We start from the raw sequence: 144,179 nt of genomic DNA, 5'->3' as shown, positions 1-144,179 counted from the left end.
TAGTTTAAATATGGATATATGAGTATTATTACTATACAGGACAACATAGAATATTATATGTATTTATATTATATATGTATGTGGGTTTTTTTTTTGTTTTGTGTTTTTTAGTTTTTATTCATATCTGGTATTAATATCTGGTAGGATAAGTAGTAAATGGGTATTATTATAAGTGTATATAGGAAAAAGGATGTGTGATATTGTTACACTACTATTATTATTATTGTTGTTTTTGTTATTATTTATTACATTGATATTCATACAAAATAATAATTGCTATATAGTAATCATAAGGAATAAAAATTGGGGGTAGGAGTACATAAGTTTTTACTTCTTCCTACTTCTTTTTGAGCATGTATAATTCCATTTCATTGGTTTTATTTCTCATATTATTTATTTATTTATTGTTTGTTTGTTTGCTTATCAGTCATTTATATACCAGTACTTATATTTTGTTGGTTGATCCCCCCCCCCCCCCCCACTGTCTACATGTTCAAAATAAAGATTTCATCCATTCATTCATTCATTCATTCATTCATAAGGCTGTGTTGACCACAGTGGATTGCATAATATAGAGATTCATCACATGATCTGAATTCGGTTATGACAGAATCTTTTTAGACCTTGTATGAATCAATTCTTTAAGTTAAGTTAAGGTGTACATGGAGTTGTAGTCCTGATATTCTTTATTCTTCTGCTTCATCCTTCAAACAAGCATCAAGAAGGTCTGTATGACTATCCAGTGAGGTGGTGACTTCATAAAATAAAGATACAAATAGTCAGCGGTCTAAATACAACTGTTCTAATCTATAAAACAGGTTTCATATATACAAAGAGGTGAAAAGGTAAACCCAAAAAAGAGATTATGTATATGGTATTTCACTGATACACGTCTCAGAAACTAGCTGCTTTGTAGGAACTGAGCCAATGAGAAAATTACACAATATACTCACGTAGCATCCAGGTACACCTTTATGACAAATGTTATGGTTTTATAACCAGCTCCTTCCACTATCAAAGCGTGCTTTACCAAAAACTCAATTTTTTGTGAGATGGTTGTTTTTGTGCCTGCTAAACAAATGAGGAAAATGTTCCACTTTTTGATTACCATGACTTTATTTATCACACTGCTTTGAGATTCTTTTATCACAACTCATTTATGTGGTCTGCATTCCATTCTCTAGATGTGCATTGATTGGACCTGCACCGCCACGATGAATTTATTTTACAGCTTCATCTTGCAGTATTACACTTGGATGAGAACGATTTGTAGACGGAACTGAAAGAATTTGATGTGTTAGGAGAAAAAACAAATTAATTTATTACAGGCTAAAGGTGCTGTTTTGTAATTTCTGTTAGTTTTTCATGTTTCCATACACCGCCTCCTGTTTTAGTATTTGTTATTTGTGTGTCTGATGTCATGTTTGGGTGTTGGTGTGTTGTGACACTGGCACAAATGTTGTTACAACCTAAGGGTTTATGGTTATGTCATCCAGGTCAACCACAGGTCACTGCCGCTTGCTTCGGGAAAGCGTCCTCTGCTGTACAGTCTGGAAACAACTGTCTGATGCCAAACACAAGTGAGTTATTTATCTTTACCATGATACTGGAAGGTCTCAGAGCATCTGTGTGTGTGTGTGTGTGCGGTTCTGAGAAGTTGACATGTTTTTAACTGGCCAATTTGGTACCTACAGCTGAGGAATCGTCCCATCTTGATGTTAATCCTCCGGTATCTGGGTGCGCCTTTTAGGCACACTTTGCACTTCATGTTAAAAAACTTCATATTATTTTTCACAATTTAAATAAGGTTACAATTCAAAAGTTCATTTTTACATGACCTTTAAAATTCCGGCCACCAACTAAAATCTGCACATTGTAAACAAAAGAAAATTACAAGACCAGCATCTGTCTCCCAAGTGTGCCTAAAACGCACTATTTCTTCCATTTGATATGTATGATTAGGGCTGACCTTGATTTACAAAAATAAAATCAAATTAGAGCAGAAAAATAAATCAATATATAATATTTAATAGTTTGATTTATAGGTGTGCATTTTACGCACACTTGGTGACAGATGCTAGTATTTTTGAACATTTGACTTAGCACCAAAAATAATAATGCAAATTAACCAATGTTGGAGTTAATCATTGATGTATGCCAGGTTGCAGAAATCAAATATGTGATACACTTTTTACGTAGTATATTGAAAAAAAAAAAAAAAAAATTGTGTTTTTTGCATAAAAAAAAAGGTTTGTTTGCATTACAAACATGGCATTTAAAGGGTTAAAAAATGTGACAGTTTTTGAGTATTTGGTATTTTTATTTAGGGCTCAAGTTGATGAAATAGAAAAAAGTGCAAAAGAATTAAAAACAAACTGTATGAAAATTTTTTGACATTATTCCACAAGTGTACCAAAAAGGCGCACTTGGTGCTTAGTAAGGGCCTTGCTGGACAGGATACCAGAGGGTTAAATATCTTTTATCTTTAAAATTCCCTTTTTTGAAGTCAGGAGGGACTGATTTAATTCAAGTTACTAAGCAGTTGCCAGGGGGAGGGGCAGGAAGCAGCCTTGTACGTCAGGAGAAAGTTGCGCAGGACCACGCTGCATGATGGGAAATTAAATTAAAAACAGGAAAGACGCATTTACTAACTTCAGTCCCTGGATGTTGATATTAATATATTGTCGTTTAAATTTTAAAGAATGATCTACCATATTAATTTTGGAAGAAAACAGCCTTACCATCACGTTGCTATGCCCATGATGGTTGACGGGAAGTGCAGTACCACACTGCATGATGGGAAATTAAGTTAAAAACAGGAATGACCCATTTCCTAACTTCAGTCCCGAGATATCGGTATTAATATATTAATTGTTGTTTAAATTTTAAAGAATGATTTACCAAACAATATTTATGTCAGTACTTATAAAATATAGACTGACATCTTTCCCCAAAAGTCAGCTCTTCCCAGCATAAAAACTACCACATCTAGAACCCGGGGTTCCCCACGGGTCAATGCACTAGTTTATTTATACTAGACAAGATCACAGTGATTTGTACCATATGACCTATATGGAATAACACTAAATATACATAATATCAACACCACAAAACATTAAAACAGCTCAACGATAAAGAGAGAACAAAACCAAACCATATGGGGTGTTCTCGTGTAAAATGTGTTATACACAAATGTATTTGGTGTATTGAATCTAGAGGTAATGGCCTGATCACAATCAAGGGTACCAGAAAAGGGTGTACAGATAGATAAAAAAAATAATATTGCTCTATCAAAAAATCAGACAGGCCATTTTATTTGTCTGATATTTCTCTTTTAAAGTCCAAAATATTTTTGTATTATGGTGTATATTAAAAATTTCGCAGGCTTGTACTCCTGTCAAATCAGAAATTATTGGGTGTACGGACACTCCAGCCTAATAGCCTCCATATTTAATGCCTACAAAGATATACAAATGTTTCAGCACTCAGGATAATCATGCATTGTTTATTGCATAGATGTCGTGTCCTTAGCATGCGTGCTGAAAAATTCCATATATTGACAGAAACAATAAAATTAGACCCACATATTTTGATGTGGTGTACAGACACTACTTGGTGTACAGACTCTACAAGACTGGAATGGAAATCTGGCTTACCACATGGTCACATCTCTGTTAGATCTGTAACTAAGTCTTCCTGGTACAGGAGGAAATAAACATTTGTGAAGAAGTTATAACAATATATCTATAAGACATATACATGATATTATTGATGGAAGTATATTGGTGTACGGACACTACATGAATTTTGGTGAACAACGCATGACTGAAAACAGTCGGTTCGACGTAAACATCCGTTTGACACATTGTTCCCAAATTTTCTGCAGCCAGGGAGCATACCAAAATCTGTTTAGTTGTGCATATTTAGTCATAATAATACTTAAATAACAGGTTCCCATTCTATTATTACAATTAAAGGGCTGTAAAAGAAGGGTTTTCAGAACAAAATGATTGATTGTCTTAATACTGAAAATAAGAATTGATAATCTAACAGCTGTTCAACAAAAATGATCAATAAATGAAAAGCAATGTGATGTGTGGATTTTGTCATAAAAAATGTACAGGAGTTGAGTAGGAATTATTTAATGTGTTACAAAAAATTATGTGCAATAATTTTGCTCTTATAACAATAAAATTGTGCACATGTTTTCACGCTCATTGGGTCGCCATTTTATCGGTTTTTATCCGATTTTCTTCAAATTTGGAGGAGTGCAAGATCTAGTAATAAGGTGGCCAAAGAAACATTTTGGGAATGGTTTTGGGGGTATCTTTTTGCAATACTGATTAATAACTGATGCAAATATACTTGTACACCTTGATTGTGATCAGGCCGTAAATAACTTTAAAAAGTTAGCACAGCCAACACTAAGTATGACATTGGAAGAAGGAACCAATGAGAAAAGACAGCTTTTATACATTACTGTGGAAACTGATTGACTCAGGAGGTGCGACAGATTAAATGAAAAATTATATTGTTCAGAAAATACCCTGCAACAGGTGACGACTGATTCGCCGTAATAAATGCAAAACCTGTTCTTCTGAGGAAGAGGGGTCAGCTTTGAATGATGCATTGAAGGCTGGAAGCTGTTTGGCAATGATCATTAAACGTTATGGATGCAAGTGAACATGTGGGCACGTTACATAAAAGCACACAGGGTCTACCTAAGAGGAAAAAGTGTGTCTGTTTGTCTTGACCTCCACTTAACCCTAAAAAAGTCAATTTCTGCCAGCTTTTTAACTACCTCTTGTGTGTGCAAATGTGTTTGTATTCATCTCACATCTTTCCTGCCTCCCTCGCAGTCTATTATTGACTATGTTACGCAAGGATTAAAGTAACAATCTGGACCATACATCTTTTATTTCCATATTCCATCAGAAATATTAATTCAGTGTCAATGAAATAAGCTTTGAGTCTGTGTAAATGTTTGTTCATTACTTTGAGTGACAATATCTAAATCAGTGCATATTTTTAGCTGAACTGTAATCTTGCCTTTCTACAATATCAGGGTCATTTGTCAAAGGTTTAACTCATTACCTCCGCCAAGGAGGTTATGTTTTTGCCAGGGTTTGTTTGTTTGTTTGTTTGTTTGTCTGTCCGTTAGTGTGCAACATAACTCAAAAAGTTATGGACAGATTTGGATGAAATTTTCAGGGTTTGTTGGAAATGGGATAAGGAAGAAATGATTAAATTTTGGTGGAGATCGGGGGTGGGGGGGCCCATTTCCAACAAACCCTGAAAATTTCATCAAAATCTGTCCTTAACTTTTTGAGTTATGTTGCACACTAACGGACAGACAAACAGACAGACAAACAAACAAACAAACCCTGGCAAAATCATAACCTCCTTGGCGTGGGGGGGGCCACTGATCAGCCTTGGCGGAGGTCTGCGCTCTCCGAGTGCTTTTCTAGTTTAGTTTTGTATTGATTAACTGTTACCTTGTCAATATTATGGTTGGAGAGTTGATCACAATTTTTTGGTCACAAGTTTGTCTCAACACACCCTTTAAAAAAACATTGTGGTACTTCATTTTAAATCTTTTAAATCAGGGGTCCCCAACCGCCGGGCTGGGGACCGGTACCGGTCCGTGGCGCATTTGCTACAGGGCCGCACAGAAATAATAAATAATTTATTAACGACCACATTTTGGCCGGATTAACTTTGGCCTGTGCCTCTTGACACACCAATATGCCTGTCTACTCTATAGATGTAATAATAAAACTGGATAGGATGTCGTCATAGAAATCCATTGGAGCTAGCAGTACATCATTTTTTTATATCTATGTGCGCTTGTCCTCGATCATGACGTATGACGTAGGCGCATCAGATTTGTTCCCACAAATAATAAGCCCACACGCTAGCGAAGATGACTGAAAAACAGACATCTTTGGACAGCTTTTTTACGGGTAAAAGGCCACCTGACGAGCCAGAAGAGGAGCCTGCAACCTCGAAGAAAACGAAAACTTCTTTTAACAGACAATACCAAGAATCCTACCTAAAATATGGGTTTGTCGCAACAGGTGACTCTCAGGCACCAAGTCCGCTCTGCATAATATGTGGCCAAAAGCTAGCAAATGAGGCAATGAATCCTTCAAAGCTGCTTCGGCACATAGAGACTAAGCACCCTGGAATAAAAGATAAGCCTTTGGAATTTATTGAAAGAAAAAAGCGCGAGCACGAAGGACAGAGACAATTACTGAGGGCCACCACATCAACAAATGCTAATGCACTGAGAGCATCGTACCTCGTGGCAAACCGTATTGCTAAAGCCAAGAAACCTTTCACGATTGGAGAAGAACTTATGCCTGCAACCAAGGATATTTGCCGTGAAGTTTTAGGAGAGGCTGCTGTTAAAAAGGTTGCACAGGTGCCTCTTTCTGCTAGCACCGTCACAAGGCGCATTGATGATTTAGCGGAGGACATTGAGGAGCAATTGCTGGAGAGAATTAAAAAGTCACCATGGTACGCAATTCAGGTGGATGAGAGTACTGATACTGACAACAAGGCAACAGTACTTACTTATGTGCGATATATTTATCAGGAGGACGTGCATGAGGACATGTTATGTGCACTGTTGTTGCCAACAAACACAACGGCTGCAGAAATATTCAAGTCTCTGAATGATTATATATCGGCAAAACTGAGCTGGTCATTTTGTGTCGGTGTGTGCACGGACGGAGCTGCTTCTATGACAGGATGGCTGTCTGGTTTAACCACTCAGATTAAGGAGGTTGCACCTGAATGTGAGTCCACGCATTGTGTCATTCACCGAAAAATGCTGGCTAGTCGAAAAATGTCAGCTGAACTTCACAACGTATTGAATGATGTTGTTAAAGTTATTAACCTCATCAAAGCACATGTGCTCAACTCCCGTCTGTTCGAGTAGCTTTGTGAGGAGATGGATGCTGCGCACAAAGACCTTCTTTTGCACACAGAAGTAAGATGGCTATCCAGAGGGAGATCACTGGCCAGAGTGTTTGAGTTACGAGAGCCGCTGCAGAGATTTCTCTCCGAAAAGAACTCTCCACTGGCGGCTCATTTCAGTGACAAGGAATGGGTCATCAAACTCACTTACCTGTGCAACATATTTAATCTGCTCAATGAACTCAATTTGTCACTTCAGGGGAAAATGACAACTGTGTTTAAGTTGGCAGATAAAATAGCCGCATTTAAAGCCAAACTGGAATTGTGGGAGTGGCGAGTGAACGGAGGGATATTTGACATGTTTCAGACTTTAGCAGGGATTTTGAAAGACACATCACCTGGACGCACGTTCTCCCAGCTGGTTCGCAATCACCTACCTATGCTTTTACAAGAGTTTGAGCGCTACTTCCCAATCACAAAAAACCCACGAACTGCAAAGGAGTGGATTCGTGACCCGTTTGTGAATAAACCGAGCGAATCGAGCATGTCTGTGCAACAGGAGTATCAGCTTGTAGAGATCGCAAATGACGGCGACCTTAAACGTACATTTGAGACAACAACTCTGCCGAGGTTCTGGATTAAAATCATTCCGGAATATCCTGACATCGCCACGAGAGCGCTGAAAACCCTGCTACCATTTCCAACATCCTATCTGTGTGAAGCGGGCTTTTCTGCAATGACGGCAACCAAGACAAAATTACGGAGCAGACTGGACATAAGGAACACACTACGCGTCTCACTGTCTCCCGTCACACCTAGATGGGACCATCTCGTCTCAACGAAACAAGCTCAGGCCTCCCACTGATTCAGCGTATGGTGAGTTACATTTTCCCTGCACTTATCATTCGTTTTTAGCCCCGTCGTGTTATTTTATATTTGCTGTATTTTTCTGCCACACATTGCCGGTCCGTGAAAAAAAGGCCCACACCACACCGGTCCGTGGTGCAAAAAAAGGTTGGGGACCCTTGTTTTAAATCACTTCTTAAAACACATTTTTATAGACTTGCTTTTATGTGATGTCTGTCCCTTTTTTTATTTTTTTTTATTTTAACTTTTAAATGTGATTTTATCCTGTTTGATTACTAATTTATATTCTCATACATGATGTTGTTTTATCTCATTTATTCATTTCTGCATTGATTTAACAGCATCATGTTATGTTATCCCTGCCCTCTTTACACCGATTCACTTAATTTATTGTATGTACCATATTTTTTGCATTTGCTGTACACATCTTTCTTCTGTTTTAATGTTTTTACTTGCTTCTTGTATCCTGCTGTTGTGCCCTCTGTCAAAGCACTTTGTAAACTTTGTTTTTAAAGGTGCTATACAAATAAAGCTATTATTATTATCATTATTATTATTCATAAAATCATCTCCTGTTTAATACTAGTAGTAGTAGTAGTAGTGTAGTTTTATTTCGAGCACATAGAATCATCAGATAACAAACAACCATACAACAGTGGGAAGAAGTATAACTTGACTCCCACCCCTTTTTACAAACTAATAATTAAATTAAATCCGCTTCCTTTGCTTTGTTAACACACCTTTTCTTCTGCATATTTTTACAATAACACAAAACATCCCTACAAACCATTCACATGCACTTTTTTTAATCACCTCACACACAATCAGATTTGCATAATCAACTTCAAGTTTTTAATATAAGCTGTAATATTTATGTGCACTTTAAATATTTACTACAAATACAATGATCAATAAATGTGATACTATCTTCTTATCATGATAATTAATTCATTCATTACAATAATATCTTATTTTATACGTACTTCTATGTTATAACTAGATATTCACTTATTCAGATAATGTTCTATATTTTGTTATTATAGTGGATTTATACATCCTTTTAAATGCACAAATTGAAGAAGACATTTTTAAGTTTTGCTCCAGATTATTCCACAGATGTACCTCTCGAACAGAAATACACTGGCTTTTTATGTTTGTTCTACACTTCATTTTCTTGTAGATTTTAGTTCCCCTTAAATTCTAATTACTTTGCCTGGGCTCAAATATCTCCTGTAGACTGTGGGGGAGCATACGGTCATGGGATTTATACTTTATGATAAGAGTATTAAGGTCAACAAGATTGTGTAGTTTTACTAGTTAGGTAGTTAGTTAGAGATACTTTATTGATCTCGAGGGAAATTTAAGCATCCACCAGCAGTGCACACACTAAAAACACAAAACACAATAAATACAAATGCACATATACAAGACAGAAAGACTATATATGACAAGGTTGAAACTTTGAGTATCATTATTGTGACATTGTGGAAAAAAGTACTGTGGAATAAATGTATACCTTTCATGCAGTGTCTTGTGTTGAATTTATTGGAAAAATTGTGTAGTTTCAGAATATAACATGAAAAAATGTGTATCACTTGTCCTTGTGTGACTTTTTGCATGATGTTTGCTGAAAAGTGGGCAAAAATTACCCTTTTTCAGTGACAAATAATTTGAAAACCCATATTAATCCTGTTGCTGTTTGCAAATTTTCATTGAACTTGCTTCCTTTTAACCTTAAAAGAAGATCTTATGGTCTGGCATTTTGAATGAGGATCAATTCAGTGATTTCAGTTCAAAGTCAATGACGACATATCAGCCAGTTCCTCAGAAGACGTCCTGGGACAATTTGGTTCGGATTTTTTGGCTTCTAGGTAAGAATTTGACTTATAATTATTTATGTAGAGTTGAAATGATCATAAATCTGTTTGTATTATACACCATTCTCTTTCTTTTTCTGTTGTGAATAAAGCATTGCCCAACAATTAAGTATATTCTAATATTAGATCAGTAAAATCATTACTTTTACTAACTCTAAGGGCTAAGATGCCAAGACCAAAGCCATCCAGGGGTGGAGGAAGGAAGGGCTCCTGGGGAGTATTCAAAGCTCACAGATGAAGAGAAGAAAGCATGTTAGGTTTGATTTTTGACAGAAATGAAATGGTTAAATCAAGTTGTGCATAGGCCAAATTTCATATTTTTTTGTTTCAACCTTGTGTCAGTAAAGGCTCAATGATTTGAAAACCACAAAAGATTTTGCATAAATGATTTCAGATTAAGATTCCTGAGAAAATTTAACCATAAACTGATATATTTTCAGTCCATAACCAAGAACTTGAATTTTTGCCCTTAATGTCACTAAAATGCAACTCAAACCTTGAACCTTGTCATATACAAACAGGCCCGGACTGGGTAATCGGGAGAACCGGGACAATTCCCGTTGGGCCGGTATAATATTTGGGCCGCGAGGGCCAGAGTTCACTTTAAATATATATTAATTTAAAAAATAATAATTTTTTTTTGGGGGGTGGGGGGGTTCAGTCATAGCACTGGGTTGATCACGTAAACTGCAACCGCTGTTCCTGGGTCGCCACCCCCTCTACTAGCAAGCAGACGCACCGTGACCTGGCGTAACATGTCCTTGCATACGGTTAGTAGCTCTGTACTGTAGCTGTGGAGCAGATACCATCTGTGCTCTGTAGGCTGTGGATGCTCAGCTGTGTTTACTGTTTGAAACATGGAGAATAGAAAGAGCAAGGGTGGTGTGGAGAAGCAAGAATTAACAAGAGGAAAGCTCTGGAAGCAAATGCAGCCAAATGTGCCAAAATCTGCAACTTTTTCACAAAAACCACCTCTGGTTGGAAACAACTAATGAGGACGATGAACCGGGTAAACCACCTTTAAAGTGAGTTAATTATTGAGTCAGTGAATTGTGTGGCATTGTGGCGTGGAACAGAATGTTATGTAATTTAAATAATAATATGATGCAAGGCCACAGAAGTGGGAAACTTTGTCTTGTAGCTCCTCAGAGTCAGAAAGCAGATCCAGCAGCAGACACCAGCCATGAGCCCACAAGTCCAGAGTGGGCAGGTAGGACTGCTCAGAGAGGGAAGAGGATTAGAAGAAATAGGCTCCAATGAAGAGTATGGTATAGGCCTGTTCAGTATGAAAGGGGCTCTGAGATGTTCCAGGATTCAGCACTACATGAATGAAACTGACACCAAGGCTTTGAAAATAGAAGATTTGTGCTGAGAATTCTGAGCATTTTGAAACTGTGCTTTAGTGTCAGAAGCAGAGCCAGGAGCCAGTAGTGATGAGGGGATTGTTCCTGTCAGGATGGAAGGAAAAGGTGAGCTGTTGGAACAGACTGTGTGAACAAGCAGTAGTTCCACTAAAACCACTTTCTAGACCCAAACCATAGTCCTGACCTATTTTATTTTTTATCATTAAAAGTGAGACAGTAAATACACAAAGCCCACAACTGAAAGGCAATAGCATAAAGTAATATTAAATAAACCTGCATATTTAGCCAATGTAAAGATCTGAATTGGTTAAGTAAGTCAAAATGTCTGTAGATATTATTTTTTATTGTGATCCAGGTGCAGGTGAGTCTAGAGAAACTGGAGGAAGTGTGAAAGGGAGAGCAGAGTCTACTGATGACAGAGGAGCAGCTCAGCAGCACAACCCTGAACCACTAGGCACAAATGACACAGATGAAGATGAGTCTGTTGTTAGCTTTGATTGCTTTGCTCGCCCTCGGTCACAGGATATACAGACAGTTTTTTCTTATCATCCTCATCAAACCCCTAATATCACTATACTAAAAGTTTTCAATAGCAACGATGGAACAAACCGCAAGTAAGTTGTGATGGAAATCCTTTGTTGCAGAGGATACAAAAATGATAGTTATTAGAAATTGCAGCAAGCTTTATTTTTTGTATTATTTTTTAATTTTATATTTTTATATATTCTTTTATTTCATTTCAAACATTTTAAAGGTTTGAAAAATGTTAACACTTAAAAGAACAAAAATATAGATTCTGTTATTGTTGTGTTGTGAAGAATAATAATGTTGGAGATGTCAACGTGCACTCACTGTTGAAATAAATCCACATTGTGAAGTAACCTTTACTTGCGCTGAATTGGAAATATTTTAGAAAATACACTGAATTACAAGGCTTTGCAGAACAGTGTGTAGACCTAACATGTAAGGTTAGAATTCCATGATTTTAATAATAATTGGTCGTGACCTAAAGTGGGCCGGTCTGAGGTATGAAACTCCAGAGCTGAAAATGAGTCTCAGTCCGGCCCTGTATACAAATGACTAAAAAACTCAATACTGACACAAGTGACAAAAAAGCTATCTAAGAAAACTGGATCTCACATTGCAACCACAAAAATAATCCCAGTCATCCACATTGTTCACTCCCAAAAAAATAACTGAATTCACATTTTCCCCCGTAACCGCATCACACTATGAACTATACGGAGGCACAAGATTGAAGAGGAGAGTGGAAAAGTGTGTAAAATCATAGAGCAGTCAGGTAGAAGTAGGTCGTGGTGGAATGTGTTTGGTGAGAGGAGAGTGAAGGAAGAGAATGGGCATGGAGAGGAGAGATGAAAGGAGCCTGAGGGCTTAGGGTGGGAAGTGATGTGGTCTACTGGAGGAGATATGGAATGAGGCAGGAGAAGAAAGGAAGCAGGACACTATAGTAGTGGATGAGGAAGAAATGGGAGATGATGAAGGCTTATGAAAGGAGAGGAAACTCATTTGAGGAGTGATATGTGACATATACGCCCCTATAGCAATCAGAATTTTTTTCCATACAGTACGGTGCAAAAGTTCATCACTGGTTTGTTGTTGTTGTTATTTTTGCAGGGTTTAAATAAGCATACATATTTATTCCTCATCCCCTTTTCCTCACATACAAGAAAATACAGAAAATATATGCATAGCTTTAAAAGACGCACAAAAAACTGGACTGAATCTTACATTGTTCACATATATCCAGACTGTATCTTAATATAGAAACTGGAAAGTTCATCTCTGGTTTGTTGTTGTTTTTGGAGGGTTTAAATAAGCATATATATTTATTCCTCATCCCCTTTTCCTCAGATACAAGAAAATACAGAATATGTATGCATAGCCTTAAAAGACACACAAAAGCTGGACTGATACTAACATTTTTCACATAAATCCAGATTGTATCTTAATACAGAAACTGGAAAGTGCATATGTGTAGTTATTATAACATTCCTAAACCTACAAAGAGTACTGAGAGTACTGTTACCTATAAAGCAGATTATTATTATTATCATACACACAATAGGCTTTTCCCCTTGATTTAATTACTTTAACCCTTTCATGTGTTGTGTAAAATTTACAACCGTAAGTGGGAGACATCTCTGGTCTCTTTGACAGTATTCCCCAGTTGTATTTATGTCTGTACTCCCATCTATGTAGTGGAGCTTCGTCGACTAACAGTCACACAGAGCCAAAGACAAACTCAGAGATCGAGCAGAATTCGAGTCACATAAAGTGTTCATTCATACACAAAATAAACACTGAGTTGACATCTGCAGAAACAACTGACTTTTTTGCTCCGGGAGACCACTTTTATATCGTTAAAAGTAGGTTGGGTTTAGCTACAAACCATACCCATTTTTTATCATATTTTAAACATTAATCTAGTCACGTCGGAAATCCCCCTCTCAGCTTGTCCCCGATAGGATGAGGTTTCTTTGGTGTCGGTCAGGATTGGTTTAACATATATAAATATATAACTTTTTCCCGAAAAACGTAAGGTACTTCCCAGAATGTTCCAAAATTTCTACTCACCTGTAGTTCTTTTGCACACCACGTTTTCCGGATCTTTCCATGAGCTCACATGTTCTTTCTGCCCGCCCCATTTTGTAACTTTGCATAAATTCACGTGTTCCTTCAATGACTGCACGTTTTCGTTCTTTTTGTGGGTTTCCCAGGAAAAAAAGTCAACCACTCTGTTACAACCGTCACATTGTACTGAAATTTAACTTATGGCATGCAAATGAATACTTTTGATTATAAAATTAATACTTTTGAATATAAAATACTGGTTTTTGACACCACACATGCATACTGGTTACTACAGTGGATAGTTATTCTACAGCTGTTCTCTTGTATATTCATGGTTTTATTATTTTAATTCCATGTCAGCCAACACAGTGGACGCCTATGCATCATCCCACACACTGTAATTCATACCATTACTGTAACTTTGCTGTTCTTGATAAACCTGATCTGCAGTAACATGTTTGAGAGTAAGTCAATTGCTTGTTATTGTTATTAGACTATAGTTTTTTGTTTTGTTTTTTTTTTGCGTATTATCTCCATAAAGTGAGTAATAAGTAATATTAGAGTATGTTAAAATGTGACAAAACATCAGATTAGCAGCATAAAAAAAAAAAAAAAAAAATCATTGTCTTCACACAGTGTATCAGTAAATATATGTTTCTTTTCTTCAGAAATTAAATGCATGGTGTCCAGCTGAGTGGAGATTTTTGCAACTCCATGAAAAATAGGCTCATAAAAAATTTCAATTGCGTTGTATTTTTCATGACTAAAGAGGAATAAAAACACTCATGAAAAATATCTTGATTAGGGTCAAAACACTGTATTCAAAATCTCTGACAGGACGTTTTAGAGACAATTTGACCCACATTTTTACTTTTAACTTCATTTTTTCCTTTAGTTGGACCATAAGGGATCATCCAAAACAAGGAGCTACTTTATATTGAAATAAATGTTGGAATGACAATCAATTAAAGTTCGCTCTCTGACGGGACATTACTGTGTTTTGACCCATTAAGGTTCTCATAATTCATGCATGAAAGGATTCAAGAAAAAACATTATATATATATATTTTTTTTTTTTGGTTACAGATTTATTGATTCATTACTTAAGCCTTGTGTTTGTTGTGACATCATCCTTTTTTTTTTTTTTTTTTTATAAAATCAATAATAGTTCATGTTTAGAGGGGTCTTTTTTTCCTGGAAGGATTGAGAAGGAGGGGATCTTGGCAAATCTATCAACTATTGTCAACTATTGTCAGTCAAAACATACACAATGTCCAGTGTTTTCTGTTTTACTTCATTTTACTCTTGAGTCTTATAATATTGAACAAACTGTGAAGTGTTTTGACTGTGCTACCTCTATATTTCTGAAAATTGTCATTGCTTGGAAAGAGTTTGTCATATTTTGACCGTTAAAAAAATTGAAAAAAATAAACCACAAACAACTACGTGGTTGCATTCAGGACCAAACAGAGCTGGGCAAAACATGCAATGAATAGCGAATGATTAAATGAGTTTTTCTTATATGAAAATCATGAAAAAAAGCTCAAGCTGCAAAACTGAGATTAGTACTTCCTACGGAAACATTTCAAGTTGAACAAAAATTCAACCACGCAGATTTGCTTGTTGTAATATAGTCATTATGAATGAGTTTCTCCAGTAATTGTCTTTCAAGCCAGTCAAACTTCGACCATCGTCTCTGAGGTTGTGTGAGCAAAAGACTGAATGAAGGGAACAGAAGAAAAAAATGTGATGTTTTCTCTGCAGTTACCCTCAACAACACACATGAATACAATAAAACTTTGCAAAAACTGTAAGAAAGTTTTAGAGGGAAAAGAACCCGTGTACCTACTTTCTCCTGTTCTTCCTTTGTGTCCTGTTGTCCTCTCCTTTTGTTTGGCAACACACAGAAAATGTAAATGTGTGTTCTGTCCAATATTTTGTCTCTCAGACAGAACCGCTCCACTCTTGCTGTTTGTTTTCAACACATGATCCAGGCTGAACTTTTTCTCGTGTGGTGTCTGACAAATATTGTGATTGGTCAGAAATACATATAGTGGCTGTGGTTAATATGGAAAAACGAAGGACTTCCTTGGAGTTCTGCACTTTATTTTATTTATTTATTTTATTTTATTGTTTTTTAAAAGGGACCATGCATATTTATGAACATTGTTGTATAAAAAATACACCTATGTAAATATGCCAGAATTAGTAAGAATAACTACTTTTCATCTGCAGTCGCTACTTGAGTTTCTTGTGAAGTATGAAATGTCCTGGTCAAAATTAACTTGCTCTTGTTCTTGCCACCTCAAGAAAACACATTTCTCTGTTCTTGTGGAGTGTGTAATTACTTTAAGGGTAGCAGCAGGGGTGTAGTCAAGGGTAAATGGCAGTACACGGCATATACCTACTTATTTTTCAGTCAGCATTGCATATCAGCTAAAATTTGCTTAGAGGTCTTATTTCTGTTTTTGTGCATAAGAAATCAATATAAGTGAATCCCCAAAGGAACTTTGTGTTGGTAAATGCAAGTTCTGCAAATTTACAGGATTTCAGTTCTGTTGCAACATGTTGATGGTCATATGAACTATGTTTTCAGCTCAAAAATGTCCAATTTCATCACAATTAATGCTATATTTTCATGTCACAAATGGCCAAGTTATATTTGAACTGAATTTACCTAAAAAACTAATATTATAATCTTTTACATTTCCCAATTTTTCTTACAAGATTATATACTACATATTATGTGTTTTATCTTTACAGGTTGCAATATGGAGTATGGTGCTGATCCATCCTGCTTATGTTACGCCAATACATACATTAAGAATGTCTCGTCACTTTTGAAATCAACAGTTTTCTAATAATAAGCATTTTTATAAAGAAATAACAATTCTATATTGTTATTTATTCTTTAGTATGATGATAAACTATACAATAAATAATTCTGATCCTAGTTTTTGCACAGGGATCAATTGTGGAAACGGTGACATGGCTGCTGAGCATCAGTATGATGGGATCTGTAACAACCATGTCACATCCGTCCACTGCCACATTTTGTGTTTTTGTGTCAGCTGTTATTGTTTTAGATCCACAATACTAACATTTATGAATAAGAGGATAATTAGCAATAGTAAGTATATAAGTTTATTACTAATAAAGTACTGGTACTGACCAGATCATCATGGGTAATGTCACGTCTGTCCACCAGCAAAAGTTTTCACATACACTTGCTATTCAGAATCCAATATTTCTGAAAATATAGCTTCCACTGTCAAATAATATCAGTAGTCTGTGCACAAATGTATTAGCATTATTTCAACACAGTTCTATGCATTTCTTACAACTTTTTTTTTTTTTGACAAAAATGGCCACTCATTTGACCCCCTAAGTAAATTTTAGCCGAAACCTATTTTATGTAGTTTTTACTGCTCTTCTATTGAAAGCCTTTTAACCTTTTCTTTTATTTGCTTTTATAATGTACAATCTGTGAAAGACAAAATCAGTCTCGGCAGCATCGTTAGGTTCTGCTCCAAAATTACAAGAGTTCAAAAAAAGGACCTGAGCTCTTTATGGAAGAAGCTGGTGGTGCAGAAAGCAAGGAGAATCCTAGATCAACCAGACCATGTCCTCAAAGATAGATTCACCCTAATGCCATCAGGGAGACGATACTATGCGCCTTAGAGGAGAACAAATAGATACACAAACTCATTTATTCCCTCTGCCATAAGGCTGCTGAACAAGTTCATGTGGACAAAAAATATCTAAAATCTTCAATCAAGTATACTCATAAAACTGAGATTAAATTTTTCTCCATATCACCCAAACATAGCACCAAAAAATGTTTTAAAATTGAAATAGTAATGATTTCACACTTGTAATAATTGCAATATCGAGTGATCTGAAAATTGTAGTGCATTTGTATTTTTGGCCATATCATCCAACTCTACATATGGTGTTCGAATAGCTGTTGAAGTAGAGAGAATAAAGGGTTGAATAGAAGAGGCTAGGAGTAAAATGAAGGAAAAGGGGTAGTAATTCAAGGATATGGAGGATGCTGGTGAAAATTGAGGCAATATGTGGGGGGAAGTGTGTGAAGATGATGTAAGAGGTGAAGGTGGTGGAGAAAGATTATAGAAAGAAGGTGAAAGAGAAGGCATAATGAGGTGCAAAGAGGGAGGAAGATGAGGAAAGTGAGAAATGGAGTACTATTATTATTTCAACATCTGTCTCTTACGTGAATTAAAGTCATTACCTCTAACGTCATCAACACATGGAGTCAGCCGAATTCATGCTTTACCTTCCCACTCTGCTGGATTATAATGAGGACCACTAATTTTGGAAACTAAATGATCCACAAAATGAATGTCTATACTAGTTAAGACTGATTAAATGAAGCACCGCTGTTTCCCGAGGGAAGTGGGTCTTTGTAGTGGCAGAGAAGAGGATATAGATAAGACCAGAGCCAATGAAAGATAAGAAAATAATTACAGTGAAATGTGTAGAGATAACAAATAATTAAATGTTTTAAAGTCTGTCTGTTGCAGGAAAGAAGGCTCATCACATCTCCACTGTTATATTTGCTATGTCGGGGTGTTTAGTTTCATGGGAGAACAGATTTTTTTTACTATAACTGGAAATATATGAGAATTTATTGAACACCTTTTACTTATTCCCTAGATTGTTAGGTCCATTGGTCAATCCCAGATGTGTTTATTAAATCTAATATCTTAGGAACAGCTTGATGAAATGTTCTCAAATTTGGCACAAGCTTTCACTTGGACTCAAGGATGAACTAATTAAATCTTATGCGCTAAAGATCAGGGTCCCTGAGAAGTCAAAAAATACATATTTGGACATAACTCAAGAATTCGTGCACTAAATATTATAAAACTTCATATGCGTAATAGGATCAAAAATGATGAGGTGATGACATTTTATAAAATATCCCGAAGTTCAAGGGTCAGCTTCATGTTTCTTCACTCTTTTCATCTTTGTAAAAACACTGTATGTGTGCATCATTTTATTCTTGAGCTTAATATTATTATTTTGTATAGGTACTTTGGCACTTTTACAATTCTTCTCGGCACGTTTTCTTATTAAGACCAAATATTTTAATTAAGAAAAAAGTGTCAGGAAATAATTTTACAATAGTCAGTGAGAGATTAATTGATAGAAAAGAGATAAAATGACAATCAGTTGATTTTAGACACTAGTATGAGCAGATTTGGGCTCAGATGGCTCAGATAGTAGCTAATACCCAGTGTGTTGTTTTTGCTCCAGTTGTCAGTGTTCCTGGAGTTCATGACCGTGGGCCGTCTGTTCTTTGGTCACACTTTTTAAAGGTGTGGTTTTGGATTATAGAAATGCCGCCTCAGCAGGTGGGCTTTCTCTCTGTGACTGAGCAGCCTGATGACCTCATGGCCAACTCAGTGCTATTGTTTGGCTTGTTCCTTGGTTTAGTTTGATTCACACAGATCTCACTCACCTGTCCTTTGCATTAAAGCAGCGTATGACTTTAATCACTAATTTTTCTTCAAATTTGTAAAACCTGTGGGATAGCCTTATAATAATGGCCTATGCCTAATATTATTAGGACGACCATGGCTCAGTTGGTAGAGCGGGTCGTCCAATAACCGAACGGTTGGCGGTTCAAATCCCGCTCTGTCCTAGTCAGTCCGTTGTGTCCTTGGGCAAGACACTTCACCCTCCTTGCCTCCAGTGCCACCCACACTGGTATGAATGTTTGGTGGTGGTCAGAGGGGCCGCAAAATGGCAGCCACCCTTCTGTCAGTCTGTCCCAGGGCAGCTGTGGCTACAGATGTAGTTTACCACCACCAGAGTGTGAACGTGAGAGCGAATGAATAATGGGTCAATAATTTAAAGCGCTTTGGGTGTCTAGAAAGGCGGTATATAAATCCAATCCATTATTATTATTATCACTAATCCATAAGTTTTTCCATGTTTACGCACCTAAGTCACTTCCCTCATGGTGAACAAGTTTGAAGATGACACTGGTCTACAATTTTTCAGAAATGATTTGCTTCAGAGATTAAATGTGCTAAATGTTACGTATTTTAATAAGATCAATTGGAAAATAAATGACAAAAGTGACAGTTTGCTGATGTTATCAAGGTATATGATTAAGTGTTATTACACATATATATTGGTTTATGTACATTTATATGATAGTTTTATAAATCTTCCACTAAATAGAACCTGTAAAGTGAATGTATTCTAATGTGCAGACAGTGTTTTGAAGTAGATCTTGTAGCTCTGAGACAAATATTCCTTTTGAGTCAAACCCATTCTCTCGTTAATTCTTGAATTTCACATTTAGACCCAAGGCTGTATCTTGGAAAGTTCAGCCAACCAGCATTTTTTCCTTGATTTTTCTTTATCAGTGACTCTCATGTGGTAAAATTTCATTACTTTTATTCTGGAAGCATTTTCCTTGTAGACCAGTGTGACTCCATCACAAGCAGTCTGTTTGTTTACATACCAAACCGACACGTCACTTTGGAATTTTGTCACAAAGTGCATTGTGACAATAGGAGTTCCATGCAGCTGCAGAGCCCACTACCGGGTCAGAAGAAATGGAAGGAATTACTGTAAGTCAATTGTTATCTTTTAATATTGGGGTGTGTGATTGTGAAAAACATTACTTAGACATCAGTTCCATGGCATTTTTGGAATATGTCATTGTGTTGGCTTATCATACACATCTCACAAGCATACAGTGTATGGCTGGGCCCGCACCACTCACTTGCTCCTTACAATGTGTATGATAAACCTACACAATGGCATATTCCAAAAATGCCATGAAACTGGTGTCACAATCACACACTCCGCATTATAAGATGACAGTTGACTTACAATGGTTCCTTTTATTTCTTCTCACCCAGTAGCGGATACAGTTTCATTGCTTGTTGTCTCAGTGCTTGTAGCTGCTGCGGCTGCGTGGAACTCCAATTTCCACAATGCACTTTGCGACAAAATTTCCAAAAAGGCCTGAGTGACTTATCAGTTTGGTATGTAAACAAACTGACTCCTTGGGAAGTGATTTAGGTTTGTAAGCACAGAAAGACTAATGGATTAGTGATAATTAGATAATTTTTGTAATTGATTTGATGTTCAGAGAGACTTATTTATTAAATGATTTATTAAATACATTTTTTTTTTCCTACTTGGATGCTGAGCACAACACTCTTCTTGTTTGCAATAAGGTCATCAATAGCCTACTGCAGCATGACAGTTGATTTAAAGTGATTCCTTTAATTTCTTCTGACCCGGTTGTGGCCACGGTTTCATTGCTTGTTGTCTCAGCGCTTGTTGCTGCTGCAGCTGCATGGAACTCCAATTTCCACGATGCACTTTGCCACAAAATTTCAGAAAAGACCCGTGTGACATATCGGTTTGGTATGTAAACAAACGGACTGCTTGTGATGGAGTCATCTTTGAAGTTGTTCACCGTGAGGGAAGGGATTTACGTGTGTAAGCATGGAAAGACTAATGAATTAGTGATAATTAGGTGATCACTGGGGTTTTACAAATTTGAAGAAAAATTAGTGATGAAAGTCATATGCTGCTTTAATGATATCTGCCATCTACATACTAATTTTTAATTGCATTTAGTTAAACAAAGTCATTTTCTTTGTTTAGGAAAAAGGGTTTATTGCCTTTTGTTACATTCACTGAGCCAGCTTCTCAAGTGAACTTGCTGACTTTGAGGAAAAATAATGGCTCAAGACATAAAAACTGTGCCCAGATTTTTGTAATTAATTTGATGTTCAGAGAGAGTTATTTATTAACTGATTTATTAAATAGCTATTTTTTTCTACTTGGATGCTGAGCACCACACTCTTCTTCTTTGCAATAAGGTCATCAATAGCCTACTGCAGCATGAAACCATGAGGCTCACATTGGTGATTTTATTGTCGGTGAATCCTCTACTCCAGTGCTACCAGTGGATCAATGCTAATGACTTTGGTGATTCCCCTGACTGTTCTTGTAACGCCAGCAGTAGGTCAAGGTTTCAGGCTGTCCATTACTTCAGTTTATGACTAAAAACCTGCACATCTAACTATATTTCTATGAAACTCAGCTGTATTTTGTGGTGCAGTTCATACTTTTAAGTGACAGACACATACACTTTAAGAAATTTGACAGTTTCCTTATACTTTGAATCTCCTTTATCTTCACACCAGAATTTCAGTTTCTCCAAAGATCAGTGTGGAATAAGTTATGGGGAAATGTATCTGGGTGTCTGTCAGGGCTACTTCTGAAGAAAAAATGTCAAAAATGGGTCAGTGTAAGAATTTTGATAACATCATCGTCAAGTTATTCTGAAAACCAAGCACTGCAAGTCAATAATGGGAACAGCCCTTAATGAGGGTGTACAGTGGAGGCAAACTGATGTTGAGTATATTCTCAATTTCTTAGGCCTTGTGGTAAAAACACACAGTGGGCCTTTAGATGACGGGTAGTATGTGAATTACGGCTAAACTTTACTTAGGGGGTCAAATGAGTGGCCATTTTTGTCAAAAAAAAAAAAAAGTTGTAAGAAATGCATAGAACTGTGTTGAAATAATGCTGATACATTTGTGCACAGACTACTGATATTTGACAGTGGAAGCTATATTTTCAGAAATATTGGATTTTGAATAGCACGTGTATGTGAAAACTTTTGCTGGTGGACGGACGTGACATTACCCATGATGATCTGGTCAGTACCAGTACTTTATTAGTAATAAACTTATAGACTTACTATTGCTAATTCTCCTCTTATTCATAAATGTTAGTATTGTGGATCTAAAACAATAACAGCTGACACAAAAACACAAAATGTGGCAGTGGACAGATGTGACATGGTTGTTACAGATCCCATCAGACTGATGCTCTGCAGCCATGTCACCGTTTCCACAAATGATCCCTGTGCAAAAACTAGGATCAGAATTATTTATTGTATAGTTTATCATCATACTAAAGAGTAAATAACAATATAGAATTGTTATTTCTTTATAAAACTGCTTATTATTAGAAAACCATTTATTTGAAAAGTGACGTGTGACATTCTTAATGTATTTATTGGCGTAACATAAGCAGGATGGATCAGCACCATACTCCATTTTGCAACCTGTAAAAATAAAACGTGATATGTAGTATATAATCTTGTCAGAAAAATTGGGGAATCTAAAAGAATAGAATATTTGTTTTTCAGGTAAATTCAGTACAAACTTGGCCATTCGTGACATGAAAATATAGCATTAATTGTGATAAAATTGGACATTTTTGACCTGAAAACATAGTTCATATGACCATCAACATGTTGAACAGAACTGAAATCCTGTAAATTTGCATAACTTGCATTTACTAACACAAAGTTCCTTTGGGGATTCACTTATATTGATTTCTTATGCACAAAGACATAAATAAGACCTCTAAGCAAATTTTAGCCTATTAAGGTTGCAAAATGAATGTACTTGGCTGAATTTCACAAAACAAGTTTTTAAAAAAATCACAAACTAATCTTGAACCGAGATGGTGAAGTCAAGACCAGATCCACAAAACGGTTGCAGAACTCTGAAGGCACAAAAATAAATCATGCATTTCACAAAGCATCCAAATAGGGCTTAATTCACTGTAAACTGTTACCAAGCAGCTGGCGTTGATGTTGTGCCTTCTTCATTTGCATGGATATAAATTGGGGCATATTCATAAATTCAGCACAAAATCAGGCCATTTTTCTGCAAATAAGCATTGTTGCAATACCAGATTCCCAAAGGAACAGCATAAATTGTCACTAACCGTTCCACTGATACAAATATCACCTGCTCAAAGCTGGTGTTAACTGCATGTGAAATAACCTCCTGCTGTATCTCTTACTTTTGCTGAATCCTCCAGTCTGTGATGCCAGAATTATACTGAATCAATGTTTAATGTTGTTGAGCATTAAATCTGCAGTCAGATATCAGAGGAATTAGATTGTACTCGTGTTATGTCAGAGTGTCTGGAGTTTAATAGATCTGTACTGTTGGAGATCAGACTGTTATCCATGTTAACTCACAGCAGCAGTAATGACCATCAGTCCTAGACTTGATCAGGTGTTGATGAAGTTCCCAGGAAATAAATATGCACAGTTTCTTTTGGAGATCAGAGATGTTGTGGCACACAGCCATCTGCCACCAACACAAACAATAAAATATTTTTCTGACTGCCCTAAATTACGTAAATAGCTGGAGCTGAACTGATGGACATGTACTGTTGAAGCACAGAAATTGGCTGACTATTGCATCTCATTCAAGACTTCATTCAGTTTTTTTTTTAATTTTTTTTTATTGTACACCTGTTTGCTGACGTGAAGAACCACTGAGAACAAGGGTAATTAAATTAAGATGCAAAACATTATTGGCATGTCTGCACTAGCATATCATTAGCATAGAATTATCAGTGCAAAACTCCTCAAAACTGAGCAGGTTGCAAATGCTATCACAAATCCCTATGCAATTAGCCTAATGAGTTCAATCTATTTTTTTTTTTTTTTTTGCGGATTCAAACCTCATTGTTTTGAGTTTCAGAGCTGATCAGAATTAGTATAATCATCACATTCCCTCAGTCATCAGCATGTGAATTAAAAAAATATATATACTAGTGCATTGATCCATGGGAATCCACTGGTTCTAGAAGCAGTAGAGTTGATCAAATGGGGAACTGAGCGAAGCTTACTGGTGTAACACACATCTTAGGAAAAAATAAAATGGCCCTCATTTTATGTTGAAATTAAAAGTAAAAGATAAGAACGCATTCATAGTTATCTTATATATGTCTTTGAAAGGGCTTTACATCATTACTGTGTGACTTCATCATACTTGACTTGACTAAGCTTACTGATGTAACACACAGATTAGGAAGAAATAGAATAGCCCTCATTTTGTTTAGTATTGACATGGATGTGGACCAAAGACTTTTACACAAGACTTAACATGACGGTTTATTGTGAGTCTGCCGTTCCGTGTCTGGATCCACTGAACTCCGGTCATTCTGATCGGAGTCTGTGCAGAACAGTGTGCCCCCTCATTTGTGGTTGTGAATGGACTCCTCCGCGGGCCGCGTGTAAGGGTATTGTAATTAAAAAAAACAACTAATAACTCCAAAAGTAGGGATGCACCGATACCACTTTTTTCCAGACCGAATACGAGCACTTACATTTGAGTACTTGCCGATACCGAGTACCGATACGAGTACTTAATAATCCCATTCCACTTGTTAGTTCCTTTTGTAAATGTGCTTTATTGTCGTTGTCATTAGTCTGACTGGAACAAAGTGCTGCTACTGACATTTAATGTGTTGGAATGAGTGTTTCTCAATTAATCCACCAGGGGACGCTGCTCTTAATTAACCATACTGAACAAATACTGAAAAGTAAAGTTTTTTGAGAAGAAGAAGAAGAAAGTCAGTAATAACAAACATGGAGACGACAGAGGCAACACTAATGTGGTACTAATATTGCAGTGTTTTTGCTAGTAAGGTTTAAAAGTGAAGCTTCAGCAGGTAGAGAAAAGAGAAATGAGTGATAAGTTTAATTTTCACTTCTGCTGGCAGCGGTCCGCACCGCTACGTACTCCCGGTGGTATTCTCTGTGTGGGTACTCATCCGCCAGCACCTGGAAAACTGATGGAATGTTCGCAGAAGACGGACAGAACGCTGCGTCCGTATCTGTCTGTGTCTTTAACGTTACTTGCAGTCAGCGTTACTTTTATCACAGTCATTTATTTTGAAAAATCTCCACACTCTTCACACTCCCCTCACATTATTCCACCGCTGCATACCTGCTGCACTGAACTGTGAATGTCACACTGCCATAAGTGGTATCAGTGCATTTGTATCTGATTACTTTTACGAATATGAATACGACTATGAGTACACACACTGAGTATCGGAGCCGATACCCAATACTCGTATCGGAATCGGTGCATCCCTACCAAAAGTACTGGTCGTACCAATAAGCTGCTTTCACCTGTATGATGCTTAACCCAAAATACAAAATTACTCCAATAGGCAAAGGCTAGCTCTGTCCAGTTTTTCAGTTATAAAGCAGATACACACACACACACACACACACACACACACACACACACACACACACACACACACACACAGAGGCCACTTACTTTTATTATATAGATATAAATGGATCTGATAGAAAACCATAAGGCAAGGTTTCTGTTAATTAAACAGAATCAAATGAGATGTCCAAACATATCTGTATGTTTTTGCAGACTGAATGCATTTTTATTGAAAATAGAGGAGCTGTTTGAAAAATCAGAATGTATTGATGTAAAGGAAATAAGTGCTGGCCAGTCATTCATGATTTCCCAATGGATCACCTCACTGAATTACATTTATTAAGGTATAAGTATGCCTCTCACAATCATTTCATAATTGCCATATTGCAGTTTTGTCTGATTTTTTTTTTTTTATGTCTCTCTAATATGTCCTAATGGATATGCAAATTAAGTTTTGCTAAAACCTGAAATGAATTACCTAGTGATACCTTGTATTATGTATGAAAACGTCCAAATTAATTTAAAAAAAAAAAAAATGTAACACTTTATAATAAGTACACACTGTGAAGCATTAGTTAAGCATTAACAAATACTGAATTCATTACTTATAAGGCATATTTCTGACATGAATACTCATTAGTATATGGTTTATCAGCACAGTTATAAATGTTTTACTAATCATTCATAATCATTCATCCTTCAATCATGCAGTTTGTTTGATAATCCCATGTGTTGTCTTTCTTTTGTTAGAATAACTGACACTTTTGTGAGTCTTTAGTCATTGCCAACCTTTAAATCTCATTTGTAAATGCTTTAGATGGTATAGATAGTCCACACTTTAGATGAGCTCACACCATAGACTTAATTAATGAGTAATAAGTGCTTTATTACTACCTGAAATAATGAATTCCTGTGTTAATAACTGTTTATAGGACATCTATTGGAAAATAAATGTGTGAGTTAGTATAAAATACACACTAACATATTCACTCACCATTAGTACATGTCTGAATACTAAATGTTTAAATGCTGAATCCATAATTTATGAAGTATGAAAATACAATCATTAAGCACATTGTAGATGAGCTTATTAATGATTAGTAAAACATTATAACTGTGCTTATAAACCATATACTAATGAGTATTCATGTCAGAAATATGCTTTATAAATGATGAATTCAGTATTTGGTAATGCTTAACTAATGCTTCAAAGTGTGCACTTATTATAAAGTGTTACCAAAAAATTACAGTTAAATATTTTTTTCAGTAGTAAGTATTTTTCAATCTTCCTCACTACATGTGTGTGCGCCATTTCCCTCCCCAGTTTTTAAGAGCTGGTTTAGCAGATAAGACTTTTGGCATATTGTTGTGTGAAGAGCTGAACAAAGGAAAATGCCTAAGGTTTGACCGTGTGGATTCGCTTAGTTTTTAAAATCATCCTCTGACAATTTATCCAACTGTTGTTTTCCTCAAACCATTGTGTCTATGTCGGTTCACTGCATTAACTGAATACTGCATTCATATCATTTGTTTGTTTTGCTCCTGTCTCCATCAGTCGCTGACTTTTCCTCCCGCTGCTGCACCTTCTTTCTCCTCCTCCCCTCCCCCTTAGCCCTCTCCCTCCCCTTTTCGCTACACTCCCTCCCACTTTTCTCTCTCACTCTAAAGAGCACTCAGTCTCTGCACTCCCCTTCATTTCTCGCTCCAACATGTTGGCAGGAGGAGAAAGAGGAGGATGCTGCGCTCTACCCTCGGTGCGTTCTTGTCACCTCTCCAGCCAGCGCATGCTGTCTCTGACTCAGACTCAGCTTCAGCCTCAGCGTTCAGTTGTCTCCACTTGAAGGACTTCAGAGAGGAGGAGGTGGAGAAGGAGCCCAAGGATAAACTGGAGATCAGGACTTCTCACACCAGAGTCCCCAACAGGAACAACAACAGCAGGAAAGCAGAACAGAGCTCCTCATCTGTGGTGGAAACTACTAATACCTCAGCCTTGACTGCCTCCTCTGGTTTGCCTCCCTCCTCTTCCTCCTCCTCTCCTCCAAGATCCATGTGGCAACAGGCAATGAGAAGGAAGCGGTACCTCCTGGATAGGGCTGGGGAGTCTGGTGTGGGAGATGGAGGAGTAGGAGGAAGAGGAGGAGGAGGAGGACAAGGTCAAGAGAAGAGGAACAGGTCTCCGGACTGGCTTTATGAGTCCTACTACTGTATGAGCCAGCAGCATCCTCTCATTGTGTTTCTGCTGCTCATAGTGATGGTAGCTTGCCTGGCTTTGCTGACTGTGTTCTTTGCTTCGGGACTGGTAAGCTGCTCATTCTCACTAACGTAAATAAACAAACATAGGGGAAAATATTCAGCTTAATGTGCTACTAATGTTCAAGCTCAGTAAACAGATGAATCAGATACACAGAGTCACAATGTAGACTTTTTAAATACCTTTAAACTATGCACAGGACCAGGGTCACCCAAAAACATCTTGCTAATCAAATGCACCCTAGTGTTGATTTGCATGGACACAAACCACATACAGTCACCTACACACTTCGACTCTAGCTGAACCTAACACAGCCCATGACTTCCCCTCCCTATTCCTCTGAAATCTGCACCCACACTGATGCACGCAAATACAAACATGTTTGTAAAGCACCTATACACACACTCACGCACACACACACACACACACACACTCACAGCATGTGGTCCCGCTGGCAACACTAATGTGAAGAGAAGGGTTAGATAAAAGTGAGGGGGGAATGAGGGGCTTAGTTATTGTCTGATCTCATGGTTGAGTGAACTACAGAAAGGAGAGCTGTTTTCTTCTGTCACTATTTTGACGGGGTTATCTTTGCTCTAAAAGCCTGAAAAATTCAATGAAGTGCAGAGGGAAAAGAACTCAAGAAAAACGGCACACTAAAAATACAACAAACCATTATTTCCCAGGGTATTTTGACTGGCAGTGACTTCACTCGATGAGGGTGTGACTGATTATAAATATCTTAAGAAGAAAGTGAACTTGTATAACAATCAGACATATTTGGCTTACACTTGATTGTTTTTTACAGTGCTGTTTAGACAGGATTAGTCTAAATCATGACATAAAAGACAAATGTGAGACAAATGTGAGGAAAGAATGGCATAAATGTGTTAAAAATTCACCACAGCAAAACTGAGTTACGACAACACCTCTTGCATGATACATAAAGAAAATGGTGACTAAAGAGTAATTTTGCATGGTTAAGTTGTCTTGGCGCCTTGCACAGAGAGAGAGCCAGAATAGGTGTTTCCAGGTAGTAAGCATGATCATTTATGCATAATTACTCACTAAATGAAATGCTGTAATGCTAACATTACATTTGATGATGCAAAAGTTTTTGGATGAATCGTGCTGGAAACTTTTCTGATTGGTAATTGCATTTCAATACCTGCCTACATGATGCAGTTGTTTTTAAATATGTAAATAATTTTTGTGTTTTGCACATGGGGAGATATTAGGAGGACTTAATAATATATTCACCATTATTATTGTTACTCACCACATATATAATATAGTCACCATTATTCTTACTTATGTTCAGAATCACAACTTATTTTTGTGCTAATAAATTTTCTAATTGATCAGTTAATGAAGACTGAAAATCATAGTTGGTACAGAGGGATTTGTAGGAAAGTGCATTTTTCCTCCCATCAGACATAAATGAATATAGTAATGTATAAATTCACTATCTTTCTCCTGTGTTTTTCTGTGTGGATGACAGTAGACAAGCACTTAACGTCTCTTTGTGTCAAACCGCTGCTCATCCACCTTTTCCTCTTCTGTTTGCTCTGTCCCTATGCTGGATCAGGATGGCTTTTGCTACTCACTTGTTATTTCTCCATCCATCATCCTCTATTTCTCTCTGTTTGTGCGCCTGTGTCATCTCTCACCTCCTCATATTTCTGTCTCTCTTTTATTTGTATCCTATCATCCCTCCATCCTGCTGGCTGACCTAAATCCTGTGCTGTTTTGGAGCTCTGCTCTGGGCGAGACAAACTCTCTGTGGCTCTCCGCCACCACACACACATCCTTTCTTGTCCCACTGCATTGACTGCATGCAAGAGAAAGAGACAGAGGGAAGGTGGGGGTGGGGGGGCGAAAGATGAAGAAGAGGAGGCTGAGCACAAGGAGGAAGGGACGCATGAGCATAAAAAATAGATGGTTTGGATCAAATTAAGCAAATGATGAAAATAATAAACAATTTATTGCAATAAAAATAAAAAATACATATTGTTCCATTTTAATGTAACTGCATGCAGTCATTTGTTAATATTGTCATCCAAAGTTGTACCTAAAACTTTGGTTGACAATATTACACATAAATGTTAACCCTCCGGTGTCCCGTCCAGCAAGGCCCTTACTAAGCACCGAGTGTGCCTTTTTGGCACACTTGTGGAATAATGTCAAAAAAAATTTCATGCAGTTTGTTTCTAATTCTTTTACACTTTTTTCTATTTCATCAACTTGAGCTGTAAATAAAAATACCAAATACTCAGTAATTGTCACATTTTTTAACCCTTTAAATGCCGTGTTTATAATGTAAACAAACCATTTTTTTAGATGCAAAAAACAAAACAAAAATTTTTTCAATATACTACATAAAAAGTGGATCACATATTATTTGATTTTTGCATCCTGGCATATGTCAATGATTAACTCCAACACTGGTTAATTTGCATTATTATTTTTGGCGCTAGGTCAAATGTTCAAAAATACTAGCATCTGTCACCAAGTGTGTGTAAAATGCACACCTATAAATCAAACTGTTAAATATTATATATTGATTTATTTTTCTGCTGTAATTTCATTTTATTTTTGTAAATCAAGGTCAGCCCTAATCATACATATCAAATGGAAGAAATAGTGCGTTTTAGGCACACTTGGGAGACAGATGCTAGTCTTGTAATTTTCTTTTGTTTACAATGTGCAAATTTTAGTTGGTGTCCAGAATTTTAAAGATCATGCAAAAATGAACAACATTTGAATTCTAACCTTATTTAAATTGTGAAAAATAATATGAAGTTTTTTAACACGAAGTGCAAAGTGTGCCTAAAAGACGCACCCGGATACCAGAGGGTTAATGTTGATACGGTGCAGCTTATGATGTGCCATATATTAGCTATAAACCCTGGACTGTACAAAGCCATGTATTATTTATAAATGTCGAGTCACTGATCTTTTTTTTTTATTGGTGAGGATCATTTAGAATTTTTTTAGTGAATGAAAGTCATATGAAATACAAAAATAAGAGTCTGAAAACAGCCTTGGATTAGATATGAAGCGAGTCAAGAGTTAAGTTCCTCAGTTTGATAAATACTAAGATATTGTCCCCGTCCCACTATCAGATTTTTCACGGAGGGTGTGATAGATCCACCTGCATATCAATATCCTTTGCCTTCCATCCTTCACGCTGCAGGAAATAATGGAACGAAGCATGGCAAGAGCAGGCAGCAAAAATGACATAATCCACTGTGCTATCTCTCTACACCCACCTTGACGAAACTCCTGAAATTTTTATTAGAACTTTCAGATCTAAGTGTATTTCAGAGAGGCAGGAGTGAATCCATAATGGATGGGGCTTTAGCTTTTCTCCTGGTGAACACAGCTGGCCTTTTAGGGTCTTTTTCTTCCTCCATAGGTTGTACTTTCAGTTTTCCTCTCATTTTTTTTTCCAGAGAAAGCATTGATCCCTGTACATTTAACTATAGCGATTACAGTTTTGGACTTACCACTACATTTATTTTTATTCAAGATGGTGCAAAGTAAAATATCACAGTACAAATAATGTTCTTCAGAGAGTTGGTTTGCTTGTTGTTTTTTTTTCCTCAAATAAACCTTAAATGGAAAATAGACAGTCACAGATACTTAACAGTCAGTCTGATTAGTATGATGTAATTGAATCAATCTAATAAGTAAGTGCCACAACATACTCCATTCTGCTTCTGCATAAAGGATGCAAGTGGCTTTATCACCACAGAATTATTTCACATCAGATTCCTGTGTAAAACATTTGTCAAAATAAACATTTTAAAGGCAATATTGGTTTAATAGTAACATAAAAGAAAGAGAAGGATGCATACGATTAGACAGAATGTTGTGCATAAAATTTTACTTATACAATACTGCACAAAAGTCTTGGTCTACCATTAGATGTGTTCTTTTTAAAAGTTATAGTGACCACATAAGGATTTCTCATCTTTCTGAATCAATAGATCAGGGGTGTCAAACTCATATTAGTTCAGGGGCCACATAAAGCCCAGTATGACCTGCAGTGGGCCAGATCATTAAAATAATAACATAATAATACATAAATAATATCAATTCCAAAATTTGTATGTCTAATTTCTATGTTTTAGAGTGAAAAAAGTAAGATTATATTATCAACATTTCTACATCTAAAAACTATCTTTTAAAAAATATGGAAAAACATGAACCATGACCAAAATGAAATTTATTAAGAAAAAAAGTGCAATTTTAACAATTTATGCCATTATTTGGCCTCGGCTTCTCATTTTTACATGTTCATTACAACGTACAGATCACAGTGGATCTACAAATGCACAAAACATTTAATAACAGACAGAATATCGGTACAATTACTCTTAAATCTCTTAAGACATTTCAGGTTGTTCGTATTTGTTCAGGTTTTTCACATTTTTTGTAAAAGGCTAGTTTGTAAATGTTAACATTTTTGTGTAATTTTCCTTTTTTTTTTTTTTTTTTACACTAAAACAAAGAGAAAAATATGTGGTTTTTGTTATTTATACTTTATTATGATACTATTTTACTGGTCTAACCTATTTTAGATGGAATTGAACAAAATTTATTTTGACATCCTTGATTGTTAATATCTTCAGTGTAATTTTTGTATTTCACTAATTCATCCCGCGGGCCGGATTGGACCTTTTGGTGGGCTGGTTTTGGCCCCCGGGCCACACGTTTGATACCCCTGCAATAGATCAACTGGAAGAAATACAATGCCTAAACAGTGTTAAAAATACATATATACATTTAGAAATAATGTGTATGTTATAGAAGCTATATGGAATCATCTGGAAAGAGAAAATTATTAAAGACAGTGTAAAGAAAAACTCTGGGATGTTATGCATGATGTTCGGTTTAATATGCTACTAAATTACTTAATAAAACTTGTTAGATAGTCAACCTAAGAGGGTGTACAATGTATTAAATCCAAAAATGGAGGTCACATTAAATGCTGATTTTTACCTGTAGAGTACATTTGATTTATTTACCATTTAATTACTGTGCACACACTGTATTTCCTCCATTGTTTTATTGTATCTTAATAAGGAGACTCACAAATAATAAAAATTCATGTTCATTTCAACCCTGCAAAACCAACAGTGTATTTTGGCCTAAGATTTTTGCACAGTACTTATATATCTTACAAAAACAACACTATTTAGATCATAAAGCCTAGAGATGAATGTGATTCTGAGAAGAAACATTTGTACTTCTACACTCGTGAATACTTCTGTCCCATCCGATAATGTAATAGCAACCGTGAAGCTAGCGTTGTTTTTTTAGTCTCAAAGCACTCTAGAAAATGACTCCAAATGCTCAGACTGATGGTGTAAAAGGTTTGCCAGGATAAACATTTCACTGACAAGACTGATATAATAATGTTGCGGTGAAAAGCAGAAAAGAATGTGTTCAATGAGGCAGAAAATCTATTTTTTTTCTAACAAAAAGGAATTAAAACTTTAGATTTGAACCAAGTAATTCTGAAATAGTGCCCTTGTTGTTATTGTCCACAGTAATTCTATACTATATCGTCACTGACTCCATTATAGATTTCTGTAGTGGAGAGTAAAGCTGCCATTATTAAACCTATTATATCAGTTGACAACAATGGGTAAAGTGAGGATGGCTTTGACTCATTTTTGTAACTACTTCCAGCTTCTTACATATGAATACAAACATTTTTGCTTCTCTGTATGTGTAAATTCCATATCATTTGGTGTTGAGCATTTTGAAACACCTTGTATGTTATTTCCTGACTTTTTCGATCATACAATGAGAAGAAAATCAACAGATTGGAATCAATTACAGCAGAGAGGTTTTATTTTAGTGGCACCACTTTCTTGTGTTTGAAAGTCCCATTTTACTTGCATCCATAAGATGTCATGTGTTGCCCTTTTATGTTTAATCCTGTTTTTTTTTTTTCTCTGTCCAGAACATTGAGGACCATGTGGCCTTTGTAATCACTGTGCCCACAGCGTTGGCCATCTTCCTGGCTGTATTTGTACTGGTCTGCATTGAGTCCATCTTCAAGAAGCTCCTGCGTCTCTTCTCCCTGGTCATCTGGGCCTGCCTGGTTGCCATGGGTTACCTTTTTATGTTTTCTGGTGGGATAATCTGTCCTTGGGATCAGGTAAGACATGGGGGCGTATATTGCTGTGACTATTTGTGGTCTAATATGTGCGATTTCCCCCAAAAGACAGTTAACCCTTTCATGCATGAATTATGAGAACCTTAATCAAGATTTTTTTCCTGAGTGTTTTTATTCCTCTTTAGGCATGAAAAAACAATGTGATTTTTTTTTATTTTTTTTTATTTTTTTTTTTTATCAACCTATTTTTCATGGAGTTACAAAAATGTTCACTCAGCTGGACACCATGTGTTTAATTTTTGAAGCTCAGAAACATACATTTACTGACATACTGTGTGAAAACTATTAAATAAAAGCATTTTTAACCTCCTGAGACCCAGCAATGCATTTCTGTCCTCTGTAGGGGACAAAAGTTTGACAGTTTTACTTAAAAAATGCTGTTCATTGTAAAGGACATTCCATTAAAAAAAATGAATAAATAAAAGTAATTTTAAAAAATGTCTCGGAAGAACAAACAAACAAAAAAACCTGTTGTATTATGTAGTTTCCAATCAAGACAATTGTTTAATGGAAAAAAGCTACAAAATTTCACTTTCCTGGGTCTCAGGAGGATAATGCTGCTAATCTGATGTTGTCTCACATTTGAACATACTATAATACTAGTTATTACTGACTCAGATAATATGCAAAAAAAGAAAAACATTTTTGTAAAAAAAAACCCCAAAAAAACAAACAAACTGTTAATTACAGTCTAATAACAATTAACAATTGATTTAGATAAAAGAACAGGAAAGTTACAGTAATGGTATGAATGTCAGTGTATGGGATGATGCATAAGTGTCCACTGTGTTGGCTGATATGGAACTAAAACAATAAAACCCATGAATATACAAGAACAGCTGGAGAATAAGTGTCCACTAGAGTGACCAATATGCATGAAAGGGTTAAAGTTAATCATGAATATACAGCACTTATTGTAATTAATACATAAATGACAAATTCTGTTCTTAAAACAGCCATTCTGCTGTTAAGATTTTGTCAGCCTAACCAGACAACCCAGCCATATGCTCATCTTAATCATTTCCACTTACGCAGACATACACAGCATATTTATTTTTTCACAAGTCTTCCAAACATGACAACTATCCAAAAGCACTTCCCTGACTGCCAGAAATGCCAGCGTGGAGGGCTAAAGTCTTGTGTTTTATTCTCTCATAGTCTGTTCTGCTTGAGCTGGCTCCCACCTCATACCTAAATATCTCCTCGATTCTCCGCAGCCCAAATGTGATTTTAAAGTCTGTGTTATGGACTCTTTGTCTGCATGTGAAGTGTAGACACAGTGAGCGTGGATGAATGTAAAACAAGACACGGGGATTTAGATGGCTTGGGAAAAAAAAAGTCTTTAAGCTTTCATTTCTTCTCTTGTGATTTCTGACCTACATTCTAAAACAGCCTGTCTTTTTAACTTTAGTATTCATCATACACTTCCTGGACTGCTGCCTGACAATACTGCTTGGCATATTTTATTGTTTCTTTTGAATGCTTTGGCCTCAATGACTGCCAGTAAATAGTTAAAGCTGTTCTTAAAAAGCTAAGTAATTACTGTAAATCAGTTGAATTATGTGTAAAACGTCATGCAAATTCATTTCCTTTCAGATATCTACTTTTGGCTAAGCTGACCCTCTTATACTTCTGACTGAATCTACATGAGAGCATTTTAACCCCACCCCCCAAAGGGAAGGCAAGGGGTATTGTTTTTGGTTTGGTTTGTTTGTTTGTTAACACTCTAGCAGCAAAACTATTGATTGAATTCATACCAAATTGGGTTTATAGATCACCAGTGACCCAGAATGGATGTGATTATATTTTGGGAAAATTATGTCAAAGTTCACACTTTTTATGAATTTTTTTAAATTTTTTTTTTTTTTTTTTCCCATTTACTCATAATGGGTGACATTTCACATGTCTGTAGCAGCAAAACTATTGGTTGAATTCATACCAGATTGGGTTTATAGATTACCAGTGACCCAGAATAGATGTGATTACATTTTGGGAAAATTAGGTCTAAGTTCACACTTTTTATGAATTTAAAAAAAATCTTTTTTCTTCTTCCATTTACTTATAATGGGTGAAATTTTAAATGTCTATAAAAACATCACTTTTGTTTCAATATACTTCAAACGTGGTACATATATAGAGTAGGGATGTAACAATATGAAAATTTCATATCACGGTTATTGTGACCAAAATTATCCTGGTTATCGTTATTTTCGCGGTATTTTTGAAGTTGTGCTCAAAATGTTCAAAAAGTACTAATACACACACGGAAATAATTTAATTTAATTGTATTTTTTAAAAAAATAAATAAATAAAATAAAACAAGTGGTACAATGTACCTTCTGTTGGCAGAAACATTCAAGTATTAACCCTTAGTGGTCTGAGTCTATTTTGTCCGTTTTTCAGTACTTTTGATTTTGCCTTTATATACTATATAAACAAATGTTCACTATACCCATGTTTTGTGTCTTTTTTTTTTCAGCACAACTTCATTTATATCATCTGCCTGTTATTTTTTTCACTCAGGACAAAAAACACAAAAAAATTTAAAATCCAATTTGAAAAATTTCTGTAATTTATTGCATAAATAATACAAAGATGCTTAACGAGCCTTTTCAAAGACTTTAAAAGTGAATATTGGTTCCAGATATTAGGTATAGAAAATTAAAATTGTAATAAATAAAACTATACTCAAATATTTGACATAAAAGCAAAGCTTTACTTGTGTTTTTTTTTCCCCTAAAAGTGCAGTAATCAAACATGGTTATCATGATAATTATAATTTAAACAGTAATACAAACCGTCTGCAATTTTACTGCGGTTTATTGTTATACTGGTAATCGTTACATCCCTAATATAGAGGCAATTGATATGCTGACATCAGCACATGCATAGACATGATGACATCTACTGGATCATTGCTAAAATAAGCTACAATACTTGCGAGGGGCGGGGCTTGTTGTGCCTGCCACCACTTGTTTAACTTTAGGTAGGAATAAAACAAATGGCAGATAAAAATAAAATGATGTAGTGTTGTATATCCTGCATTTCAATGGTAACAACCTTTTTTTTTTTTTTTTTGCTGGAACTGCTGAGTTTAAAGGAAGGCATGTGAAAACCACAGCAAGTGTCTGATTGCTCTCATAATCCTGTGATTGAATATCAACAAAGAGATCATATAGCTGGAACATCGATGAGAAATTGCAGTCAACTCATATGAAAGCACCTTGGCAGACATGTTATGTGAAGCTGTAAATCGATACATCTTTTTTTTTTTTCTTTGTCCATACATTTATCAAGCTTCTAAAGGCAGTACCTCAGGCATGCTGTGTCCCATGTGGCCTTCCCTATACCATGCAGCAGCTTATGACTCAGTATGTTTGCATAAAAATACAGCTGATCCAAGATTAACTTGCCTATAGGCTCTTAATGCGGACTATTTTTGAGTGTTGCAGCAGTAACACTCAAGAGTTATTGTATAAGTAAAACAAACCATAGCTTCATCATCACTGCAGCCATATGTATCCCATAATAGTTCTGATTGGAAACAACACAGTACATTAGGTCTTCATCACTGAGAGCTGTAGTCATTCAGCGCTACTTTGTAAGACAGATGTCTAATGTGGACTCATCTGTCACAAAGAGCTAGCTGAAGATGGACTGATTCACACGCCAGTCCATTTGTTCCTTTCTTCTCCTTGCTGAAAATGTCAGACCCTTATGCCATTACTCCTCTGTGACTGCTGTATTTTAGCCATGTTAATTTATGTGAGCAGACATTGTTGTTGACTGGCACTGCATCCTGTGTTTTTAGAGGCTTTCAGCCATATTATAGATGGAGGAAAAATTCATTAGTATTGGTGTCACAATGCTCCACCTCATCTAAGAATATTCTCAGTGTACTTTTATCTCATTTACCTCTGTCAGCTAGTGAGAACGTACTCAGATCAGTAATCAGTAAAATAGACTTAACTGTGAATTATGTCTTTTTATGCTCCCTGTAATGAACAGCTTCTGAATGATATGTATGTGCTGTTTGCAAGTAACCTGTACTAAATGAAAAGGACCATAAGTATCCCATTATCCTGCAGGAGTGCTCCCAGAGGAGGCACCACTTACCATACCATAAGAGGAGTAGCTCTTTGTATCTCTTACAGAGTGTGGAAGAACACAGCCAAAATACTGTAGTGAAATATAGATTTACAGTGGGGAAAAAACTACTACTTTGACTCATCTCATCTTCAGAGAGCACAGCATTGCCTTTCCCTTCATCTATTTTATTTTGTGTTACCATACGGGTGTCCTTCTACTGCTATAGAATGCCTTATTATGAAATTGTAATATCCATATATCTCCACTTTAAAGCATATTTACTTTTGTATAAGTTTGCCTGTTGAGACTGTTAGACTCATCTTGAACTGACAGAGTTCTGCTCTGCTCCTAAAGCCTATATTATTCAAGTTTTGCTAGTTATTTTTGTACTTGGGCTTATTTCCACACTGCTTCTGTTTTAATTCAGGGTCGTCCATTTATTTTCCAAGATAGTCACTGTAAAATGAAAATATTTTCACAAAGACAAATATATATACAGTATATATATCAGACTTTGAAAAAACACACTTTCCCTCTGCAGCTGTCTGCTCTCAGTCCCAATAAAAAAAACAGTAAACATATACGTTATATGGACAAAAGTACTGGGACACATTCAGATGTAGGGGCCTGGACTAAAAAATAATAGTTGCAAATGTCATAATATCTTTGAATATTTTTGTACTTTTTTGTTTTTTGTCTTTTGGGTCAATTTTGTTTACAAAATGCTTACAAAATGAGTTTGTTTTCACTTAATTTTACTCATAACACTGGTCTACAAGGAAAATGCTTCCAGAATAAAAGTAATGAAATTTTACCACATGAGAGTCACTGATAAAGACAAATCAAGTAAAAAATGCTGGTTGGCTGAACTTTCCAAGATACAGCCTTGGGTCAAAATGTGAAATTCAAGAATTAACGAGAGAATGGGTTTGACTTAAAAGGAATATTTGTCTCAGAGCTACAAGATCTACTTCAAAACACTGTCTGCACATTAGAATACATTCACTTTACATGTTCTATTTAGTGGAAGATTTATAAAACTGTTATATAAATGTACATAAACCAATATATGTGTAATAACACTTAATTATATACCTTGAAAACATCAGCAAGCTGGCACTTTTGTCATTTATTTTCCAATTAATCTTATTAAAATACCTAACATTTAGCACATTTAATCTCTGAAGCAAATCATTTCTAAAAAATTGTAGACCAGTGTAATTTGATTTTTTTTTTATATCATTGTAAGTGTTTTAAACCTTTTACCTCTTAGATTTGTCACACTTTTATCACAAATAATCATTTTTAACTACAACTATCAATCATTTCCTCAAGTCTCATGCCCTGTCCACATTATGCAAAATAGATATTTTTTCCTCTACATTTGGGTCTATCATCTACATGCAAACATCTTTTTAGGTAGCATTTTAGGTTTAGAATGGAAGATTTTTAAGAACTCCAAGTCCAGTATATCCACAATAACAATGTTTTGTTCAAGCGCTTGTGCCAGTTTGAAGTCATTTTTATGTAAAATGGTCATGTGGGCAGTACTGTTAAAAAATTTATTTTCATTCATTTATTTTTTTTTAATTAGAGGAAGAACATATCAGTTTATAAAAATATCCATGTCAGTGTGGATGAGGCATCACCTGGGATGAAAAATCAGTTGTTAAACTTGAAAGAAACATTGGTTTGGCATTTATTGTGGTAAATATCCACAACTGACATGAACAGTTTTGTCACGATACTATTTCAAATGAATGTCAGTGGTCATGTTTCCTGTTTTGGTCCATATAGTGTAGATGATCTGAGAAAAAAAAAGCCACTTCACTGTTGAACCATGTAGCAATAGACTCACATTTGTCTGAAGTAAGCTGATAATAGGCTGGCAATAAGCTTAAAGGCAATTACGGAGTTTTAACCTCCAAGCTAGGGGAAATCAAGCATTTACTGTTCATTAATACACAATTTGCATATTAAGCGAAGGAGTTTGTAGTTCACATATAAATATAAGACAGTGTTTGTGTAAATCCAACACAATTATACCCATAGTCTGCTATAAAAACCAGCCTAGAGTAAATTGTGAAGACATAGACCTCCTTGCTGTTAAACTTTTTCCACTTGTGATGTAGGAACCTGTGCATTCCCAGCATCCTCTTATCATCTTATTATATTTATACCAGAGTCTTTGAATTGGTGGTCACCATGGTGTTACTGAACAGTTGCTAAGTGGATGTCTTCTCCGTAAAAGACACAAAGGGAGAAGAAGTTGAAGTCAAGTTAATTAGATGCTTTCTGTGCTGCAGCACTGTGGTAGCTATGAGGAGTATGTTGCTCACTGCTTACCTTCCATGTATAGCTCTGAGCTCATTAAGGATGATTACTTCTGTCTCATGCTTTTAATACACTGTTGTTGTTGCCAATCAGTAGATTAACACTATGTTATTCATTGAATCAGAGGGATCAGGGAACGGTATCTTAAGAACTTGTAGATGTTGCTAAGATACAGTACAAGTAATGGCAGTAATGTGCTATTAATAACAATATAGATGTGGTTGTATTACCAAAGTAATGCAATTTTTCCAAGCAGAACGGCATATCTGATTTATGCAACATTTATATTAAGCCAGTATTATCATTACTCAAAGACGATGACGCAATGCAGAGAGGAAATGATGATTAGATAGATTCATTTATTTGGTCAGTGTGACTCATCAGTGACACGGTTTGACATCAGTTGACTCATCACAGTTTGTTTCATCAATGGATCAAATAATAAACCAGCTCGAAATACACTACATATTGTTACCTTTGTGTTCCATCCGTCTGTTATTGACAAATCATTGAAAGCATATTTTGGAGGAATCGATACAGATTGAAATGAAAAAAAAAAGAATCCAAGGTGGGAAGTTACAGCCACAAACTAACACAACCACAAATGCACACCTTCAGGTTTAAGAGACTTTCCAGATAAACACAAAGATGAAATGTGAGACAGATATGAATGGGAGAAAAGTGTAGAGGTACACTGTGACATGCTCAGTGTTTCATTCACTGAAATGCACAGTGAGCTTAAAGTGTTGCAAATTCAGACCTGGCAAGTCTGAATGTAGTGCTGAACTGTAACTGCTGACTGACTTCAAGCATTTATTTTAGATACTGGCAATAAATATTTTAAAGTATCAAGAATTATACCTTATTGGAGTAGACTAAAATTTGCTTAGAGGTCTTATTTCTGTCTTTGTGCATAAGAAATCAATATAAGTGAGTCCCCAAAGGAACTTTGTGTTGGTAAATGCAAGTTATGCAAATTTACAGGATTTCAGTTCTGTTCAACATGTTGATGGTCATATGAACTATGTTTTCAGCTCAAAAATGTCCAATTTCATCACAATTAATGCTATATTTTCATGTCACAAGTGGCCAAGTTATATTTGAGCTGAATTTACCTGAAAAACAAATATTCTATTCTTTTAGATTCCACAATTTTTCTTACAAGATTATATCCTACATACCACGTGTTTTATTTTTACAGGTTCAATATGGAGTATGGTGCTGATCCATCCTGCTTATGTTACACCAATACGTACATTAAGAATGTCACACGGCACTTTTTAAATCAACAGTTTCCTAATAATAGGCATTTTTATAAAGAAATAACAATTCTATATTGTTATTTACTCTTTAGTACGATGATAAACTATACAATAAATAATTCTGATCCTAGTTTTTGCACAGGGATCGTTTGTGGAAACGGTGACATGGCTGCCGAGCATCAGTCTGATGGGATCTGTAACAACCATGTCACATCCGTCCACTGCCACATTTTGTGTTTTTGTGTCAGCTGTTAATGTTTTAGATCCACAATACTAACATCTATGAATAAGAGGATAATTATCAATAGTAAGTATATAAGTTTATTACTAATAAAGTACTGGTACTGACCAGATCATCATGGGTAATGTCACATCCGTCCACCAGCAAAAGTTTACACATACACGTGCTATTCAAAATCCAGTATTTCTGAAAATATAGCTTCCACTGTCAAATAATATCAGTAGTCTGTGCACAAATGTATTAGCATTATTTCAACACAGTTCTATGCATTTCTTACAACTTTTTTTTTGACAAAAATGGCCACTCATTTGACCCCCTAAGTAAATTTTAGCCAGAGTATATTTTACATTATGAACTTTGTTACAAAGGAGTTCTGTCCGGAATACTAGAGGGCCTTGTATTAGAATCCTGGAAAACAGTGGAGTTGTGGAAAATTTTTTATTAATTCTTATGTTAAATGCTAGAAAAGAAGTGTGTTTTCCAGATATTCACTCACTCCAGGGTGAAACTGCCTTTAGCTGTCGACTTCCAGGCAGCACAGCCTGGGAGGCTGCACAAGCATTACCCTCAGCCAACCAGATGGCGAGCTAGAGCACGGCCAATCAGCTCACCAGGCTCACCAGAGCACAATCATCGTTGCTACATTGTGAACATTTAGGTTCACTCATAAATCGTATATAGGTATCTTGGTGTGAAAAAGATTGTGATTTCATACATTCATACATTTCATGCATTTACATTTATGCATTTGGCAGACACTTTTTTCCAAAGCGACTTACAGGGGAAAAACCAAAAAAATGAGAGAAAAATACAAGAATAGATTAAAAACATAAAACAGTTGTACAATAAAAACCCTCTCGTACAGAAGAATAAAAATCAAAATAATAGACTAAAATACAAGAATAAATTAAAATAGACAAAAGCAGCTGTACACTTAAAAACAGTGAAATAAAATACCAAGTAAAAACAACAGATTCAGTGATTTCAATGAAAAGATTTAAAGTTTGAACTAAGTATTGAGAAATTCTACCTTTTAGTTTTCAGTTTAAGAAAGCTAGTGATGTACAAATACAAGATAGCACAAATCAGTGAATGCTCTGAAAAACTATACAGAAATAACACACATGTAGCAGTTTGCAAAAGAAACTATATTATATTGAAACATTGCTTGCAAGGTCTAAGAAATAATAAAGTGCAATACTGAAAACATTAAAAATGTTATAGATTTTATGGATATATTTTTCCTTTTTTGCATGACACCCCTGTTTACTTTGTCCTGTTCTTACTTTCTGTCTTTCTTTCTTGAATTAATTGCATAATATAATGAATGAACTAGATTTTATTTTGAAAATCCTCCATGTACTGGACATAACCATTCTATTACCGGGTTACTTATTTTTTAATGATTGCCAGCTCTGGTGAGCCTGGTGAGCTGATTGGCCGGGCTCTAGCTCGTAATCTGGTTGGCTGAGGGCAATGCTTGTGCAGCCTCCCAGGCGTCGCTGCCTGGAAGTCGACGGCTGAAGGCAGTTTGGCCCTGGTGCTATTCACTCAGTCAGTGTATCTACCAAGAGTGATAAAGACTGATGTATTCATTGAGTGAAAATATGCTCTTTGCCCTTCGCACACAAACAAGGTAATAACACATTCCACTGTCATGACTCCATGCACACAATATACATGTGGGTTTCTTTTCTATAACTATGTATGTTTTTATTTATGTGAGAAAAGTTTCAAGGTTAGCTGTCAATGTAGCCCGTCGATTTTTAGGATTTCTTTAAGCTGTTAAACACAGACAATTTATCAGTGTTAAGTCTCACATGATTAACCACTGTAAATTGCAATAAACTTTCAAATCTTTAAAAAAAAAAAAAAATCTCTTTGCATACATAGCCGGTTGTCATTATACACATTTTTTAAATAATGGTCATAATATACTACCTGGCTGAAAAATAGTCCCTATGTGGATTTAACTAAGAATATGTACTAAGTAAATATGTTTCTACAGTAACAAGTTCTTTAAACCTAACTGAGGCAGTTAGTAGCTTCTTATTTATTCAATAACCATCAGTTGGATAGAGCATAAAGCTTAGACTGTGGAGCAGTGGAATAAGGTGATGTGGTCTGATGAGTCTAGATTTACTGTGTTCCAGAGTGATGGAAAGAGGCAGATGAAGTGCTTACCCATCATGCCTAGTGCCTACAGTACAAGCCTGTGGAGGCAGTGTTATGATCTGAGGTTGCTTCAGTTGCTCAGGTGTAGGTTCAGCAATATTAGGTGTCCAAAAAAAGAAAGCTTTGCCTTCTATAATCAAAGCTACACAGGTAAAAATACTGAGCATTTTTTCCAGAGTCAAAAGTATTTTCCTCAAAACAAGTAAATTTGGCTCTATATTGAGTTTGGAGAGCTCTACCCAAAGAGTAACTTTTACTCTTTTCAGAGAGGGACTAAATGTTATCTGAGTAGAGTAAAATTTTCTTCAATCTGAGTACATTTTACTCATTAAAATTTAAAGTCTAAATATTAAAACATGGGACTTTTTTAAATCCAGAGTTTGTATATAGAATATGTACAAAGTAAGTTTTTAACCCTTTATAGTTCACTCTTAGAAATACTCTGAAATTCAACATTCCAACTTTAGTGTGTTATTGGAGGTCATAACAAGATTTTATTACTTTTGTAAAAATTTTCTACATTTTTTATTGTCATGTAGAAAAGTAAGGTCAATGAAGTTACCATATTTGGTTCCTTGTCTGTAAGTGGCTGTTACAACCCGAAGGTGAAACATATTTACAAAGGACACCGGAGTCAAAGAGTATAATTCAAAAGAACATATTTTATTGTATTTAATTTATTTTATTGTTTCGTTCTTCGTTGATTCACTTCTTTTGTTGAAAACAAGCTGCTTTTAATTGAGCAGAATCCAAACCCCTTTAGAACCTCGTGCCCAGAGTAACAAAAGAAAAGACCAGAGTGGACCGGCAAAGTAAACATAAGGACGGTGCGCTGGACAGGCCAACCCTATACAGGGCCATAGAAGCTGCCAGCGCACTGCTACCCTATCAAAAAACAAACCACAAAATAAGTCCTATTGGAAGAAAAGTGAAAACAGGATGTCCAGATCCACCTGGCCAAACAAAAAGGAAACGCTAACAAAAAGCCACGCTGGGATGCAGAAACTTGCGTGGAGTGGATGCGCGCCTCGACATGTGCACTCTGGACGCTGGCATCGCTGGAGGAGGAGGAGAAAGATAGAGAGCCGCCCCACGAGTGCTCAACCATATAGCACCAGTGACAAAGGACAAAAAGTAGTTAACCCAGAGAAACGCAATCAACAAGGTAAAATCTCTCCAAAATTGTCACTCAAAAATAGGCCAAAGTCAAAAAAAGAAAAAGACTAGAAAAAAATAGTGCACAGCAACTAACAGTGGCAAAAAAAAAAAAAAAAACCCTAAAAAAAACATGTAAGTTGAAAGGGACACGAATTTTTGAACATTAGACTAACATAAGTGCTGATCCAGACCCCTGTCCACATCCACATGATCCCTTTGAACATCATTCCTTACATTAGTACCATTACGGGGGCGGCTGTGGCTCAGGTGGTAGAGCGGGTCGTCCAATAATCGAAGGGTTGGCGGTTCGAATCCTGCTCTGTCCCAGTCACTCCATTGTGTCCTTGGACCTGCCTCCAGTGCCACCCACACTGGTGTATGAATGTTTGGTGGTGGAGGGGCAAATTGGCAGCCACGCTTCTGTCAGTCTGCCCCAGGGCAGCTGTGTCTAGAAAAGCGCTTTATGAATCCAATCCATTATTATTATTTCATGGTACCTAACAAAGCAGGTACACTCACTGTTCATGCAGAGGTGGACCTTGCGGACCCTGTAGACCACATTGGACCTGAGATTGTTGACTCACTGTCTTGTAATGTATGTGGAAATGACCAAAAATAGTCACTTGCCCAGTAAAGGGTTATTAACCCTTTCACGCATAGTGGTCACTCCAGTGGACAGTTCTTCTCCAGCTGTTTTCTTGTATATTCATGGGTTTTGTTGTTTTAGTTGCATATCAGCCAACACAGTGGACACTTATGTACCATCCCATACACTGACATTCATACCATTACTGTCTTTTTGCATATTATCTGCATGAAGTTAGTAATAACTAGTATTAGAGTATGTTAAAATGTGACAAAACATCAGATTAGCCGCATGAAAAATGTTTGTATTTCATAGTTTTCATACGGTATCTCATTTGCTGATGAGTTTTAAATACATGTTGTTGTTTTTTTTGCTTCAAAAATTAAATGCATGGTGTCCAGCTGAGTGGACATTTTTGTAACTTCATGAAAAATAAGTTCATAAAAAAAAATTCAGTTGCTTTGTTTTTTTTATGCCTAAAGAGGAATTTTAAAAACTCAGGAAAAAAAAAATCTCAACTAAGGTTCTCATAATTCATGCATGAAAGGGTTAATATACAAGACATGTGATGTTGATGATATGTCTGTTGTGATCATATGAATCTAGATCCAGCGTAGTAGTAAGTAGTATCCTCTTTATCTGCATATTGAATGACAAGTGGTTTGTCTTCATGCTGTAAGGGTCCAGTGTATCATGTTACAGCTGTCAGTATCTGCTATATTGTATTATTATACACAGAGAAATAGTGAGACAGTAGGAGAGTAAAACCACACTGCATAGTATCAAGTGTAGTGCAGTACACTGTAGGGTAAATGGAAAAGGGCAGAGGAGTTAAATATTCCCTGCGTAAACCTTTTCTCCTAAAGGTACTTGGTATACATTGCACTTTACTTTTCCAAAAACCTGGAATCAACTGGATGCTTATCCTGTCCTCACAAAGCCCCCTCATTTTGCTGATGATGGGGTGCAGGGCTTATCTGTGTGGTCCAGCCTCTACCCCTCACTGTGAGATGTCTGGACCCTGCCTTATGTCGTCTCCTTTCTCCCTCCTGATTCCTCCCTGTCACACTCACTCACACACTCACAAACACACACCTTGCACACAGCCTTTTGTGAGCATGCCACCAGCGTCATTAGGCTGTAGAATAGGAATGGAGGGAATGACGCGTTGGAGTAAAGAAAAAACCCTGCCAGCTCGGATCACAAGAGAAAAGGATGCAAGGTGAAAGTGTGATAGAAACATAGAAAAGAAATAGAAAATAGACATGTGATACAAATGGGAGACATATAAAGAGAACTGCAGGGTAGCATGTAAAGACTAGGAGTAATTAAGCGATTTCTTTGCTCCTGACTAAATTCATTAGACACCACACAACAAATTCACTAGCATTATTTTTCTTGCTTACGTCAGTTAATTTTGTTTCTTCAAGGGTCTAGCGCACAGGTGTCAAACATGCGGCCCGGGGGCCAAAAGTGGCCCGCCAAAGGTTCCAGTCCGGCCCACGGGATGAATTTGCAAAAATTCCACTTCAGATATTAACAGTCAAGGCTGTCGAACTCGTTTTAATTCAGGTTCCACATGCAGGACAATGTGATCTCAACTAACATAATAATAGCAGACTAACCTATAAATAATGGCTCCAAATTTTCTTTGTTTATTGTGAAAAACATAATATTACATTACATCTATAAATAATGACAAGTCCATATTTTTCTTTGTTTTAGTGTAAAAACTTACATTAAATTATGAAAATATTAACATTTACAAACTATCCTTTAACAATAAAATCTGAAAAACCTGAAATTGTGGAAGTAAAATTTTAACATTATACTTCCTGTTATTAAATATTTTGTGCCTTTTGTAGATCCGATCCGTAATATGTAAGTATAAATGGTAAGTTGAGGTGTAATATTGTTAAAATTGCACTTATTTTTCTCAAGAAATCTCAGTTTTTTCAGGTTATTACCTCCGCCAAGGAGGTTATGTTTTTGCCAGGGTTTGTTTGTCTGTTTGTTTGTTTGTTTGTCTGTCCGTTAGTGTGCAACATAACTCAAAAAGTTATGGACAGATTTGGATGAAATTTTCAGGGTTTGTTGGAAATGGGATAAGGAAGAAATGATTAAATTTTGGTGGTGATCGGGGGTGGGGGGGCCCACGGGGGGGGGGGCCACTGATCAGCCTTGGCGGAGGTCTGCGCTCTCCGAGTGCTTCTAGTTCACATTATTTTTGTTTGGATAGTTTGTAAATGTACATATTTTCATAATTTAATTTTGATTGCACTAAAACAAAGAGAAAACTTTGGAGTCATCATTATTTACAAGTTATTATGCTGTTGTTTTACTGGCCACTCGAGATCAATTTGGACTTAATGTGGTCCCTGAACCAAAATGAGTTTGACACCCCTGGTCTAGTGTGTACGATTTGTGAGGTTTCAGGTGGATCTAATCGCAGAAATGTAATTTAATGTACCTAACTTTGTTTTCATTAGTGTATAATTACACAAATTGACAATCGTTCCATGTTCATTACCTTAAAATGAATCGTTTATATAAAGCGACTCTACTGTGTTATGACCCAATGTTTCCACAGAAGTTCTCTAACTTCCACTGTTCTTTTTTCCATTTTTTGACAAGCATTACATTAAAACATCACATAGTGTTAACTTCCACTTAACCACAGATCCCAGAACTGACAAAACAAGGCCAGAACAGGGACTGCTCTGTTTTAAGCGATCATCGTAGATCAGGGTCTGCTGAAGGCAGGGTGCTAATTTGGTTCTTCCTCACTAGAGATCACTAAATATTACATTCTGAACCTTTAAAGTTGCAGTGCTTGATAGTTTTTACTGTGGCTGTGCAGTAAAAATCCGCAGTTACCTTTTATCATATTGTAATTCCATCCGTTCCTTCAGACTATAGAAAATGTAGCCGTTGACAGCCTGATTTTGTCCAATCACAGGTGTATTCAGACAGGTAGGGGAGGTCAGATATGTGACTGACATCTATTCACCAATCTCAGATTAGACCTAGACGTAGACTGCATGTGTCAACATGGAAGTTTGGAAAAATTGATTTAGTTTCCCCTAACAGTATGAAACCAGTCAGGATGTCATGTATTTATACTTAGTTGTTTTATCTGAATCAAGAGGCGAAAGCTGCCGAAAGAAAGTGTACATTTTCAGATTCTGATGCTTTTTCTCTCTTGTAACGTCTCTGAAAAATATGGATGACCCCTAACAGAATGAAAACATAAGTATTTTCTTATGATTGAAAGTTTAACCAATTTTTGCTTGAAGTATTTTTTAAAAATATGAAAATAAGAAAAAAAAAAAAAAAAAAGAAATAACTGGAGGAAAAAAGAGGCAGGAGCTTTACAAAAAATCTCTCTATGAATATGTCAAGCTGTTACTGGGAGAGAAAACCTGCACACATGGGTTTTGCTGCATCTTTTTGTCCATATCATAGATCAGGGGTGGATCTACAGGGGGCACATCCCCTCCACTGAGCCTTAACCACCCAGGTGGTAATCTAACTGCTGTGTTCTTAAAACTCTACATAGAGTACAGCACAAAAGCCTGAGGCCACCTTTAGTTTTGTTGTATTTGCAGGGTTGAAATGATCGTGCATATATTTTCTTGTTCTATTTCCTGCAGATACAACAAGAAAATACAGGAAATATGTGCACAGCCCTAAAAGACTCAGAAAAAACAGTTTAAAGACACTATTAAGTGTGACCCCATGGTAAGAAGCAGCACAAACTTGGAAATATCTGACATGTTGAATGAAATTGAGTATAAAAAAAATCTGAAAATGAAAGCATCACATCTGAATGAAAGGGTTAAAACCATAGATTAAATACAACTTGTTTGAAGCTGTTTTTTTTTTCCCTGAAAGTTTTGTTTTTACTGCTGTACATACTCCCCATATATCCAGATTGTATTTTAATACACAGACTGATAAATACTGTATATATGTGTGGTCATTTTTAACATTACTAAACCGATAAGCTTAATGTTAGCCTAGAACTTTTGCACAGTCCTGTCTAAAAACAAGCCGCCACTATGTCCACAAGCTTCTCAAAGTATTAAAACTGACAATCAGTTGATGAAAAGTGATTTAAAATTAGTTTATTCTTGTGGTCCATTACATCTTCGAGGTAAGTACTGCAATTCTTACAGAGCAAAAATGATAGTTGTATTTGAATATTTCATTTTGATATTAATACATTTATTTATTAAGAATTGCACAGTTTTGTTGGACCCTGGTCTTAGTAGTGTTTGATTCAGGGTACATATGAAAATAGAGTATTGTTGCACATCTTTTGTGGAATCCATTTAGATAAATATTCCATTATACCATCCCATGGCACCCTGTGAAATCCCTTTGTCACCCCATAGACCCACCACTGTCATAGATAAACAGTATAAAGCAATTTAATTAGATTTGTATAATTGAAAGTGCATAGTTATAAAATGAGTTTTTGGATTTTTTTAGAGGTAGCATGACTCTCAAAACACATGGTCACATATACTTCTGATCAAAATCCTAAGACCAGGTGAAAAATTGCAAGAATTTACATTTTGCACTGTTGGATCTTAACCCATAAAGACCCAAACATTCACTGGTGACTAAAAACATCTACTGATGTAAATGTTTAATATCTGTTAAATTCACTAATCTGATCAATACACATAAATAATTGGTGTAAAATGCAGTTTTTCGTCTTTTCATGGTCATCAGATGTGACCCATTTGGACGTTCAGAGGCTCTGTAGTGAACGTGGAAACACTGTCATCTTCTACAACATTGATTCACCAGTAAAACCCATGGAGCTGGATCAATGACAGTGGATGGAGATGCTTGATTTATGTTCAGTTAATGATAGATTTGACTGAAAAAGTCATTTTTCATCAGTTTTCTCTGTTAAATAATAATAAAATAATCCTCAACTTTAATTTGAACTTTAATGAGCATCTACATGATCATAGATTTAAATATTGGAAAATACCTGATTTACACTGAAAAAACACAAAATGAAGAAGATCATATTGCAATAAACGGTGATAAATCACTTAGAGAAAAATTCGTTTGGGGACTGATATTAAATTAGCGCTGGCTCTTTATGGGTTAAAATCTTAAGATCTAATAAATTTCTTACTCAGTATTTTTTTTGTGTTTCACTCCCATTTTTTCTTAATGGATTTTGAAATTCTACTTAGAAGCCTCTTAAGATTCAAAAGTGAAAAATGTAAATTCTTGCAATTTTTCAACTGGTCTTAAGATTTTGATCAGGAGTATAGAATAGATGTGTACCCACACCCCACATTTTACTGTAAATCTACCTTGTATAATAATCTTAGTCACAGGCTGTAGACTAAAAGCCTGATGTAATCGGACACTCCATCTCTATAATTTGTTTTACAAACCCCCACCGTGTCATCATCCTGGCTGACGCAGATTTGAGTGTTTCACAATGAACCACCAAAAAAAAAAAAAAAAAAAGCCTTGTCCACTTAGTTGAGAGATGGTCCTTTTGGTGTGATAGGATGGCTTTAACAGCACTGAAGGAAGCTCCTGACTGTTTTATTACTAGTAAGTACGTAGGAGAAGTCAGCAGGTGTCTTTCTACTCTCAGCCCTTCCATTATCCTCTGTGCAGTCTCATGATTCAGTTAGCAGCATTGAATTTCAGAACATTAATTTAGAAAAAAGGCATTCTGGCCTCTAAGCAGATTATGATGCTGTACTAGATGATATTTGGCAGCAATTAGCCACTCTCTTTTATATTGGGAAGTAAGTTAATGGTTCCTTATTTCTCTTCTGACAGAGCAAATAAATTACATCTCCCTTAATAATCCATAAGAGGAAAATCTAAATGCTCTGGGTCTTGTAGGTTCACAATGACTCAAATGTTTCAATTGGAGTACAATGAATTTACACCGCATCAAGCAGCTGCATTTGTATCCATACTGTATCAGCCATTCTCAACTAGTGGGCTTTAGGTCACCATCAAATCCATGTTTAATTGAAAAAAAAAATTGTATTGATGATGATGGGTATTTGACATGGGCTGAAAAAAGCACATAAATAGACAATATAAAATTATAATGTGTAATTTGTCACAAAGTATCATTGGGTAAAGACAATTTGCTTTCCTGATAGACTATGTAAGGATCCATTTTGCATAACACTTTTTGTGTGTAGATGAAACCAAAATACTCAAATAATCAAAGGTGCTTGTGTGATGTATTGGTTTCTGGTCATGCATCTGAATAATACTGATAGATTTGTCATGCAAATGTCAATGAAAGAAATCATTGAAATCAAACTGATAAGAGAGAGGATAATCTGAACAAATGAGTCTCATGAAATATATCTAATACAGTCTGAAGATGCCTTTGGGAACATGGATGGCGTTGGACTTATGAGCTTATCTGTAACCAACCACCAGAGGGAGATTGAGATATTTTGTCTTAACTTTTGCGTAGCTGTCACTGTGTCCATTTTAACCCCGCCCCCCAAAGGGGAGGCAAGGAGTATTGTTTTTGGGTTTGTTTGTTTGTTTGTTAACACTCTAGCAGCAAAACTATTGGTTGAATTCATACCAAATTTGGTGTATAAATTGCCAGTGACCCAGAATAGATCTCATTACATTTTGGGACAAGTAGGTCAAAGGTCAAATTGTTTTTAATGAATTTTTAAAATCTTGTTTTGTCCCCCATTCACTTATAATGGGCAAAATTTCAAATGTCTGTGGCAGCAAAACTGTTGGTTAAATTCATACCAAGTTGGGTTTATAGATTGCCAGTGACCCAGAATATATGTCATTACATTTTGGGAAAAGTAGATCAAAAAATTTGAATTTTTATGAATTTTTAAATTCTTTTTTCTTCTCCCATTTACTCATAATGGGCAGCATTTCAAATGTCTCTAAAAACATCAATTTTGTTTCAATTTACTTCAAACTTACCACGTATATAGAGGCAATTAACATTAGCACATGCATAGATGTTGTGAGTGAGCATATAACTCACTAGCCGTGAGCCTCGGAGTTCTTCTGTACACGACATGTATCAGTAAACAAAGGGTCTGGAATCCAACTTTTCTGTTTGTGTGGTCTTTACTTAAAACTTAGATTGATACAAACAAAGGATGAATTTCTAAATTAAATGACATGACGGTCAAAAGACTGTGATGCTCCAGGCTTTGGGCTTCCGGTTCCGCTGCTCTTTCTTTACGTTTTTATAATCTTAGCAGCCAGTAGGATTGTATCACACAATGATGTCAAGACTTATGCTGTTATTACTCAACGTTCATATAATATACATAAATTATTAATAATAAATCAAATCTAAATATAAATATGAGTTTAACTGAAGCACAAAAAAATGCCTCTAACAGACATGATGACATCAGCTGGATCGATGCCAAAAATGCTACAATACATGCAAGGGGCGGGGTTTGTTGTGCCTGGCATTACTAGTTATACATCAGTCATTTAACGTTTCCTTGGATGCAGTAACACAATAATCAAAACAAGTAAAAGTTCCACAGCAGATGGTGAGAAATAATGACTCTGCGGGTAGAGTATTTATTTCAGACATCAAAGCTGACAGCGGCAAAACACACATAGTCATTATGTTCGCATTTATTTTGGAAGTGGGTCTTAAGTTATAAAAGGTTAAAAATGATCCATGCATCCATTTTCTGATCTGCTTATTCCTTGTGCTGGTGTCTGGGGTGTCGGAACCAAGCTACCCGTGGAGGTTGAAACCCCCCTTTTATATATAAATATGTGTTTTTTACCTGAGATAATTGTCAGGGTTACTGCCTAAAAGCAAAGTATGTACCATTTACAGAGTATCTGTGCACATGGATAGAATGGAACTAAAAAAAACAAGCAACTATTGTTATACTCCACTCTGAGAGACAAAACTGGGCAAAGAACACACACACCCTTCAGCCTATTGCCTCTAATACACAGATGTCAAACATGTGGCCCGGGGGCCAAATCCGGCCCGCCAAAGGGTCCAGTCTGGCCCCTGGGATTAATTTGTAAAATGCAAAAATTACACTGGAGATATGAATCATTTTAGTTCAGGGACCACAAGCAGCCCAATTTAATCTACAGTGGGTCAGATCAGTAAAATGCTATCATAATAACCTATAAATACTCACAACTCCAAATTTTTCCCTTTGTAAATGTAAACATTTGCATGTCATTTTACTGTATTTACACTAAAACAAACTAACTTTTCACAAAAACACAAATAACCTCAACAAATATCAACATTTTGAAATGTTGATATTTGAAGTGTAATTTTAACAATATTCTGCCTGTTACTAGATGTTTTGTGTATTTGTACATCCACTGTGATCTGTACGTTGTAATTTACATGTGTAAATGATAAACTGAGACATAATATTGTTAAAATTGTACTTAGTTTCCTTAAGAAATTTCCGTTTGTTCATGTTTTTCACATTGTTTTAAAGCAGTGGTTCCCAACCTTTTTTAGCTCATGACCCCATTTTAACATCACAAATGTCTGGAGACCCCAGATATTCAAAATGGAGATTTTTTTTTTTTGCCGAAATTAATTTGTTTTTGATCATGTAATAGTTATAGTTATGCTATAGTATGTTGCAAATAAACATTAATTTTAGATGACATTTAAGCTATATAATGTATATTATTATGGACGGAGGTAGAAAAGCCAGGTGTACATTACTGCACAAAGTGAGAATTTGATTTTCATTGGTCAGGATATGTACAGTCAGTCCAGCTTGGATTTACAAGGCTGATAATTAATACTGAACAAACAATAACTCAAACTGTGAATTATGAAAGAGCTGCAGCATCTGAAATTGACCACAATGAACATTTGAAAGATAAACAGTACCACAGTGCTTCAGTTTCAGCTTCACAGTTTATGTCTTATGTGTTGGGATTGTCTCTCTAAACTCACCATATGTTTTATATTAGTACATTTTTAAATTTTTTATCAATTACTAGACATTTCGGGCCACCCCATTTGAATTCCAGGTGACCCCAAGGTTGAAAAACACTGTTTTAAAGGATAGTTGGTAGATATAAACATTTTCATTGCATAATTTTCCTTTTTTTGCTCTAAAACATTGAGGAAAGTTTGGAGTTGACATTATTTTTATATGTTATTATGTTATTTTTTTCCACTGGTCTGGCCCACTTCAGATCAAATTTGGCTTAATGTGGCCCCTGAACTAAAATGAGTTTGACACCCCTGCTCTAACAGACCTGTCAACCACACATACTGCAGAAATGAGGATACTTGTGCCTCAGCTATATATAAGAAAATTCTTTGTGTGTTTATAGAATATAAGCGCTGTGATAGAATCAGAAAATAGTGTTTGCTTTTGTAATTTTCTTTTTTCCACTCTGGTGCTCACTCTCCCCATTGAATCTTTTGGTTCGTTATTTACTGATGAGAAAGGAGTGGATAAGTTAAACACTTACATACATGGTTGATCATATTTATATACTGTAAGCAGCTGAGTGGGAGAAGTAGTTATTTCTACTTATCTAAGGACAAGCTTCAATGTGTTAAGAAAATAATTGTAAATTCCTTCATTGTCAGTTGCAGATAATGTGCTAAATGAGGTGTGAAGTGTTTGACTTTAGTGAAAATATGAAACATTCTGTGAGCATTTTATTGTAATTACTGAGAAGATCCTAAATCACCATACGCCAGCAGGAAACCCTGAAGAGTTTGCATGTTGGGAGATAAATTCATGCATTGCCTATTTCTAAAGTGGAGCAGCGGGAGGTTCCAAGCACAAACAAATGTTAGTACTTTGAATATACAGTACATTTTTAGTCATGTCTTTTAGATGAGGAATCATGCTTTGATATTTGCTGTAATTTACACTAATTAGGCAAGAAAGTAGCACCCCTAAACTGTTCATTAGTCACCCAAGCTTAACAGAGGAGGTACTGTTTTTCCTCATCTTCAGGCTCTCTCTTGCTTTCTGTTACTTCAGTTTCTTTTTTTCTTTCTTTCTTTCTTTTTTTTTCATCTAACTACACTTTATATACTAACCTCTGCTTTCCCACTGGCCCTGAAAATAACCCAGGAAAGGTTAAGTGGCACCTGGCTGCACACTGACAACACTGGTCCCTCTATCCATGCGAAGCAACAGATGAGCTCCTTCAACCCTGCAGTAGAGGGCATATCAAGATCTGTGTGTGTGTGTGTGTGTGTGTGTGTGTGTGTGTGTGTGTCTATTTGTGTATATGTGTGGAGGTAAAAAGGGAAGCACTCCACATGCTACATTAGAGGTGTCAGGGTTGAAGCACGAGAGCTTATTGTTCCCTTTCCTGCTTCCTGCAACCAGGGGAGCTTAAGTAACCTCACTTTAACCCTTTCTTGCATAGTGGTCACTACAGTGAACAGTTTTTCTCCAGCTGTTCTCTTGTATATTCGTGGATTTTATTGTTTTAGTTCCATATCAACCAACACAGTGGACGCTTATGCATCACCTCATTCACTGTAATTCATACTGTTACTGTAACTTTGCTGTTTTTGATAAACCTGATCTGCAGTAACATGTTTGAGTGTAAATGAATTGCTTGTTATTGTTAATAGACTATAATTAGCCATTTTTCTTAAACAAAAACGTTTTTTTTTTTTTTTGCATGTTATCTCCATAAAGTGAGTAATTACTATTACAGGGTGGGGAAGCAAAATTTACAATGGACATTTAGTTGTTTTTTTCTCAGCAGGCACTACATCAATTGTTTTGAAACCAAACATATATTGATGTCATAATCATACCTAACACTATTATCCATACCTTTTCAGAAACTTTTGCCCATATGAGTAATCAGGAAAGCAAACGTCAAAGAGTGTGTGATTTGCTGAATGCACTCGTCACACCAAAGGAGATTTCAAAAATAGTTGGAGTGTCCATAAAGACTGTTTATAATGGAAAGAAGAGAATGACTATGAGCAAAACTATTACGAGAAAGTCTGGAAGTGGAGGAAGCAACATAAAACGTACCAAAGCTTTTATTAAAGCTTTCAAATCCAAAATCCTAAAGGATCCAACCAAATCCATGAGAAAAATGGCAATTGAACTTGAGGTAGACAACAAGACCGTTAGAAATGCAGTAAAATATGATTTGAAGATTTAAATTCTCATGACTTTCAATAAACCAACTGGTCATACAATGTCTTTCAATCCCTGCCTCAGAATATTGTAAATTTTGCTTCCCCACCCTGTAGAGTATGTTAAAATGTGACAAAACATCAGATTAGCAGCATTAAAATTATTGATTTCCTACTTTTCACACAGTGTATCAGTAAATACAGGTTTCTTTGCTTCAAAAATTAAATGCATGATGTCCAACTGAGTGGATATTTTTGCAACTCCATGAAAATAGGTTCATAAAATTTTTTTCGATTGCATCGTTTTTTTTTATGCCTAAAGGGGAATAAAAACACTTAGGAAAAATATTTTGATTAGGGTCAAAAAACACTATTCAAAATCTCTCTGAAGGGACATTTTAGAGACAATTTGACCCACATTTTTATTTTTAAATTCATTTTAGCTTTAGTTGGACCATAAGGGATTATCCAAAACAAGGAGCTACTTTATATTGAAATAAATGTTGGAATGGCAATCAATTAAATTTCTCTCTCTGACAGGACATTACTGTGTTTTGACCCATTAAGGTTCTCATAACTCATGCATGAAAGGGTTAATGCCCTGTATTATAGATGCTATATAGTAGGCAAAAAATTTCGGTTTTGGTGCATTTTCGGTTTTTAAAGCCACGGTTCAGTTTTTTTCAGCTCAGTACAGGAAGAAAGAAAACCCCTCAAAATGTCTTTAATGCATTTATTATGAATTTTTGAACATTTCCCCCCCAATTTTTGGAAACAATAGAATTTAGAAAAAAAGGAGTAATATAACTCTGCTGCAATAAATCAAATAGAAAATAAAATAAATAAAATATTACTAAATGTATTTTAAACATTAGTATTGCACTTTTCCCTGAAAGGTAGTTTTGAACAAACAACAAAAATCAAATCACAGTTCTGTCACTTCACATTCTGCATAAAAATAACAAAAAACAATCCACATGAAGTGCTCGTATAAACTCGTATTCTCTTTTAATAAACTTAAGAGCAACACTGACAACAAAATTAACCAAATTATTTATTTTAGGACAGAAAACAAACTGTTTAGGCCACTTTGTGTATTTGTGTGTGTGTGTGTGTGTGTGTGTGTGTATGCAGGGTGTGATTTGTCAAAAACACAGAGGGGGGGATGTTTTCTTTTGGGGTTTTTGTCGGGGGGTGGGGGTGCCATCCATAACTGACACTGGCGTGAAACTTTACATACTTTCAACATCCAAATCCCAGGTTCTATTCCTGTATTATACAGCGAGTGTGACAGACAGACAGACAGACAGAGCTAGTGTAAGTGTTTGAGAACTACCGGACATAGGCTTCAAATAACATTCGTCTTATCCATGTCTCTTTCCCTGTTGTTGTCTCTCACCTGAACCTAGGGCTGCTCGATTATAGAAAAAAACAATAATCACGATTATTTTAGCAATAATTGAAATCACGATTATTAAAAACAATTATTTGTTTACCTTAAAATCCTTTATTTTTTTGCAAAACAATGTAAAATATACTATTTAAACATAAATAAAGCTTTTAAACACTAAAACAAAGTATGTTCACTTTTGTAGGAAACAAAAAAAATCTTTGAATGCAAATAAGTATGCTGTAAATTCAAGTCTGTTTCCTCTTGTAAACGAATAGTGCACTGGAATTAAACTGCTGTAGACTTCCCATAGAACTGGAGCAATAAAAAAAAAAAAAAAAAAACTCACGTAAAGTGCAAATTATAAATTCAAGTATGTTCAGTGTAGTAGCAGCTCCAGTAAAATGATGTCTTGAAGGCAAAACCTAGCGTTTGTCCAGTGTATTCACCATTTATCTGAAGCCCCAGTTGTCAGTGGTGTTAATGGAGCATATACCTTTAACCAGGTAATGGCCAATGGAGTCTGTTTTCTTCTGGTGTCTCTCCGATGTTGAGTAGGGAGTTGCAGTGTAAAGAGATTCAGAGATTGAAGATTGCATTGCGGACGAAGTTGTAGACGGAGTTGTTTTTTTTTTATGTTTTGGTTTTTCATCAGATTATCATAACGGTCGCAGTGGTTAAACTTTGGTTACAAAGGTTTGTTGTGTTACCGGTCGGTGCGGACACAACTACGAAACACTTTTTGCACGTGATGTGTTTTTGCTCTTGGTCTTCTTCGTCAAACCCAAAGTGATTCCATGCAGTTAAATTTGACTTGCCTTTTTTGTTTACCAAGCGCTTCTGCTGTGATTCTCCTGCCATTTTTCCAGACCGCTAAGTCCAACTGTCCTGGTGGGGTGGACCAGCCGGCTAGCTGGCAGCTGTAGCTTAGAGGGGGGCGGGGCCGAGCAGCTCATGGTAGTTTGCATGCGCGTGAATTAAAACAACTCAAAATTAATAATCGTTTTTTCTCGATTACATAATTTTTGTAATCGTTGAGTGTAATAATCGAAATCATAATTGAATTTGGATTAAATGCACAGCCTTACCTGAACCCGTAGTGATCCCAAACAGGACTGTAATGATGGAGGAGGGTCTTCAATCTCTTCCTTCTAGGTTGACATTATATTTATTGTTGTTGTTGTTTTTTTGTTTTTAACCTTATATCAGCTGCTATTTCATATTTCGGGTCAATGTGCGCTCCTTCAATATGTCCGTGTGGAACTTGCGCTGATTTAAAGTTACGCATTGACCGACGTCTTTCATTCTCTTTTCTTTTTCTCAGCATACTGTCCCGTTTTGGTACAGGTATGTACCGAACCGAATAGGTGTATACAGAAACAGTTCAGTTCGGTATGTGTACCGTTACAGGCCTAATATATGCATATAAGCGTGTATTTACATCCTCCTGCAAGCAGATTTAACTGAGCAGTTCTGGTGGTGTTCAGACTCAGTGGGTCATACTCTCTCAGAAATGTTGTTTGTATCTTATCTTGTTGAATCATCATTGTCACTTTCATTTCCATTCTCTCATTTTTTTTTCCCCCCGATCCTGCAGCGGTGTAATATTATCTCTCTTTCTCCACAGGTGTCATTCTTCCTCTTCATTGTGTTTGTGGTTTACACCATGCTACCATTTTCTATGCGGGACGCCATCATCGCCAGCGTCCTGACCTCAGCCTCCCACACCATTGTGTTGATTGTGTGCCTCTCCACCTCAGGCACCAGCATGGAACCGGTTGTTTGGCAGGTAAGAGCATCAATCCTGGATGCACTTGTGGGAAAAAAACAAGTAATATTTCCCAGAACAGACAATGAATAGCACAAAAAATCCATGCACGCCCCTTGTGGACTTGAACTTTCTAAAAAAAATAGCATTAATCAGGTCAAGCTGCACTTTGCAGAGGAAAACAAGTGTATTTAACACTGAGAAACACATGTAACCCAAGAGTAAAAAGCTTAATTAGCAATTCTTTTAAGATATTTAAAACTTGGTGTTAAGTACTTCTTAGCCGTTTCTTCCCTGTCCTAATAAGTTGGGTTTATAATTGTCTCACTTGCCTGTAGAGGTTCACTTACTTTCTTTGCCTGAGAAAAGTAAACATATATTTTAGCAGCTGCAGAAGAGGCTCCTTTAAACCTTACAAACACACATCCTGCTGCAAAGTTGCAGTATTTATTTAACCTGATAATCTCACATGTGAGTTCATTTTAATATAGATACACAATTTATTCATTCGTGCTTAATGAAATGAATGTCCTGTATTTTTGTTTTGTTTTTTATCCAGATATAATCTTAAGGGAATTGCTTTTTTGCAGACATTTAATGCTTTGCCCTCCTGCTAACAAAATGAGCTTTTTGGTAATTTTAACTATAGAGGCTTGTGGGTTTTGCAAACAAACAAATGTGACCTTTAAACTAAATGTAATTTAGCAGAGCAGGTGAGCAATAGAAATTCTAATGTATTTTTTTTAAAGGTCAGCCTTTTTCAGCAGTATTACTATTACTATGTCAGGCACAGAATGTTCATGCAAGTGGCAAATACTGAAAAAGGCAAATATCATGAAATGAGTTATCTTGGAAAGGCAGAGTGCAATTAATTTGAGCTTACTCAAACCTGATTTCACAAGTTATGATTGCTTATACCTGGGGCTACATATTAATATTTATATATTTTGTGGGGATAGCGCTAGACATATTTCTAATATTATTTTAATTCCTACTGTAAGTGTTTCAAATCGCATGAGTGCTGTTGAAAGGAGACAGATTGCTGCCCGACTGGCAGTCAAGATGGTATGCAGGCCTAGACGTGGCACTGCCAAATAAGTGGATGTCCACCACTGAATGCTGGACTTGGCTACTTTTTTGGTTTTTACTGATTTATATGTTGTAAACTGAGGCAATAAATGCAATCAGTGGACAGTTCCAGGTGATTTTGGGCCTCAAATAAGTGCTAAGAAATTAGAGCTTCAGAGTTTGGACTTTTATACACCAATTGTAAAAAGCATGTTGCATCTCTCTGTGGTTTGACAGTAATTGTACTGTACTTTACCCACCTTTGTACACCTATTTAAGGTACCATTTTGAAGAGAAAAAGATTGAAACTCCACAAAACTCTACATTTTTCCACAAGTCCAACATTTAGCACTTGAAGTGTTATGTTCTGTGTTCACATGGAAATGGGTCTTTCCATGAAACTGGGTTCATTTTTTGGTACCTAACACTTTGCCAGCTTTTTAGACCCAATAATACTGTGGTTCCTAACCTGTTATGACCCGTGACCCCATTTTACCATCACAAATATCTGGTGACCCCAGACATTCAAAACGGAGACATTTTTTTTGCTAAAATTAATTTGTTTTGGATCATTTAATAGTTTGCTAGACTATGTTGTAAATAAACGTTAATTTTAGCCAACATTTAGTCTATATAATGTATATTATTGTGGACGGAAGCGGAAAAGCCAGGTGTAGATTACTGCACAAAGTGAGAATTTGATTTTCCTTGGTCAGGATATGTACAGTCAGTCCAGCTTGGATTTACAAAGCTGACAATTAATAAAAAACAATAACTCAAACTATGAATTATGAAAGAGCTGCAGCATCTGAAACCGACCACAATGAACATTTGAAAGATAAACAGTACCACAGTGCTTCAGTTTCAGCTTCAGTTTGTCATGTCTTTTATGGATTGTGACTGTCTCTCTCAACTCACCATACATTTTTTATTAGTAAGTTTTTGTTTGTTTGTTTGTTTTTTTAATTTTTTGTCAATTACTAGAAATTTCAGGTGACCCCATTTGAATTCCAGGCGACCCAAAGTGGGGTCCTGACCCCAAGGTTGAAAAACACTGCAATAATAAAAGAGAAATGTGGACATACAGTATATCCCGCCAGGATGTACCTAATGATGACCTCAGATAAAGGCAAAAAAAAATTATGCTCTTCCTCTGAGCCATCCCGTAATTAATGAATTTTTAAGAAAATACTGGGGCCAAACATAGGACCACAATTGGGACAGGAAAAGTTACCTAGGTGTCAGTGCATTTGATCTGGAAAACATGGCTTGAGATGGTCTTATACAGTGCTATAAATAAGACACTGTGTTAAATTTGATGATCCTAGTGGTTTTTCTAATCCAGACATGCAGGTTTTTCATGAATCTCAGTCTCACTCCAGGTTTTGTGTGTAATCTGTCGTGTCCACTGGTGTTACATGCAGAACCTGCCCATTTAAACACAAATAAATCATGTGAGTGATTTTGCAAAAGTGGTTGTTTTTGTGAAACACTCTGCCTTGCATATTTACTTCGATTCCCAAAATGTACCTATGAGAGAGTAAAAAGATATTCGAAAAAATAGTAGCGTGTAATTTTCGTGTCCTTTTTAGCGTGTTACATGCAGATTTTTGTATGCACGCGTCAAAAATATTATATCTGAAAAATTGTTTCGCTTTTATCCCTGTGCTGCCCCCTGGTGGACACAGATAATTCAGTTTGGGTTCGTACTTTTTGTCTGTTCAGGGCTACTGTAGTTGCTAGACCACTACAGAGGTCTTCTCAGTTGGGTTACGGTTACAGACCAGCTACCTGTTTTTTGGCCCGACAAACACATCTGTCTGTAAGTATTGTGATATATTAAGATGTTTAAACACTGTATTTAGTCGGTTGAGGCTCTTTGTGTTGTTTAATACTTTGTTTTCGTGCATTAACGGAAGACGCTAATAGCGTTAGCATACCTATGGGATTTTCCATGTATTTTAGCATCGTGCTAATCGCTATTATTAACTGCCGTTTTTTTTTTTTTTGTATTTTGGAACTGTAGCTTATTATAGATGAATGTTGTGTATGAATTACATATACAAAGCACTGATAGATTGTGTTTTAATGTTCTACACATGTTTTTTGCTCATAAAAATGAAAGTATACATGCATACATTTTGTTTTTGTATGTACTGTTTTACAGTCATCAAGTAAATATCCAAAACAGCAAATAGCTTCCTGGGTGTTTTCTCTGAAGAACTGTTAGCTATCTGTACAGCTAGTTCACAAACACTAGTGAAGACAGAATAATCCCAGTAAATATTTATTTTTTAAATAGACTCAAAGTGCCTTCAAACTTACTTCATAACATTAGTCTACATGTGGTTTTAATTTTTAGCCCCTCTGTTCTGCTTTTAGGGACCAGTTTCATAGACGCACCCAAATCCATTCAGTCTGTCATGGAAATAAAGTGCTTTGCTTTTATTTCTGGGAGGTGCTACAACCACCAAATTCATACTCATTTAACTCCTGAAAATAAGAAAGAAAAAGAGCCACAATTACAGTTTAAAAACAGTCTTGCAGCAGCTTTTTCCTCTCTGTCCAAATCAAATGACTAAATATAGAGATAAGATGATATGATGCTGTTTGTTGATGCTGTGATAAAGTGAAGCCAAAGCCGACACTGTTGTTTCTATTACAAGCCATGGAGCAGAGCTGTAGAGTTGTGTTTGATTGAATTTTGAGCTTGAACAGTGATCGGTGATGATGACAGTGATGATTATGATGATGAAATCAGGTTGTAAGTAGAGTAGTGAGTATGGTCTGTCTATGTGCCTATTTGTTTTGTAGGATTTCTATCACACTGTAGCCCTATAGAAAACAGAGCTACGCTGATCAAACTCAGCAGTAATGTTGACCATAACTCTCCCTGGTCACCCCTCAATTTGAGGTTCAAAAGGTTAAAGTTCACGGTCACAGGATCAATTAGATTATACTGTTATGAGTTCACTATGCAGACATACTTGGCCCTTGTATTGATTCAAATGCACACTGTTATTTATATTGTGTTGTGTGTTTTTGTTTGTTTGTTTGGGTATAAATATATATTGTATTGTGAAAATACATTTCCAGCCACTAACAAAATCTCATATAAAGGGAGTTAGATATTTTCATCAGATACAGTATAAGGTCTGGGTCAGCACCTTTACTGAGAGCAGTCTAGTTAAAGCTGTCAGTCATATACAGCCCTATGCAAAAGTCTATAATTTTATTGGTTTAGTAAAATAATAATGACCACATTTCTGTGTTAAGATACAATATTGATATATGGGAAGAATGCACAGAATTTAAAACAGAAGTTTCAGGGGAAAAAAGCAGCTTCTATAAACCACAGTGATAGTACTTAGTGTGATGTCCATTTGCACTTAACATGTCTTTAACCCATTTGTTCAGACAATGCAAGATATATCGCATTCACCCTAACCCTAACTCTAACCCAGGTGTCATTCAACTCATGTCAGATGTTTCTAACAGATTGTGCTGCTTCTTGTCATGGGCAGATGGGTCACACTAAATAGAGAATTTAACCCTTTAGAATCTGATTAGTTTAGTTTTTTGTTCTCGTTTAAGGCTGTGTGCATAGTATTTTCTTGTATGTGAAGAAAAGAAAATGAAAAATAAATTATATATATATATATATATATATATACAGTTCAACCCTGCAAAAACAACTAAGTTAAAGGTGGCCAAAGAGTATATATCAGGGCTCTCAAACTCATTTTCTTTCAGGGGCCACATTCAGCCTGATTTGATCTCCAGTGGGCCGGACCAATAAAATAATAACCTATAAATAATGACAACTCCAAATTTTTGTCTTTGTTTTAGTGTAAAGAGAAAAACCCATTGAATTATGAAAGTACTTAGGTTTATAAACTATCGGACAAAAAAGATGTGAGTAATCTTGAAAAAAACTGAAATTTCTTTAGAAAAGTAAGTGCAAATTTAACAATATTATGCCTCAACTTATCATTTCTATATGCGAATTATGGAGCAGATCTCCAAAGACACTGAACACTTAGTAACAGGGAGGAAATAGACATTTCAGGTTGTTCATGTTTGTTCAGGTTATTCACATTTTATTGTTACAGGATAGTTTGTACATGTAAATATTTTCATCATTTAAAGTTATTTTTTGCACCAAAACAAAGACAAATTTTGAAGGTGTTAATTCAAGATTTTTTGCTTAATTCAAGATTTATTTATTTTTTTTACTTAATTGAAGATATTTTTGCTTAATTCCAAATTTTTTTCCTTAATTCAAGCTTTTTTTTTTTTCAAGACTGGAATTTTTGACTTTGCAAAAACATCCCACAGGCGAGATTGGAACCTTCAGCGGGCCCCATTTTGGCCCGCATGTTTGAGACCCCTGGTATATATTATCCATCTACCTAGATTTTCAAGAAATCAAGGGCAAGGACCAACACAAAAGGCAAATGCATATCTGTAATTGGAGTAAATTTATGGAATAACCTTAAAGAATTAGAAACATGCACATCAGTCACTACATTTAAAAAGGATGTTTAAAACTAAGGTATTCAATAATCTAAAATATTAGTGTAAAGTAAGCCAATTATCAGTATAAATCTAAGATTTTGCTTTATATTAGATATGCAGTATATTATATTATATTAGATTATTTGTTTTATTTATATTATTGTCTAAAACTGTGCCATCTTGTTATCTTGTTTTATTTCTGCAACTTTCCTTCTTGTAAATAGGGTAGGCATAAATAAGCTGTCGCTTAAGCCTATGCCTTTTTCGCCCATGTTTAGTATAGAAATTCAAACCGTATGTGTATATATCATGTTCTGTTAAATGGACGAATAAATTACTAAGTAACAAATTTTGAAGTCAAAAGAAAGTATAGAGGTCTTGTTTCTAGCCAGAACAGCTGAACGACAACAAGCTAAAAAGTAAATATGGTGTTTTAAACCAACAATGTCAAAAAGATATGGCACAAACAAGAACGTATTGAACCTTAAAAAGTTATTTTCATGGAAGATAAGTGTTTGTGTTTTATTCTTTTCACTTAGATTCCAATATGTATGGCTGTTTATTTAGCGTTTGGGTATTATTATGGATAATTGGATGTGTCAAATGCTACTATGGTTGATGCTAAGATGGATTTATGTGTAATTTGGGGCAATATGACAACATATAGTGTAACATGAAGTGTGTGTGCATAGTTATAACCTTTTTGATAGATCTGGTTATGTATTTTGCCAAATCAACCATTCAGAGAAGCACAGGTATAATATTAAATGTGTAAAAATACAGCTTTAAGTCTAGTCCTTAAATATAAATGTCTTTTCTGAATGAATCTTCTGCTACTGAACCTGTGATCTGCAGGGAAAAAATGGCTCAGAAGATGACTAAGAAAATAACATGTTAAGTGAAGCTTGGGTGATTTAACTTTACTGCTACATATTCCATGTTCTGTTTTTATCGTACACGTGCGCTGTATTTCACACATGGCTGGTTTAGTGAATCATTACTTTGTCCTGGATTTCTTGTCAACAGCCATAAAAAAAAAAAAATAGAAGCATCACATCCACAGACAGCTATCGATAACATGCGACTGTGGTGCGAAAGTGTTGCTGTGAAGATCATCCAAAACCAATTTTAGACAAATCTAATCTTTAAAAGTCACTGAGCATCTTAAAAAGAGATTAATAAATGTCAGCTATTCAGGGTGTGTGTGTGCTTCATTGTTTCAGCGTACATACAAATCCCTGGGGATATTAACTGAGAGGGGCCATGCTGACATCTTCACTTCATCAAGTCCATTAAACTTTACAGTGCTGGCTCATTGAAGTATTAATGAACTGCATTTAATAGGAGAAGAGAAAAACCACCTGTTGGAGCCACTTTTATTTGAGAATAACATTTAGGTCATGTTAAATTCTCTGTTTTATCATTTTCTCTGTTGACATTTTGTTTCCAAACACACATTTAAAATCAATTATATTTTTATACAAATCTACCTGCATTTTTATTTATTCCTTTTGTTTTCCATTCATTCATTTATTTGTTTTGAGCAGAAGAAAAAAGTAAAAAAAATTTTGTGTACAAGGAACTAATATCTGAGCAAAAACATTAATAAATAAAGATGATCAAGACAAAATAGCAATTGCCATGTACACTAGTAATAACGAAAATAAATTCAATATGTACTGCTCAACAAGGAGTCATAAAACTATCAGTCATGCCATAGTTTTAAAATCATGCCTTTTGGTGTTTATACCATTAATCGACTCCTCTGCTGTCAAATGTCAGTTTTTGACATTTCCTAAAACTGTGTTAGCTGTTCGCCTTTTCGTTGAATATAGTTATGATTTTAGCATCTATATTCAAACATTCTAAGTTTTTAGATAACACCGTTTAAAGATTAGAAGTTAAGATGAACTCACTTAACCCTCCGGTATCTGTATGCGCCTTTTAGGCACACTTTGCACTTCATGTTAAAAAACTTCATATTATTTTTCACAATTTAAATAAGGTTAGAATTCAAATGTTGTTCATTTTTGTATGATCTTTAAAATTCCGGCCACCAACTAAAATTTACACATTGTAAACAAAAGAAAATTACAAGACTAGCATCTGTCTCCCAAGTGTGCCAAAAACGCACTATTTCTTCCATTTGATATGTATGATTTGGGCTGACCTTGATTTATAAAAATAAAATCAAATTAGAGCAGAAAAATAAATCCATATATAATATTTAATAGTTTGATTTATAGGTGTGCATTTTACGCTCACTTTGTGACAGATGCTAGTATTTTTGAACATTTGACCTAGCACCAAAAATAATAATGCAAATTAACCAATGTTGCTGTTAATCATTGACATATGCCAGGCTGCACAAATCAAATAATATGTGATCCAATTTTTATGTAGTATATTTAAAAAATATATTTTTGTGTGTTTTTTCCATCCAAAAAAAGGGTTTGTTTACATTACAAACATGGCATTTAAAGGGTTAAAAAAATGTGACAATTATTGAGTATTTGGTATTTTTATTTATGGCTCCAGTTGATGAAATAGAAAAAAGTGTAAAAGAATTAGAAACAAACTGCATGAAAATTTTTTTGACATTATTCCACAAGTGTGCCAAAAAGGCACACTTGGTGCTTAGTAAGGGCCTTGCTGGACGGGATACCTTGCATCCCTTTTTTTTGCATTGCTTCATGACAGAGTAATTTTTGTGGACTAGAAATTATGTATGGGTAAATTTATCCATTTTTATGTATGAAGAACTTCTGATAGTTTTGATAGTAAGTCAATAACACTCAAGTAGAACTAGGAATAAGTATGACTTTTTGTATATTTTGGTTTTGTTTTAGGTCAGGGGATGGTTCATCTAAATCACAGGTGTCAAACATGCGGCCCGGGTGCCAAATCTGGCCCACCAAAGGGTCCAGTCCAGCCCGCGGGATGAATTTGTGAAATGCAAAAATTACACTGAAGAGATTAACAATCAATACTGTCCAAATCATTTTAATTCAGGTTCCACATACAGACACATACAGTCCAATTAGATTTCAAGTGGTTCAGAACCAGTAATATATAATCATAATCACCTATAAATAATGACAACCCCAAATTTTCTCTTTGTTTTTTTGGTGTAGAAAAGTAAAATTACATGAAAATGTTTACATTACCAAACTATACTTTTTACAAAAAACCTGAACAAATATGAACAAATGGAAATGTCTTAAGAAAAGTTAATGCAATTTTACCAATATTCTGCCTGTTACTAAATGTTTTTTGTGATTGTAACGCACATGTGTAAATGATAAACTGCTAAACTGAGGCAGAATATTGTTAAAATTGCACTTGTTTTCTTAAGGCAATTCAAGTTGTTCATGTTATTCAGATTTTTAAGGAAACTTTGTAGATGTAAACCTTATCATAATATAATTTTACTTTTTTCACTGTTATAATTTCACTGGTCTGGCCTATTTGAGATCAAATTGGGCAGAATGTGGAACTGAACTAAAATGAGATTGACACCCCTGATCTAAGTAGTGCAAACGACAGGAATCCATTGCCGTTTTGTTATTACTAGTGCTGTCAAACGATTAAAAAATTTAACCAGATTAATTACAGGGTTGCTGTGGATTAATGTTGATTAATAACGATTAAATATCATTCATTTTTAATCTATATTAATTGGGTTTCATTTTGCATGAGCAAACACTCAAGAAAGTAGGGAATGTATACACACTTACACCTTCAACAGTTCCACAACTTGAAATAACTGTTCTGTCTTGGCTTTTTCCACTTGTTTTTTTTTTTTTTTTTCCATCCATTGGGCCAGTGTGCTGTTTAGTGTCTTCCATGTTTATGCGTTGGTTCTGCTGCCTGTCACTACCGGATCGACTGCCCAATCGTGCATGTGCGACAGTAAATCTACTTGGACAAACTGCCCAAAACGCATGACATTCAGAGTCATTCTGTGCTGTAGATGGGTTTATTGTGTTAAAAGTTTTTATCAGATTAATCGGGATAATGGATTCATCTGTGTTAATTTTGACAGCCCCAGTTATTACATATTATCACTTTAAAGATGTTTTTTTTTTTTTCTTTTTAATCAAACTGTGTTGAACCTTGGAATAATAATTGCAGTAGGTAACTGCAACAGAAACTAAAAGAAAATGCTCTCTAAGTAGCACAACTTGTTTTTGTACATCACAACCTTTCCTTTTCTACTTGAATTCAGAACAACTATCATTTGCATTCATGTTTTATTAACTATAGTATTCCGCATCATTAATAATCCATCACAGAGCTTGCATTTGTCATCTCACACAGACTGTATACCTCTGAACACATTCACTATTTGATGAGTGATACATATTACATTTCCTACCTGTGTGAGGGCAGGGAGTGCAGCTCTAAAACCAGTTTTTGCCTCTGCTGACTTAATATTTAGATTCTATCTGTCTGCACTTTTCTGCTGTTTTGTAAGAAACTTCAAGAGGTGTTTTCCTCTGCAGGTTATAGAAGTCATGCAAGGCTGTTTTCTCATTTAGTTAATCCCAGAATTCACCCCAGTGGCTTGCAGCCCTTTAGAGTCCATGTCCACCTAACTATGCTGTTATCTGTAATTGGGTACCAGTGAGGTACATGATTCACACAGACAGTTAATTCACATCACTGACCTTTGGATGGTTTAGATCGCTGTCTTACCTAACAGATGTCAGCTTGTGAACTTGTGTCTAGGGTTTAACTGAATGTAAGATGCTGAGCAGTCAAAAAAAATGTATAAAAGGAACCAGAGCTGCACAATGAATAAAATCACAGTTACAATGTCAGCCTCTGCAGTTATATCAACAGGATTTCATTTAGTTCAACAAAAAATTTATCAAGCAGTAACATGTGGACACATTTCGTGTTCAATAGTCTCCATCATGTAAGCAGAGTAACTTATATGCATGTATTAGACATATTTGAGTTGGTATTTAGAAGCACTTTAACATTATGTATAACAAAATTTGGGGAGATTAAATTTTTAGGTGAAAAATATAAAATTCCTGCTCGGAAACACATGGATTTGAAACAGACATCAATTTTTTAAGCTTTACGCAAACATTCAAAACATGCAGTTCTCGACAGAAATTGATATCAAGTAGGACAAAACCTTTTAGATATTATGTTCAACTATGCAGAAATTACACTTTGGAGTAAAATATTGAAAAGTCTCTGTTTTGTTGACATGAAAATGTGGTAACATGTGGACAGGTTGCCATAGTAACATGTGGTTGTATTACCAAAGTAACATGTGGCTGTATTACTATAGTAATGCAATTTTTCCAAGCAGAGCGGCATGTCTGATTTATGCAACATTTGTATTTAGCCAGTATTATCATTACTCAAAGAAGATGGCGTAATGCAGAGAGGAAATGATGATTTGATAGATTCATCTGTTTGGTCAGTTTGACTCATCAATGACACAATTTGACATCAGTTGACTCATCACAGTTCCTGAATTTTATATTTTTCACCTAAAAATTTAGGTGAAAAATATCAATTTTCTGCTCAGTAACACATGGATTTGAAACAGACATCAATTTTTTAAGCTTTACGCAAACATTCAAAACATGTGGTTCTCGACAGAAATTGATATCAAGTAGGATAAAACCTTTTAGATATTATGTTCAGCTATGCAGAAATTACACTTTGGAGTAAAATATTGAAAAGTCTCTGTTTTATTGACATGAGAATGTGGTAACATGCGGACAGGTTGCCATAGCAACACATGGACGACTCTTTACCATTGTATTTATCACCCAAAATGTATCAAAAGATCATTACTTTCTGAAAGTTTCACTCAAATATCGGAATTATAGTAACTTGAAAATTAAACATTGGTATTTTTGTAGTAACATGTGGACAGGGCCTTTTAAACAACTCACAAATGTTCAAACTCATAAATATTAATAATATTCACAAAATAATGAAAATCCAATACTTGAAACTTAATCATCTATATAATCAACACATTTAATATATTTTCAATTTTTTTAGATATAATTTTAGTGTCAAATTCGAGCTATGGCTATGGTGTAAAAAGTACACGCGATAAAATCAGTTGTAACTTTTTTTTTTCTACAAGTGGTATTTCAAAAAGGATAACAGTTCCATAAAATACAGATCTTTAGCAAAAAAAAAAGGGCCCTCTTGATAAATGATGTGTGCAAATTTACTTTTTCATGTTGCTGTTCACTTTCACTTGATGGGACCCACATGCAGAAACATGGTAACCTGTTCCCTGTTTGTTTGTGTGGAGCCTGATTATTATCTGATAATAAAGACATGAATCAGTGTCAGTTTAAATAGAGAAGCTTGTGCAAGGTCATGGATATCCGGGGTGTACACAAGGTGAAATCTATGCCACCTCTGATCTGATTGTACCGAATATAAATAAATAACTACACATAAGGTCTATTGTATGGTGATATTGTGGATTCTGTGACAACAGCCTTGACAAGAAAATAAAATGCATCATATTTCATTTGCAAATTGTAATATAATCACAAAAATCATTATATGACATTTTCACTAAATCTTGCAAAGAAACTACCTGGTATTTTCCTGCTGTTGTGCCCTATGAAGATCAGATGTGTACAGCAGAAACTTGGATTCATTTATTTAATTCATTCATTACATTTCTGAAATGCTTTATCCTTTGATGAATCACAGGGATGCTGGACCTAGCTACCACAGGTGTCAAACATGCGGCCCGGGGGCCAAATCTGGCCCACCAAAGGTTCCATTCGGGATGAAAGGGCAAAAATTGACCTGAACAGTCCAGGTTGTCAAAACCATTTTGGTTCAGGTTCCACATACAGACCAATGTGATCTACAGTAAAAATAACAACACAATAACCCATAAATAATGCCAGCTACAAGTTTTCTTTGTGAAAAATTATGTGGAAAAAATTGAAGTGAAAAAAAATAACATTACACTGTGAAAATATTTACGTTTACAAAACTACTCTTTCACAAAATGCAAATAAATGCATAAATAAAAACAAAGATGAACAACCCGAAATGTGCAATTTTAACAATATTCTGGCTGTTACTAAATGTTTTGTGCATTTCTGGATCCACTGTGATCTGTAGTTGTGTTAATAATAAGAGATGGAATATTGTAGAAATTGTTCAAATTTTAGTTCCAAACTCCAAAATTTTAACAATATTCTGCCTGTTAGCAAATGTTTATGTAAAATTGTGTGTAATGCACATGTATAGATAAGTCGAGGCATAATATTGTTAAAATTGCACTAATTTTTCAAATGAAATTTCTGTTTTTTCAGGTTATTCACATCTTTTTTGTAAAATGTAAATATTTTCATAATTTAATTGGGGTTTTTTTGTACTAAAACAAAAAGAAAAACTTGGATTTGTCCTTATTTATAGGTTATTAAGTCATTATTTTACTGGTCTGGCCCGCTTGAGATCAAATTGGGCTGAATATGGAACTGAACTAAAATGAGTTTGACACCCCTGCTAGCTACCATCGAGTATTTTCAGTAGTAGTATCAGTAGTATCAGTTTGTCAGACCATCACTTAGCTAATGTACATATTAACATATAAAAGCAGTCTGTTGAATGTGCTGCTTTTTGGGCATAAAATAAAACATTGAGGGAGAAATGGCCCCGCTCTCTGTGCACCAAAAGTAAAGGAGCAAGCTTAGTTGAACCCTGTGGAGCACATGACCATAAATATTGTTTTGAAAAAAATATTGTGTGGGGTTTCTTTCAATTTGGTTCAAACACAAAGACTTAATAAAAGAGAGGCTGAAATGAAATTCATTTAATTATGGTGATGCTTTTAGGTGATGCTTGTTTTTTTCACTTTTGATTTAAAGTGATAGAATATTGTGCACATCATATGGACTAATATAAAAGCTTTTTATGAAGTAACTTACAAAGGCCCCACTCTACCTTTGAGTCATGCACTGTGCTTGTTTGAACTCTATGCTCTGATTGCAGTTTTTTTTTTGTTTTTTTTTAAATCTCAGACTGAAATGTTAGACATGAAATGAAGCGTAAACCTTGAATTCAGATAAAATAGCCTGCACACTACCTGCATACGTGTCACCTTTCTCCCTGATGTTTGCTTTTGTGAAACATAAAGAGGCGATTGGAACATGGCTTTTACATTTACAGTATTTAATGCAGTTATTTGATATATTTGTGAACTAGAGTGTACCCCACTGTTCTAGCACCACACAAGGACTAGCTGGTTCAGAAAATTAATGGATGGATGTGTCTGGGCATATGAGTCTTGGCTTATGCTGTTACGCTTTTATATTATTGCAGCGGACTTACTTTTCATTGGTTTGGCTTGGTCTGGCAAAAACAGTTATCGGACAGTGCTGATGAGTGATTATTGTTGTGTTATTCAAGACGAAGCAGCAGGGAATGTCACGTCCTCGCTCCTAGCATTAATTCTGCCAGTAACCGTATGGGGAAATCATCCATGTGCAGATGATCTGTGTCCGGCTTACTGTATATGTGTGTGTGTGCATGTATGTGATTATGTGCATTTGTCTGTTTATTGTTATTCGGATTCCCATTAGCTTCCACAATAGGGGTTGATATTCTTCCTGGGGTCTGTTAAAATACAAATACAGTTACAAAATACATACATAACGGCTAAAATTTGCGTAGAGGTCTTATTTATCTCTTTGTGCATAAGAAATGAATATAAGTGAATCCCCAGAGGAACTTTGTGTTGGTAAATGCAAGTTATGCAAATTTACAGGATTTCAGTTCTGTTCAATATATTGATTATGAACTATGTTTTCAGGTCAAAAATGTCCAATTTCATCACAATTAATGCTATATTTTCATGTTACAAATGGCCAAGTTATATTTGAGCTGAATTTACCTGAAAAACAAATATTCTATTCTTTTAGATTCCCCAATTTTTCTTACAAGATTCTATACTACATATCACATGTTTTATTTTTACAGGTTCAATATGGAGTATGGTGCTAATCCATCCTGCTTATGTTACGCCAATACATACATTAAGAATGTCACACGTCACTTTTCAAATCAACAGTTTTCTAATAATAAGCATTTTTATAAAGAAATAACAATTCTATATTGTTATTTACTCTTTAGTATGATGATAAACTATCCAATAAATAATTCTGATCTTAGTTTTTGCACAGGGATCATTTGTGGAAACGGTGACATGGCTGCCGAGCATCAGTATGATGGGATCTGTAACAACCATGTCACATCCGTCCACTGCCACATTTTGTGTTTTTGTGTCAGCTGTTATTGTTTTAGAGCCACAATACTAACATTTATGAATAAGAGGAGAATTATCAATAGTAAGTATATAAGTTTATCACTAATAAAGTACTGGTACTGACCAGATCATCATGGGTAATGTCACGTCCGTCCACCAGCAAAAGTTTTCATGTACACGTGCTATTCAAAATCCAATATTTTTGAAAATATAGGTTCCACTGTCAAATAATATCAGTAGTCTGTGCACAAGTGTATTAGCATTATTTCAACACAGTTCTATGCATTTATGACAACTTTTTTTTTGACAAAAATGGCCACTCATTTGACCGCCTAAGTAAATTTTAGCCGATAAAAACAAAAAAGGGTAACAATTCATTGTTATCATCAGCAAGCCGAACATTTCATCTCAACACGTAAACCTTAAAACATTTCAACTTCTTTCTTTACAGCAACTTGGATTGCGAGAGTCAAAACAGTCATTTGCATTACTGTATTTCCTTGAATATTTCCTGTTTGAGTGTTTTTTTTTAATGAATATAAGCTTTTAGTGTGTTTGATGTATAGAAGTAACTTATTCCGTAGACTGGAGGCCCTGTAAATGACAACTTTTCAATCAGTTTGTTTTTTGGTTTGGGAATTTCAAGGTGACCCATGGTAACCTGTCTGGTGCCATGCTTATGTTGTAGACCTCTATGCCTTATTCTGTCCATAAGAAAGTCAGGTTTCTGTGTGCTATATTTTGTCAAGGAGCAAAATGTTAACCCTTTCATGCATGAATTATGAGAACCGTAATCCATATTTTTATTCCTCTTTAGGCATGAAAAAAAAAAATGTGATTGACATTTTTTTTATGAACCTATTTTTCACAGTTGCAAAAATGTTCGCTCAGCTGAGCACCAAGTGTTTAAATTTTGAAGCAAAGAAACGTGTATTTACTGATATAAAATGTGAAAACTATGAAATAAAAATATTTTTTAATGCTGCTAATCTGATGTTTTCTCACATTTTAACATACTCTAATACTAGTTATTACTCACTTCATGGAGATTGGAGATGGAGAAATTACAGTGATTTACACTCAAACATGTTGCTGCAGATCAGGTTAATCTAGAACAGCAAACTTACAGGAATGATGTGAATGTCAGTGTATGGGAGGATGCACAAGAATCCACTGTGTTAGCTGATATAGAACTAAAACAACAAAACCCATGAATATACAAGAGAACAGCTGCAGAATAGCTGTCCACTGTAGTGACCACTATGCATGAAAGGGTTAATATATATACATATAGCTGTCACATATCGCCTACTTGCAGCAGGTTTATAGGAGTGCACAAGATTGAAAGAACTTGATTTGGACAGTTAACGACCTCTGTTGTGGATGTTTTGGATGATCTTGAGTTCCTCCGTGTGAATATTAATGCATCTGTTCCTTACGCAAAAGCCCACAGCTTTATCCTTTCACAGAAGTAATGTAAATCTTTTTAGCAAATTTTCATCATATTACCCAGTGGTCAATGCGATTATAAGGTCACTGTTATTCTGCAAAGAAAGACGGACAGCAAATGAAGGAGAAATTACTGAAAAAGAGACATGGCAAGCAAGTGAGAGAGTGGAAATGTTTCTGAATAAGAGCAAAGGACAGGTAGAAAATAGTCTGTAAAAAATGCAATGGGGAGAGAACCATTAAATTGTCTACTTGCTTGAAATTGGAAAATATTGAGCTCAAGGTTATCAGGGCTCCTGGGTCTTTATACATTCACCTGTCGTCACTGGGCTGGAAGCCAAATCATAATAGCTCCACTAATGGAGCTTCCTATGTAGCACTACCATAAGACAGGCATGAAATGTGAATGAACTGTTTCGAAATAAAAAAAAATGTAATACAATGCACCACACCACACATATCACAATTTGCATTTTGGAGGCAAAGTGGAAAGCTAAGATTGCATATTTAAAGTGACATATAATATCCTCATGTACCAACAGTGTATGCTTTAAGGTCATCAGCTGAAAACATTAAGCTTGAAGACTGATTCATAGGAAAATGAGTGGCCTTAGGTTGCTTTCAGATATGACATATTCTTGCCCTTCAATATAACATGTAGCTGTAGATGTAAACATCACATCAGTGCCACAGTTACTTCATCCTTACTCACCAGTGTTGTTAAACAGAGGCTGATCTTGAGGGAAAAGCCTTTGTCCTAATCCTGCTTCTTGAGTTTTCCCTGAGCCTTGGGTTCACGTTGTAAAGCCTCCATAAGACCCGGGATCATTCAAGCATAGATGTCATCAGAAATAGAAACAGGCTTCAAAATTCTGACTTTCATTTTTCCTCTTGTACAGCACCTTACAAAAATAACAGACTACGTCCATAACTGTTATTCCTGTTATAATATTTAACCCTTTCATGCATGAATTATGAGAACCTTAATGGGTCAAAACACAGTAATGTTCTGTCAGAGAGCGAACTTTAATTAATTGCCATTCCAACATTTATTTCAGTATAAAGTAGCTCCTTGTTCTGGATTATCCCTTATGGTCCAACTAAAGTGAAAATGAATTTAAAATTAAAAATGTGGGTCAAATTATCTCTAAAATGTCCTGTCAGAGAGATTTTGAATACAGTGTTTTGACCCTAATCAAGTTATTTTGCCTAAAGTCATTTTTTATATATTTATTTATTTTTTATTTGTTATTATTATGGTCTGAATGCTCGATGCTGTACACATCTACGTTGATGTAAGCAGTGTATTAGTTGAAAAGGATAGGCAAAAAATAAGCTTTTGCTTCTAGCCTATTCCTTTTTTGTTTTTTATGTTTATTACGATTGATGTACTGAGTACAATGATTGATGTAAAACCAAAAATAAATTCATTCATTCATTCATTTATAGGCATGAAAAAAACAATGCGACTGAAATTTTTTTATGAACCTATTTTTCATGGAGTTGCAAAAATATCCACTCAGCTGGACATCATGCATTTAATTTTTGAAGCAAAGAAACTTGTATTTACTGATACACTGAGTGAAAACTATGATTTTTTTTTTTTTAATGCTGTTAATCTGGTGTTTCTCACATTTTAACATTAATATTAGTTATTACTCATTTTATGGAGATAATATGCAAAAAAAAACCTTTCTGTTTAAGAAAAATGGTTACTTACAGTCTATTAACAATAACAAGTAATTGATTTACACTCAAACATGTTACTGCAGATCAGGTTTATCTAGAACAGCAAAGTTACAGTAACAGTATGAATTGCAGTGTTTGGGGTGGTGCATAGGCGTCCACTGTGTTGGCTGATATGGAACTAAAATAATAAAATCCATGAATATACAAGAGAACAGTTTTGAATAGCTGTCCACTCTAGTGACCACTATGCATGAAAGGGTTACATTGAATCTTTCTGTCTTTTTTTTTTCTGCACAGATTTTGGCCAACGTTATCATTTTCCTGTGTGGGAACATGGCAGGAGCGTACCACAAGCATCTGATGGAACTGGCACTAAAACAGACTTACCAGGACACATGCAACTGCATCAAGTCTCCCATTAAACTGGAATTTGAGAAACGACAGCAGGTAAAAGGATACAAAAAACCCCTCATACATTCAAATAACTGCACCTTAGTCAGTTTCACATCTGTATGTATACAGTGTATATTTACTTCCATTTCCTGTAGATTTTTACATATGCAAATATTGTATTTTTCTGCTTAATTAGTCTATTTTATATTATTTATTGCTTTTATCTCTCCACACTTACTTTTCTTTTTCTTTTTTGTTTCTGTGTGTTTTTGTATGGAACTGAGCTATTGTGACCAAGGTTCTAATAGTTTTGGATTTTTCATTATAGTTTAGTTTTATTTAGTTTTGACTTTTTTTTCCCTCTAATTCCATTAGGTTTAATCCATTTTTAGAGCAGGTTTGTTAGTTTTTATTAGTTTTAATTTTTTTCTAAATGCTTAGTTTTAGTATCAATTTTAGTTTTGTCGTATCTTTTATCTTCTTCGCCGTTGTATGCAAATAAATTCCAGACAGGACTCTGCCGATTTCTCCCAACTTTAGTCACCATGTTTCCAGGTAGAGTGGGGACCAGAAGACGACTGGAAACCACAACTGACGGATTGTGGAGTGTCATATGGTGCCGCTAGCTAAAATTGCTTGAGTGAAACAAATCGATTTCGTATCAATCCGACATTGACAAAGATGAAAACGAAGGGAATTTTATCCATAATTTTTATACGTTTTAGTTAGTTTTGCAAGGACACAACACAGTTTCAGTTAGTTATTGTTTTTTCTTTTAATTGTAGTTTTTATTTATTTATTTTTTATTTTATAAATGTTTTTTCAATTCTAGTTTTCGTCATTTCGTTAGTTTTCATTAACGATAATAACCTTGATTGTGACCAAGTAATTTCCCTTGTGGATCAATAAAGTTTGTGTAAGTCTAATGACCAAGTAACAGAATAGCTGATGATGATGATGATGATGATGGTGATTACAATAATGAAGACCATGATGTAGAATGAAAATGTCCCTCAATAAGGAATGGAATATGTAAGATAGATGGGGAGAAAGACTGCCGTTATAAAAAATATGTTGATAATGATGAAAACAGCCGTGTCATGTCAAGAAATATTCCTCAAAACACTATTTTGACACAGTCTAAATTATGCTGTTTCGTCAACTTCGATATTTTTCCCATGAAAAAAAAAAAAGTCTCTGCTACTTAAATGTTGGAAAAATTCATTGAACCCTTGAGTCTATCTGGATGCCAAGCACATCTGCCTCCAAAGTGACTGAGGTTATATGTAATATTCATTCTGCACGCTTTCATATTTATCTGTTAAATGAGTTTTTCGCAATTGTACCTAAAAATTGTCAGATACAGAATCTAATCCGCTCTGCCAGATACTGGGCTTTAATGACTGTGGTTTACTAAAGAGAGCGACTCCACAGAGACTTTGTGTTAGGGGTCGCATTTACAGATTGTGGTAATTGTTAATGACCTCGGTGTGATGATTATATTCAGCCTCTAGAGACTACTGCATGTGCTCAATTCTCCGCAGTAAACCCTTTTTAGCATCCTGTATAACTGTGGGCTAAAATCTTTGCTGCTGTGCATTTGCAATTAGATTTTCTGCAGCATTCACTAAGTCTGAATATTGTTTGCTCACACACACACACACACACACACACACACACACCGATGGCAAAAAATATTGTATCCCATTCATAATATCCAGCCACTTTTGTGTAATTTTTTTGTTCCTGAGCTTTTAAGCTTTTTCTCCTCGTGCATTGAATGGCTGTAAAGTTGAAAGTAAATTAGTCTCACACACAGAGCCCGCTCCTTTGAGATATTAACAAGGTGTGGATTAAAGTTTCCTGCTGTGCGAGCCTTGAATGGCGTTGACTTTCTAGTTCGTCTGACACATTTGCAACTTTTGGATCGCTATTGCTTTTCAGCTGTTGCATCCAGCTGTTGTTGTGAATGCTCAGGCTTGAGGTGGAGCTGGTTCTCCCCCTTAGTGAATTGGTGAATTCAACTTGTGTTGTTACAGCAGCTTTGAATGCTGCTTGGGTGTAGCATTTCTCAAGCAGCAGGAGTGCTACTGCTGCTTGAGACAGATGGTAGTAATCGCGCAGACGTACGATTCTCCAGGGTACTTGCTGCGCTCATAATATATGCTGTTTGCTTCATGCTTTTATCCAGAGTGCCTACATTGAGTGCATACATTTTTTGTATAAGCGGTCCAAATGGGACTATGTGTCTTCATAGTAAATCCAAAACCCTGGCAGAACTGTTAGCAGTCATGAAAGGCTACTCCTTTACCCTTTACCCGGACTTTCCTGGGCCTTAATAACAGGCCAGGCATACGATCAATGGTGCAGAAACGTATCAAGCTGGAGTTGACATTGACTTAATTAAATGTTTTCTTCAGTTCCAAGAAGACTTTTATTTGCCAACCCCTGTGTGGGATGGATCAGAGTAAAACCCAATGGCTTGCAATAAAATAATGAGCAGAGTAAAACTTTCTTTTGAAAAAAAAAAAAAAAAAAAAAAGAAAAGAATAGATCATTACTTTGAGTCACAGTGAGTCAACCTGACAATTTAGTTCCCAATTAACCTTCCCTCAGAGATCTATGTCATAATGAGGGCTGGCGACGTAATACTGACAGGCTTTTGTCTCCTCTAGTGATCAGCTGTGAATGCTTCAGGCTTAAATAAGAACTGTATTTGATTAACTATTAATTAGCGGATAACATTCGACAGTTGCTCTGAAAGGCCAGTGTCCTTGATAGTGTCATCTGAGTTTTTAATCTAGAAACTTGTCTTTTTTTTCTCATTTTTTTTCAATTTTTTAAAAATTTATTCTGTTAAAGGGTTCACTTTGTTCTCATATTTCAGTGATTATTACTTCTAGTCACCATTTTAGGTAATTTTCCAACTACAAACAGTGAGTGATTCAGTCAAAATAAGCTCTTCTATACTCAGTAGCAAAAACAACCTGTTTCTGCTTTGAATTTTGCTGTAGTGATTTGTTATTAAATCTGTTAAATTAATTAAAAATGGAGGCTGAAACCTAACCAGGGTATCAATCATAGAGGACAGGGGTGTCAAACTCATTTTAGCTCAGGGGCCACATTAAACCCAAATTGTTCTCCAGTGGACCGGACCAGTGAAACAATAGCATAATAACTTGTAAATAATGACGACTCCAAATTTTCTCTTTGTTTTAGTGCAATCAGAGTTAAATTATAAAAATATGTACATTCACAGACTATTCAAACAAAAATGATGTGAATAACCTGAAAAAAACTGAGATTTCTTGAGAAAAATAAGTACAATTTTAACAATATTACACCTCAGCTTACCATTTATACTTGCATATTATGGACTGGATCTACAAAGGCACAAAATATTTAATAACAGGAAATATAATGTTAAAATTTCACTTAAAAAATTTCAGGTTCTTCAGATTTTATTGTTAAAGGATAGTTTGTAAATGTTAATATTTTCATAATTTAATGTAAGTTTTTACACTAAAACAAAGAGAAAAATATGGAGTTGTCATTATTTATAGGTGTAATGTAATATTATGTTTTTCACAATAAACTAAGAAAATTTGGAGTCATTATTTATGGGTTATTATGCTATTATTATTTTAGTTGAGATCACATTGTCCTGTATGTGGAACCTGAACTAAAACGAGTTCGACATCCTTGATTGTTAATATCTGAAGTGTAATTTTTGCAAATTCATCCCGTGGGCTGGACTGGAACCTTTGGCGAGCTGGTTTTGGCTCCCGGGCCGCATGTTTGACACCCCTGATTTAGGATATCTAGCCCTACACTGCAAAAAAGGGTGTCTAAAAGCAAGATAAAAACACTAAATCTGGAGAAAAAGCAGAGGTGTCAAAAGTATTCCCATTCATTACTCAGGTAGACATATAGATACAAGGGTTTAAAAAGACTTCTGTAGAAGTTGAAGTATTAACTCAAGCTTTTTACCCCAGTGAAAGTGTAAAAGTACTGGTTTCAAAACTACTTTAAGTATAAAAGGGGAAAAAAATGCCATTAGGACAAAAGTTTAGGCAGTGTCGCAGGGGCCTATAGTGCACTACCCCACCCCACCTCCCCAAAAACATTTTCTTAAAGGCCATAATGACGATTATGTTACTGTTGAAACATTTAGGATGCTCTAGTCTACCTGTTTCAGCTGCATATATGCCCACTGAAAATAAATGCATTTTAGTCCAATGCAAATGTATTAAAATCCTACTATATGTGTCCTACTGAGCATAAACATGTGTTTCATGGAGCGGAATATATGATGACTAGTTGAATATAAGTATTGGAATGGTGCAAAAAGTCAGGTGGGATGGGTCACGTACAAACCAATAGGGTGTCAGAATGGTATATGTTTATACTTTTCATCCAACCACAATCAAATTCACTCTATCCGGATGGTACGATTTATCTGGATAGTTTTTTTTTTCTTTTTTTTATTTGAACGATGACAAGCCGGAATGAAAGAGGAGTAACGAGGCTATTTTTAAAATGTAAGGAGTAGAAAGTACAGAGAATTGTGTAAAAATGTAAAGAGTAGAAGGAAAAAGTCAGCTGAAAAATAATAACTCCAGTAAAGTATAGATAAGCAAAATTTCTACTTAAGTAAGGTCATGAAGTATTTATACTTTGTTACTTGACACCTGGGAAAAAGGTGCTCAAAACAAGAGAACAAGTGTTAAATCTAAAAAATAAGTATGTCTACAGATGTATGAACACTTAAAATAAAAAACTGACTCTTAAAACAAGATAAATTGTCTAACACTTCTAAATGTAAGTTGTTGTTTGTTTTTTTTTTAATCTTGATAAGAACAAAATAATTTGCAGTTTAAATCAGTCTTTGTGATAAATATTGCAGTGCTGTTTAAAACCTGTTTATTTCACTCATTCTCCAGTTTCTCCTTGTACTACTGCTTCTTCTTTTCTGTGTTATTGCCATCAGGAACGTCTGCTGTTGTCACTGTTGCCAGCTCACATCGCCCGTGTGATGAAAGCTGAGATCATCCAGAGACTGAAGGGCCCAAATTTTGGCCAGATTGAAAACACAAACAATTTTCACAACCTCTATGTTCAGCGACACACTAATGTCAGGCATGTATTATTTATTTGAATTTACCTGTTATGTAACCAAGCAGTATAATAATTCATAAGACACACGTGACAGAGACCAAGAGTTTACCACATGACTTCTTATGAACTATAAGCATATAATACTAACATACTGTCTATCATATTTTTTGTTTTGTCATATCTAGTATACTGTATGCTGATATAGTGGGGTTCACACGACTCGCCAGTGACTGCTCACCTGGAGAACTCGTGCACACGCTCAACGAACTGTTTGGAAAATTTGATCAAATCGCCAAGGTAAACATTTCATTGATGCATTGTTGTATAAAACCAACCATCCATAGAACCTAACAGGAAAGGATTAATATTTAAGAGGATTTTAAGGTATTCATTTTACAGAAAGATGTGTCTCCCACAACTCAGTAACTAATACATGACACCCACCACTGCACATACTGGATGTAATGTTCCTTAATGCACAGAACATTGATTTCAAGCCACAATAGATGTCTGAGCTTATTCCAAAGACACATTAACTCTTAAAGGCCAAGGGCTTCCAAGTTAAATTTTCTCCGTGTTTAATCTTTCCTTAGTGATTTATCACCATTTATTGTAAGATTATTCTCTGCATTTTGCAGTTTTCACTGGAAATTAAGTATTTTCTTACATTAATCTTACTGTAGATGTTAATAAAAACTCAGAGTACATTCAAAGGTTATTAGATACCAAAAGTACTGGACCAGAACAGAGGAAACTGAGAAAGTGAAACATGAAGCAAAATATACTATATTGCCAAAAGTATTTGCTCACCTGCCTTGACTCACATATGAATTTCAGTGACATCCCATTCCTAGTCTATGGGGTTCAATATGACGTGGGTCCACCCTTTGCAGCTATAACAGCTTCAATTCTTCTGGGAAGGCTGTCCACAAGGTTTAGGAGTGTGTTCATGGGAATTTTTGACCATTCTTCCAGAAGCGCATTTGTGACGTCACACACTGATGTTGGACAGAAGGCCTGGCTCTCAGTCTCCGCTCTAATTCATCCCAAAGGTGTTCTATGGGGTTGAGGTCAGGACTCTGTGCAGGCCAGTCAAGTTCATCCACACCAGATTCTGTCATCCATGTCTTTATGGACCTTGCTTTGTGCACTGGTGCACAGTCATGTCGGAAGAGGAAGGGGCCAGCTCCAAACTGTTCCCACAAAGTTGGGAGCATGGAATTGTCCAAAATGTCTTGGTATGCTGAAGCATTCACAGTTCCTTTCACTAGAACTAAGGGGCCAAGCCCAGCTCCTGAAAAACAACCCCACATCATAATCCCCCCTCCACCAAACTTTACACTTGGCACAATGCAGTCCGACAAGTATCGTTCTCCTGGCGACCGCCAAACCCAGACCCGTCCGTCAGATTGCCAGATGGAGAAGCACGATTGGTCACTCCAGAGAAGGTGCCTCCACTGCTCTAGAGTCCAGTGGCGGCGTGCTTTACACCACTGCATCCAGCGCTTTGCATTGCACTTGGTGATGTATGGCTTGGATGCAGCTGCTCAGCCATGGAAACCCATTCCATGAAGCTCTCTGCGCACTGTTCTGGAGCTAATCTGAAGGCCACATGAAGTTTGGAGGTCTGTAGCGACTGACTCTGCAGAAAGTTGGCGACCTCTTCGCACTATGCGCCTCAGCATCCGCTGACCCCACTCCGTCAGTTTACGTGGCCTACCACTTTGTGGCTGAGTTGCTGTCGTTCCCAAACACTTCCACTTTCTTGTAATACAGCTGACAGTTGACTGTGGAATATTTAGGAGCGAGGAAATTTCACGACTGGATTTGTTGCACAGGTGGCATCCTATCACAGTTCCACGCTGGAATTCACTGAGCTCCTGAGAGCGACCCATTCTTTCACAAATGTTTGTAAAAGCAGTCTGCATGCCTAGGTGCTTGATTTTATGCACCTGTGGCCATGGAAGTGATTGGAACACCTGATTCTGATTATTTGGATGGGTGAGCCAATACTCTTGGCAATATAGTGTATATCATTAACTGAGCATAAAAACAAGTGCACATAGGTCTAATTGGTGAATCAGTTTCTAAAAATTATTTTTATTTCTCAACATTTAAACTTTCCTAAGTGATTTATTACCATTTTCTTGGAACATTATCCTCAGCATTTTCTAGTAAAAATCTGGTGTTTTCCTGTATTTAGTTTACTGGCTGTATAGATGTTTGTTAAAGCTCTGGGTAAATTCCAAGGTTATTATGTTAGAAAAGAGAAACCTATTTTTCAGCAAGATATATCCTTCTAAAGTGTCTACAACCACTGTCATTTGTCAAACAACATGGATTTTATTGGTGAATGATTATTGCAGATGATATGTTTCTGTGTTCATTACAAAGCCTCACAACATCCAAATAAGACATAATGATGCTGCTGAAAGGGAGAAACATGCATTTTACCTAAAGTATTTAATGTATTGATAGGATTATTGGTTTAAAGTTAATTAAAATTGTAGATCAGTAGACGCTTCGGGCTGTTTTGGTCTTTGAGGGTTTATGTGATCTAAAGTCTTGGATGTTTCTAAGACACAGATTCAGTATCAAAATGTTCAAAACACTGCCTGTGAATGAAAAAGTAATATCTTTTCTTTACAGACCACAGAGTCTCATCAGTCAAGGAGCAAGAGCTTCTTTCTAAACTCGTCATGCAAAATTCAATTATACGTTTTTCACCCACAGAACTATAAATAGAGTAAAATACAATGTAGCCGTGAGAACCGTTCAGAGTCTAGGGCAGAGTTTTCCCTTCAAAGACTCGGATGTTATTAAATTAAAAAGCTGTTAGTAGGACCTTTGGTTGACCCCAACGATCTGAGTCTGTGAACCTTTTTTATTGCAGGAAAATGAATGTATGCGGATCAAAATTCTTGGTGACTGTTATTACTGTGTATCAGGCCTGCCGGAGTCTCTCCCAAACCACGCTAAGAACTGTGTCAAAATGGGTCTGGACATGTGTGAAGCCATCAAGTAAGTGCTATTACATAAGAGCGCTGCTAAAAAATTGACAGTGGTATTTTTGAAGGTCTAGTTTTAATGTGACTGTGTCGTGTTTAATTGCAGAAGCCTTGCATAACCTCTGTAGCAATGCTGAACAGACTTAGTGTAGATGATTTACTTGAGCTGTATTAAGTAATTAGTGGTCTCCAGAATGATGGAAATCTATGAATCTATCAATTACAGTAGTAAAACAGTGTCATAGACTGAATACAGAGGTTATATATAACAATTAACCATAAGATTTTGACCACTAACAGGAGGAGTGGTAATAATATTGATTATTTTACTGTAATGGTACCTTTATTTTATTTTATTTTATTTTATTTTATTTTATTTTATTTAAGACAGATTAAGAAAACATTGTTATTTACAACTATGGCCTGGCTAAAGGCAGGGTCTTTTGAGGGAGAGGGATGAAGGAACCAAAAAAAAGAAAAAACCACAAGATTAAAATTAAACAAGCAGGGCATACTGTTTGTTTCACCCCTTTTACTGAATTGGATAGAGTAGTCAACAAGTGAACAATTCGTCCTTGAAGCTGATGTGTTGGAAGGAAAAAAAAAAAAAAGAGCAACATAAGGAACTGAGGGACTTTGACCAGGTCCATAATGTAACGGTGATGGCTGGGTCAGAACATCTCCACAACTGCAGGTCTTGTTGGGTGTAGAAGAAAGTACATCCCAATCTCAGGACCATTAATCTTCTGTAGGAGGTGTTCCATGGAGACCCCACCGCTCTACTTCCAGGACTTCACGGATTTGGTGCTAATGTCTTGGTCCAGATACCACAGCATACTTTCAGAGGTGTGGTGGAGTCCAGGCCTCAGTTCAGAACTGTTTTTGTGGAAAAAGGGGGACCTACATAATATTAGACAGGTGGTAATAATGTTGTATTCCCAGGGATGTAGGACTGGTTGTTCTGTAGATACTTTTGGTAGGTAGTAACCGCTTTACACTGGGAATGAACAATATCTGGACATGTTCTGACCCAATGATTTGACCATCTGTGACGCACTGCCCTCAGCGGTGCTAGTAATTTATGTTAGTTGGTTTTGTTTATTTCCTGTTTTTATTTTGGTGAGGGGTTTTGTTCTGTGTGCACTGTGTCTGTCTTGTCTGTGTCCTCCCTGATTCCCTGATTGTCTGCACCTGGGGTTAATCATCTCTCCACCCTTTATATACCCTCCTCTCCTCGTGTCTGTTGTCAGTGTGTCTTTCATGCTGGTAAAGAAAAGAAATCCCTCAACATTCTCCTGAGCTGTTCGAAAAATTTAGTAAGTTTTTTGATTCCACATTTCGTGAAGAATATTTGTTGTACTTTGATTCCTCGTTTGAGAAGATTTTTGTGTTAGACTTTTTGATACCACCTTCGTGAAGACTTTTTTGTTAGAATTTTTTTATACCTCGTTTGAGAAGATGTTTTGTTCATTTTTTGATGCCACGCTTGTGAAGAACCTTTTGTTAGATTTTTGATTCCTCGTCCGAGAAGATTTTTGTGTTTACCTTTGTTCTGAAGAAACCATTGTCTCATTCTTTGAGTAAGAAATACTCAAACTAAGCTTCTCTGAGTCAGTCTCGAGCATTTGGGTCCGTGCCTTGTGGTTTCGTAATACCATCACAGTTCCCTCCTTGTCAAAGCTGCTCAGATTCCCACTCTTACCCATTTTGCTGTTTCCTAAGCTTATAATAGTTTTGGATTTTTTTACCTTACCGGCCGACAGGCCGTAAGCTATTGTCGTCATGCGGTGTCCGTCGTCGTCGTCTGTCGTCCGTTACAAAAATTTCAGTCGTCTTCTTCTCCAAAACTACAATTCCGATTGACTTCAAACTTGGTATATAGCTTCTTTATGATGATGTCAACAAAAGTGAAATTATTTGGATCCGGATCCGATTCTGGATTTGGTGCGACTTTGAAAAATTTCCCCATTATAAGAGATAGGAAGTGGATCCATGCAAAAACTCAGTAAATATAAATGATATCCAGTCTAAATTTCTACAGTCCAGCCCTGATGGGGAGATGACCAAAACATAATGGCCACATGCTGATCAGGATCTTCTTCTGGATCCGGGAACTTACTGAAAATTTAACATGGGCTCTTATGGGGAAAAAATTTCAGTTGTCTTCTTCTCCGAAACTACAGTTCTGATTGACTTCAAACTTGGTATACAGCTTCTGTATGAGGATGTCAACACAAGGTTTTGAAATTATCTCCATCTGGATCTGATTCTGGATTTGGTGTGACTTTGAAAAATTTTCTCATTGTAAGAGATAGGAAGTGGATCGATACAATAAATCACTAAGTATCAATGATATCAAGTTGGAATTTGAATTTTTTACAGATCTGATTGGAATATGACCAAAACATGGGCTATTTCTGTAATATAATAAATACACAGAACTGGGTGATAATAAATGGCATCTGGATACATTTCCCAAAGCTTTTAATTTGGCCGATAAGCTACAGGGCCATTGGTCCTATTTTTTTAGTTAGTTTGGTAAGCGCACAATACAATTTCAGTTAGTTAGAATTTTTTCTTTTAGTTATAGTTTTTCTCTATTCCAGTTAACAAAAATGTTTTTTCAATTCAATAGTTTTCGTCATTTTGTTCGTTTTTGGTAACAATAATAACCTATTTTCCAACACATCAACTTCGAGGGCTAATTGTTCACTTGCTGCCTAATATGTCTCCACTGGCAGGTCCATTGTAATGAGATAATCAAAATTAATACCACTCTACCCTTCAGTGGTCATAATATTACAGCTGATTGGTGTATACTTTTTGCAGTTTGCTTTATGTTGGTGCTTGGGTCAGTTAAATCAGCTGCATCCTGAAGACTCTAAACCACAGGTGTCAAACTTGCGGCCCGGGGCCCAAATCTGGCCCGCCAAAGGGTCCAGTCCGGCCCTTGGGATGAATTTGTGAAATGCAAAAATTACACTAAAATATTAACAATCCTTTTAGTTCAGGTTCCACATTCAGACAAATTCAATCTCAGGTGGGCAGGATTCAGTAAAATACTATCATAATAACATATTAATAATGACAACTCCAAATTTTTCTCTTTGTAAATGTAAATATTTTCATGTATTTACACGAAAACAAAGTATAATTTTGCCAAAAAATGTGAATAACCTGAAATGTCTTTAGAGAAGTAAGTACAGTTTTAACAATATTCAGCCTGTTACTCAATGTTTTGTGTGTTTGTAGATCCACTGTGATCTGTAAGTTATTATGTACATGTGGAAATGATAAACTGAAGCATAATATTGTTAAAATTACCCTCATTTTTTCAGTTTGTTCATGTTATTCACATCTTTTGAAAGGATAGTTTGTAGATGTAAACCTTTTCCTAATGTAAATTACCTTTTTTTGCTCTAAAACAGAGAAAATTTTGGAGTTGACATTATTTTTATATTATTATATTATTATTTTACTGGTCCGGCCCACTGCAGATCAAATGTAGCTGAATCTGGCCCCTGAACTAAAATGAGTTTGACACCCCTGCTCTAAGCTGTCTAATTATACTTCAGGGAGTTTTATGTACTACTTTTGACTGTCCACATTTTGCAAGATGATACAGTTATGCCTCAGTGCTGCTTTATCAGCATGTGTTCCAAAAACAAACATTTGTTAATTTCCTCAGTTGTACAAACATTTTACAAAAGCACATTTAGCTGCATTGTGAAAACAGCAGTGATGGAAGACTGTGTTAGACCGTGTTTCACATTTTGGAATAAGACAGAAGCCAAATAGGAAGCAGATGTGATGGATTCATGAAGAGAGAATCCTTGAATATTAAAAAATGAGAAAACAGGAATGTGATCACGTTAATTTGGTAGTGAAGCTGCTTTAAATGTCATGGACACATTACACGGTTAAAATAAACTCATTATATCGGTTCAGTGTCACAGGTTTACTTTTCCTGCAAGATGCGTGGGTAATGATACAGTTCTGTTTTTGTTTTGCATAACAGGAAAGTACGAGATGCCACGGGGGTCGACATTAACATGCGTGTTGGCGTGCATTCAGGGAACGTCCTGTGTGGCGTGATCGGACTGCAGAAGTGGCAGTATGATGTGTGGTCACATGATGTTACACTTGCAAATCATATGGAGGCTGGAGGAGTGCCAGGGTGAGTAAACTAAGAGTAAAGTGAGAGTAAGAAGGAGGCGCTTGATGATGATGTGGTTTTCATTCTGTCTTTGTGGCACCTTACTTCACTGTGTGATCCATGGTGACATTGTATTGTGAAGTTACAGACTGTAATCAAATGAAACCCCACACACACACACACTCCCTCTCCTACTGCGGCCGTAACAACACAAGTCCTGCATTAGAGCAATTGTACTTTTTGTGCAATCTGGTGTTTTTGTAATTAAGTGGTAATAGTTGGTAAAAATGATGCAACTTAACTATAAAAAGGACAAGAGCTACTGCAGAAACAACATGCAACATGGTCGACCAGCTCTATCTGTAGATGTAGTCAGTTCATTCGAAGGTAGTTAAGGTTATTATGCACTAATAAAATCATAGTTATGAATATTTTATTCCATTTGTGAAATTAAATCCCTCTAAATCTTACAAACTGGACCTCAAATTTTTTCATCGGTTTTGTTTTCTTTGACATCTGTTAGTCTGTGCTGACAGGTATGACTAGCTATTATTACTAGCACTATTATGATTATTAGTGCGGTCAGTTTGGCCTGATCACAATCAAGGGTACCAGAAAGGGTGTACATATAGATAAAAAATAATAATGCTCTCTCAAAAAATCAGACAGGCCATTTTATTTGTCTGATATTTCTCTTTTAAAGTCCAAAATATTTTTGTATTATGGTGTCTACTAAAAATTTCGCAGGCTTGTACCCCTGTCAAATCAGAAATTATTGGGTGTACGGACACTCCAGCCTAACAGCCTCCATATTTAATGCCTACAAAGATATACAAATGTTTCAGCACTCAGGATAATCATGCATTGTTTATTGCATAGATGTCGTGTCCAAAGCATGCGTGCTGAAAAATTCCATATATTGACAGAAACAATAAAATTAGACCCACATATTTTGAATATGGTGTACGGACACTACTTGGTGTATGGGCTCTACAAGATTGGAATGGAAATCTGGCTTACCACATGGTCGCACCTCTGTTAGATCTGTAACTAAGTCTTCCTGGTACAGGAGGAAATAAACATTTGTGAACAAGTTATAACAATATATCTATAAGGCATATACATGATATTATTGATGGAAGTATATTGGTGTACAGACACTGCATGAATTTTGGTGAACGCGCCATTGAAAACATGCGGTTCCATGTAAACATCCGTTTGACACATTGTTACCAAATTTTCTGCAGCCAGGGAGCATACCAAAATCTGTCTAGTTGTGCATATTTAGTCATAATAATACTTAAATAACAGGTTCCCATTCTATTATTACAATTAAAGGGCTGTAAAAGAAGGGTTTTCAGAACAAAATGGTTGATTGTCTTAATACTGAAAATAAGAATTGATAATCAAACAGCTGTTCAACAAAAATGATCAATAAATGAAAAGCGATGTGATGTGTGTATTTTGTAATAAAAAAGACACAGGAGTTGAGTAGGAATTATTTGTGTTACAAAACATTATGTGCAATAATTTTGCTCTCTTATAGCAATAAAATTGTGCACGTTTTCATGCTCATTGGGTCGCCATTTTATCAGTTTTTATCCGATTTTCTTCACATTTGGAGGATTGCAAGATCTAGTAATAAGATGGCCAAAGAAACATTTTGGGAATGGTTTTGGGGGTATCTTTTTGCAATACTGATTAATAACTGATGCAATTATACTTGTGCACCTTGATTGTGATCAGGCCGAGTTATGATTACTTAGAAATATTAGATGTTTATTCAATATCTAATTATTCTGAACTGTCAGAATCTTGTTTTTACATTTTTCCTGGTGTTTTATAGACCTTTTTCACATTTAGTTGGTATCTGATATATATATATATATATGATAGCCTATCTATTAGTGTTGTAGTAATCGAGTCCGGTCTCAGGACCATTTTTTGCTTTCTCAGTCTGGTCTCGGACTTGAACCTTCAAGGACTCAGTCTCGGACCAGAGTGGGAGGACTTGTAATTTCAGAGCGAGTTCTCAAGACCAACAGATTTTTTTTTAAATGTTCATGTTAACAAAAAAAGCAATTATCCATCCTTAAATAAATTTAAACTAGTGGGAATCCACAGGTTCTAGATGAGGTAGTTTTTTTTATGCTGTTGTGAATTTGTGCATGCTGTACCGCATTTGTCCAGCAGTCACCGCCAAAGCGTTCTGGGTATAGCAACATGATTGTAAGACTATTGTATTCCAAAATTGCTAATGTCTCCCAAAATATTGGTCCTATCAACTTGCTGTTTTCACTAGTCTGTTCCGTGACCAAAAATACATAAATATTTTAAACTGCAGCAGTCAGGTCTCTCCGGATTTTGCATGAATCCCCAGACACACATACATGCACGCATGCACACACGCACACACATAGAGGCCACTTGGCTTTTATAATATAGATAATAAAAAAAATAAAACAACATATGGAATGTTGAAGGACATTATTTGAGAAGTACATCCCATGGTGCGATGCAAAGATTCTGTGTTCAGTGAGTGTCAGTGACTTCACTTCAGTTGCTGGTGCGATCACAGAGCGGAGACAAGATAAGTGACCAATCTGCAGTCATATAAACTGCCTTTCTTACTCACAAAACAGTAATTGCAAAAAAATAGAAAATTATTTAATTATTAAATTTTGGAAATACTGGAAAAATGCTGTAAAGTAGCCTACAAATCTAGAAATACCACTAGCAAATTTGAATTTGCTCTGCAGGTCCTAACTATGATTCAAAGTCAGAGTGGACTTAACATGTTGATGACAGAGCAGTGCTGTTGAAGCAGTTTTGAAAAATTGGCAGAAGATGATGCATATGGTAGGGAAAAAGTCCATATGAAGAGGTTAAATAGAAAAGAGTGTGCCAGACAGCTCCTATAAACAATTCCCAGTCTAGCTGAGTCTGTAGTCCTAACTGTTGATTATTAACTGGGGTGATATTAAATCATGGTTATGAAAACTGTCTTGTTTTAATGGTCTTGGTCTCATCTCGGTTTCCTCAAAGACTCTGTCTCAACTCAATCTCGACTGCATTTGAAAACCAACAGTCTCAGTCCCGACCCCTCAAAGACTCGATCTTGACTCAGTGTTGACTAGGGTGACCAGGTGCTTACGAGCCACATGTGGGACAAGGAGTGTGTTTGTGTGGGACAATGTGGGACACGTAACTGTAACGCTGGAACAAAGTCTAGATTTTTAAACCATGTCCATCTTATTGTCGAACTTATAAATATGAATAACAACAATTTGATGTGGCTGCACACAGCATGCATATTTTTGCACTGGGCATTTATTTTTTGCTTTTTTTGCACCGGTTTCAATAATTTTTTTTGCTTGTAAAAACTAAACAAAAAATCTACCTGTAAAAACTCAAAAAAGAAACCTCAAGTTTCGAATATTGTAATTAAATACTTTTAGAAAATAAGCTTTTTTATTTGAGAACATGTTCTCAACCCTCAAAGGTAAACTAATCTATGTGCAATAAAACAAAAAGGCATAACTGACAACATTATAACAGCTGTTTCCACTTCCAGTCAACCTAAAATTACTTGGACCTAAAACCTTTGTGCATCCAAACACAGAACAGTCAGATTTAGCATTCTAACACAGTAATAAAAATAGAATAAGATAAAGTAAATATCCTGTGGAATTTTGTCAAAAAATAAATATCCACAAACATTACAAAAGCTTATTTTGTCACCTCAAGTCTCTCAGTTCAAACTCCAAACTTAAAAATAGTTAGAGAATATGGATCAAATCTAAATAAACATCACATATATACAGTGTGTCGCTTCAGGTCATACTTGCCTCCATGCGTGATGGAGAAATAAGTCTGACATAGTTCACAGAGTATCCTCTGTGACTCATCCCCCACCATTTTCACCCATTGTATAAACATTTTCCCATTCTTTTCTGTAGCTGCATCTTTTTTTTTGCGCAGAGTTTCCATGATTTCTGCCAATATTTGCATGCTGGTGTGTGTGAGGCTTTTTCCTTTGTTTTCTGTGTGTCGGTGGGCGGGGTCAGGAGGATGCCGGTGACAGGTTGATGGAATCCTGACCCCACGTTTATGTTGGTTGATTGACAGCGGACACAGCCAATGGTGATAGCGCTGTCACCGCTATAAAATGAAAGTCATGTTTGGAGGAAGGAGACTGTCCTGCACTTTGGAGAGACAGAGCCAATCAAATGCAGGACAGTGGGTACGGTTGCAGGATATTTTTTGAATCCGATTTAGTTTTCCAGAAGAAATTAATTAGGAACTAAAGTATTTTCTCTTCTGTTTACATGGAAATGTTAAACCCGAATAAAGGTTTACATGAGGTATTAATGAGGTAGAAAAGTGAGCAAAAGGGTTTGTGCTGCAGTGCTCATGTTGCCTTGTTCTGGCAGCCCTTCTGTTAGCTTAGCTTAGCTTAGCATAGTCACTGCGTTTCCATGGTCACACATAGCCAGTTTTTTAAAGGTGATTTGTTGTCTTTTGTAAGTGATTTTCTGAAATCCGATTCTCCCTAATTATTTCTTTAGATCTGCGACTTACTGCACTCATACAATCTTGGGACTGTTGTGTTGATGGAAGTTGGAAAATCTTTTTGTTGGAAGGGATGCATGCGCTAAATTAGCTTTGCTTTACTGAATTAACTTTGCATTAGTTTTTGTTTCCCGAGATTTCATTAGTGCAGTAAGTCACATCGCCATGATTTGAGCCTCAATTTGTGATCATATTGACCCCACCAGACTAAAGGAATTTCACAAAATCACTCATAAAATACTACAGATCACCTATAAAAGCCTGGCTACGTCTGACCATAGGAATGAAGCGATTATGCTAAGCTAGGCTAAGCTAAGCTAACAGAAGGGCTGTGAGAACAATGTAATCGGTGCACTGCAGCGCAAACTGATTTGCCCACTTATCGAACTCATTAGTGCATGACAAATGAATGAATAAAAAAACAAGCAGTGAACTATTCCTTCAGTGTTTTAGAGCGCTGGTAGATCCCATCAGAATAGCCCACTGGAACGGTTTGGGTTGACTAGACTGTGCTGCATATTCTTCCGCCAGCGCAGAATGTGTGCGTCATCGCGACAGGACAAGACAACAAGCATGTGCAGAATGGCAGGAATAAAGTCCAAACGGAATAAAGGGTTTACATGTCCGAGGAATAATTTAGACCGAACTCAAAAGTGGATTAAACCAGTGACTTTAATCGGGTTTAAATTTAATCTGAACTATTCTTTTTCAACTGGAATAAGGTGTTTATATGGGCATCTGAAATAGGATCTAACCCTTAATCAGTTTAAACCAGGAATAAAAGTTGTCATGGAAACGCACAGATTGTCTCAATTTGCGGGATGTGGAAAAAATGGTCATAATGCTGTGCAGTCCCACACAAAATGGGACACCTGGTCACCCTAGTCTTGACTCGGTCTCAACATAGGATATATATGTTGTATAGGCAGTCTCGTCCCCTTCACTACTATCCATATTAGTGTATATAAAACATTAGAAGCTGAATCCTAATTTTAATGAGCTTCCCTGTTTTAATGTATATAATAGTGTTGCTGTATGTTTTGTTACTTCTATCAGTGCATTAAAAAAACTATATATGAGTGTTTTGGAGAGGTTGAGGTTTTATTATTCTGTTAGAATGTGTGAGAAATATTCCATTAAAGCTGGCCTTGATAATTGTATTGGAAATGTATAATTAACAAGAGGGAATCTGTGTTCACAAGGGAAAGATGCAATTAAAGTATCGTTTTCAGCATTAATTCACATCAATTCAGATTTTCTATTTAAGTATGCAACATTACAAGGTTCAGTCGGAAGGGAAAAAATCATAGCATTTGACAACCATAATTACTACTATTACTACCACAACAAATCATCTGCTTCCATCTGACCTTGTGAATCTCACCTTAGTCTTCCTCTGTGCCTCCTTGCCTCTTCATCCTCCTCCTACTAATATCCTTCTCTACTTGTGTCGGCAGGCGAGTTCACATCACCTCAATAACACTGGAGCATTTAAATGGTGCCTATAAGGTGGAAGATGGAGACGGACAGGAGAGGGACCCCTACCTGAAAGAACATGGCGTCGTCACTTACTTGGTGATCAACCCAAAGGTAGTGAAAGCGCAAAAATAGCTGCAAATCATCATCGAGCTCTTAACGAATTGCACTAAAATGGCTGTATCTGAGTTTGTCCAGGTGGATCGCAGGAGTCCGCAGCATCATTACCGCCCTAGACAAACTTCAGACGGAGCAAAGATGAGAGCGTCAGTCAGGATGACCCGTTACCTGGAGTCCTGGGGGGCAGCCAAACCCTTCGCCAACCTCCACCACAGAGATAGCATGACCAATGAGAATGGGAAGATCAACACGGCTGTATGGGACTCTCTGCTACGTATACGTTGCGATTGCAGGGACAGGGTTGTTGAACTGCAGCCTCTAACTTGTCTTTCCGCTCTCGTTTTATGTGTAGGATGTGCCGATGGGACAGTATCACTTCCAAAGAAGATCAGAAAGGCAAGCTGCTCATTTTATAGCTCTTGTACATTTTTTTTTTTGCTTTTGGCAGGATTATCCCCAGCCTTGAACAGTACAGAGACAAGACGACAAGATGTTTAATGAGACTAGACTTTAGCTGGAGGTTCTGATGTGTGTGACTAATTTTATGTAACGTAAGATATTCTGCTTCTTTTTTTTTCTTCTTGCTCTAATTAAAGGACAAAGTCTCAGAAGAAGCGGTTCGAGGAGGAATTTAATCAGAGAATGATCAGGACATTTGATGGGATAAATTCACAAAAGTAAGGGACAATTTTGATAAAAATAAACTTGAAGTATAGGCATAGAGTGTTTAAGAAATAGTCTTGGTATGTGAAAATGTGCTGTATTCTAAAATGTAGATTTGATGATGATGTAGTTTTAATGCTTTCTGTATCCTCTTCTTATCTGAAAACAATCATACCCTCGCTGCTTCCAGACAGTGGCTCAAGTCTGAGGACATTCAGAGGATATCGTTATTCTTTCACAACAAATCCCTGGAGAAGGAGGTAAGAGGCCCTGCAGATAAACTGCCGGTATTCAACCATCAGTATATATACACTGTTGCCCATAAAGCTGAAATAAAATGTTTTTACCTCTCCTCATGAAATTATTGTAACAATGTGATTTATTCTTGATACCTAAAGTGTAAACTGGGACTCAGTATGTGATCATTGAACCTGGTCAAAGGTGACTACTGACGTGTGTAATAGGAATAAAAATAGGACTTTATGGGCAGCAGTATACACTGTAAGGTCGTATAAGTTGAGTTTGCTTAAAAAATCTCAGGTAACTTGTTGCCTTAAAAAATTTAAGTAATGAAAACTTGAGTGTATTAAACTTAAAAGCTTGATTTGAATGGATTTGCTATTTTAAGTACAATACACTAAATGCCAAGTTAATTTAACTTAATATCATCAGTTCATTGGACTCAATTCCAAGTTGATTTTAGTGATGTGACGTTCACGAATGAATTGAATCTTTTGAACAGCTCTTTGAAATGAACGATGGGAACCGAGTCTTTGTATAGAGCCATTGTTTTTTTGGTTTTTTTTTAAGGAGGGAGTGTCTGATTGCCTGTCAGTTTAGCGTCACTGGGGAGGCATTGGCTTTATATACAGAGTTGGAGTGAGAGAACTCCTGATATGGTATCATTTTGATATTTACATTAGAGATATCAGGTATTTTGCAATGTTACTTGAAGTATTTTATTTGCACTACAGTTTTTTTAGGTATTTAAGTACTGTAATTGCAGTGATTAATCACTGTTGTGTTTTGTGCAATTATTTTCCGTTTGTTTACATACCTTTATTGTTCTTGTTCTGAGAATTGCACTACAGTTCAGGTATTTAAGTAACTGCAGTGATTAATCACTGTTGTGTTTTTTTGCAATTTTTTCCGTATGTTTACACATATTTATTGTTCTTGTTTTGAGGAGAATAAAATGTTACTTCATAAGAAAATGTTTTATTTTCCTCTTCATTTTTAGGCTACAGACTAGTCCACATAATGTACTGTGATGTTTTTTGTCAAATTCCAGCATTTTGTCTAATGTCACCTCTCATGTCATGGATTTAGCCCACACATTTGAACTAACTATTCTTTTTACGGTAAGATAATATTTACTGCTGTGCCAATTAAACACCTTTAAAATGTAATATCAATCATCACATGTAGCCTACTTAGTCATTAAAACATCGGTGTTTTAAAATAATACAAAAAACATAAAAGAGCCAGTCTTTTGAACGGCTCTTTTCAGTGAACAGCTCCTGATTGAATGGCTCCCTTCAAAGAGCCAAAAGTCCCATCACTAGTTGATTTAAATTAAAATCTTTTGCAATATAAAGTGCTTTGTATAATTATTTAACTTAATATATTGTAGCATGGATGGAAGTTAGGCAGGAAGATAGCTCAATGTAATTTGCCAGTGCAGGAAGTGCTTTTAATTTGGTAAGGCATAAAGATTTGCATCAAACAAGAATAATCTAAGATGAACAGTAAAGCCATTGTTCTTCCTATGGCTCTGACTCATGGTGCAGCTCTACAAAAATACAAAAACAAACACAAAAAGGCCAATAAACATTGCCATACACACATTAAGTCCAAATTAACACTACCACCACAACCCTGCTGAACCCATGCACATAAAAAGAACCCATTTTCAACAACATGCCCAATACCCAACATTGTAATGCGGAGATAAAAAGGTGTGGTCATGACTAAAACTTAGTGATTTAAATCCATTCAACTTAAACTTTTTTGTACTGTCGACTATGTTTACAAATTAGTAGAATATACTTAACATTTTATAGTAATGCCATAAAACTTCAATCATTTAAGTACATTGTAATTAAAGCATTTTAGTAAATACAAAGTCTGGGCTTACAGTGTAGTAGAGAAACTGTATTTCCTTTGTTCACACTTTGCTTATGCTTCAGTCGTGGACACTAGAAAGAGTCTGGGTTCACAGTCAAGTAGCTTCTGAAGTCATTTCACTATCATCTTTCCAAGCCTTTTGATGAAAGCTGATCTTCTGTTTCTTCTTTTAGTACAGAGCAACAACCTTGCCTGCCTTCAAATACTACGTCACCTGCGCCTGCTTGATCTTCTTCTGCATTTTTATTGTGCAGATCCTCGTCTTGCCAAAGTACGTGTGATTTATGTAAAACTGAATCATCAGTAAAAGTGTAACGTAAATTTTACTTCAGGCATTTATGTGAAAAATATTGACATCGACTACAACAGGTTATTATGCAACAGGCATTGCACTCGAGGTTTTCAAATTTTATGCAAAGAAAAAACTTACCTTCACATAACTATTCAGACCATTTGATCATCTGAGTTCTAATGCATCCAAACTTAAAAGTGTCTCAAAAGTTTCCAATTGCATTCACCATAACTTGCATATTTTAGGTTATGTCCTTGTGCTTTGAAAGATTACTCAGTGTTTATTGAGATGAATTATTTATGCAGTAGCATTAAACTTGATGATATGTGTTTTTAGGACAACTGTTTTGGGAATATCCTTTGGAATGGCGTTTCTCATCCTTTCCTTGATCCTCTTTGTGTGTTTCATTGGACATTTTCTGGTGAGTCTGATTTCCTTGAAGTATCCTTGAAAATCTGCTTCATTTAATCTGTCCTCAAAGTGTCACACCAGCGGCTACTCCAACTGTCCTAGACCCCTCTGGTCAGCCTAGAACCCTCCTAAAGAACCCTTGCTGTGAGACGAAGTGGTCCTTGAATGAACACAAGTACCATTCCAGAGGGAAGACATTAATCCTAAACTGCACAGTGCAATTTGGCTATAGATGCATCTTCTTTACTTTGGTGCATTTTTGACTAGATCCACTTTGGAATGGTTATATAAGACATATTTATCTGCATCTTTCAGAGATTCTTTTTTTAAGTGGGTGAAAGAGACATTTTTAGGCTTAAACTGGTTGGATCTAGTACTGATATATTAACAGCGGGGGATGAGCGCCACTGAAACTGAAACTCACTGCTTACACACATCTGTATTATGGTATCAAGTTTCACCCAGTCAGTCCAAATAACATTGTGCCTTATAAACACCATGTGCAGCATCAGCTGATTTTTACTTTACATTATAGCTCTGTTAGCTTAGCTTTGTTTTATAACAGAAAACAGCCACAGTAAAACCACTAATCAACACCATTTTCTGGACAGTTTGTGTTATTATAGCTCCATCCATCCATCCACCTACCCATTCATCCATCCATTCATCCATGTACCCATCCATCCATCCATCCACCTACCTACCCATCCACCTACCCATTCATCCATCCATTCATCCACCTACCCATTCATCCATCCATCCACCTATCCATCCATCCATCCACTTACCCGTCCATCCATCCATCCACTTACCTGTTTGTCTGTCCATCCATCCATCCATCCATCCCCTACACATACCCCACAGGTAAACTTCTCACATTACTGTATTTAAAAGATGCTCCGATGTTCCATTTTAAATTGTTAAATCAAAAAACAGGCAGTTACATCTGAAAGGAAGATGAAAAAAGAAAACATGTAAAATATTAAAGAGGTTGTAAAATACCATAGGCCGCGGGCCCAGTGCTCCAAATGTCTGATCTTCACCAGTGAGAATCAGTTTGGATACAAACTGTTTTCTCCGTGGAGGCGAATGGCTTAAAAACAAAGCACAACACTCAGTAGTTTAAAGCTTTGAGGCCTCCTGCCACTTTTGCTCTCTTTGTTTTACTCTGAATAGATGGATTTCTGTTTAATAATTGACAATGAGACTAGAACTTTGTATGTTTTTGTGTCGTAAGTTTGGGCAGTATTTGGAGACATGACTATTGCCAGTTGTAGCACAACAACATCAGTTTGCTTTTCCATAGATTTGTTTTGTTACATTCCAAGTTACTGCAAAATCCAACTGTGACCTACTTCTATTAGAGTTTCTTTTGGGAACTTTTATACTGTTGAGGAGGCAATGTTATTTATAATATGATTTGTACTCTATACTCTGCTGTTCTCTGACTGTTTGACTTCTTTTACTTAAATCGCCTCTTGTCATTTACTTTGTATTTTAGTTTTCATTCATTTACATATTTTTTTAACTTGTGTCTCATACAGTGATTGCTGTGGTGTTTAATATTGTTATACAGTTAAATACATTGAAATGTCTCAGTGATGTTCTGTATTGCTCTGATAATAAAAAGCAAATGATTTGGGCTTTCACTGCTGTTTTCATGCTCTGAAACACATTATTCACAAAGCAGTGCTGTAAATAGGAAAATCAATTTAGCTTTTGCTGAAGCCTCAAAATTTCATCTTTGCATTTATTACCTATTATACAGTCATAAACTCCATGTAGATATATTTAAGTCTCATAACTATCTAGCCTTAGAGCTATTTAACTTTATCCTTCTTTCAGAACAAATCAAATCATCATAAATGAACATTATCACATTATTTTATGCATGATAGAATCGCTTACACTAGTTGTTTTCTTCAAGCATAGCACACACCATGACATTTTTTCCCCTTTACCATAAGGTTGTTGGACCTGTGAACTGAACTAAAATAATCATTCACTCCAGAGATTAGTCTATTCACAAGCATTAGTGCATCTTTTGCATATTTGTCACATGTGCCTGTGTTCCTTTGTGCTTCTTCCTATCTTTGTTTGAATGCATCATTGACCTTTAATGCCTCCGCTCTCAAGTCCTTTCGTGTATTTCAGCATATATACGTCTGTGTTGGTGTGTATGTCCCTGTAGAACTGCAGTAAAAGCACCTCCACGTCTTGGATGTGGCTGCTGAGGTCCTCAGTTATTATTGCCAACAAGCCATGGCCCCGCATCACTCTCACCATGACAACCACCGCTCTAATACTCACAATGGCAGTCTTCAACATGGTGAGGCTTTCTTCTGTAAGGGGGGGGGGGGGGGGGGGTGAGGTCTATTAGATTTTATGGAATTATCTGTTTATTTTACACTGTTTTTGTAACTTTTGATGCAAATTGCTTTGTAGGATATCGGACACAACTTGGTCATCACACAGCAAAAGCATTATTATGTATTATCAGGGTGCAAATTGTTGGGGGAGATCAACCCCTCCTCTGGTTTTTACATCCCTACTTCTGCTCAATGAATTTCATCCTCAGGGGGGACAACCAACTAATTGAAATAACAGACAGGATGTGACAGTTTTCTTATACCTATATCCTACATCACTGGCATTAACGTTCACCTGAACCGAACTGTTGGCAGTCTCAGAATTTGCGAACGTCCCCGTGCACTGGGGTGCTATAAAGGGGAGGTAAATGTGACAAATTCATTGTGTTACGCCTCGGCCTAGGGGTTTACCAGGACGTACATAATATGCTCTTTTTGTCCCCTCCCAGTTCCCAAGCACACACGTCAGTCCAAACTAAAAGTTCACAATATTTATTATCAAACAACTAAAGGAGGGTTAGGGGAGGGCTCAGCTAAAACAACAAACAAAATATCTTCTTCAATGTTCAAACTAAATATCCTAACCAAAAATAAATGCAAGAAATAAAATACATGAAACTAACCTAAACTCCCTAACCAAAAACAGGAGAAAACGTGAAACAAAAGAGCTGTCCTCCCCTACCAGAAAAAAGGATCGAATTTACAAAAATGCTATTTACAACTATGTACAATTTCTGAATGAACACACGATGACTGATGATCACACACATGCAGGAAACACGGTTGGGAGCAGGCAGCAGACGAGGAGAGACTGAACTGTTGGATCCAGGGCCATTTTTAAAGGGGCCGGGTAATCTCGCTCCACCAATCAGCTTCCTGTATGAAACAGAACAGACACAAACAGAAACAGCACACCTACAGGACTGGGGGAGAACACACACTTTACAGAAAACATATACATAAAAACACAAATAGACAAATTATGACCCAGGGTCATAACAATAGGGCCCAGCATTTGTGGGGGGGGCCCATAGAGCAGTGGAGGGGGTCCAGTGGATACAGGTTAGAAGTTGTGAAAATTTTTGCATATAATAGAGAAATAGAAAATAGAAAATTTTGTTAATATGACAGTATTTAATCTTTATTTCCTGCAACAGAAAACAAAAACACTGAATATTCATCAGTCATGGCCTGTGAATGCACAAGTACGTCAATGTAATATTTATCTCTATGTTTTCAGTTGGTTGTGTTTATTATGTCACAAACAAACTGGATATGTCACAACACAATCAGGCGCAGACTGAATTATCTTTTTTTGTTTTCTTTTTTGTTTTCTTCTATCAAGAAGGCTTTTGGCTTTTTCAAACAGTAGGATTATGGTGCCACAGCAAATCAGCGCCCACAGCATTTGCATGCAGAGATAAGTGAATAATGTATACAACAGGTTAATTTTTATTTGACTTTTTCATTTGTTTTTAGGTTTATCAGATTTGTTCCTGTTGGAAGAGAAAAAAAAGCTAAAAATAAATAAATAAAAAGGCTTGGATAAAGGTGCAACAGTAGCCTGAGGCTGATGGGAAGTTGCATGATAAAGCTTGGTGTCAGGACCCTGGTTTAGACCTTCACACAAATCGATTCCAGAGATTATAATCTTGTTTTGTGCCTGACGTGGGTCAGCCGCTCAGGGCGGATGAACCAAATTAACTTGGCTTTGCTCAGTGGGACAGCCAATCCTCATCTTCCCCTGCAGGTTCACTTTAAAGGACAATATTGAACTGTTGTCACTGTTGGCCTCTTATCTGGCAAGATTCTATTTTCCTTCAGCATGTACCATACACACCGGTTTGTCTTTTCACATGATGACATGACAGACAAACACAGTCTATTTCTGAAATATTACAGTACATTTAAGTCATGTGAATTGTGTCGCAAGACTAATTTCTGTTCGCTCAAGTGGTCTTTTTTCTTTTTCTTTTCTTTTGTAAAGGTCCCACATCTCAAATTTCTAAGTTAAGGCATAGGAAGTCATCACATTTTATTTACTTATTTTAATTTACATGACAATAAAAGACATTGAACCTTCTTGAGAGCACTTGAAATATATTCAGTACTGAACATGTTGAAGGCATTGAACTTTGTTAGCTCTGGAAATGATTATTAGACAAAATGTAATTCTCTGTAGAAATCCATTATAACAACAATTCCTGACCTGTTTATATTCTGCTCTTGTAAACTGGATTTTTTCTCAACTGCTTGGTTTTAACATTAGATGTATAATTTTTATGATAGAAATTTTTGAATAACTTAGTATTTTATTGTCATTAAATACAGCACACTTTCTTATTAAATTTGTAAAGCAAAATGGGAATTTTTCATGTGTTCAAGCAGAGTTTTGCCTCACATTTACGCTCATAATGGCTGCACATGTCATATTTTTGACTTTTCACTACTTTGTCACTGTTTCTTAGATGTGCTACATTGTTTTTTCCTATTTTTTTTTTTTTTTACATATTAGACTAGATCTCATTGTTGCAGCTTCTTCCCCCTGTTAATTAGTTTGTCTTTGCTTATTTTTCAGTTCTTTTTGGAAGACAATGTATTGCCTGCAGTTCCTGTTTACAATATATCCAATGAAACACGCCTTTTCACTAATGGACAACTCATAACCATCACTGACAAAAACAATTTCTACCTACCAGTAAGTGATGATTTACACATACTGTACATGTCAAATTCATAGTTTTTTAAATTTTTGGACACCTACATGTGGAGTAACCTTTTTTTTTTCCTTCCGTGTGTGTCAGTATTTAATTTACAGTTGCATCCTGGGCCTGATTTCTTGCTCTGTGTTCCTGAGGATAAACTATGAGCTGAAGATGATGATCATGTTGACAGCCGTTGTGGTTTACAACATCATTATTCTGCAAACACATGCTTCCCTGCTGGATGAATACAGCAGATTCTTTTACCGCACGGAAAACCTGGACAGGTAGGTGGACAGTGACTGATGGAAAGAAGATGATGAATGAGTTATTTTGAGTCAGAGTGTTTTCAGAGAGCGTCGGGATCGGATTAGGTTGCATCAGATGCTGACGTAGCTTCTCACTACATATACTGTAAATGCAACTACGTGGAACGCTTACAGCAGTGAGGTCCAATCAAATTGCATCAATGTAATGATCTCCCTGCAGCTTTGGCTGAAAAAGAGAGGCTGCTCTGTAATGACAATGAAATGTCAACGTAATGTCAATGTCGGTTCACAGCTATGATAAGACCTGTACAGCTGAGATCGAGTAACACCAAGAATATCTCACAATGTAGGTTTACTGAGGCTTTATCATTGGTGAGGAAAAAGTACTTACGTTTGACTGCATTATGTAATTAAATTATAAGATAACTACTGCATATAATGAAATGCAAACACATTACTTTACATTACATTTTAACCCTGTAAAGCCTGAACCATCAAATCATTGACAGAAAATTCCAGTTCTTTGAAACCGGAGCCTTTATTGGTCCTTCTAAACAACCAAAAAAAAAGTTTTCTGTTCAAATATCAATTTCTATGTATGCGTTTCAATTTTGTATTATATTTGATACATTGGTTCTCAAAGCTCAAATATTATTGTTTTTGAACAAACAAAAACATAATATAATGCAAACATGTCTAACAAATTGGTAATTCCTTTTCAAAACTGGCAAAATTCTGCCTCCTGACAGTCTTGTAGTGTCACTGGAAAGGCCTCTGGTAATGAATTCCTCCCCCCAGGTGGATTATCCATCTATTGCATATATGTAATTATATACATCAGTTTTTCAAGGCAAAAAATATCACACTGATCATGTAGAGGGCTTCAAACATCATGCAAGATATTATATGTTTGGTCATATAGGGTTAACAGTGCAATGTGTAGTAATCTGTAACATAGTGGTTGCTAAAACCTTGAAAAGTGATTTTTGCTAGTGTTGGTTTTGTCCATTTTTATTTTTTTTTGTAAAATGGAGAATAACACAATTATAATAGTATAGAAGGCGATGGTGCTATATCTTCCTCAGAGGAAAAATAAGGATATATAACATAATATACATGAATAAATTCCACTTTGAGCTACTGTCAAACTGGCCAAAACTAACAATTATTTTCACTATTGATTAACTGATTAATTGTTTAGTTTATTTAATGTCAATGGGGAAAAAGTGTTCTGATTTCGATGGGTAGTTATTACTTCTGCGTCTTGCCATCACTCTGGAACAAGGTCAATCTGGACTCATCAGACCACATGACCTTTTTCCATAGAAACATGGTCCAGTTTTTATACTCTCTATTGAACTGATGCTTGTTTTAGAAAAGAGAAGCTACTCACTGCATCAGAGTTTAATGACTTGTTGCAGCTGAAACCTATGAATCACTGCAGTAATTTTCCAATGGAAGCTTCTTACATGCTTAGTTAATTCCAGGTGAGGACTGTTTTTGGCCATGGAGTATATACTTGCATCCAACAGTCATTTAGCCTCCCTGATCAAAGTATCCTCTGTTGTAGCACAAACACTTCATTTATATGTCATGCAACATTGGCACAGCCTTCTGTGTTGCCAGGAGCTCAGGAAATTAAGTGCTTAATAAGGATAAACAGCATAATGAGGTAATAAGGATAGAAAGCGCTTTTCTATAAAAAAAAAAGAAGACAAGTCATGCCCATGGACATGTTAACGCATCACAGGCCATGTGGAAACAAATAAGACCAAGCAGTGTTTGAAAGCTGTCCTCAGGGCCTGTGTAACTGATACGGGTTGTTTTCTCAGTTGATTTGACAATATTGCACCAGTTGGGAGTTAGAAAACTGGGATCTGGAAATTGAAAAAAGGTGCTGATAGAATCCCACAGTATGTAACCTTAACAGTCTGCTGTGTTTCAGTCGTATTGTAAACACGCAGCAAGCAGTAAATCTCAAAAACCACAATTAATTTCGGTTAATGAACAACTGCCCCAGTTTCTTTATCTTTAAACCACCGCGTACTGTAAATCTCCGGTTATCTGGACCAAAAGCTGCGTGTTCTAGAGATTTTTTTGACAAACGGTGGCTCTGAACTACTCCATTTAGACTGCTACCAGAGGGGGGTCGCGTAATTTAAATTAACTCACCGGTTAAGTTTCAGATGGAAGCACCAAACCAGGAGAAATGAAGATTTCACCAAAAAGAAGGGTTGAGCTTTTAAAAAGTTAAAATAAAAACTTGATTTGTTGCTTCAGGCAAAAATAGAAAAAATTACAAAAAAGAAAGAAGTCTTTATCAACTAATATCTCTTCAAACACACTATTCGTCTGACACATAAGAAGCCTCTTCAGTACATTTTATAGTCTTTGGTGACTCGTAGAAGACTTCTCACTGTTTAGTTATTCCCCTATTTCGTTACATAAATCCAACATTCACACATGATTGGTTTGACAGTTGTTGCTGGGTAAAACACATCACATCTTACATCAATAACTCCATGTAAGCTAATTCTAAGAAAAAACACATTTGAAAGTTCACCTGAGTTAATCACACCTTGGTTTGACATTTGCACCAGTAATTTAGCTTACACTGCATAGTTTAACCACAAAGAGTTTCTGTAAGTATGTCTAGTACGAACACTTGCGCAATTCTTGACCACCTAAAGTCCCTAAATTCATAATCAAGATTAACTCAGCTCGCTTTTACCACAAAGCTGCAAGATAAGATCTTTTTTCTTAGAATCTGACCTTTTCTCCAAGTTCAGCACACATGAACCTGAAACAACCCTGATATCCCCTAATGAACCCTAATATTTCATTTCTCCTTTTCCATTTTGGTTCATGATGTATGATGGTCATCTGACATCTTAGAGCAAGATTCAAAGTTGCACATTCATCTTCCTTTTAATGTAAGATACGTCTCACAGTATGATACGGTGGCCCAGAGGTGCAACAGGCCAAAAAATTACCCACTAGATGAAAAAAATTATCTACTACAAGAAAAAAAAAGAGAACAGCCTTAAAAAATTATCCACTAGATGAAAAAAATTATCTACTACAAGAAAAATAGAGAACAGCCCAAAAAAATTATCCAGTATAAGAAAAAAAAGAGAACAGCCTAAAAAAATTATCCACTAGATGAAAAAAATTATCTACTACAAGAAAAAAAAAGAGAACAGCCTAAAAAAATTATCCACTAGATGAAAAAAATTATCTACTTCAAGAAAAAAAAGAGAACAGCCTAAAAAAAATTATCCACTATAAGAAAAAAAGAGAACAGCCTAAAAAAAATTATCCACTACATGAAAAAAATTATCTACTACAAGGAAAAAAAAGAGAACAGCCTAAAAAAATTATCCACTAGATGAAAAAAATTATCTACTACAAGAAAAAAAAGAGAACAGCCCAAAAAAAATTATCCACTGTAAGAAAAAAAAAGAGAACAGCCAAAAAAATTATCCACTAAAAGAAAAAAAAAGAGAACAGGCAAAAAAAATTATCTACTAGCCCAAAAAATTATTCACTATAAGAAAAAAAAAGAACAGGTGAAAAAATTTATCTACTATGAGAAAAAAAAGAGAGCAGCCCAAAAAAATATCCACTATAAGAAAAAAAAACCATCATCCACCTTTTCAATTACGGGGGCGCTGTTTACCCGAAAGGTGTCTTGCTTTAAAATTAAGACCACCACAAAAAATAAAAGGATAGGCTGAAAAATTGTAAGGCTTTCGGCTAATGTGGCTAATGCTAAGGAAGTACCCCACCGGAAGTGGAGGTCGTGCGCTAAAAAATAAAGTTATTTTAAAATATAGATATTTCCATTAATATAGTTTGCAAAGCAGTTAAATGATTAAATACGGTTCCAGTGTCTGCTCAAGGTTAGGCATGGGCGTTAAATGGTTAAGGTTAGGGTTAGGGTATGGTTGGGGTTAGTTTTCAGTGGTAAATGGCCCTTGTGTGCACTGTGTGAAGGTTCGTTGCTAAGCTAATGCTAACGCGAAAAGTTGACGGCAACTTTGTGTTATTTTATTTTGAGAGGAGGAGAAGAGGAGCTTCCTGTGGAGCTCCACTATCATGGCATTGCCCATTTGTTTGCAGGTAGACCTCTCCTCCTCAACTCAAACGGAGTGTCTTCACTAACACTAGATCAAGAAGGACATGTTGTGGAGATAAAGATGTGTGCCGTGGTACCGCAGTGCCTCGGCACCTGGCAACGAGCTGAGATGTGGTACTGAGCCATGGTACGCGGTGCCGTGCTGGGGTACCTGGCACCGAGCCGTGGTACCGCGATACGTCGCGGCACCAGCCGAGGTGCCACGGCACCTCGCGGCATCAACCGTGGTGCCGCACCAGCCGAGGTGCCACGGTACCTCGCGGCACCAGCCGAGGTGCCACGGCACCAGGTGTAGGTGCCGCAATATGCACTTGCTGTCTCTCAACAAATGGGCAATGCCATGATAGTGGAGGTCCACAGGAAGCTCTTCTTCTCCTCCTCTCAAAATAAAATAATTTTAGAACTTCTTGTAGCGAATATTCATCAAAAATGATATTGAATGTCAGGCAGTTGAACAATTCAACACCGTAATCACACAATTGTTTACTTGCACTGGTAGTTCACAAAGTTGCCGTCAACTTTTCGCGTTAGCATTAGCTTAGCAACGAACCTTCACACAGTGCACACAAGGGCCATTTACCACTGAAAACTTACCCCAACCATACCCTAACCCTAACCTTAACCATTTAACGCCCATGCCTAACCTTGAGCAGACACTGGAACCGTATTTAATCATTTAACTGCTTTGCAAACTATATTAATGGAAATATCTATATTTTAAAATAACTTTATTTTTTAGCGCACAACCTCCACTTCCGGTGGGGTACTTCCTTAGCATTAGCCACATTAGCCGAAAGCCTTACAATTTTTCAGCCTATCCTTTTATTTTTTGTGGTGGCTTTAATTTTAAAGCAAGGCACCTTTCGGGTAAACAGCGCCCCCGTAATTGAAAAGGTGGATGATGTTTTTTTTTTCTTATAGTGGATATTTTTTTGGGCTGCTCTCTTTTTTTTTCTCATAGTAGATAATTTTTTTCACCTGTTCTTTTTTTTTTTTCTTATAGTGAATAATTTTTTGGGCTAGTAGATAATTTTTTTTTTGCCTGTTCTCTTTTTTTTTTCTTTTAGTGGATAATTTTTTTTGGCTGGTCTCTTTTCTTTCTTATAGGGGATTTTTTTTTTCATCTAGTGGATAATTTTTTTGGGCTGTTCTCTTTTTTTTCTTATAGTGGATAATTTTTTTAGGCTGTTCTCTTTTTTTTTTTTTCCTTATAGTGGATAATTTTTTTGGGCTGTTCTCTTTTTTTTTTCTTGTAGTAGATAATTTTTTTCATCTCGTGGATAATTTTTTTAGGCTGTTCTCTTTTTTTTTTCTTGTAGTAGATAATTTTTTTCATCTCGTGGATAATTTTTTTAGGCTGTTCTCTTTTTTTTTCTTGTAGTAGATAATTTTTTTCATCTAGTGGATAATTTTTTTAGGCTGTTCTCTTTTTTTTTTTTCTTGTAGTAGATAATTTTTTTCATCTCGTGGATAATTTTTTTTTGGCTTTTCTCTTTTTTTCTTGTAGTAGATAATTTTTTTCATCTAGTGGATAATTTTTTTAGGCTGTTCTCTTTTTTTTTCTTGTAGTAGATAATTTTTTTCATCTAGTGGGTAATTTTTTGGCCTGTTGCACCTCTGGGCCACCGTAGTATGAGTTCAATACATTTACATTCATATCCTTTTTTCTCACTGAAGGCTGTTAACTAATATAAAGCAAAAAGATAATTGAACTGTCACGGAGCAAATAGTGTCACATCTCAATTAAAATGACCGTTTGGCTGTCAAATATTGAAACGACGACTACATTTACATACACACTATTATTCTGTTTGCTCCTAATTCCAAAAAATGATAATATTCCACATAAGGCCTTTCTTTTTACAGCTGTACATACCCTTTTAAGAATTATGTTTTTTCAGTGGGTTCCACTGGTGGCAGATGTTCCACTGTGTAAACTCAGTGTCTCTCTTTTGCTCCATCATCTTTCTGGTATTTGCTCATGTCATAATGTTTAACAGTAGGTGTGTTTCTCCTTCTGACTGAAACATAGACTTATTATTTGAGCATCCATCTCTACTAGAGAACTTTTTTTTTTCTGTACTCCACCTGATCGTAAACTGTGCAGCCTGTAGTAAAATGCATGAATCAGATTAATTTTCCAAATGTCCAAAAAAAATCCTCTTTAAACTGGAATGATACCGGAACTAGAAAAGACCTTATTTGGAATATCCAACTTGAATATTCTGTTTACATGATGCCTACATGTATATTACAATTCCAATACAATATTTGTGTGCATGTGAACATATACAGTCATGGAAAAAATTATTAGACCACCCCTTTTGTTCTTCAATTTCTTGTTCATTTTAATGCCTGGTACAACTAAAGGTACATTTGTTTGGACAAATATAATGATAACAACAAAAATAGCTCATAAGAGTTTAATGTCAGAGCTGATATCGAGACAATTTCCATGGTTTTATTGATAATAACCAAAATCACTTCAGTTCGTACATACTTAGACAGACTTTGTCATTCAGATATACAAGTATATACAGAAAGAAATGTTGTTGCATTAAACTCGTCCCAGTGTAAATATGATAGAATAAAAATATACTATAGAGGGTAAAATGTAAAATATATAAAATATGCAGAATATGAACATGTACACAGTGGAATATAGGCCAAGCAAAGGACAAAGAACAGAGCAAAGTACAGTGCAAAATGTAATAGAACCAATGCATATTCTACTATATAATGCATGTTCCGTGTCCGATCGATCGATGTTGCAGCACAGGAGGGCATTTGTACGGATTTTCCTCAGCCTTCACAGGCCCGATCACTGCCAAACTTGCCAAATGAATAGAAACATTACCTGACTATCTACTAGGCACAATTTTATGTCCGTATTCAAATGTTGTGAGGTATGCTGGGCGATTTTAGCCTCTCTCTACTTTGAATTCTTCATCCCTGCTGCCATACTCCATTTTCAGAAGTGGTTATGCTGCCGTTCAATTTTGTTGAGAATGGAAATAGGCAGTATTTCACTGCATATACTATAAATTGATGGTGCTGACATAAATAAACTGCCTAAATGTATAATTGTGTCTTGAAAATATTCCTTAAATATCCACTCCCAAATAATGTGAAAAAATAACATCACAACAGTTTTTTTTACAAAATTGCTGCTGCTCTTGCTGTGTCCATTTACAATAATGTAAAGGCACTTTTCACACACAGGGGCACCATGGGTACAATGCCGCTAGTACATATAATACATCAATATCTATGGCATTGTACTGCCAAAAACAGTGCTTTTAGGCATTCCATGTTTTCTTTTCTGTTTGTTTTAGTCACATGATACACACAGGAGTTAGTACTTGATTGCATAACCATTGTTTCTGATGACTTTTGATGGTCTAATAATTTTTTCTGTGACTGTACATGATCTTTTCTGCAGTATTTTCTGTCCTAAATTTAGCAATAATCATCTATAACAGGGGTGTGAAACTCATTTTAGTTCAGGGGCCACATTAAGCCCAAACTGATCTCAAGTGGGCAGAACCAGTAAAACAATAGCATAATAACCTGTAAATAATGACGACTCCAAATTTTTCTCTTTGTTTCAGTGGAAATAAAATTAAATTATGAAAATATGTACATTTACAAATTATACTATATATAAACTAGTGCAATTTTAACAATATTACACCTTAACGTACCATTTATACTTGCATATTACGGATTGGATCTACAAAGGCACAAAATATTTAATAACAGGAAGAATAGTGTTAAAATTTCATTTTCAAAATTTCAGGTCTTTCACATTTTATTGTTAAAGGACAGTTTGTAAATGTTAATATTTTCATAATTAAATGTAAGTTTTTACACTAAAACAAAGGCAAAATTTGGAGTTGTCATTATTTATAGGTGTAATGTAATATTATGTTTTCGCATTAAACTAAGAAAATTTGGAGTCATTATTTATAGGTTATTATGCTATTATTTTAGTTGAGATCACGTTTTTCTGTATGTAGAACCTGAACTAAAATGAGTTTGACATCCTTGATTGTTAATATCTGAAGTGTAATTTTTGCGCTTTGCAAATTCATCCCGCGGGCCGGACTGGAACCTTTGGCGGGCCGGTTTTGGCCCCCGGGCCGCATGTTTGACACCCCTGATCTATAGCATAACTTTTACAAATGTAATGTGGGAATCTGAAGCACACACTGAAAACCAGCTTTTATGAGAGATAGAAACACCAGCTTCAGATACAAACAGCACTAACATATTCAGATATTCTGTGTTTATCAATGAATGAGGTGGAAATATTTAATTTTTAACCATTTTCAGCAAGGTCATTAAACTCTTGATAAAAAAAAATATTAGACATAACGTAATATTAGAAGCAGAGTATTTTTACGTTTTTTCCAGCAAACCTGAAGGCTTGGATTTGACACATTTAAAAGTTTCATCCATTTCATCAGCTGTAACCTCGCTCCTAATATACAACTGTTTTCGACAATCAGATCCCCTCTCCTTATACAAAATGGCTGCAGTTTGTCTTTTTTCATTGGTATTCATTCATTCAGTCAGTCAGTCAGTGACTCAGTGTAGAGAATTGATTCGATAATGAAGCAGATGAGAACATACAGGCTCTTCTCTTTTTTCTCAGTTGTCTGCTGCGCTCTCCTCTGGATTAGAGGAAAGTGGGGAAAAAAAGGAAATGTGGTTGAAAGAATTAGGATGCAACACTTCTACTCTGTCTTATCACATATTCAGTAATCTTATATGTACTCTTATATGCTTTGAGTTTTCCATCAACACACAACCGTATAAACATGCATCACATGAATAAAACCATGAATCAACACTATGTATCCACAGACTGTGTGACTCACTGAATAAAGTATAAAGCTCATTGTTCACGCACATCTATATAATATCATCAAGTTTTCTTTTTCAAACAAAAACTCATAGCCAGTTGTTTTTACAGTGGATCAATATAATGCTCTTATAAGCGCCACATGCTACTTGAGCTGATAGTTTACGTTACAGCTCTGTTAGCTTAGCTCTGATTGTAGACTGAATCAAGTGGAGCCAGGCACAACAAACCCCACCCCTCACACAAATTGTAGCTTATGTTGGCATGGATCCAGCTGATGTTATCATGTACATATGTGGTGATGTCAGCATATCAATTGCCTCTATATGTGCGCCAGGTTTGAAGTAAACTCAAACAAAATTGATGTTCTTATAGACATTTGAAATTTCACCCATTATAAGTAAATGGGAACAGAAAAAGATTTAAAAATTTAACAAAAAATTTCAAAACAAGCAATAAAATATTTTGCAGAGTGATGTCTAAAATTAATCTCTCTATCTCTGCAACGTTTTAAGTAAATTGAGTTAAAATTGATGTTTTTATAGCGATTTGAAATTTTGCCCATTGTAAGTAAATCAGAAAAGAAGATTTTGAAAATTCCTAAAAAATTTTTAACTTTGATCTACTTTTCCCAAAATGTAATGACATTTACTCTGTGTCACTGGCAATCTATAAACCCAGTTTGGTATGAATTCAACCAGTAGTTTTGCAGCTAAAGTGTTAACAGACAAACAAACAAACAAGTGGTGCCAGACACAACAAACCCCACCCCTCACATGCATTGTAGCTTATTTTGGCATCGATCCAGTTGATGTCATCATGTCTATGCATGAGCTGATGTCAGCATATTAATTGCTTCTATAAATGTGGCAAATTTTAAGTAAATTGAAACAAAATTGATGTTTTTATAGACATTTGAAATTTGGGCCGTTATAAGAAAATGGGAGAAAAGATTTTAAAAATTCATAAAAAATTTGAACTTTGACTTACTGTTCCCAAACTGTAATGACATCTATTCTGGGTCACTGGTAATCTATAAACCCAGTTTGGTATGAATTCAACCAATAGTTTTGCTGCTACAGTGTTAACAAGAAAAGCACTCAAAGAGTGCAGACCTCTGCCAAGACAGCTCTGTTGCCCCCACACCCCCCCCCCCCCCCCCCCCCTCCCCGATCACCACCAAAATTTAATCATTTTTTCCTTGTGCCAGTATCAACATTTCCTGAAAATTTCCTGAAAATCCGTCCATAACTTTTTTGAGTTATCCTGCTAACAAACAAACACACAAAGCAAAGCGATCACAATACCACCTGGTGGAGGTAACAAACAAACCAAACCAAAAACAATACCCCCTGCCTCCCCTTCGAGGGGGCGGGGTCATAAACTTAAATGTTCATTCTATGGAGATAGGTTTGCAAGTTGAGAAACCTGCCATTAGTTGTTATTTTCAGAGCAATCTTCCATTAAATCCACTCAGAAGGGCAGCTCCTCCACTGGGATGCAAATAGTAAACAAGCTCTTGTCACAGCAAACCAGAAGTGACAGTCCTAATCAAGTGGCATCTTGGAATAAAACGGTCTGCTAACCAATCATGTGACACATGTCATAGAGTCCTGATTGCAATTTGAGTTTTTAATTTAATAGCCTGACTTTATTCTCTTCGTAGTTTACTTTTTTACCTCCTGCCTGTTGCCCTGCTCAATATCTCCTCACCGTTTTAATGTCTAATTCTCTTTTCTCTGTCTTTCTTTCACATGTAAACACATTCTTCTGCTTTTTCTCCACCCTTCAAGACCAGGAGTCCTCAAAGACCTGAAGACTATGGGCTCTATCTCACTCTTCATCTTTTTCGTCACTCTGCTTGTGCTTGCCAGGCAGGTATGTCGACAGTACAAGAGTGGCATTTTTGTCTGTATTTTCATCTCTTTGGCTTTAAAGGAGTGTAGTTCTCAGCTTTGCTCCTATACCAACAGCACCACTGCACTTGCATTTTTGAAGTGGTTTATTTTCTGTGCTATCGCCTTCCACAAATCAATGCTTTCAACGTTTTTCCTCCTCTATTTTCACTCGATTTTAATGCTACTGTGGCTCACTCCTGTGAAAGTTGCAACTTGCACTAGGATCTCCTTCTGCTGTATTCATATTCCTTGCATAATTCCAGGGCTATTTTAACCCTTTAATATCCTCTTATGCATTTATCAATCAACTAAAAGCTGAACACTGGAGAGCCGCTAACATTTGCATTTAGCTAAATTAAGTGTTTTTCCTCTGTGCCACCGGGGCTAGTTCAGACATTTTATGTAAATTGTGGCCTCCTGATACCACAACATTTGTTGATTTGGAATTTGTGGGATAGATCAGCCTTCATTTATCTCCCTGATCTAAAAGCTCTGGAATGATGAGTGCAGACTGTGAAGCTTTTTGGCTGCTGTGCAACATAAAGAGGCATCATGAGAGCTGTTTTTCAACCACTGTTTACATCAGCCAGGCTGCAGTTCCTCAAGTGGACATGTAGATTTAGTAGACAGCTGCAGGGACCAGAGGCTCTGAAGAGCTGCAGGCTTTTTTATTCTGGCTATTCTGGGACTTTAATGCACTACAGGGTACTTCTTGGTCCAGATCTGGAGCACCTCTGTGTTCTGGGGACAGCCCTGGCAAATAACAGTGAAAGCACATCTTTAAAGCACAGGTAGTTGCATTTTTATTCCAAGCTAATGAAAACACAGTAAAATATATATATATTAACCCTTTCATGCATACTGGTCACTCCAGTGGACAGTTATTCTACAGCTGTTCTCTTGTATGTTGATGGATTTTGTTGTTTTAGTTTCATATCAGCCAACACATTGGACGCTTATGCACCATCCCATACACTGACATTGAAAACATTTCTGTAACTTTACTGTTCTTGATAAACCCGATTTAACATGTTTGAGTGTAAATCAATTCCTTGTTGTTGTTATTAGACTGTAATTAACAACAAAAGTTTTTGGTTTTTTTGGCATATTATGTCCATGAAGTGAGTAATGACTAGTGTTAGAGTACACTACAAACAAAAAGTTAAGGATATTTCTTTTTTTTTTTTTTTTTTGTCATTTTTGCCATTTGTAAATAAAACTGTCTGGTCATTAAAAAAATGTGTTTCAATTCACACACAAAAAAGTGAAAAGTGTTGGGCAAGAATCCCAACTGAAAAAAATAGCCCAAAAATTAAAAATATCCATAACTTTTTGTTTGTAGTGTATGTTAAAATGTGAGAAAACATCAAATTAGCAGCATTTAATGTTTTTATTTCATAGTTTTCACACAGTATATCAGTAAATACATGTTTCTTTACTTAAAAAATGAAACACATGGTGTCCAGCTTAGTGGACATTTTTGCAACTCCATGAAAAAAAGCTTCATAAAAAAAATAAATAAATAAATAAAAAAATTGCATTGTTTTTTAAATGCCCAAAGAGGGATAAAGAAAAAAAAAACTTGATTAATGTTCTCATAATTCATGCATGAAAGGGTTAAATAACAGTACACATGGGTGATATAAGGTATACAGAGAGTATACTTCAGTTGTATGAGTTGAATCTAGGTTGGAAAAAATACACGAGAAAAGTGGTATTGAGATATTCACTGCACCTGAGAAAGCAGCAGTTTTTACACAAACTAGAACCACAGGTGTAAATAAACCCCGACCTTTTATTACACCCAGTGAGTGAGCAGTATGTAGAGAGGCGCAGTTGCAAAGTCTTTTTCTGCTCCTTTTATGCTACTAGAATTGTATAAGCTTAACAATACTCGATTTAATACACATAGACTGAGATCCACAAAAGAACTGCACAGCTTTCACAGCTGCTAAAACCACAAAATGACAGCGTGTAATTCACATTATCACATGAATCACATTAATAGCTGTAGCCTTTTTTGACAGATATTTAAGTAGATCGTGGTATAGATTTGAAAGAAGTAAAATGTATGAAAGTTGTGATCGTGGAGGGCTCCGTGTGCACGTCTCAGACCATTAAAGAGACACAATCTGAGGGGTTTTTGCTCTCTGCAGTTTTCATTATAGACAATCTTTGTGCTGAAATGTGAAGAAAAGCCTCAAACACCTCTGCAGCTCAGGCACAAAACAAGGGAATTGCATTCTTACAAAGCTGTACAGCCGTGTTTGTACCATAATGTCATTAACACAAAAATGTTTGTGCATGTAGGCCTGTGCAAGAAGGGTTATTTATTCACATTTAACACTGGAACATTCTGAATAAATAAGGAAATGCATTTCTGTTTTTCTTTGAAGCTTTGGTAGCAAAAAAATGCATAGGGCAGATGTGACTTAAATATACTGAAATATACCAAGAAATTACCTTTAAGTGGAAAAAGGAAAAAATTAAGGCATGTTGTTCAGTTTGATCTAGCTGTTTTTATGAAGCTGAACAGTAGGGATGTAGCAATTACCGGTATAACGATAAACCACAGTAACATTGCAGACGGTTAGTATTACTGTTTAAATTCTAATTATCATGATAACCGTGTTTGATTACCACACTTTTCCGGAGAAAACGCCTATGTAAAGATCTGCTTTTATGTCAAATATTTGAGTATAGTTTTAATTTATTACAATTTTAATTGTATATACCGAATATTTGGAACCAATATTCACTTTTAAAGTCTTTGAAAAGGTTTGTTAACATCTTTGTGTTATTTATGCACAAAAATTATACAGATTTTTCAAATTGGATTTTATAATTTTTTTGGTGTTTTCTGGGCTTTTATGTTGATATAGTAGATTAAAGTGAAAAAAATAATAGGCAGATGAGATATATATATATATATATATATATATATATATATATATATATATATATATATATATATAATATTTGTTTATTTAGTATATAAAGGCACAATCAGAAGTACTGAAAAATGGCCAAAATAGGCTCAGACTCCTAAGGGTTAATACTTGAATGTTTCTGCCAACAGAAAGTACATTGTGTCTATTATTTTATTTGTTTTTTTTGTTTGTTTGTTTGTTTGTTTGTTTGTTTTTATTCAAAATACAACTTGGTTAATTTATTTCAGTGTGTGTGTTAGTACTTTTCGAACATTTTGAGCACAATTTCAACAATACCAATATAACAATGATAACTGTGATAATTTTGGTCACAATAACCGTGATATGAAATTTTCATATCGTTACATCCCTACTGATAGGTGATGATTTTCGTGATTATGCAAAAAAAAACAAAAAAACAAAACTACCTGTTAGGTTATGTATAAGATGTCAAATTTTTAATAGAGCCACAAGTCTTGTCTTGAACATTAGGTAGATTGAGTGGATAATAATAAAGGTATCTGCAGAAAACAAATGAATTGATGCTCGCAGCTCAATAAGAAGAAACCAGTTGCAGCTGTCTGCACAGAAAAAACAACAGCTGACATTTATTCATATCTGTTCAGTGTCACACACGCTGCTCAAACACATTCAGTCAGGTCGTCTAGATTTCTAATAGAGGTCAATGCGTCATCTTTATTAAAGCAGTTGTCTACTTCATTAAACTGATGATTTTTGCTTCATATAGAGGATAATTCAATTGTTTTGCATGTCATACAGCTATTTAATCATGTGGTTCTGTGATTTTGACTCAAGTTCTATATGTTTTTCACAAATGTACAGGGTGTCCATAAAAGACGTTTATTAAAAAAGAAAATGAATAGACAAATCTATGGATATTATTACAAAACAAAAATGTAGATATTGAAGTTTGTTTGCCTTATTTAAAGGGGTCATATTTTGCTAAACCCACTTTTATTAGTACATTTATTTGTAATTTGGACCCTAATAGTTCATAAAGTTTGAATTTGAACCCTCCAGGTGCTGCAAACCTATCTTTATATTCATTCAGGCAAAACATTTTGTGGATTTCTACAACCCATTTTAATTCCTGCTTAATTTGTTGTGTCTATAACTAGTTACATCACATCATTTGCACATATAAGGTCAAGACTTCCAACGAACATTTCTCCGAGTACGACATAATTGTTTGTCAGCAGCAGCGGTTGTAGTAAAAACTGAAAATATGTCCAAACTTTGAGCCAATTACCTAAAATGTTCAGTTGTTGGTTGTATTAACGAACACAGGTGGGTGAACCAGACAGAAGCACGGTCAACAACCTGGAGGGGGTGGAGCCTGAAGTGGCTCATTTGCATTTAAAGGTCCGGCGCTCAAAACAACTTTTCTGGTGTCATTACTCAGAAATAGGGTTGAAGATGGACCTGTGGAGTTGAATTTCCCTGTAAAGCCCGAACCATTAAATCATTGACAGAAAATTCCAGTTCTTTGAAACTGGAGCCTTTATTGGTCCTTCTGAACAACCTAAAGAAAAATGTTTCAAATATCAATTTCCATGTATGAGTTTCAATTTTGTATCATATTTGATACATTGGGTCTCAATGCTCAAATCTTATTTTTGAACAAACAAAAACATAATATAGCACAAACATGTCTAAGAAATTGGTAATTCCTTTTCAAAATTGGCAAAGTTCTGCCTCCTTCCTCATTAATGACAGTCTTGTAGTGTCACTGGAAAGGCCTCTGGTGAATGAATTCCTCCCCCTGGTGAATTATCTGTGTATTGCATGTATCTAATTGTATACACCAGGTTATTCAAGAAAAAAAATCACACTGATCATGTAGAGGGCTTCAAAACTCATGTATCAAATATGATTCGTTTGGCGTTATAGGGTTAATGAAGAATTCAGACCCAAGCATAGTATTTACAGTTTATGTAGACCACAGGGAAATGTTTTAAAATGCATAATTGCATTTAAAAAAAAAAAAGCAAAATATCACTCCTTTAATACACCTTTATATGAGCACCATTAGTTACACAAAGCACATCCAGACATGACTGGATTTCTTGCCACGGTGGCTGTATCATAGCCTCATCAGTGGTGTCAATGTGATCTTTTACATCAGGTTGTTGATGTCCTGTATCTTTGCTCAATACACAATATCTTTAACATAACCCCATAGAAAGAAATCCAGAGATGATATCTGGTGAACGAGGTGTCCAGGGAATTGAACCATCCCTTCCAATTTACCAGTCTGGAAATGTTTGATTTAGGAACCCACCAACGTGCAGTCCCCAATGTGATGATGCGCCATCTTGCTAGAAAATGATGGCTGGTTGAAGGTCATCCAGTTGTGGTGCCACATATTCAGTCAAAAGGTCGAGGTAAACATTTGCAGTAATTGATTTGTCGTTGAAGAAAAATGCACCAATGATTGATCCCACAATGCAATTAAAAACTTTGATAACAACTGAGTCCATTGAATAGGAGTGTACTGCTTTTGTAATGTGTTTTTGAAACTGTAAATAGAGTTTGTGGACACCCTGTACACCTGCAGCTCATTGTGTTGTTGTCTTCTTCTACCTCATGTCTGTGTGTGTGTCCACGTTGAAGCTCTTAATGTTTTTCTCTGTGACTTGATGGAAGCAAGCTGTGCAGCTGTACCTTCAGTCTCTTCACCTCTGTGTCCTCTTGTAACAGAATGAATATTACTGTAGGTTAGACTTTCTGTGGAAGAACAAGTTCAAGAAGGAGTGTGAAGAAATCGAAACCATGGAAAACCTCAACCGGGTTTTACTGGAGAACGTCCTGCCCGCTCATGTTGCAGAGCACTTCCTGGCACGAAACTGGAAGAATGAGGTGCGTTTTTTACCCCACCCCCCGAAGGAGAAACAAGGGGTATTGTTTTTGGTTTGGTTTGGTACCTCCACCATCACTTTGCTTTGTGTGTGTGTGTGTTTGTTTGTTTGTTAGCAACTTTACAGGAAAACTATTCCAACCATCTTTACCAAATTTTATCCACAGATAGGCCTAGGCCCTGGGATGAACCCATTAAATTTTGGGCCAAATAGGCCAAAGTTCAAGGTCATAGCAAGGTCACAAAATCTTAAATTTTCTTATCTCTCATCATTGAGCAATTTTCAAAAATTCATAAAAATTTCAAAACGACTCCAATTAGCCTCCAACTTGATCCACCCATAGCTTATAACAGTATCTTGTATCTGGCACAAAATTGTCCACATCCACTGTGGAATGTGGACTCTGCGGACATTTCAGTTTAACACTGAAAATCCCATTTACAACACATTTTTCATTATAACTCAACAAATATTAATTGGAATTTTCTATAATTTGACACACACATGACTGGTACCAAGCTTCAACTTTTTCTGCTGTATGGAACAACCTTGAAACTGTTTAATTTAAAAAGAAATAGTTGATCCACATATGCACACCGTTCGGGGTGCTTGGCGGAGGTTTGCGTTCTCTGAACACTTTGCTTGTTTGTTTGTTTGTTTACACCCTAGCAGCAAAACTATTGGTTGAATTCATACCAAACTGGGTTTATAGATTGCCAGTGACCCAGAACAGATGTGGTTATATTTTGGGAACAGTAGGTCAAAGTTCAAATTTTTTATGAATTTTTTTAGCTTATATGATCAGTGATTTAAATATAGGAAAATACTTGATTTACGCTGAAAAAACACAAAATATAGATGATAGTTTTTTTCTTCTCTCTTCTTCTTTCTTTCATATTTTATTCTTATCCGAGGAAAATATTATTGTACTTTTAGAATGTAAGCCCCTTTTTATGTATTTGGCTGTAACTGTTCAGCCTGAGCATATTTTCCTTTTTTTAAATTTGTATTTTATTTATTTATTTTTTAATATTTTAATTAATTAATTGATTAATTTAAATTATTATTATAATTTTTTTTTTTTGAGCATATTTTCCCTATATCTATAATGGATTGGATTTATATAGCGCTTTTCTAGACACCCAAAACGCTTTACATTATTGACCCATTATTAATTCGCTGTCACATTCACACTCTGGTGGTGGTAAACTACATTTGTAGCCACAGCTGCCCTGGGACAGACTGAAATTGTTTAACGGTTTTCTTCCCGTATATTAGTACTTCGTAATCCATGTGATGTTTTATTATGTTGGTCATTTGTCCAGGACAACAGATGGAAATTAGCTCCTCTGCTAAATCTGCTAATTCTGCAACATTGATTCACCAATAAAACCCATGTAGTTTGACAAATGACAGCGGATGTACACTGACACTCATTTGTATGTTCAGTGACGACTTATCTTGCTGAAAAAAACACATTTTCTCTTTATATCCAATAACATTTGAATTTACTCTGAGCTTTTATGAACATCTATGTTGTCAGTACATGAAATATAACAAAACACCCAATTTTCACTGAAAATTGCACAATTCAGAGGATAATATTATGAAAAAAGCATCTTGTTCTTTGTTACACACTGTCCTGTAACTAAATAAATAAATACTAAATATTACAGTAAATGGAGATAAATCACTTAGGGAAAGTTAAATAGACAGAAAAGTCATTTGGGAACTGACGCAAAAGCAGCTCTGGGTCTTTATGGGTTAAACAGAAAGTCACTATTTACAATTTAAAAACCCCTTCAATAAATATTAAAATGAATTGCATGACACAGAATGAGTACAAACCTTTTTTTTTTTTTTCCTTTGCTAAAATTAGTATGTTTAAAGAGCTCTTTTCGCCTAACCCCCCTATGACCCAGCCGCCACTGGATCAGTCGAATATAATCTGTGTATAGTAAAATTTTTAGAGCCTTTTCGGGTGTTGTGAGTATGTGATCATGTGAGGTGAAACAGCAATGTTGCTTCTGCTGCAGAAAATTCTGAATGAGAAGTCAGCAAATGACTCTACTCCTGCTCTTGAACAGAATCCAGGAGGAAGATGCTGCTCTAATGGATTTCACAGCTAAATTTAAACGCGAACTGTGGTGTGTGTGGTGGATATGCCTACCTCATTTTTCTTACTGGTTTATCACTTGTCTCCCTCTGTGCCTGGCTTTCTGCTCATGACCCGGAGTTTTCTGGTGACGAAAACATTGATATTGAAAAGTCTGTTTTGTGTTATCATGAATTAATATCTACGTTTATGTTTTGATGACGCTTTACACCCTGTGTTTTGTCTTTGCAGGATCTGTACCACCAGTCCTATGACCTGGTCTGTGTCATGTTCGCCTCCATCCCAGACTTTAAAGAGTTTTACACCGAATCTGACGTCACCAAAGAGGGACTTGAGTGCCTCAGGCTCCTCAACGAGATCATCGCTGATTTTGACGAGGTAAAAAAAAAAAAAAAAAAGGGAAAATTAATTTTAGTCATCATTGAATGTAGTCTTAAAGCCTATTACAGATGAAAAACAGACTTCTGTAGCTTGGAATGGATTTTTGAGTATGATTACCCCAAAAGTACACAATAAAAGTAGTTCATAGTATTTGTGCTAATAGTATATGAAGTACCAATACCAAATATACCAATTTCATGATGTACTTATTGGAAAAATTAATTTTATTCATCATTGAATTTAGTCTCAAATCCTATTTCAGATGAAAAAACAGACTTTTGTAGCTTGGAATGGATTTTTGAGTATGATTACTCCAAAAGTACACAGTAAAAGTAGTTCATAGTATTTGTGCTAGTAGTATATGAATTACTAATACCAAATATACCAATTTCATGATATACTTATTGGAAAAATTTATTTTATTCATCATTGAATTTAGTCTCAAAGCCTATTTCAGCTGAAAAAACAAAGACTTGTAGCTTGGAATCAATTTTTGAGTATGATTACTCAAAAAGTACACAGTAAAAGTAGTTCATAGTATTTCAAAAGAAAAAGAAAAGCAAAAAAAAAGGATGAAGTAAGTCACCGCTCATTTGTGTTATTTTACAACACCCTGCTTTCGACTGTGCCAGAAATACAGCTGGAAATGATGCTTTGTGTTATCCACTGTGGGTCTGCTACACCTCACAGGTTTAGCTTTTATTGTCTTTGTATTCCTGTGTGCAGCTGCTGTCCAAGCCTAAATTCAGCGGAGTGGAAAAGATCAAGACCATCGGCAGCACTTATATGGCTGCTACGGGGCTAAACGCATCACCTGGGCCTGAGTACACCTCACAGGTATTCTCCACACACACACTCAGACACACACACACACATATGCAGATGAAACAGCTGGCACCATCAACACAGATTAGAACATAAAATTCTTACTTGCTTATTATTAGCAGCAAAAAATGACTTATTCATGAGAGGATGTTGGTCTTTAAACATGCTCATTATGTGACTAAATTAGATCGGGATAATAACTTGCCCTTTTAAATGAGATAAAATCATTACACTTTTTTCGTTAATTAAAATCTCTTGTATGCATGTCATTTTTAATTCTCTCTTTCTTTTTGCTATTGTTGCAAAATGATGCATATTTACATTTGGTACAAAGGGCTGGTGTTTCTTACGCTCTTTCTCTGCATTGCAGGAGCATGACAGGCAGTACATGCACATAGGGACCATGGTGGAGTTTGCCTTTGCCTTAATTGGAAAGCTCGATGTTATCAACAAACACTCCTTCAATGACTTCAAACTTCGAGTTGGTGAGTTGTGGTTTGATTGCGCTTTACTTGTACGATAGAATGAGGAGGAGCTGAGTCTGTGCTTCTGGGTTTTTTTTTTTATTCTCTTTTTATTGAAAGAATCCAGTTTTTTTTCATACATTGAAAAAACAAACAAATACACAAACTATACACTGTAAAAAAAATGAGTGTAGAATTAACACCAAAAAGTTGTAAAATTGCAACATAAAAATACTGTGACAATACAAAGCAAAGTTGTTTATTTGAAAAGATTTTTGTGTTAACGATTGAATCAAATATAGCTGTAGTTTTTACAGGAAGAGTACGTGAACAAAACCAGATTTGTATGTAGAAATGATGTATTTTTATTGTTTTTAGAAAATAAAACTGTAAATTGAAAAACAATGTGGTGCCGTTTAAATTGCAAAGACCATAATGTTGAAATAACAGCATATTTGCTTTTTTATATATATATATATATATATGTTACAAAAAAGTAAACATTTAAAAATGTAACATTTTAATTTTCTAAATGAATGGGTTGGTAGAGCTGGTAGAGCGGCTCATCCAGTAACCAAAGGGTTGGTGGTTCAAATCCTGGCTCTGACTGTCCACATGTCAAAGTTTACATGGCAGACACTGAACCCTAAATTGCTCCCAGTTGGACCTGGTGGTTTTGGAAAGTGCTTTGGACACCATGAAGGTGGAGAAAATGGGTTAAATAAGTGCAGTCCATTTACCATTTAAATCTACATGTTACTCTGTAAATATGTCTACAGTTGGATGTGTTTTTTACAGTATTGTTCTGGAAACCACAGTTGCCAGTTTTTTTTCTGTAAAAACAACAGGATTTTTTTTTTTACAGTGTACACATCCAGAGTGTGGGCGTAGAAAAACAAAACAAAAACATTTACAGCAGCTCATCATGGTTCCGGCATACAGGATCTCAAAGTAAAGAGTCAATGTATAAATAAAGATAAAGAAAAACACAAAAACATATTTCCTTCAGAGGATTTTGGGTTTGTATCCATGCATTCATCTCAGCAAAATCAGATGTCAAAGGCTTTACATATCTCACCCATCCATTGCAGAGTTGCACAAAAAAATCCATCTTCAAATTTACACTGAAGGTTATTCTTTCCATCCAATAAATTCCCGTGGTTATGTCTATCCAATTATTTATTGTCGGTTCTTCTTGTGTCATCCATCGTTTAGTCATTGCCTTTTTTCCTGCAGCTAGTAATATGCTGAATAAGTACTTGTTTATGTTTTTGACCTCTGGAGAAATGTATCCCAAATACCTGGTTTTGAAATCAAAAGGTATGTAGGTATTAAGAATGATTTCTATGGCTTTATGTATTTCTTTCCAATAATGGTTAATTTTTGGGTGTTCCCAGAATATGTGGAAGGGATGTGCAGTGTTCCCATTTGTATAGTGTGACTTATGGCTAGGGGTAATAAAGAAACCAGTTACGTTTTTCCAACAGAATTCTTTCCATTAGTGAGACTTTGTACTTTTCCATTGAAATTGGCAGATGTTTTGCCATTCTTCGTCCGTTATTGTTAGGCCTCCCTCTTTCTCCCATTTATCTTTTATGTATCTTGTTGAGTGACTGTTAAATTTATGGAGACTTTTGTACAGTTGTGATATAATTTTTTTTTTTTTTAAGAACTTTTTATTTAGATATTTTCATTTTTTTCTCAAAAGAAAACATTCTCTGACATAGGACCCTATGATTAAGGCACAAGTAAATGGAATACAATAGAAATACCATAAAGGGAAATCACATGGAAAATAAATATTTGTTTTTACCAAAGAAAATTACAGCAGCACAATATCAGTCAGAGAAAGATATAACAATCTTATTATAGCTCTCATTCCTTCATCAGTCACCCAAATACTGAGTGTTACAGTCCTTCTGTGTTCAAAAGTGTCCATCTTTAGTTGTAGACTTGTGGTCATTCGCTCCATAGTGTGTGTACTTGTGTTTTATGTGTGGATTTACCCTCATTTTACTTGTTAATGCCTGGCAGACAGGACTGAAATGAGCTAAAACAATTCCTCTTGTATCAGAAGCAATTAGATTCTTTTTCAAGGTTCAGTGTGTAATAATTAGTAGCATGTAGTGCTGTGGTTCCATAATATGACCAACTGAACCCCCAGGGCACAGGTTTCTTTGGCCTGTTTGTGGCTTTTTTTGTTTGTGGATAATTACTGTTACACACTCAGACATGGCAGACAACGGACATGGATCCTAATGCAGGAACTACTGTCGAAACATAACATCAAAACATGTGAAGGGGACCCATCATTCCTCCATAAATTTTATTTTCCGGTGATTACACAGTAATGGAGATGTTATAAATTATGAATATTGCATTCCATTACTGTAAATAGATCCCCTAAATCCCTGTTAATCTAATGCACAACAGTGACACTAAATGACAAATTAGATCCCAGACCTTTATTATGATAAAAGTAACGATTGTAATTTGTGGTTTATTTGCATTTTAATTATACTGTGGAATGAGAAGAATAGTGGACTGATGCCATCAGCAGAGGTATGTTTAACCCAGTGTTTTTCAACCTTGGGGCTGGGACCCCATGTGAGGTCGCCTGGAATTCAAATGGGGTCGCCTGAAATTTCTAGTAATTGATAATTAATTAATTAATTAATTAATTAATTAATGTTGAGTTGACAGAGACAATCCCCATCCATAAAAGACATGACAAACTGTGAAGCTGAAACTGAAGCACTGTGGTACTGTTTATCTGTCAAATGTTCATTGTGGTCAGTTTCAGATGCTGCAGCTCTTTCATAATTCATAGTTTGAGTTCTTGTTTGTTCAGTATTAATTGTCAGCCTTGTAAATCCAAGCTGGACTGACTGTACATCAAGGTTATTATCGTGAACGAAAACTAACGAAATGACGAAAACTAGAATTGTAAAAACATTTTCGTTAACTGAAATAAATGAAAACTATAATTGAAAGAAAAAAAACGATAGCTAACTGAAACTGTATTGTGTATTTACAAAACTAAAACGTATAAAAAATCTGGATAAAATTCCCTTCATTTTCGTCTTTGTCACTGTCGGATTGATATAAAATCGATTTATTTCCCTCAAGCAATTTTAGTTCCTGGCCCCATATGATATTTAACAGTCCATCACTTGTGGTTTCCAGTCGTCTTCTGGTCCCCACTCTACCTGGAAACATGGAGACTAAAGTTGGGAGAAAGCAGCAGAGTCCTGTCTGGGATTTATTTGAATTTGACGGTGAAGATGATGAAAGATACAAAGAAACTAAAACTAAATTAAAACTAAGCATTTAGAAAATAACAAAAACTAATAAAAACTAGCAAACGTGCTCTAAAAACTAATTAAAACTAACTGAATTACAGAAAAAAAAAGTCAAAACTAAATAAAACGAAACTAAAATGAAAAATCCAAAACTATTAGAACCTTGCTGTACATATCCTGACCAAGGAAAATCAAATTCTCACTTTGTGCAGTAATCTACACCTGGCTTTTCTGCCTCTGTCCATAATAATATACATCATATAGACTAAATGTCGTGTAAAATAAACATTTATTTGCAACATAGTATAGCAAACTATTACATGATCAGAAATAAATTAGTTTTAGCAAAAAAAAGTCTCTGTTTTGAATGTCTGGGGTCATCAGAAATTTGCGATGTTAAAATGGGGTTATGAGCCAAAAAAGGTTGGGAACCAACCCTTAAAGACTAGAACTATTTTTGTTATGACTTCCGAATACATTTGTCTTTATATCTAACCTTTCTTAAGTGGTTTATCAGTATTTATAGTGCTGTCCTCTGCACTTTTATGTGAAATTCATGTATTGTCCTGTATTTCATTTACTGATCATAAAAGCTCAAAGTAGAGAAAAAAAAAAACACAAAACAAAGAAACAAAACTACAAAAAAAATGGATAGTTTATAAAAGTAAGTATTTTCATAATTTAATGGGGGTTTTTGCAATAAAACAAAGACAGTAATTTGGAGTTGTCATTATTTATAGCACAGGTGTCAAACATGCGGCCCAGGGGCCAAATTTGGCCCGCCAAAGGGTCCAGTCCGGCCCCTGGGTATGAATTTATGAAATGCAAAAATAGATATTAAGAAACTAACAATCATTTTAGTTCAGGTTCCACATTCAGACCAATTCAATCTCCAGTGGGTCAGACCAGTCAAATACTATCATAATAACATATAAATAATGACAACTCCAAATTTTTCTCTTTGTGAATGTAAATATTTTCATGTATTTACACGAAAACAAAGTATAATTTCACAAAAAATGAGAATAATCTGAACAAATGTGAAGAACCTGAAATGTCTTTAGATAAATAAGTGCAATTTTAACAATATTCTGCCTGTTATTAAATGTTTTGTGTATTTATATTTGATCCACTGTGATCTGAAAGTTATAATGTACATGTGTAAATGATAAAACTGAGGCAAAATATTGTTAAAATTACACTTATTTTTTTTCCAGTTTGTTCATGTTATTCACATCTTTTGAAAGGATAGTTTGTTGATGTAAACGTGTTCATAATTTAAATGGACTTTTTTTTGCTCTAAAACATAGAGAAAAGTTTGGAGTTGACATTATATATTATTCTGTTATTATTTTCCTGGTTTGGCCCATTTCAGATCAAATTTAGCTGAATGTGGACCTGAACAATAATGAGTTTGACACCCCTGCTCTATGTTTTAGAGCGAAACAAGTAAAATTGCATTACGAAAATGTTTACATCTACAAACTCTCCTTTAAAACAAATATAAACATTTTCACGTGTTTACGCTAAAACAAAGAATAATTTTGCAAAAACTGCGAATAACCCGTAATGTCTGAGGAGGAGCAAGTGCAGTTTTAACAATATTATGTTTGTAAATGATAAACTGAAGCATAATAGTGTTAACATTACACATATTCTTTCAGTTTGTCCAACTTATTCATATTGTTTGAAAGGACAGTTTGTAGATGTGAACATTTTCATTGTTTAATTTGACTTTTCTCACTGAAAAATATAGAGAAAATTTTGGAGTTGACATTATTTATATATTATTATGTTATTATTTGACTGGTCCAGCCCATTTCAGATCTAATTTAGCTGAATGTGGCCCCTGAACTAAAAGGACAGCCCTGATTTATAGGTTGTTCTGTTATTATTTGACTGGTCCGGCCCACTGGAGATAAAATCGGGCTGAATGTGGAACCTGAAAGAAAATGAGTTTGCGAGCTCTGATCTATATGATGAGTTTGGATACTGTAAGGATCTTGACTGTCAACATCCAAATACTAAGAATATGAGTCATGTTTGCGCAGAAACACTGACTAAAGACTAGAGGGAAAATGTAAAAGGAAGCAGTCGGCAAGTTCCAGCTGCCAGCGTGTGGTAAGAGCCAGAGTTCGATACCTTCAACCTGTCTGTGAAGATCCCAGCATGCAATGCTCCATTAACTCAGCGGTCCGCCTGTATGTGACTGTACATCCCTGCTGTTTCCAGATGGGCCTGTAATGCTCCATCAGAGAAGGATACAAGTCCCCACCCACTGGGACTGGACAAAGCCAGGACCCAGTTGCCTGTGTGTGCTGCCTGCATGTTTGCGTAGATTGCAATTTCCAAGCAATCTAGAAATTGATTCGACAGCCAAAGTGAAGAAAGGAGCCAGTGTCGTCTCAGCACTGTGCAAAGCTCCAGAGTCTGCAGCAGAGGTGTTGAGAGTGTTAGGGATTAAGAGTTCAGCTGCATTTAGCTTTCACATTGTCTCATGTTCTGATGAAATCTTGTGAAAAGCTTTGCTTATTCTACACACGGCAGGTCTGGCTGAAAACCCTTTTGGGCTGTACTCTGGCTTTTCTCAATAATTAATCAGAAATATCAAGCGTACAAAGAATCTCCACCGATAACAACGTTGTTCAACCAACATGAGAAGCCCAGATATCTGATGTGCTGCTCACTGTTTCATGAGTTACACCTGATTTTAAAATGCGATAACTAAACTGTTTAATGATGCACAAAATAAAATACTAAGTACTTTATTTCACTGTCTGATAAACAAAGAGCACTAAATCTGAAAATGGAGTATGTAGGCATGTGGAACACTACAGATTAGACATTTAATAATTGCTTGTTTTCCTTTGTCAGGTATTAACCATGGTCCAGTGATCGCTGGAGTCATCGGAGCCCAGAAACCACAGTACGATATCTGGGGAAACACAGTGAATGTAGCCAGCAGAATGGAAAGCACTGGAGTTCTGGGCAAAATACAGGTAATGAAACAACGGTCCAAACATAATTACTGTTTTGCACGGCCTAAAAATCAGGTTTTCACAGGATTTTTTTTTTTTTTTTTTTTTTGCACAAAGAAAGAAATAGGATGAGGCCTGCTTTAGCCATGAGTAACAGTGTTTTCAGTGATGCATTCAAGCACAAGCCATCACATCAGGTTTGGATGCGACTGCACCAGATCTGCTCCATTTTCACATAGACAGTAAATGTCAGTGCAGATATTTCACTGATAAAACCCTCATTTTTTTTGCACATGCTGCGTATGATAGCAAGGACATCAAATCATCTCTACTTCATGTGACATCTTCAAATCTTACATTTGCACTGCGCCTGAGCACTGATAAGATATAATGGTTTTTCACCTGCATGGCATGTGGCTGTGGGAATCTTTCCGTCTTCAGAGAGCTGTGTCGTCCTTCAGTTAATACACATTTGATAGAGCCATCTGCTGTGCACCGCAGCACAACTGCAGTGCTTTCAATTGCATTCAGAAATTGCCTGTTGGTATTTTAAGATGTCCAATGCAATGAAGAAATATAGCTCCCAGATAGTGTTGTTTGTTAAGTTTACAAGGATGTTTTCAACGGCGCTTATGAACACAGCCAGCGTTTTTTTGTGTTGTATAAATAGTCATCTTTGGGTTCATGTTCAACCACTTAAATCTTCAATATATCAATAAAAGGCATTGGAATTGAAGTAACAAAGTGCAGCAAATTGAGCATTAACCCTTTCATGCATGAATTATAAGAACCTTAATCAAGATTTTTTTCCTGAGTGTTTTTATTCCTCTTAAAGCACAGTTGTCAAACATGCGGCCCGGGGGTCAAAACCGGCCCGCCAAAGGGTCCAATCTGGCCCGCGAAACGAATTTACAAAGTGCAAAAATTACCCTGAAGATATTAACAGTCAAGGGCATCAAACTAAAAAATAACAGCATAATAACCAAGAAATAATGACTTAAAATGTTCTTCTTGGTTTAATGTGAGAAAAATAATATGACATTATGCCTATAAATAATGGCAACACCCATTTTTTCTCTTTGATTTATTGCAAAGAACATTAAATTTTGATATCCTTCAACACTAAAATGTCAATAACCTGAACAAATATGAACAACCTGGAATGTCTGAAGAAAAATAAGTGCAATTTAAACAATATTCTGCCTGTTTTGTGCCTTGGTAGATCGGATCTGTAATGCACATGTAGAAATCATAAGTTCAGGCATAATATTAATAAAATTGTACTTATTTTTCCTCAGAAATTTCATTTTTTTTCCAGTTATTCACATCTTTTTTGTTCTGGATAGAAATCGTTTCATCATTTAATGTCATTTTTTGCACAAAAAACTTGGAGTAGTCATTATTTATAGGCTATTATGCTATTATTTTACTTGACCAGCCCACTGGAGATCAAACTGTGCTGAATATGACCCCTGAAAGAAAATGAGTCTGACACCCCTGTCTTAAGGCATGAAAAAAAACATAATTTTTTTTTTTTTTTTTTTGTATGAATCTATTTTCCATGGCGCTACAAAAATGTCCTCTCAGCTGAACACTGTTCCTTTAATTTTTTAAGCAAAGAAATATGCATTTACTGACATACTGTGTGAAAACTATGAAATAAAAGCATGTTTAACCTCCTGAGACCCAGCAATGCATTTCTGTCCTCTGTAGGGGACAAAAGTTTGACAGTTTTACTTAAAAAAATAGGACCAATGGCCCTGTAGCTTACCGGCCAAATTAAAAGCTTTGGGAAATGTATCCAGATGTCATTTATTATCACCCAGTTATGTGTATTTATTATATTACAGAAATAGCCCATGTTTTGGTCATATTCCAATCAGATCTGTAAAAATTTAAAATTCCAACTTGATATCATTGATACTGATTTATTGGATCAATCCACTTCCTATCTGTTATAATGGGAAAATTTTTCAAAGTCACACCAAATCCAGAATCAGATCCGGATCCAAATAATTTCAATACCTTGTGCTGACATCATCATACAGAAGCTGTATACCAAGTTTGAAGTCAATCAGAACTGGAGTTTCAGAGAAGAAGAGGATTGAATTTTTTTCCCCATAATTGCCCATGTTAAATTTTCCGTGAGTTCCCGGATCCAGAAGAAGATCCTGATCAGCATGTGGCCATTATGTTTTGGTCATCTCCCCATCAGGGCTGGACTGGAGAAATTTACACTGGATATCATTTATATTTACTGAGTTATTGTATTGATCCACTTCCTATCTCTTATAATGGGGAAATTTTTCAAAGTCGCACCAAATCCAGAATCGGATCCGGATCCAAAAAATTTCACTAACTTTTGTTGACATCATCATAAAGAAGCTGTATACCAAGTTTGAAGTCAGTGGGAATTGTAGTTTCGGAAAAGAAGACAATTGAAATTTTTGTAACAGATGACAGACAACGATGACGCTGGACGCCGCATGACGACAATAGTTTACGGCCTGTCGGCCTGTAAGCTAAAAATGCTGTCCATTGTAAAGGACTTCCCATTAAAAAAAAAATAAATAAATTTAAAAAATGTCTCAAAAAAAACAAACAAAAAAACAAACCGTTGCATTATGTAGTTTCCAATAAAGACAATTGTTTAATGAAAAAAAGCTAAAATTGTCACTTTCCTGGGTCTCAGGAGGATAATGCTGCTAATCTGATGTTATCTCACATTTGAACATACTATAATACTAGTTATTACTCACTCAGATAACATGAAAAAAACAACTGTTCTAACAGTCTAATAACAATTAACAACTGATTTAGGTTAAACAACAGCAAAGTTACAGTAATGGTCTGAATGTCAGTGTATGGGATGATGCATGAGCGTCCACTGTGTTGGCTGATATGGAACTAAAACAATAAAACCCATGAATATATAAGAGAACAGCTGGAGAAGAACTGTCCACTGGAGTGACCACTATGCATGAAAGGGTTAATCAGATAATGGTCAGGAGATCTGAATCTACGTATGTTTGTTAGGTTTAGAGCGGAGTATTTTGACTGCATGGTTGTAATCCAGTTGTGTAAGATGAGTGAAGTAGACATTAGCCATCTGGTTCTGCCTGTAGGTGACGGAGGAGACGAGCGGCATCCTTCTGACCCTGGGCTACATGTGTTCTTGTAGAGGCATCATCAACGTCAAGGGCAAAGGAGAGCTCAAGACCTACTTTGTGCACACAGAGATGACCCGTTCACTGTCCCAGGGGAATGTAATGCCGTGAGACTGGTTCCCATTCACAATATGGAGTATTCTGAGTTTACATTAGCGCGACAGACAGACCATTTCTGAGCGAAAACGTTTGATCTGTTTGGAGCTACTTTAAAAACACAAAGCGAGGCACAAAGAAATCAGATCTGTGACACAAAGAGGACAAATCAGATTGTATCGCTGTATTGCAGGATTCCTACACCACAGCTGTAGTATACATTTAGTCACTTATGTAACTGTAAGTGTAGCATGTACAGCAAGTAGGCAGTACCTCTGGAATATTTTTATTTTGAATGCTGGATTCAGAAAAGTCCCAGTGGCACGTGTCAGTCAGTTGTAATGTTGTAGACATCGAGTCAGAAAGGAAAATGTGAAATGATTTGAGTTGATCTGAGCATCCTGACTCAGTTTTAAGGAGGACTGAGGTTGTGGCCTCCTCTTCAGCCCGGTGCATCAAAAACAGGATCAGTATTTGGGTCATTTTACATTTATTATCAACTTCAAACATTCTGCAATAAAATACAGAGTGGAAAATGTAAGTATGCAACAAATTTTAACATCAAGGCTTTTAAAAGTGAGTAAAAAGCAGATCAAAGCACTAAAGCGAACAATGTTAACTCATCATCATTTGGGTGTCTCAAGAGTAAAAAAGCAAACAGATCAGAATACTGAATGAAAGTAAAGGGTAAACAATAAAGGGAAGAACTGTACAACTACTGGTGCAAAGATAAGCTGGTCTTATTTAGAAAACACAGCCAACAAACGAGGAGACACATCGTGTGTACATAAGTCCATCGACTTTGTTAGAAGCACGAAATCTTGGATGTATTTTTCAGATGGTCTAGAACCATTAAAAGCATTTAGGAAAAAAAGATGAATATATTATCATATTCATACAGGGCCCTGTTTCCCAAAACTGTCTTTGCACTACAGTCATCTTGTCGTCATCGACCGTTTGTGAACACAAATGGCAAAGACCTGGTTTCTCGACGCCTGCAAAAAAAAAAAAAAAAAAGGGAAAATGTGTTTGTTTCTGTTCAAAGTGGAGGCTGAGAGGATCAGATCTGAGCTATACAGATTTAAAAAGTAGGTTAGAGTAAAGCTATTGGATAACAAAGGGATAACCGTGATTTAAGTGTGAGGATTTAAATTTGGGAAACCAAAGCCTGATCTGTGTACAGGGTAGCTTTAGAGTGTGTATGGTACGGTGGTTTTGTAAGAAAAGAAAATACTACCAAAAAAGTGTTTTGATGTTTTGATGATGCCATTGTTTTTTGTAAAAACTTCATTAAAATTTCTATGTATTTCAGTTCTACAGAGTGCTATTATTTGTCAGCAGGTTTATGGCCTATCAGAATGACACTCGTGCGTTTCCATGACAACTTTTATTCCTGGTTTAATCTGATTAAAGGTTAGATCCTATTTCAGATGCCCATGTAAACACCTTATTCCAGTTGAAAAAGAAAAGTTCGGATTAAATTTAAACCCGATTAAAGTCACTGGTTTAATCCACTTCTGAATCCGGTCTAAATTATTCCTCGGACATGTAAACCCTTTATTCCATTTGGACTTTATTCCTGCCATTCTGCACATGCTCGTTGTCCTGTCCTGTTGCAATGACGCACACATTCTGCGCTGGCGGAAGAATATGCAATGTACAGGGTGGGGAAGCAAAATTTACAATGAACATTTAGTTGTTTTTTCTCAGCAGGCACTATGTCAATTGTTTTGAAACCAAACATATATTGATGTCATAATCATACCTAACACTATTATCCATACCTTTTCAGAAACTTTTGCCCATATGAGTAATCAGGAAAGCAAACGTCAAAGAGTGTGTGATTTGCTGAATGCACTCGTCACACCAAAGATTTCAAAAATAGTTGGAGTGTCCATAAAGACTGTTTATAATGTAAAGAAGAGAATGACTATGAGCAAAACTATTACGAGAAAGTCTGGAAGATACTATTAAAGAAGAATGGGAGAAGTTGTCACCCGAATATTTGAGGAACACTTGCGCAAGTTTCAGGAAGCGTGTGAAGGCAGTTATTGAGAAAGAAGGAGGACACATAGAATAAAAACATTTTCTATTATGTACATTTTCTTGTGGCAAATAAATTCTCATGACTTTCAATAAACTAATTGGTCATACACTGTCTTTCAATCCCTGCCTCAAAATATTGTAAATTTTGCTTCCCCACCCTGTAGTCTAGTCAACCCAAACCATTCCAGAGGGTTATTGTGATGGGATCTACCAGCCTGGAAAACCCTGAAGGAAGAATTCACCACTTGTTTTTTATTAATTCATTTGTCATGCACTAATGAGTTCGATAAGTGGGCAAATCAGTTTGCACTGCAGTGCACTTGTTCTCGCAGCCCTTCCATTAGCTTAGCTTAGCCTAGCTTAGCATAATGGCTTCATACCTATGGTCAGACGTAGCCAGGCTTTCATGGGTGATCCGTAGTATTTTATGAGTGATTTTGTTAAATTCAATTCTCCCTAATCATTCCTTTAGTCCGGTGGGGTCAATATGATCACAAATTGAGGCTCAAATCATGGCGATGTGACTTACTGCACTAATGAAATCTTGGGAAATAAAAACTAATGCAAAGCTAAAACGGTAAATCAAAGCTAATTTAGCGCATGCATCCCTTCCAACAAAACGATTTTCCAATTTCCGTCAACACAACAGTCCCAAAATTGTATGAGTGCAGTAAGTCGCAGATCTAAAGAAATAATTAGGGAGAATCGGATTTCAGAAAATCACTTACAAAAGACAACAAATCACCTTTAAAAAAAACTGGCTACATGTTACCATGGAAATGCAGTGACTATGCTAAGCTAAGCTAACAGAAGGGCTGCGAGAACAAGGCAACGTGAGCACTGCAGCGCAAACCCTTTTGCTCACTTATCTACCTCATTAATACCTCATGTAAACCTTTATTCGGGTTTAACATTTCCATGTAAACAGAAGAGAAGATACTTTAGTTTCGAATTAATTTCTTCTGGAAAAATAAATTGGATTTAAAAAACACCATGTAACCGTAGCCAATCACTGGGCTCTTAATTCACACTAAATGGCAGGATCATAAAAGAACGCACTAATGCTGCCTGTAACAGTCTGTGTGAAGCAGGTAGATTACGCCACTTAAGTCTGCTAATGAAATCAATCCAGTTAAGTGGCTCAGTTGCATGTAACATTTTTTTTTTTGTACCTCTTGACAAAACATACCTAATATCACCCAGATATTGTTGGAGGCTGTCATCATCACTTGACATCACAGAGGAGCGCCACTCCCCGTAGGATCCAGTACTCGGGAGGAAGCGATGTTTTCAGGTCCACAGCTGCGATGTAATTGATGTCTGTCCTGACCGGCTTCTTGTAGATTGGACACATGTAGAGGTGGGGATCCTTCACACCTGAAACAACACAAAGTGTGACATAAGCCGCCGCACAAGAGAGTCGAACCAATCTGCAAAACTGATAGAAAAACAGTGAGAGCAGCTGGCAAAGGCTGTCTGTTAAATGAGAACACAATCATCTTTCTGCCTAAAATTGCTGCAACTCAATGAAATATGTAAATGTGTGTTGCGATGCCACTGGGACATCCCGCTGTGGATAACCGAACATCTGTTTGTGTATGATGGAAAAGCCGCGCAAAAGAACTCAAATTAGGAAAACCGTGGTTATTTTTCCTCTACTCCCGGAGCACTACTTTGCTTTTTTTGTTGTTTTTAGGTAATCAGCTTGCTAAATGATGGTTGTTGGATGCCAGTTTCAACATGCTGAAGTGTTATTTCAGTTTTCTTCAACTATGAGGGGAAAAAAACCCAAAAAAAACAACCCTTTCCTGATGCAAGTAAGTGCTCTTCAAAGAGGATAAACATAGATCAAACTAAGATCTTTTAAGGGGAGTCTCAATTAGGTGGAGTGGTTTTCAAGAGGCTACACACAAATCCACACAGGCGTGTCGTATGTATAGCTGCTAGCGGAACCGCAGGACCTGCCCACTGTTCGTTTTACACACACACTCTGGTACGCAGCAGGTATCCTTCTTGTCGAAAAGCTGGAAGGGAACATGCTGTAAACAAACCGCAGCGCACGTATCATCGGATCATTAATTCATTGTCAGGCAGACTGGCTCGCAGGCATCCACAGGGGCCTCTGTCTTCACTGCCTGCCTGAATATAAACCGGACTTATCCAGAACCACATAGTTCTGCTGATCTATTCTCAGACTAAATAAAGAGCTGTGAGTCTGCTTGACATTTAAATGTTACATCCATCCATTTGTGAAGGACTGCGTGGGATACAGACTCTGAGGAGACAGACTTAAAGACTGACATAAGTAGGGCTGTGTATCAGCAACAATCTGGCGATACGATACAAATCATAATACAAGGATCACGATACGATATATTGCGATATATCACGATACTGTTAACAAGGCAATATTGTTTTGTTTTGTTGCTTTTTTTTTTTTTTTTTTTTATTACAAATTATTTCCTGGAAAAACCTAAAGTGCAGCATTTGGATAAATACATTTTTAACACGCAGCTTTACCAGTCCAAAAAACACACAAACAAACAAACAAACAAATAATGAATGAATGAATCAATGAAATCTTTATTTCGAACATGTGACTGTGAAATCAAAACAAAAATCAACCAACAAAATATAAGGACTGGTATATAAATGATTGATAAGTAAACAAACAACAAAATAAATAAATAAATAAATAAAAGTAAATAATAATAACAACAACAAAACAAATGAAATAAAATTATACATGCTCGAAACAGAGTAGGAAGAAGTAAAAACTTACGTACTCCTACCCCCAATTTCTATTCCTTCTGATCATTATATAGCAATTATTATTTTGTATGAATATAATAATAATAACAACAACAACAACAATAATGGTTTAACAATATCACATATCCTTTTACCTATGTACACTAATATGATAATACCCATTTGCTACTTTTCCTACCAGATATTAATAAAAACTAAAAAGAACTAAAACAAAACAAACAAAAACCCTCAAACAAAAACACATATACATACATAATATAAATACATATAATATTCTATATTGTCCTATACAGTAATAATATATTCATATATCCATATTTAAACTAGATATTATCAGCACATATGTATGTGTCAAAGCCCCACTATGAAACACAACCGGATCCCCCCCTCAGTAATGTTTTACAGACATTACAGTTTAAGATTCTGCTTAAATGTTCGTATTCTATTGCGAAAAGAATCCATAATGTTCAGTCCCTGAATCATCCCACATCAGAACATTATTTTTGTGCATTCCCAAGAAGAAAAAAACAAACCTCTGCCTCTTTCAGACAGTAAAAAGTGCTTTTAGGATGCTTGAATTATCTATTATTTAACAAAACAGCATTATCAATTCAAAAAAACTACATGTATGACCTGCAATATCACAATAGTACTTTTGTTGTAAACAAACAGAACAAAATACTCATGTAAATATAGAAATAAAAGAGCTTGAAAAACAAAACTGAACCCCCGCCGTGCCTGAATTTGATTAAATACCTAAAAATATCGGCACAGTACTTTTTAATATCGATACAGTATCGTAAAGTGAAATATCGCTATATATTGTGATACCGATATTTTCTTACACTCCTAGACACAAGTGAGAAGGACCGTCTCTACATGAAAGGACGGCGTCGTTTTATTCAACAGAGTCATCTTTAAAAATGTCCAGTGGTTCTCAGTCTTTTTCGCATTTTATTGTTAAAGGACAGTTTGTAAATGTTAATATTTTCATAATTTAATGTAAGTTTTTACACTAAAACAAAGAGAAAATTTTAGAGTTGTCATTACTTAGTTATAGGTGTAATGTAATATTATGTTTTTCACATTAAACTTAGAAAATTTGGAGTCATTATTTATAGGTTATTATGCTGTTATTATTTTAGTTGAGATCATATCGGTCTGTATGTGGAACCTGAACTAAAACAACTTTGACATCCTTGATTGTTAATATCTTAAGTGTAATTTTTTGCGCTTTGCAAATTCATCCCGCGGGGCAGACTGGAACCTTTGGCGGGCCGGTTTTGGCCTCTGGGCCGCATGTTTGACACCTGTGTTCTAACTAGGGATGTAACGATTACCGGTATAATGATAAACCGCGGTAAAATTGCAGATGGTTAGTATTACTGTTTAAATTCTGATTATCATGATAACCGTGTTTGATTACCGCACTTTTCCGGAGGAAACGCCTCTGTAAAGATCTGCTTTTATGTCGAATATTTGAGCATAGTTTTAATTTATTACAATTTTAATTTTATATACCTAATATTTGGAACCAATCTTCACTTTTAAACTCTTTGAAAAGGTTCGTTAAGCATCTTTGTGTTATTTATGCAATAAATTATATTCATTTTTCAAATCGGATTTTATATTTTTTTTGTGTTTTCTGGCCTTTTGTGTTTTTATAGTAGGTTAAAGTGGAAAAAAAAAAAATAGACAGATGATATAGATGAAGTTGTGCTGAAAAAAAAGATCCCAAACATGGGTATAGTAAACATTTGTTTATATAGTATATAAAGGCAAAATCAAAAGTACTGAAAAACGGACAAAATAGACTCAGACCAATAAGGGTTAATATTTGAATGTTTCTGCCAAGAGAAAGTACATTGTGCCAATTATTTATTTGGTTTTTTGTTGTTGTTGTTTTTTTACACAATACAACTTGGTTAAATTATTTCAGTGTAGTCATTTTAGTACTTTTTGAACATTTTGAGCACAATTTCAACAATACCACGATAATAATGATAACCGTGATAATTTTAATCACAAAAACCGTGATACGAAATTTTCATATCGTTACATCCCTAGTTCTAACCTGAAGAGAAAAAAACCCCCAGCAGAGATCCCATGACCCCCTTGGCAAGCCTTCATGCCCCCCCTAGAGGGCCCGCCCCACAGTTTGATGAAACACTGTCTCAGTTTTTTACCAGACGCCGCTCACCGTTATTCTCCGCGTACATCCTGATGACAGGCATCATCTCGAACAGGACTTTGGGTTTGGAGTCGATGAGTTTGCAGCTGCGACGGTCCCAGCCGGCGCCTTCCAGGTAGAGGCCGTAGACGTAAACGCCCTCCGCCGGGGGCTGAGTGACATCGTCCTTCATCCACCTGGTCACCTCGTTGCACAGAACCATGCGGTCCAAAGCCCAGCCCTTGTTGGCTCGAGTAATCTCCTACGAATGTGAGCAGAGCACCTGGGGTGAAACGCTGATAAAGGAATTACAACAGCGGCGCACACAAATGACTTAGCTGACATTTGGAAACAGCTTTTTGCTACCGAAAATCAATCCATTTTGATAAGTGGGGTGTAATAGAGGTGGAATACAAAACCACCACAGGGGTAGAGAAGTGTACTCCATCGATGGTATAGTTTGCGAGATGCTGTGGGAGAAAAATCCAATCTAACCTAAAATAACAAGTACAACAAATAAGGGAAATACAAATACTGTTTCCCTTCAGTCATTTTGTCCTCATTTCAGAGAGGAAATTGACACAAATATACACACACATATACAGCTGAGGTCAAGAGTTTACATGGATCTTGGCTAAATGTGCTCAAAGTCAGCTGGATACTGAATCTGAAGAGACTGTCTGCAGTATTGAATTAACCAGTTGAAAGTTTTTTATAAGTCATAATATCGATTTCTGGAAAACTCTTGGTCATAGTGAACAGAGGTGTTAAAAGTATTCACATTCATTATTCAGATAGAAGTATAAATACTAGGGTTTAAAAAGGCTTCTGTAGAAGTTGAAGGATCAACTCAAGCTTTTTACATAAGGTTTTTTTTTTTTTCTTTAACTTGTCTTGTCCATCATCATAACAGCAGAATGGTAGTCTGGCTTCCTTTTTGTGCTGAACAAATTTGCTTTTCCAAGTAAAACTTCAAAGTATATGAGGCTCTCCTTGATATTCTGCTTCTTTATTTTGAATTTTGTTGAACCACATTTCGATGCCGGACCTGACATGAAGGAACAGGGGGGAGAAGAGAAGGTGAGAGTGAAGGGGGGAGAAAAAGGAAGAAGATGGCAAAGACTCTCACAAGAAAATACTAACAATAACAACCATGGTGATAACTATAATGGGAACAATAACTAGAAACAGGACTGA

At 35.9% G+C, this 144,179-nt stretch overlaps 2 protein-coding genes and 1 long non-coding RNA gene across 4 annotated transcripts in view; 1 reads left to right on the top strand and 2 right to left on the bottom strand.

The window, feature by feature from the left end:
• Positions 1-27,372: 27,372 nt before the first annotated feature.
• Positions 27,373-137,305, top strand: adcy2a (adenylate cyclase 2a). 2 transcript variants are annotated; one of them, XM_030157782.1, is made up of 25 exons: positions 27,373-27,982; positions 33,912-34,109; positions 60,133-60,294; positions 78,575-78,724; positions 83,661-83,809; positions 83,974-84,085; positions 86,682-86,809; positions 90,815-90,973; positions 96,982-97,114; positions 97,199-97,375; positions 97,473-97,516; positions 97,717-97,797; positions 97,974-98,043; positions 100,084-100,181; positions 100,539-100,623; positions 102,805-102,942; positions 105,561-105,680; positions 105,787-105,971; positions 116,752-116,836; positions 122,508-122,666; positions 125,013-125,159; positions 125,889-125,999; positions 126,358-126,472; positions 132,628-132,752; positions 135,857-136,009. In XM_030157782.1, exons 1-25 carry the CDS (start codon positions 27,419-27,421, stop codon positions 136,007-136,009), a joined length of 3,648 nt encoding a protein of 1,215 aa, XP_030013642.1. In that variant the 5' UTR covers positions 27,373-27,418. The 2 variants fall into 2 exon arrangements, with proteins under 2 accessions (XP_030013642.1, XP_030013640.1); XM_030157780.1 differs by having other exon boundaries at positions 27,375-27,982; positions 97,190-97,375; positions 135,857-137,305.
• On the bottom strand, positions 44,217-56,525 carry LOC115435402 (uncharacterized). The gene is made up of 3 exons (XR_003937691.1): positions 56,515-56,525; positions 53,354-53,363; positions 44,217-44,349 (listed from the first exon to the last, which is right to left on the bottom strand). It is a non-coding gene; the product is annotated as an uncharacterized LOC115435402 (long non-coding RNA).
• Positions 137,306-139,052: 1,747 nt separating the features above from the next.
• The window catches only part of dnah5 (dynein, axonemal, heavy chain 5), a 153,966-nt gene continuing 148,839 nt past the window's right edge, over positions 139,053-144,179 (bottom strand). The window contains exons 87-88 of the mRNA XM_030157779.1: positions 143,013-143,244; positions 139,053-139,417 (exon numbers count right to left, since the gene is read on the bottom strand). Coding sequence (XP_030013639.1) covers positions 139,266-139,417; positions 143,013-143,244 — 384 coding nt within the window. The 3' untranslated portion in view covers positions 139,053-139,265. The remainder of the gene's footprint in view (positions 139,418-143,012; positions 143,245-144,179) is intronic.

Source organism: Sphaeramia orbicularis, chromosome 16, assembly GCF_902148855.1.
Source record: "Sphaeramia orbicularis chromosome 16, fSphaOr1.1, whole genome shotgun sequence".
NCBI classification, from domain to species: Eukaryota; Metazoa; Chordata; class Actinopteri; order Kurtiformes; family Apogonidae; genus Sphaeramia; species Sphaeramia orbicularis.
Note: the sequence above shows the minus strand (reverse complement) of the source record. Positions and strands in the feature narration are given on the sequence as shown.

Coding starts and splice junctions, on each gene's coding strand:
- adcy2a (XM_030157780.1), top strand. CDS start 27,419: ATGCTGCGCTCTACCCTCGGTGCGTTCTTGTCACCTCTCCAGCCAGCG. Junction 97,517..97,716: donor TTCCAAAGAAGATCAGAAAG/GCAAGCTGCTCA, acceptor CTCTAATTAAAG/GACAAAGTCTCAGAAGAAGC. Junction 116,837..122,507: donor TGCTTGTGCTTGCCAGGCAG/GTATGTCGACAG, acceptor CTCTTGTAACAG/AATGAATATTACTGTAGGTT.